Source organism: Stegodyphus dumicola, chromosome X1 (genome assembly GCF_044657685.1).
Source record: "Stegodyphus dumicola isolate Sdum_Otavi_A_Nest chromosome X1, ASM4465768v1".
Taxonomy (NCBI): Eukaryota; Metazoa; Arthropoda; class Arachnida; order Araneae; family Eresidae; genus Stegodyphus; species Stegodyphus dumicola.
Window position 1 is genome coordinate 131,500,249 of NC_140780.1, and position 121,896 is coordinate 131,622,144.

The 121,896-nt window shown below is 33.9% G+C and overlaps 1 long non-coding RNA gene across 1 annotated transcript; it reads left to right on the top strand.

Annotated features, from left to right (window-relative positions):
* The first annotated feature begins 36,494 nt into the window (after positions 1–36,494).
* Positions 36,495–111,230, top strand: LOC146993269 (uncharacterized). The gene is made up of 2 exons (XR_015038732.1): positions 36,495–36,671; positions 110,838–111,230. It is a non-coding gene; the product is annotated as an uncharacterized LOC146993269 (long non-coding RNA).
* The last annotated feature ends 10,666 nt before the right edge of the window (positions 111,231–121,896 follow it).

Below are 121,896 nucleotides of genomic sequence, written 5' to 3' on the forward strand. Positions count from 1 at the left end.
AAACGTTTATGTAAATATGACTAAGGGAATAAAAACAGGGCTTTTAAAAAATAGTGTTATCTTTAATTTAGTTTCGCGGTTTCCCACAGACAATTTAATTATTTAAGATGCAATAACAAACAAACTAAAAAGAAAAAAGGGAAGACAAAACGCTTATAAATGAAATTTTCAGCACCTTTTTAACATTTCTATGGCGAAAGAAAATGCAATCACAATTAATACATTTCAGGATAATATTCTTTCGCGTTTTAAAAATTAAAATCCAAATTGATTCCATTTGGTAATTTAATTAAGTGAAGTTTTAAATGTACGTTAGACTCATTACAAATGTAGGCAGGTCTCGTGTCTGGCTAGTGTCTTCTGCTAAAATTAATTCTGTTACAGATTTCTCTCTAGGATTCTAGAGACATTAGGTTATTTCGGAAACAGGAGAGCCTAAAAATGAGAAGTACCCTCACCGGGACTCGAACCACGGACCTTTCGAACACGCGTCGAGCGTGCTGACCACTACACCACGAAGGCATGCTAAGAAGGCGGGAGAAATACATGATAAAGGGGTCGATATAGGATGACTACTGTCAATCTGAATTTTATTTTAGGAGGGTAAACAAATCTGAATTACGGAAACTTTTAAATAGCCTTATAGCTTTTTCAGAAAATTTCGAATTTCAAATTCTTCGAAATATGAATATTATAGTATTTCCTGTTTAATGATCTCTTCATATAGTTATTATCAGAAAATAAATGCGTGCAGAAGATTTACGGGAATGGAATCTTATATTCATGGAAGCTGGCGTTTCAATATAGATCCATTTCTATGAATCCAGATTCCAGAATTTTCCTGATATATCCATTTCTATGAATTTCAGATTACAATTGAAATCTTCGAAACTATTTGTAAAGGCTTTAAACTTCCTTTTTCCCATACCCCATAATATTAACTTTAACTGTAGATGCCTGGAGAGCTTTTGAGACAGCTATGAAATAAATGTTTTAAATGTCTATGTCATTACAAATATCCATTATCTGTTTTGCTCTTACCATTCAAATCATAGTTTTGCAAGAATACAGCTTATTTTTCCCTAAATATATTATACCAGCTAGCATGTAATGCTTCTTAATAATATTTAATAATGCAGCTTACTTTATAGGGCCTAACAATGTAATTATTAATTCAAAGTCCTTCAGGCTCTATTAGACTGCGAAACGAGATATTGCACCTTCTGAAAATTTATGACAAAGCCTTATAAATATTTTTTTAATTAAATCATTTTATTTAAGTTCGACTTGAACAGAAGACTCAGCTTTTGAGTACAATCAAAACTTCTGCACTTGCGGGTATTAAAATAACATGAAGTTGAATTTACAATTTTAAAAGGGGCTCGTAACTCGAGACGACACAATTTAGTCAAAGTATGCTGTCTCAAACTTTAATGGCGCTATTTAATGTCGGAATATTAACTGGGAGAGCTGGCCGATAAAACGTAAAGCTGCAAGAGTCGATGCCAAAAATCTCTGCACCTAAAAAAGCCTAGACCTTCGCTTTAAATATTCTTTAATCTCATTTGCTTCCTGTGAGGGTTAACGGAAAGAAGAAATTATAGTAAAGCTCTAAATCATAAAAAATTAATTAATTAACATAAAATATTCAATAAATTAATAAAAACATCACAGAACAGATGTCACATAAGGGCAAGTGATCATGGGTGATTCTAAATCCTTTAATTCATCCACAGCAGGAACGCACACGAATGCTATGACTATCCAATTTATCGTTGTCATTTGTATTAAGACTGTGTCACATGTTACCCTGGAAAAAAAATTCAGAAATAAAATTAAATCACGTGTAAAATGAAATTACGCTACATTTATTAATTTTCAGGGTCCAAAATAATAAAGAAGTTATATGTATCTCCTCAACGTTGTAAATCAGGATTTCCCAATGGGTCAGTGTTGAGCTGTATTCCAATGGTTTGAAGAAATTTTAAATGAGATCAGTGATGGTAAAGAGGTCGATAGCCAAATATACCCCAACAATTGATGAACATAATTAAGAACTTATTTATTGCAAAACATTAATAAAAAGATAATTAATTGTTTATTCTTATAAAGCTATAAAAGTTAGAGAGTGTATCTGGTTCAATGTTTCTTCTAACCTTCTTCGGAAACATACAATGACCTGACTAGAACAGAGAGCTTACTAAAGCTATGTTCACTAATTGTAGTAAGTAGACAGGATACAGACGAAGGGTATACAAAACCCTTTATTTTTTCTTTATGTACAATGACTTCCGTACTTCGGAATACAATGACCCTCCACTCGGGGTCTAACTTAAAAGATATCAAAATAAAACTAAACTCTAATTTAACTTTAGAATAAGATTGGCCTTATAATAACAGGAAGCGTATGTAGCACAGAGACTGTGAACACTACAATACGTTTAATTTATCAAGAGGATTAAAACCTCTGGCCTGGAAGGCAAAGTAGCAACTGCGTAACTTCTAAGGTAAGCGGCCTGCTTCGAACTCACGGCTTCCTCTCTCCTGCTTGGCAAAAAGGCCACACTTAAATACTTGGCGTTCGCCAGACAACTTTGCATAAACTCCTTCACGCTTATAATTCTGGCCGGAAGTAGAAAATAAGAAGTGATAGTAAAGATTTAAAATAAAATAAACGTTAGTAAAACTTAAGATCCTTACATACTTCCCGCCAGAGTTAATTAGTTTGAAACTGAGGTCTAAAACGACCTTGTTGAAAACTTTTAGCTCTAGAAACTAACGCGAGGCCAACCTTTTACAGTCATAACTTAGCTAGAAACTAGAAAATTTTAAAAGAAAGAAATTTGTTACAATAGCAGCTCCCGGAATATACAACAATCTTTTTTCTTTTTCATCTGTACTGCATCTAAACAGGAGCTTTATTCAATTCTGGTTCCTTCCAGAGATCTGGAAGGAAAACTAGTTTAATGAAATGTTACAGAATGACATTGAAAATAACATATAGAATATACTTTTCTTAACATTCTTATTTCATTCATGACTATTTTAATTATCTCTCCCCGTGCTCTCTGACATGTGTTGTAAAAACACCAAACACGAATGTGTTTCTGTCTATGTGTTCAACACTTCCTCCTACAATCAAAACACTAATGTGTTAAAATTCAACATACGAGACCTCTTAACACACCCTAATTTCAACTCTAGACCCTGAGGTACTATTCTGAAAGTGGCTAACTCTAAAGTGTAGCGTCAGAGAGCCTAACTACATCATTCAACCTTTAACACATATTCACCATGATTTAATCTTTACAGTCACACGAATAACAAATTTTTTAACATTACTTTCACTTTTACCATATCACGTTATTTCTAAACATTCAAAATAACAGTTCACATGTATACAAGAACATATCAAGATGCCATTAATTTTACACATTTGAAAACATACATTAGTAGTACATTGTTAACTTCTATTCTTTTCAAAGCAAGTGCCAATTCTTTCTACATTGAAATAATACTACATTTCAAAAAGTCTTTCAGACTAAAACTTCTTTCTTGTTAGAATGTTTTAAATAAAATTTATACAATAACTTTTTACAATATTTAAGTCTTTATACAACGCTATTATACATCAACTTTAGTTTTACGCGCGAGTAATTGAAAAACATAATAAGAAAATCGGTCACAACTCATTTCTCGCCCTTTTGGCGATAGAGGTAGACCTCGCATGAGGTAAAACTTCTTGAAATCTGCCACTTGCAGTAAGAATGAAAGATTAACTTAAGTTTGTAAAGTAACATAAAATTTTACTTACCTTTGTAATATTCAGACATCCTTTTCTGGGCCCAGTCTTTAAAGGTGCTGCAGACCGTAGCTTGGTTGATCCTCCTTCTTGTACGGGCTCGCCCTTCAGTGCTTTCCTCTGGAAGCTTCCGTTTTTCACCACTACGGCCACCCTTGAACATCTTCCTTCTGTCCTCTGCTTGTGGTCTTGGCCGTTTGAAGGCAGCTGGTCTTGGTGGAACCGGGAAACTTCTGTCGTGATCCTGCTTGGACCTCGTTGTTGGCCGTTCAAATTTTTCTTGTACTTTTTCCTCCGCCGCTGATGGCCCTTCCGCAGTTCGGCGACTTTTGCTGCGGAGAGTTCTGTCGGATGAGTCAATCTTCCGTTTCACAGCCGGGTTACAGTTGCCGTCCTTTCTCCCGGTCTTTTCCACATACGTCGTCCTTCTCCCTTCTTCATTCTGGGGGTGTTCGTGAACTCTGTTTTTTGGACGGTGGAACGGCTTCTTTTTCTTTGTACCTTCAATTTTTCCGCGGGGCAATTTTCTTTTCACTTGCTTCTGTCTCTCATTGGCTTGCCCTTGTACTTGTCGTTTTCCCACCTCTGGAACTTGTACCTGCGGTGTCTGCCGTACCGGATCCTGCAAAAGATCTGAAAAGATTTGCATTTTATTACGGTCATAGAATGGTTTTATCTGGTCAATGTTTGCGGAACAGGTTTCACCATTTCTTGCCTTTAACACTACAACAGCGTGAGTTATTTTTTCTATAACATATGGTCCTTCAAAGCGTGGAAAAAATTTGGCAGTTTTATCTTCTGGTGCTGAAGAAAGTGAATGCTTAATTTTTAGTACTTCATCCCCTACTTTATAAGTTACTCCCCGTCGTTTCAAGTCATAATACAATTTTTGTTTTCTTTGTGCTACTTCCGTATTCTTTTTTGCTTCTTTTATTAGTTTTTCTATATCACCCATTTTAAATTCTGGGGCTCTTTGTTGCACATAAAATAGTTTATCTAACGGTGTTATAACCTTTCTGCCTAGAAATAACTCAGCAGGAGTTTTGCCCGTTGTATCATGTTTTGCGGTCCTAAGGGCGAAAGCAAATTCATTGACATAGTTATCCCAGCTTTTATGAAAATTTTTAACATAACTACGGATAATTTTCACTATATTTCTGTTGACCCGTTCCGCTATATTTGATTGCGGCCGATACGGGACCATTTTTAAATGACGTATGCCCAGTTTTTGGCACATGTCTTCAAATATATTACTTACAAATTGAGGACCATTATCCGATATAACTTTTAGGGGCGCCCCGTATTTTAAAATATATTTATTTAAAATAGAATCGGTAACTAATTTCGCGGAGGCTCGTTTTAAGGGAACAATTTCGGTCCATTTACTAAAATGATCAACTATAACAAGGAGATAGCGACTTTTGTTTAACTGACTTTTTGGGAAAGGGCCCAATAAATCGATGCCGATTATTTCATTTGGAAATTCGGATTTAATACTATTTAGAAACCCGGCCGGGCGGAAATTAATATAATTAACGGCTTGACATGTTGGGCAGGACTGGACATACGCCCTTGTTAACTTTTGCAGTTCAGGAAAGTAGACTGCCTCGCGTACGCGTTGAGTAGTTTTTCGAATACCAGCATGAGAAGCTAAAGGGCTGTCATGGAGCTCTTGCAGGATATTTAATCTAAGACTAGCTGGGATAACAGGTCGAAATTCGTTGTTGGAATTCGTAGTTTTTGTATAAAATAATAGACCATCTATTAGTTCGTAATGGGCCGCCCTATTTCTTATCGCCACAATATCTTGGTGGCTAAAATTTTCAGGATCCTTCAAATACTCATAAATACTTCCAAACTCAGGATCCTTACCCAGTTCGGTTATTACAGTTTCTCGGGAATTTATTGTACACGCTGTCAGCATTGCAACTTTTACGGTATTACCCTGTTCGTCTAATTTAATTCGTGACAGGGCATCTGCTACGATATTTTCCTTTCCGGGGATATGCTTGATTACCAGATTATATTCTTGCAGCTTGAGTGCCCATCTTATTAACCTTGGGGATAAATTTTTCCCTGAGTACAATCTAGTTACCGCCGCTTGATCAGAATATACTGTTATCGGCGCCTTTCCAAAATAGACTCGGAACTTTTGCACTGCTAACAGAACTGCAAGTGCCTCTCTCTCGGTCGCGGAATAGTTTCTTTGTGTTTGATTTAAAGTTCGGCTAAAAAATGCTACTGGCTGCTGATTTTGCGAAAGTACCGCTCCTACCGCATAATCCGAAGCATCCGCTGAAATTTCTAAATTTTCATCCTTTTCAGGAAATTTCAACACAGGGGCTTGCGTTAATGCTTGTTTTAATTTTTCGAAAGCACTATTGGCTTCGGCCGTCCACGAGAATCTTGCCTTTTTTCTTTTTAATTTTAACAATGGCTCAGCGATAGCCGCAAAATCTTTTATAAAGGACCTATAATATGAACAAAGTCCTAGAAAAGAAGAGAGCTTCTTTGCCGTGTTTGGAGTCGGATACTTTTGTACAGCGATTATTTTTGATTCATCTGTCTCGATCCCTTTTTGCGATATTTTGTAACCTAAATATTTTAATTCAGGGGCTGCAAATTTGCATTTTTCGACATTAACTTTTAGACCGGCCTCATTTAATAAAGAAAACACCTGTCTTAAATCCTGTACATGTTGGTCTAGATTATCACTAGTAATAATGATATCGTCTAAATAGATAAATGTGGACTTTCCGAGAACAGGTCTTAACACAATGTCCATGCATCGCTGAAATGTTGCTGGGGCGCCTGAAAGGCCAAACGGCATTCGCAAAAATGCATAAGTGCCAGACTTGGTTATAAAAGCAGTCTTAGGCACGTCCTCAGGCCTGATCCCTATTTGAAAATAACCATTCGTTAAGTCTAAAGTTGTCATAAATTTGGTTGATTTTATGTTCCTTAAAATTTCTTCTATAATCGGTAACGGATATACCGGATATTTCGTTATGGAATTTAATTTACGGTAATCAATAGCGAATCTCCACCTTTTTGGATGCTCCAAAGGATAATCATTATTTTTCTTACATAAAACCACCGGACTAGCATAACTACTTGAGATAGGCGTTACGATCTTTTTACGTAGCATATCGGTAATATGCCATTCTATAATTTTTTCCTTATTCTTATCATACCGGTATGGTTTTTGACGAACCGGCAATGCATCTCCGGTGTCAATACTATGGTTAGTAACCTGGGTAAATCCTGGAATATCACTAAATAAGGAAGCAAATTCACTTACCACTTGTCGGATTCTATCTTGCTCGTCATTAGGCAGGTGGTCAAGATTTAACCTCGGCGGTTCAACCTTTTCTACACGCACTGGTTTCATCGTCAGCTTAAGAGACGCTTCATTAAAATCCAGTGTAGCTTGTGCGTCTGAAAGAAAGTCTATTCCTAGTATTAAGTGTGCTTGCAAATTCTTTACTATAAAAAACATCACCTTTACTTGTTCGTCCTTGATACGGATGTACAAAGGTACTTTACCTACGCACTTACATTGTTCTCCTTGCGCCGCTAATACTGTTGTATTATCCGCATTATATATGCGGTATTTGCGAAAATACTTTCTAAAAAAGACTTCTGCCACACAGGAACACTGCGCGCCGGTATCCAGGAGTGCGGTGGCCGGGATATTATTTACCAAGACTTCAATCTTCGGAAGTGTTAAATTTTTCACCATTACTGTATTTAACTTGTAGGAAGAGGGGTTTTCGTGGCCTTCGGATTTCCGCACCCTCTCGTCAGCAGAAATCCGTTTTAGTTTAAATTATTTTTTCTTTCGGTGCTTTCCTTCTTTCTCCACTGGCCTTGAGACTTTTTTCCTGGGTTGCTATTGAACTGTCGACGTTCGCCGGCTGTTTTTGAATGCTCGGGTTTCCTTGCCCACTGATTCGCTTTTTCTCCGTAGCCATGTGCTTGAGTTTGCTGTAGTCTTGGCGTACCAAATTGGTTTCGCTGTTGATATTGGCGTCTTCTTTCGACGTCCGCCGTTCTTCTACTTTCAAACTGGATTGCTAGCTCAAATAATTTTTCCAGTGTAGTCGGATTTCTCAATTCAATAAAGTCTTGCACTTGGGGTAGTAACCTCGGCAAAATCAGTTGAATTATCTCAGGATCCGGACGGTTTCCATACAAGAGCTTGAAAACGTGAATTTTTCTTAAAATAAAACTCGAGATGTTTTCCATTCTTTGTTGATATATACTGAAAAGTTCTGTTTCTAATTTCGCACGATCCCTTACAACAGGGAAGGCTTTTAGTAGGGCAGTCTTGAAATTTTCGTAGGTATAGGTGGGACTTCCTGCTTGACCCAAGAGACTTCTGCCGATACATTTGAACCAGTTAAACGCTTGGCCTCTCAAAGCGCTGGTAGCTAAGGTAACTTTTTGAAACTCGTGCACGGGGTAGAGCATGAAGTGGTCATCCAATTTTTCCAAAAAACTGGTTACCTGTGAGTTTCCATTAAACGTTGCTTCTGGTTTCATCGAAGCGCGCATGGTCTGGACAATATACCCAAATCCTTCCAGGGCGGCAGCTGGCATTTCTGGATTCTGAGCTGTTTCTGCAGGCAGCACAGGTTCTTCTTGAAACTCGGCCATGGTTATTCTTCGTCGGGCGCCACTATCAGGTTCAATGTTTCTTCTAACCTTCTTCGGAAACATACAATGACCTGACTAGAACAGAGAGCTTACTAAAGCTATGTTCACTAATTGTAGTAAGTAGACAGGATACAGACGAAGGGTATACAAAACCCTTTATTTTTTCTTTATGTACAATGACTTCCGTACTTCGGAATACAATGACCCTCCACTCGGGGTCTAACTTAAAAGATATCAAAATAAAACTAAACTCTAATTTAACTTTAAGATTGGCCTTATAATAACAGGAAGCGTATGTAGCACAGAGACTGTGAACACTACAATACGTTTAATTTATCAAGAGGATTAAAACCTCTGGCCTGGAAGGCAAAGTAGCAACTGCGTAACTTCTAAGGTAAGCGGCCTGCTTCGAACTCACGGCTTCCTCTCTCCTGCTTGGCAAAAAGGCCACACTTAAATACTTGGCGTTCGCCAGACAACTTTGCATAAACTCCTTCATGCTTATAATTCTGGCCGGAAGTAGAAAATAAGAAGTGATAGTAAAGATTTAAAATAAAATAAACGTTAGTAAAACTTAAGATCCTTACAAGTGTATTAACACATTTTTAGAACGATTTCGGGCCGTTTAAGTATATGTTTCAAAATACGAGAATATTTTTTTAAATGTTCTGTCTGATAGCCTTATTTCTGTACTATAAATCTGCACTGTAATTTTCGTGATAGAAGAGGATTCGTGATAGATTTCGTGATTTCGTGAATTCCAGAGGTACTGGTTTCAATTCCTCCTCCATTACTTTCCAAAGTTCATCAAACGTGATAGATTTGCGCTTAGAAAGAACACTTTCAAGAGACCAAAGACACAATAGTCCATAGATGAAACCCTTGTGGACTTTTCACAATACATTGAAAACGTATTGTTGCGTGCGTACGGGTTCGTTATGAAATGAATGCACAAGTCCAATGAAAAATGAACAAAAATTTATTATTATCACAACAAAAATGCTTAAATTTTCTCAAATTATCATGCAGTATTACAATATCTCACAGTAGTTTCCTTTTAACTACTCAAATGTCCAATAGAACGTAATTGAAAACAGGTAAAGAACGCTAATCCGCGAATTCGCTACAATCAACAAGAGCAGTTTTCTAAACAACAACAAACTAAGCAACTACTACAAACTGAGATGTTTTCCTCCTTTTATAAGATTTTAAAATCACGCGCTAGAATTTTCCAGTACTTTCTCGAAATCAAAAAGAGATATTTATTTATTTAATGCACGCGCTCTTGTATTTTCAATTTTCCGGCTTAGCTTTCTTTTAATATTCGTCACGCGCTGCACTGCGCGAGAAATAAAACCATTTAATTTATAATTGAACTAACATTAGCTTCTTAAATACCAGATTCGTAACACTGCCCCCTTCCCAAGGACTGCACGGCCCGGGCAGTGCAATCCCTGGACAGGAAGCTAAACTTACAACTGTAGCATAAGTGCATTAATAAGCGTTACATTACAATAATAAACAACATGAACAATAAATGTAATAAATAAAACAAATCAAATGCTATCAAATACAAATCAAATACAAATCAACTACTAAATGCAAATCAAATACACATTTAAAACAAAAAGGACCATGGTCTTATAGTATTTACAATTATTTACATTACGTACTATGGCCATTGTAGTGAGCTAACATGTCGTAATGAACGACTTTAGGCTTAGAGTTCGAACACTTACGGATCATGACGTCATTCGGCTTCTTCAGGACTGTATATGGACCATCCGAAGGTGACTGTAATTTAGAATTGAGTTCTCTTCGTTGAATCGGGTTCCACAACCACACCTTGTCTCCTTGTTTGAATTTATGTCCAGTAGCTATCGTGTCGTATGTGGTCTTCACCTTCTCCGTCGCCAAGTTCACTCGCTTTCGTGCGGAACGGTGCATCACTTCAAAATGGGCCTGGACATCTTAGATGTGTTCCTCAGGCGATGAAGGAGCATCCGTACGGCGATCAAACAGGCGGTCATAAGGCAGACGAAGGTCTCGACCGAAGAGCATCTGGGATGGAGAATAGCTGGTAGTCTCGCGTTTCTTTTTGGCCCTAGCACGATTTCGGCAGCTTCCTGAGCTGGGTCTTTCGGACAAGGCGTCGGCATTTCCAGGTAAGGATTCCTTTTGAGGATGGATAGTCATGCCATCAGATGCTGAAAGCAGTTTGTTGTTTTTCAAGTCTAGAGAAAAATTGTATTTCCTTAAAAAGTCCAATCCGAGTATGCATGGATCTGTGATATCCGCCACATAAGCCGTGTGATGGTAGGCGGCACTTCCAAACGTGATGCTTACGTTTAACTTCCCAGTTATGTCGATCTTATCACCAGACGCAGTCTGAAGGGTAACACAGGATGGCGTCCAAATAAGTTTATCTTTAAACTGTTCAGCTAAATCTTTCCTAATGATGGTAACATTAGCTCCTGTGTCAATGATCATATTGCAAGGAACTCCATCGATATTCCCATTAATGGGCATTCCGTTACTGTTGCCACTCACTGTATAAATTTTAAGCGCTTTAAAACAAGGTTTTTCATTATCTGGCAACCTCCGTTCCTCGATATGGTCACTAATTTGTTTACTGTGTCGTTGCTGGGAAATGGTCTTATTTTCCGTACCTCGGGGTGTTCTGCAATTTCTTCGAATGTGGCCTTCAACACCGCAGTTCCAGCACTTTAGGATCGGTTTCTTTTCACTTCTGTTCCGTCTCAAGCCACTGACTTGTCTGGTAAAATCATCTGCTTTATATTCCGTACCCTGGGGTGTTCTGCAATTCCGTCTTAGGTGACCTTCACTACCACATCTCCAACACCTTAGAGCCACTTTTTTCTCGCTCCTACTCCGTATCAAAGCGTCGACTTGTCTGGCTAAATCATCTAAACGAGCCATCAGTTGATCCACTGGCTCATGGACTCGCACATCTCTAACTGGGTAGCGATCTCTACTAGTTGCTTGCTGGGCTGCCTCGAACTTCATGGCGTACAACAGAGCGCTTTTTACGTCCTTTACATCTGCCATTCAAAGAGCTTTCTGTATTTCAGGATCCCGGATGCCGTCGATGAAATATTGCAGCGACAGGATTTCTCTTGTTTCTGTCGGGCACTCCGAAAAGGCGTGATGTGACAGCCTTTCAGCATCCGTGGCGAGTTCCTGGAGTGATTCGGTGGGCTTCTGTTGACGGGATTTTAATTGAAGCCTGTAGTCTTTTAAACATCTCTCGCCAAAGCGCAGCTCCAATGCGCCGGATAGGGCTTCGAAGTCAAGTCTTTGGTTTTCAGGAAGCGTCTGCAGGATATCCGCTGCGTCTGCTCTCAGCGAAGCGGCGAGATGACAGGCCTTAGCTTGGGAATCCCATCCATTCGCATCCGCCACTATAGAAAATTGTCACTTGCCAGGAGGTCTTCCCATCATAAGTGGATAGCTTCACCTGCGCCCATAAACACACGCAAAGCTAAATCTTTGAATGACCATCTTTTGTGCAACTTTGTGACCACATGATGATCCACTCCGTGTGACGAAGGAAACTGTTGTAACAATGATGAAAGTTAGAAACATTTTCTTTTTCATTCTAAAGTACGCTGCTGTCCAAAGGTAACCGTTTGCAGCATTTTATAAACACTTTAAATAGCTTGATAAAATCTTTTTTTGACGTTGACAATCTTATATTGACATAACTGATAAAATTCAAGAACATGTGTTCTACTTGGCTGATATATATTCCTTGTTCAACGTCACACAAGAAAACTGCAAGGAAGAGACATCAATCTCATTGAATCTATATCGCTTAACTTCGAATTTTTTTCTAAAACTGACTTGTTTATACCAACATTGAATCGAAAAGCATTCCATTACTTTCATAACATACTGCGATTGCCCATTATTAAAAAAGATTGTAATTCCTGAGAATATATATCGCTATAAACAAGCCACTTCCAAAATTTAAAAAATGATTTTTAATGGCATTGAAAACTTGAATGTGCCTGCATGGCTCATAGAACCGCTAAATTTCTAAATATAGGTATTATGATGCAAGAAACACTTGATTGCGTTGAGGGAGGATGTTGAAGTATAAGTCCTGTTAAGTAAAGTCAAAATGCATGGGAAGGCTAAGTGTTGGAATTTAAAAGTCAGAGAGAAATATCCTAAAATAAAAGTGGTTACTTAAAGGACCATTATTGACTTTTTCCTCTTCTTACTTAGAGGAAGCGGGCTTTAGTCAAATCTATAATTTACTACTGAAAATTAGAAACGGGACGAATAATTTTGAACGAACTGATTTAAGAATTATGTTAAGCAATTTATACCAATATTAAACATGTGCATCAAGCGCAGCCATCACATCAATTAAAATCGCATTTGTTTGCGTTGTGTACTGTATATTATATGGAAGTATGTAAGGGGGTCGATGAAGAACTTTTACAATGGGTTTATCATAAAAAAGTTAAGAATCCGGATTCTAATTGAAGTCTTTAAATTATGACTACGTGTCTAACATATCTAACATATCGTTCTAAACTCGAGTTACTCCTATGATCCTGCCGAGTTTCTGTGTATATTGACTTTATTTGTAATCATGTATCAACAAGAAATCTTAATTTTTGCATTTGCATTTCACACTCATAATGTATGCACAATGAACACTTTTCAGCTGTGCTAAATTTTCTTTACTCTATCTATACTAGAAATTATTCAGCATATTTTGGCGATAAAGAAACCTTTACAATGTGATATTATTCCTCGAAGTAACTTATATAGCGAGCATAGCCAGGTAGAGGGCTCAAACAATTCGTTAACAAAAAGTTCAGCAGGAGTTAAAGGAGATGGTTCTAAAAGATCGCAATGCGTGTAATATAGCTACATGACCGAGACTTAACTATAGCTTTTATTTCCATTAGCAAAGTTTGTAGGTTTTCATTTTATAATAAGTCTTTGCAAATGTTTTTCAAAGAGATTTGTATTATTTTTACCATACTTTTTTCAGATCCTATCCATCAAGCAAATTTCTCTATTATATATTTGAATTTTACTTCCTATCTACCAGAGGGATTCTTAAACATTTGTAAGTGAATTCCGTAATATTTACAGACTGTATTCTGCTATTTTAAAGGTCTTTGCAGTACAAATGTATACAACTTTACATAGTCTACATCTTAAGAAAGTTATATGAGCCCTTTAGGAACTCATTTCCTTGAATGTATGAGGTTTAATTTGATCAGGAATTGTTAACGTCATCAGACATGAAGAGCATTTATCGCTTTGTCTAAAGCAACGCCAAGCTTTGAAAATTTTTAATAAACATTTTTATTGAAGTTAGAAGATAAATGCGCTGTTTTCTGCTAACAATATCAACCACAGCTGGTGATGATGTAACTAAAGAACCAGTAAAATTCAGTTTAAAACTTGGACCAGTAGTCAAAGATTACTCAATTTAAATCTTACTCTAAGCTGGCTCATTAACTCTACCGGCGTATCACATATTGGCAGCTATATGATACTAAGCCGAATAATACAACTTATCAGAGCTGGCAAGAACTAAACGCAGAGTGCTCACGCAGGCTAAGACACGCTCTGGCTTAAAATCCCAAAACTTCAGTTTAAATATTAGTTGCATTTGTTTACATTTTGGTGACGAAACGGAAAGTTGAATTTGTTATAAAGGCTGAAATTATAAATAACTGGTTGGCTTCAAATAATAACCTTACAAATATTATTTAATGCAGAATATTTTAACGCTATCCAACTCCTCTTCTTTCAGAAATCCTTCCATTTTTTAGAGATTAGTTTAGTATTGTGAACAAACCTCTTTATCCACACCGTTAGTTAAATTATCCTATGCAAGCTGCTAATAATTGCTTAAGTTCAACAGCGGTTAGCACTCTCATCTAATATCATACAACATCTATGCGATATCTAATCGCTGCTCCGTTTCAATGTCCTTATAAGCCCAAAGTTTAGCACGTGATGTTTGGAATTTGTAATTCATCGATACCTGAAGTTAATCCACCACCATCTGTCCAACAGAAATAATTTTTTACCACCACCAGTAATTTTAACTGATGTATTTTGTTTTCCTAAGCAGATGTCCTAATATTTATCGTTAATTTTTAAAGTCTTCGTGTTTTCAAGACAGAAAAAATATATAATTTTTCAAAAATATACAATTTGTGCGTACAATTTTGCATTCCGAGTAAAACGTAATTCATATATAAAGGAAAGCATATTAATATATATTTATGAAGACAGTGCATTAACATCATACTTTTAAACCTTACACTTTTGTGCACAATTTGTCACTCAAACAGCAAGAACAAATTCCTATGTACAGTATTTCCATTAGAGACAGCAACTACTCTATAGCCATTAATTTTAAAATATTATGCTTCAACTGCAGCAGTAGTATTACTTTTCTGCTGTTATAAAGGTGTGTATTTATTCAAGCAATATTTGGTATATTTATAAATTAAATCTTTTACTTAATGCCATTCAAATGAAAAATATGAAATAAGAAGCAGCATTTATGAAACAGAAGTTTTCTTAATTTAATTAAATTCCTTTTACAGTGTAAATTCAAAAACGTAAGAACGAGATAACATAAAATCACAATTTAAAACTTACACTGCTCGTCAAAGTTAAAGGTTATTGACAGAAATAAAACTGAATTATTATTTTAAACAGATTAGAAATAATTTGTGTAAAAATATTATTTAATATAAATTCCCATGTTCTGCAGTTGATTAATCTCAAAATATTGAATTTGAAACCAAATTTATGGTTTTCTCTGTTTTATCAATCTTTCTTTAATACGGTTAAGTCTGCTGAGTAAGCTGGTCAATCCATTTGAATAATATATTCTTCTATTTCCAATATTCTGACACCAGAGTTGCTTAATGCGGACGAGCATTGCCACCAATTAGCAAAAGTTTTGGGCAAAATGCATCCCTAAGTAGCGTTACACGGAGTTCCAAAACCACGTCCACATATCTGTGACCATTTATAGAATCTCCATCAAAGCCATACAGCTCGGTGCGTCCATTTTTGACTACTCACCCCGAACTTTGAAACTTCTTAAGTAGTGGTGGTATCTTTTATAAACAAGGTAAGGTATGTTGCCTGTTCCTCTCCCTCTCTCTCTTTCCAGGTCAAAGCACGTCTAGAATCACATGCCAGAATATAACTGGATTCGTTAGTAAACATATAGTGACAGGGACACAAACCATTGGTTTCTCTCACAAAGTCCATCTTCATGGAGCTTTCGTATAGCAGCAGAACGGCTGATTTGGATTTCTTTGAAAACCAGAACATTTAAAATAAATTCCCTAGTCGTCTTAGTCCTACACGAAAGCATCCATTTGTCATAGATAGATAGCCCTCGAGTTGCTTTGACTTAATCGATTAACCTAATCTTATTTTTGTAGTCGCTTCACTCTTTCTTTGAGCCGAAAATGGCGGAAAACAGTCTTGGGAAGCAAGTGTTATTTTTGGTCGTTCTTGACCAGGCTGCCTGCTACTACTAATGCTACTAACTACTTTATTGCTGTAAAAGAATTCCAAATTTTCGATATGATGCTTTGAGAAATATTCAGATCCCAGGCGACTTCCGTTTGTGTTTTCACCAACTGAATCTGCCAATTAATTTCCACTTTCCTCATTCACTTAAATGATGCCTTTATGTCACATTTAATAAACACTGATTCACTGTGAGAAACCACTTTAAGCAACGCATTCGAATTCTAATATGCATCCACGTTGTCAGGCGCTTAATTTGCATCTGTCATTTCGCTGTCGGAAACCACTTTAACTCCCGTTCACTCGAATTCTAACATGCATCCATTGCATAACACGTTGTCAGTCGCGTTATTTGCATATATCATGCGTTAACATATGCGCAGAAATCCAATTTTGCATTCACTTGCAAGTAATTGATATAAATAATCACATCATTGGACACTGGAATAAAACTTTAATTGGTGAGATTTTTTTACATTATCTTTTAATTTTAACGAGTGGTATATTTTGCATACGTAATGTATTGCAGTAACTGCGTTTCATCATATCATTATATGACGAAAGTTCTCCAACCTTTAAGACAGTTAAACGTTAATTGTCATACCTATTATAGATTTTCTATTACTTTTGCATCTTTAATTTAAAAAATTTTTTCAATTTTTTTGAAGTCTTGACTTGAATTAGTAGGCAGTTCAAAAAGATCGACTTCTATTATCATCATGTGCTCCAGTTCTAAATAATATCCTCCTAGAAGTCAAAACGCTCATTATGACAAATATGTTGGGTGCCGTTAAAAAAATTCTATGCGTTTCCCTTTGAGATAATAAATGTAACTAAAAATAAGTATTTATAACTTAGCAAACATTATTAAAATTTTTTTAAACTCTGGGCTCTCAGTCACTTTCAAATGTTATGAATTTAGTGAAGAGGAAAAAAGAGAAGCATATTATAATATTATTAACCTAGTACTTAAGCGAAATTAATCGGAATTATTATTCAGTAAAGAATCCATCAGCAGTTACATAGTACTTGTGTACAGAGATCTTGAAATTTTAACTATGGTTACAAATATTTATTCTGTTTATGATTTCAGCGCATCTTTGCTTTCGCCATTTTAGTCATTTCGGATTGTCATATTCAGGCATAACTTGTCGTAGTTATCCAGATTATCAATTATAAGCATCCTTGTAGTTCATTCTCATTGACTATCATTTGTTCTTTAAGGCTAAGTTAAACAAACGGAAAGATTGTGTAACTGAGTTTGTGAATTAATTTAGATGTTTTCTGAAAGTTTGAAAGGCATTATTTCCATCGCTGTATCCATTTGCTGTTTTGAATCAATGTTTTAAATTGGCTTAAAAATCGTTTGGAGTGGATTAGAGTTAATTTAACCAATATATTTCAATATTCAACATGAATACGCAAAGATTTTACAAAGTAATATCTTAAAATATATAAAACATGAGCGGATAAAAAATGAAAAACGGTAAATTAACATATTAATTAATTTTGTGTATTATAATGAATATTATGATGCTTTTCGCATTTTTTGAACACTGGTTATACAAAAGAATCAAAATTACTCTTATGTGCCAGATTTGAGATTAGTAATTTTCTGATTAAGGCAAAGCACACGAAGCCATCTGCATAACGGAGGGATGCCTTCCTGAAGAATCTTTTAACGGAAGTTAACTCGTACTGACCGTCATTCTGGAGAAAAACCACAAAAACGCCTTTAGCAGCCATTCTGTTCCTCGGGATTTAAACTCGAGTCGAATTACCTATATTTAGCAACTGTAACCGCTCTTTACGTATATAGACATATTCGCTTAATGAACATTATAAATTGAAACATTAGTAATACTCCATCAACTTTGTAGCCGATGATGACTGCATCCCGTCTGAAACCACGAACTTAGGTTTTGCTCCTACTTAGACGTTAATACTTACGAAAATAGTTAAACCTTTGAAGTCTTAAGTATGAAAAGTGGAAACGTAGCAGCTAATTTCTTTGAAGTATTCGAAAAACCAGCGTTTTTATTTCCGTTAACAGGTAATAGAGGCTAGGAACTAAACCACATCTCTTGCAAAGTTTTGCATGTTGATTGGCTGTTTTAAATCTTCCTTGTAAGCTTGATGGATTAAGTTCAGTTATGAAATTTCTGGAACATCTGAAAACAGCCATTTTACCTTGTATATAAACCTGGAATGAGAGGAAGCTGATACTGAGACTACGATTTTAAAAGGTAAGCATAACCTGATTTAAAGTTTCTATAATGAAATATTATGGCTTGCTAATTCAAAAATTTCATTTCAAATTCTCTAAAATGCCCTGCCAAGCATCTTCCCTCTCTATAAAAATCGCTTTAGATTAGAAACTAAGTTGTAGAAAACATTTAAAGCATTCAAAGAAGTTTTAACAATGTTTGAGTCTAAAAAGTTTGTTTTTAATTGTTATACGGCAAAGCTGTTGAGAAAATGATTTTTATAATGCCACCGCATTTATTACCGAAAATCCAGTATTCGTAGAAGCACCGTATTAAAACAAATCTCATAGAAACAAGTAGTCCCCTTTATGGTTGTAACACAAGTCTAGGACATATCAAATATAGATATATCAATTGGGAAGGGGAGAATGAAACGACCCCAGTCGATTCGGAATCAAATAGAGATTAATGTAGACCAGCCATTGGTTTGATGATGTAGCGGTTGCGTCATCTTCTGTAGACCACGAGATTCTTCTTTCGAACTTTAAGACGAAGTCAAAGTTGCATCCACACTTTAAATATCACGGCTTTCTGAAAGCACTATGTTTGGCTTTAAAATGAATAAAATACTAGTCGAATAAATACCAATCATTTTTATGACTTACTGACAAAATATTAGTCATTTTTATAAATTATGAATAATTTTAAAACTTTTAAAAACAGTACATACTTGCATTGTGATTAATCGAACATTTGTAGAATATTTGTGAAAGTACAGGCCAAAATTTTACATGAAAACGACATGATCGATGGCACTTTACAAGTAGTTTTCATATATTAATAACCATTAATAAAGAAAAATATTTTTATTTACCATTTGTTGAGAATCAAAACAATAACAAATTTATTGAAAATTTGTTGAATTCTATCCTTCCTAGTTTCCCACTTCTTATTGCTTCCTATTTTTGCATTAAATGCAACTTCCGTAAAGCTGAAGAACAATTCAAATGAGCATTAACGTACATATTTGGCTATTAGCCTATGTAGCAATTAAAACATTTTTGAAGTTATTTTACTCTGGTCCTTCTTAATGGCAAATTATGTACCATTACATTACGTTATTTTATTACATTACATTACATTATGCTGCATTACATTACATTATTTTTTCGCTTAACAATTAATCGTGCTGTTTTTTTCAGCTTGCTATAAACAACGTAATCAGTTAGAGAATTCATAATGATGAAATTTCTCATTTGTAATTATTTCACTATTTTCGAAACGCTCTTGGTATGTGCACGCTGTTATATTCAGTCCTTTCAATAAAATGTTGAGAAGGATCGTCAACATGATTTAAGAGATGTTTATAAAGTAGTAACAGGAGCAATTCATTGAACTCTGTCAGTAAGCAAAAGTGAGTTTATTAACTAGAGCCAAAAAAAGCGAGAGTAATCTCATTAATGCGGAGGGAATCTTTCCTTTACTTGCATCGAAATAGCAATTCAGTTTTTCTACTAGCTGATTAATCTGTCCGCAGCAAAAGTAAAAGATTAATGGCTTAGTAAGTAAAAGATTAGTTGCTAAGCAGAGAATAGAGTGCAATGACATGGCTCTACTTCAATAAACGAAAAAAAGCGAGGAACTTCATAAGACGTTTTAACTGTTGTTATTGAAATAAGGCGAAGAGCCAAACTGAGAATATTTATTTTGATCATTCTAGCATTTCTACGGAAGTACTTAATTATGCAATTGGGAACTTCGTGATTAATTAACGAAAGCACGTTCTGTTAATCTCGTCATCAAACGTAAACCATAAACTCCAAACAAAAAAGAGTACGATTATTTAAATAATATAAGAAACTCCGCAAATCTGGAAACAGCTAAGAAAAGCAAAAGTAATCATGTTTCACACAAGCAGTCAATTCTGATGCGATGAAAACTAGAATAGAAAAAGTCATTAAACTTTGAAATTAAACGGATCATTGATGGTAAAATGAAACGTATGAATGATTCTCTAATCTCACAGACATTAAGTTAAATTTCTAAACTAATAGGCTTCACGGCTCTGTAGTTAATACGCTATTATGATATGAAATGCAAATTTTTTGACGCAAAACTTGATTTAAAATTGCTTATGAGAAAAACCTTACTACATTTATAAGGTGCGGAAACCTGGCTTTTATCAGTGTAAATGAAATATAAAGCTGATGCTTGCGTCTGTGTCTGAAATTGGAGCTTGTTATTCTGATGTGTAAAGCGTCATATTTTATATTTTTCCATTCTAATTGCAGAATTATTCTGTATTGTCTCAAAATTACCTGTATTGTATACTCAAAATTACCTGTATTGTCATCAGTATTTTACTATTTCTTCAAGGATGAAACTTATTTCTTTGTCACCTCAGTCAATTGAATAGTTAAGGAAGTTAAGGACTTCTCTTATAATTTCAGTCTTATTATGTCTTTCTGTTGTTGTTGTTGTGACTAATCCCTCTTGTCTGACATCGCAACAAGCCCACGAAATTTATCATGGCAAGGAGAGAAGATTGCGCCTGTCGTTGGCCAAAAACTTTGAGCACCATACAGGTAACAGTACGACTCTGCTCAGTTCCGCTCTCAGTTTTGTAGAAAAGAACCCTGGAGGACTGGTCCGAGGGTCTCCCAGCCCTCATTCCTCTGTCACTGACCTCTCGAGAGGACTCTTAGCTCGCCGCTTGTTTTGAGTACCCCATGCTGCGTAGACACTATACAGTAACAAACATCCATGGCGATGGCTTCTCCGAGATGATTCGGAGACGGGCATTTCGATACGGCAGTCAGAATCATTAGCCACTATCCTGGTTGGGCGGCTTTCAGTTCTTTGTATTAATTTAAGTATTAACTTTATAAGTGTGTCTTAGATCTCTCAAACAGGATTTAGATATGTAAAAGAGAAAATACATTTGTTTAACTAAACCTTATTAACATGAAAGGGAAATTTATTATAATAATAGCAATATTTTGTTATGTGGAGCCCCTGAACTCATAATACAGTGTGACCCAAAAGTGCTTTAACATTTGAAAATTCAGTACTTTATGGGATAATGTAAAAATTGACATACATGCTTGAAATGACACGGGTTTTTATTGAAAGAAAAAAAATACAAAGAAAAAAGCCGCCAACATATGGCGCTGGGCAGCAAAATGTCAGTGATGCCGCATGCATGCGAATCGTGTATGAAATGAGCTGTAGGGAGAGTGGAAATCAGTCCCTTCATGACTTTGTCACTTTTCTATACTCGCCTCCGGATGTTGGTCACGGTGTGATATAGATTTATCACATCAATCGCTATCGGACCCTTTTTCTTCGAGGAAATGCGTGGTTCTGCAATTCAAACTGTCAGTGTGACAGATGCTAAGTGCGCTGATACGTTACAGAATCGCATCATCCCTAGTCTTCTGATAAACACCTGTTCTAAGGTATGACTTTTATGTAGGATGGCACTCCACCCCTTGCTACACATGTGAAAGTTCTCATCACTGCATACTTCGTTTGGTGAAGATTGCATGCCGAGCCGCCACTTCCGTAACGCTTAGCCTCTCAGGTCCCCAGATCTCAATCCGTGTGATTATTGGTTGTGGGTTTACCTGAAATCGCAAGTCTACCGTGATCGTCCGATCTCATTAGCGATGCTAAAAGACAACATCCCGAAGGCAATTTCTCACCATACCTACAGATATGCTGTACAGTGTTCTTCACTCATTGTCCCTCGACTATATTTACTGTTGATGAATGACGGCCGACATGTTGAACATTTGGGGTTATTAGTCTTTGCCAAAAATCAATTGTTATGCTAATTATTGCTTTTATTATCACATGAAGCGCCATCACATGAAGGCCGTTTTAAGCACGTTTTTGCTTTCAATTAAACCCCATGAGATTTCAAGCATGTGCGTCCTTTTTTACCTCTATATCTATATTATTCAGTGAATTATTGAATTTTTGAATGTTAGCGGACTTTAGAGTCATCCTGTAAAGTCGGTCATCCTTTTCTTTAGGCAAATAACGTAATATACGTTTTAAAAACCAGTAGGTTTTATAGACAAAAATTATAACACATTAATAGCAGTTGTTACAAAATAGAGAGTTTTCAAACATTTTAAACCTTTTATTTCTTTTTAATTTACAACTGCAAACTGATGAAACACATAAAATGAAACTGGAACAGTCCAAATATCTCTAAGAAGTATTCTATGCAAATACCTTTAAATATTCGCATGTCATCAAGATGACAATTAGATTTTTTTAAACCATGCAGTCTTTTAGTTAAATTAGTAACTAAAAGACTGCCTACGGTAGGTAGATATATATCTGTTTTTTGTTTTCACCTGGATGTATGTCTCCTTGATTATGTTTTCGCTGCTGTCAGAAAATATATGTCAAATGATAGGCAAATTTTCTAAGTTTATTTTTCTGGAACAAATGTTCACTGCTCTGTATTTTTTTTAAATAAAATTACCAACTTATGTAAAAGGAAGAGAAAGTTCGAAGATAAATCTAGATTTCGCTTCTTTCAGCAATTCAATGAATGCTATATTTTTAGTGTACATCCACAGTAAAGTGTTGCATGGTGACCTAGCAGGCCAGATCTGAGTTGTGGAACATCAGGTCCTCTGGTACACTGCAGCTGATACAATGTGGAGTGAGCCACTTCTTTTAAAAAAATAACAATTAACAAAGCACTTCGATACATATCTAAAACTCAGAGATTTCTTTTGGATTCGGTATTTATCAAATTACTTAACTGTTATAAATAGGCACGGAAATACACTCATCTGAAATCCGTATACGAAAGAAAATCTAACCTTTCAAGACTTCTAATGTCTGTTTACCACATTCATTAAGTTTTGATAAAGAGTTACTAGTATTTAGAGTGTCGCACAGACACTATACATTTTTAAATATCCATGCCTTCTCCGGGATTCGAGCCCGGGCCCTTTGGTCCGGCAGTTAGCGTGTCGCTAACCACTATACCAGTTGGGCGGCACTATAGGAGTATAATAAATAATATGTAAATTAGTGTTAAAATTCGTATCTATAAGTGCACCATCAGATATAAGAACAGCCTTAAAGCCTATCTTTAAAATAAACCATTGACAAACAAATTATAGAAATTAACTGAAGAAAAAATGTGGAGATACTGAAGCAGCAAGAACCAGCGTAAGCTGCATAAATTTACAGGACTATTTTCGAATGTTTGAACAGAATTTTCTTCAGCTGCTAGAGTGGAAATGAAAAAGAAACCTGTTTTAACGGTATGCCAGCATGCCAGAAAAACAAAGCTTCGAACGCCATCTATCAACAAAAAGTGAAAACAACTATGAAATTTCAGCTTTTAAGGAAATTATTACATAGTTTTTTTTTTTTTTCATTACATTTTCACTCCTATAACTGAAGAAGAAGGTTCTGCGCAAAACTTCGAAACTAGTTCTGCATATTTATCCAACCTTACGCTTATTCTTATTGCTTTAGGATCACCAGCATGTTATAGAGGTATTTAAGCTATCACTGAAACACGATAATAAAATTTCAGTAAATCTTCTTTATATATATATATACTATTGGTGCAGCTGATTGCAACGAAAAAGAGAGGTCCACAGCTGCATGTTATAGCAGTCCTCTATACAAAATTTCAACGTTCTACAGCTACTCGTTTTTGAGTTATGCGAGATACATACATACAGATGTGAAGGGGAAAAAATCTTTTCTGAATCCATTTTGAATCCATTTTACAATCCGTTTTGGCAAACACAGTCCTTTATTCTGTCCGTAAGTACAGATGTCACGCAAAAACACCGTTCAAATGGTATCGAGAGCGGTCGAAATGGATATTTTCTTTGAAATATGACACCCGAAATTTTTCGCAATTACAATACTTCCTTTACTTCGTATAAAGAAGTAAAAATAATCTGAGAACTATTTTTGTGAAGAATATAAATACTGCTTTTGATCTTATATACGTCGATTCAAAATTTGCAAAACGTTTAACCTGCATTATTATTTAATTACTTGTAATCATTTATTTACAACCTGTGGATGAATTACTCAGTTAAAGGAAAAGGAAAAAAAGAAAAAGAAATTGCAGTTTTGTTCTTTCAAATAAAAAATATTGAACTCATCCCTTTGGAATAAAAGAAATGTAAATATTATAGCTTTTAAGGCCATAAATTGTTTTAACTATGCTTCTGAAAGTCTTGAATTGCTGAAAGGAGCGAAATCTAGATTTAAGTTGGTAATTTTATTTTAAAAAAAATACGGATCAGTGAACATTTGTACCAGAAAAATAAACTTAGAAAACTTGCCTATTCTTTTGACATATATTTTCCGACAGCAGCGAAAACATAATCAAGGAGACATACATCCAGGTGAAAACAAAAAACGGAGATATATCTCCCTATCGTAGGATAAAAAAATGCATCGTGCAGATATAATACAAGAAATCCTCTTGACAAATACGTACAGATATGTATTCCTATGCTGCAGCAATACATTCCTGGTTACATTCCCTAGGATGTATAAAGTTTGTTTACTATTTTCCCAGCTTCTTCAGATAATGCTTCCAAGATATAAGAAAACCAGAACAGCTTCACCCGCCCCTTGCCGTATGTTATGTTTCAGCCTGAGACATTCTTTGAATTCTCGTTTTGCCATTGGATTGGATTGCGCATCAGTTTGCTCTTATCTTATTGCAAAGATTTTCTTCCACTTTCTCAGAAATTTTGAAAGAAAACCAGCTTACATTTTTAAATACGAAAATAGTTTTCGGATTTCTGTCTAAATTTTATTGTATAAGTGTAACAGAATTATTAAATTTAGAGATATGACACGTATGTATCTTATAATTGTTAGAATAGATTTAACAAATACTGCGTAATTTTAATTCATGACAGATTGTAAAGGTGTCATTAGCCAATCGAGCATAATTCATAAAATTAGGCAAATGATAAAGTTATAATTACTGATTTGAAAAATTTGAGAAAATTTAGGTCTTGAATAAAATTTTGCCCAAGGTACTTATAAATATATAAATGCAAATTTTTTAAATCTGTACATCTGTAAGAAAATTGCTTTTAAATCTCGATCATTTTACTGATTGTATCTTTTCAGGCAAATTATAAATCTTCGTGCCTAAATGCAAATTAATTTTGCGGTTTACAGAACAGCTGTATTAAGCTTGGTAGTCTAGTTGTAAGGTACTACCACACTCGCCCGATGAAGCTTTCACAGTGCAAGTGGTCACCATTTCCAGCTAACATATGGGAGATGAACTACTCATATTCCGATGATGATGATGATGCAATTTTTTTCCCTTTCTTTCTCTGAAAGTTCTAATGGTCTATTTATATCTATCTTAATCTGAGAAATGCAGTGGTTTAAGCTAAGCTTTTGTAGTAAATTTCACATTGCTTTAGCTGCATTTGAGTAGAATAATAGCTAAATTAAAACCTAATATAATACTGTATCTTTCATTCAGTTAAATACTATAACTGATTGGAAGATTTAATTAATTACTACAACTTACTGAAAGATTTAGAATCCTGCAATAGTATCTCTGTTAGGAAATCAAAATAAATGAAAAAAAGATTTCATTTTCATTCATTCAAAGATTTCATAAAGGTGCAGACTTGTTTAGTCAGCAGTTGAAATGAAAGGTTATACGTGTTTAGTGATCAGCTGAATGTAACACAAAATGAAGCTAACACTAAACCAGAACACTCTTACTGTTGAGGGTTATGCGAGGGTTACACTGGAAGAGCTGCAACAAAACAATGAAAAAGGTAATACTGCCATCCCTCAGGAGACGTTTCTACGCACTCAACCTGAAGTTCTCTGTTTCACAGTTTGATAAATCGAGCTAGTACTGCTTCGAAATCGAAGGAGGTCATTTTCAACATTTTCTGTAAAAGGCAGTTCTCCTGTTCATTAACAAGAGTAAATTAATTCAGATTTAGACACATTTTCTGGGCCAGTTTTATTTTGGCCTGCCTGTATAATATGTTAGATGTTAAAAGTATTTTTGCATCGTCGGAGGAAAATAATGACGTAAAATAATTCTACTTATATGAGAATTTTGGCATTAGAGATAATAAAACTGTCAAACCGTTTCCGAAGTTTGTAACTCTTTCGAACGACATCGCTATTACCTCTTCCTTTTCAGACAAAATTATGAGAAGTTTGGTTGGAAAGAATGTAAAGAAAAATAGCTATAAGAATAAAATAATTGAAATAAAGGAAGGAATGTAAACAGCATGTTAATATTAGCGTCGGAATGTCGTCTATGGTCATAATTTTATTTGATTCATACTATAACAAGACATGAAAAGTTTACATAATATGGAAATCGTTTCTTCATAGCGAATACACATTGCATGAGTAAAACTAAATGAAGAAGCAAATATACATTTAGAAATGTACAATTATTTTGGGAGCAAGAAGAGAATTCTATCCGGAATAATGTATTACTATCCGGAATCTTCAGAAGAGTCTCTCAGCAGCTCTTCAGAAGATCAGAGAATCTTCAGACTCTTTTGTATTTCCAAAAGATCATAAACTGTAGATGAAATAAAATTTTTATAAACTTATAAGGATCTTAAGCTTTACTAACGTTTATTTTATTCTAAAACTGTACTATCACTTCTTATTTTCCACTCCGGCCATAATTCAATGTGTTAACTTGAACATAGCTTGAGTAAGCTCCCTGTTCCTACTCAGAACACAGCATGTTTCCAAAGCAAGTCAAAAGACATATAAGTCTTTACAGTGGCGCCCGGGGTTTCTCCACACCCAGGATTTGGCGATTGGGTCCCTTGAAAACCCGAGTCGCCCTTTAAAGAGGGGTGTATATAAGGTATTTGTCCCGCTTTCCTAGCGTACCTTTGTGGTGTAGTGTTCCTGCACTGGGCCGGTATTCCAGAGGTCCGTGGTTCGATTCCCAGTGAAGGCGGTTGCTAATTTTTCATCTCTCTGGCTTCAAAAAAAATCTTAATATCTCTACAAACTGTAATTAAATTTGCTATTTAAAAAGATCATACTTTGTACGGCGGGTCTCATTAAGATCTTCCAAACTCTGTCCAGCTAAATTTCTCGCTTGGAATACATAAAAATATCCAAAGAACTGTACATGTAAGACCCACAGTTTTCGAGATAAGGGCGAAAGAAAAGTATGACATCATACCGGTGCAAGAAAAAAACTACTGGAAACATGAATATGTTTACATAGGAAAATGATCAAAATGCTCGCCGCGGATATCAAGGCATGCATGGGCGTACCGTGTAATGACGTCAAGCTTTCGTTTGAATCGCATTTAGAAGGATGCATCTAATAGCTACCAGTAATCTTCGCATGGTGATAATATATTTCGTTTGTGAATATTGTGACATTTACTTTATCTTCGGTGAATGTAATAGTATAGCCTTAGAAACTGCAAGACCCGTCTCGATCCATCACATCGTCCTCCCAATGAAACGTCATCCTACCATGCAAAGGTCTACATCCAGATGCCCTTCAGCAACGCATTGACTTTTGTGAATGGTTGTTACAGCAGCATTAAGCTGAAAATGGTTTCTTTAAATGTGTCTTATGAACGGATTAAGCATACTTCACACATGATAGGGTCTTCAATAGTCCCAACAGTCGTATGTGGTTAGAGTCCAGTCTTCATGCATACCGCCCGCAGAGACATCAGGTCTGCTGGTCGGTAAATGTGTCATCCGGCATACTAGGCCTATGCATGATTGAGCCATTTCTGCTACTTGAACGGTTCACGCGACATCCATACTTAATATTTCTCCATGATATAGTACCCGACTTCCTAGATAACATATCCATAGCGGCAGTAAATTGCCTATGGATCCAGCCCGGCGCATTTCAGCGCTTTTGTACGTGACTGACTGGATATGGAATACTCAGGCCAAACTGGACATCCGCTGGGTCCGGTTTTATGGCCGCCGCGATCGCCAGATATAACTCTTTTGGATTTCTTTCTATAGGGCCATCTGAATGAATTGGCCTATGGAGATCTAGCTACTATAGGAAAATGACTTAGTTGCTCATTTTCATGCTGCATGTACTTTGGTGGACACCACATTGCTGTAACTTGTTCAGGCAGCCATTCCTCGGTGCGCGCATGCATGCCTCAATATGCATGGTGAACATTTTAAACACCCTGCTATGTAAACATATGCAAATACCACCGTTCATATTTCCTTTCCTTGCATTTGACATGACGTCATGATTTTCTTTCACATTTATCTCGAAAGTGTTGGGCGCACAGGTACAATTGTTTTGGAAACTTTTTATATATATTCCAAGAGAGGAAGCTGGCTGTGCAGAGTTAAGACGGTCTTGATGGGACACCCTATATATATAGCGAGAGAGACAGAGAAAGAATTTGGAATAGAATTAACTTATAATGTCCTATTTTACGAGGCATGGTTTGATAATCTTTTGCATCTTTTTATTTTATTTTAATTTTTTTTTGTTGATGATGCTACACATTTTATTCCTATAAGTTTTATTATAATTATTATAATATTCTAGATCTCATTTTGGTGATAACACGTTTTTTGTTATTGTTTTGATTTTGTTTAAACAAAGGAAAAGAGTTTACTTTGATTCTTCTTGACTAATTGTGCTCTCTGAAGCATTAGGGAGTGATAACTCATTTTAGATATATTAGAAAACAATTGTTACCTGAAATGTATACCATTTTACAACTGAATGGAGCTCCTTTCCCCAATCTGCAACAAGAATGTGCGAGTACTTTTTATTCCCACAGCGATCGGATCGGATGGATCGGTAGTGTTGCAGAAGGAGACAAAGACCTTTTTTGCCCACTCTTTTTGCTTGGCCATATATCGTACGATTTCTCTCTCAGGGAATTAGTTAAAGACAGAATTTGCATACCACTACTGCGCGCGTCTATCCTGGAACTTAATGATCAGATAACGTATGTACTGTTGACCATTACGATGGACATGGACCCATAGCGATAGCAAGTGGGGATCGAATTTGACTGCTGCGTGGATATGAGTCATAATATCCGAGATGAGCATATTGAAGAATTGTAATCGTTGTATGCAAAACATGAACAGTGACTGCTCCTTTTGGTGCATGTCGTGGCCCCATTATGATGAGAAATACTTCTTCTTGGGGGAACTTTTGAAACCACTTCTTACTTTTTGCATGCTCGATATGTTATTGTTTACTTTGCGCGAGTATGGATTAAATGCATATTAAATAATCAAACATGCGTTCATGCAAAAATAACCTAAGCTGCCTATACTCAGTTATTACATTGATGAAACAAATATATGTGACTTCTGAATACCCCAGTTTTTAAATCTTAATCCTTGTAACTTTTATACAGGTTTGTATAAACGAAATTAAATAACATAACTCTATTACATTTGTTCAGTTACATTACATTTATACTTCAGACAAGCAGTCTATTATCGCGACTTCAGCATTTCAACGAATACATTTTTTCTTACTATTACAGACGTTTCAAATTTGAGATAACTTGTAAAAATATGCGATTTAGATTCAGTATTTAATATTAATCTCAACTAACTTAGAGAAACTAGTTTGTTTACACAGCTATGTACGTGGAAGGTAATTCTAAACGAATCTTCAGATTTCAAAATAATTTTGTTGTTTTAAAGATGTTAACAAAGATAATGATGAAAATTATATCAAAATGTAAACAAAAAAATGTCTGTGTTTTAATATTTTTAAATGTTCTTTTAAAGAAGGATTAAAAATGGCATCTAAATAGAAGAAATTCCTTTCTTGTGTATAGATATTTTTACAAATAACAGTGGATAAAATTATCTGGATGTTAACAACTAGCTTCCAGTTTCTTCATATAACTCAATATCTTCTTTAAAGGAACATGAAAAATCGAGTGCTAGTAATTAAGTAACAAGCCACATCCTAAATTCTTACTTCTAATTTAAAACAAAGAATCCGAGGATAAGCCTCAAAAAGCCGGTCTCCAATATCTACAATATATATATTTTTTTGTTTTGTAGTTGTCAAAGCAGCTAAAATAGAAGCAATACTTACGACGCTGTGAGAAAAATTTTATTATCGGCCAAAACAAGCATGTTTCTGTGTTTAGAACTCCTTACTGACTGTTAATATCGGTTTGGTTTGGTTTATTTAATTATGTCAAAAACACTCAAGGGCTATCTGCCTAAGGAAGGATGGCCTTCGTGGAGGACTTTGTATGGGAAACTAGCTCGTATACGCGTTACACATGGGAAGAAACACGAAAATACCCATGAAACCAGGCCATTCACCGGCATTCGAACTCATTCGGACCGTATAGCAAATGTAAATCAGACTGCAGTGAAAATATGTTTGTACAATTTGGGGCAACGTAATTATATCTCTTGTTGCCATTGCTACTATTTCAGTTCTTAAATTAATCAGAAGTGAAAAGTTTTTCTTTTCTGAATTATATTGTAATTTAGAACATAACTTAAATGTTTTCCTTTTTAATGTCTCAAAAAAGCATTACAGTATTTCCGTTCATCACAAAATTCTGGTCTTTAATCTGGATGTTGTTGGCAGTTGACGATGCATAAAATTTTTCATTTATCTTCGACATTATAAAAGTAAATTGCTCTATGCAGCGCAAATTAATCATCAAAAAGTAGTTTTATCTCTATTTCTTAATAACACACTTCAACAATCATTACCTTTCACTAACAGCAACATAAATAAGAGAAGTTTTAAGCACGCTGTAATATTCGAGTACAGAATTTTTAACTCTGCTTCTTGTGTGCTTTTATCGTTTGTGCTCAAAATAAAATATAATTGTTATGATAAAATTTTTAATAACGTGTAGATTTCAAGATTCTAAATGCATTTTTCTTCTTTTTATTCTTGCTCAAACAATAAAACACTTTTTAAATGTTTTGATCTTGTTTCTGTTTATACCATTTTATGCTCAGATAAAAAATTCGGAAAAAAAGACCTGACACTCTTAAAATTGAAGTTCTTTTGAAATGAAGTTTAATTTTATTCAAGTTTTAACGATTTGTTTTTCATTTGGCAACAGCATGTATTATTCTACACAGCTTGTGTTTCTTTCTCCATTGCTTCATTTTTATTCAACAGTTCAGGATAATTTTCGATTGCTCCGCAAGCTAAAGAAGTATCTATTTCTTTAATACATGGTGAGCATAATTTTCTGGCTTCTTAACTTTTGAAAATATAAATAATTTCCTTTTTGAAAATTATCTGGAGGTAATATAAATTACTTTTATATTTCGGTACATTTCAGAAGACGAAACAGTTTATTTAACTCAATCAGAATTTCAGTTTTAGATGCTTATTTTCTTTCCGTAGCGTTTCAAACTGTAATAAAATATTTTTAATTGAATGTAATAAAGTATTCAAAGCGAAATAGTATAAAATATTTAACATAATAATTTTCTAAGATGTAATTAGCAGAATTTGGAAGCAAAAAGCTGATAGAACAGTAAACCTTTTAGATTCTTTATCTTTACCTTGGAATGTTTATATAGTCAGGACAACTTCTTCAAATCATTAGACTGTTAGATTGTAACCTGAAGCTTTGCGACAGTAATTTTTTTTTCAGCTCTCTTTTTCTCCTTTTTATTTTTATTTTATTAGTCCTTCGTTTTGGCATTTTGCGTTGAAAACTTTAAATGTCGGTTCACTTTTTAAACAACAAATATTTCAGCCCTGTATTATATTTAAAGAAATTAAATAATGAAGAATCTGCATAAATGTATGTATGTTTCTCGCACTGTGATAAAACGACGGTACCGAGAGCCATCAAATTTTGATAATGTACGTTTCCACCCGAATCTGGAAGCCCAAATTTAGAATTTGGAAATTGTTTTATTATCTATTTCGTATTTTGTAAAACTTTAACGAATATTTGATTAACAAACGCAACGATTTCAGAGCGAGATATGTCAACATTAAAAACCTTTTTATCTACAGCGCACGAGACTGCGTATGGGAAATTCTAAAGATATGCTCATTTAAAAATTATTTTGCGATATTGCTTTTGAACTGAATTTTATGGTTTAAGTGCGAAGACCACGATATATAATAAATAAATGTAACCCACAAAACGTTAAAAAAAGGCCCTTTGGGCGTAATATAAAATCTGAAAGCTTTCAGATTTTCTTTTTTTATTTTTTTATTTTATAAATTATGGCAATAGGAATATTTTATTACAGGTTTTAGATACAAGATGGCTTGTTGCTAGTCTTTGTCCTCACCTGAGTTATAATTACCGTTCCCTATTTTGTACAAATATTTGTAGTAGCTCTAATTGTGAATCACTGAATATGCTAGATGCAACCTCTACCTTGTTTAATTTTCTGAAGACGTGATTTTTTAATTTTATGTGCTTTTGGATAAAATTATCATTTTTATCAATGCAATTTTTTCATTGCTAGACTGTTTTTGTTAGAATGATTTTGTACTGTACATTTTCTTATTACGCGTGCAACACGGCAAACAAAAGGCTAATTAATCTAAATAAGTACCTATCTAAGTAAATCTAGCAGCTGGGTGAGGTGAGACATATCACGAAGGTTAGATTAGCTGCCAAACGTTTACTCCCCCACTTCAGAGCTTTTGTTTTTATATACTCGTTAACTGATTGGCAACCTGGTGGGAGCTGGCGAAGGTAAAAGTGACAGTGCAAATGAAATATTAAACTATTAGTTTCATTAACAAAAAACCCTACATAGTTTACATTTTGCTGCAACCGTCTTCAACTGAAAAGTAATACCATCCTTTCTTGCTACATCTAGGTATGAAATTAACTACTCTAATAGTTTCTCTTAACGAATTTTAAAAATTTGTGGGGAACATTTAAAGAGATCTGTTGATGTACCCTCAAATATTTAAAATCTTTTCGAAGGTAAGTAAACACTTTTGGATAATTTTCCTGAACGAATCAAAAATTTTCATCTATAGTCATACTGTTAAGTGCTTTCTCAAACGCTAATAATATATTAGCTATTTATTTGTGCTACCTCTTTCTAAGAGTTGGGAGCTTGTTATTTAATAATGCAGCACAACATTATTTTCAGACCTTGATTGCTTTTATTTAAAGATGCACATTTACCAAACAGAAATATTAACCTATTCTGCCCTCTAATTCTTTTTTACCTTATAAGGTATTTCTCCCGCTTTTCTAGCGTGCCTTCGTGGTGTAGTGGTTCTGCGCGCTGGACCGGTATTCCAGAGGTCCGTGGTTCGATTCCCGTCGAAGGCGGTTGCGTTTTTTTCATCTTTCCTGCTTCCAAAAATATCTTAATGTCTCTACAGTGGCGCCCGAACTAAACAGCGTGTTGGATGAGGATTCTCCACACACCCAGGTTTGGCGGTTGGGACCCTAAAAACCCCAGTCGCCCTTTAAAAAGGGGACTATAATTTCTCGAGCTTTTCTAGCGTGCCTTCTTTTCCAATTAACCTCATGTCTGTGCAGTGGCGCCCGAACTAAAAGGGTGGTGGATGATGATTCTCCACACCCATGATTTGGTGACTAGGTACCCTAAGACTCTAGTCGCCCTTTAGAAGGCAAACAAAAGAATTATTTGCCCTTTAGAAGGCAAATAAGGTATTTCTCACGCCTCCTAGCGAGCCTTCGTGGTGTAGTGGTTCTGCACGCTGGGCCGGTATTCCAGAGGTCTGTGGTTCGAGTCCCGGCGAAGGCAATTGCTCATTTTTTAACTTGCCTGCTTTAAAAAAATACCTAATATATGTCTCTACAATTTCAATGGGCAGATTTCATTTCATTGAATTTTACATAAACTAATATCCATGAACCAGTGGAAATCATTTTCAAACCGCTTTTTGTTTTAGTCCAAAAAAGCTGTTAATCTCGAAATGCGATTTTATATCGTCCACTGTGAATTCGTAGTTTCACGTTTCCTTCATGTTGCCATATGGCAAAATGTAAGATTTTTATCTTTCAAATTTAATCTGTTTAATTTAATCTTTCTAATTTACAAGCTAAGCTATTTAAAAGCAATGCATGCAATTCTTAAGACTGTTATTTTTTTACTGTTCAATCTGACTGATTTAAATAAAAATGCATTTAACTCATGATATATCAAATTTAAAAACATTAAATATTTTTATATAATTAAATGATATATTTTTTCCCTTTTTAAATATAAAAAAGATGTATAACCGTTACATGTTAGTATCCTACAAAATGTTTCCCTGTTTCCCCTGGGCCATCTCTATTGATAATCTGCACTGATAAACCGTATTAAATTTTAAACCTTTTGGGGCAACTGTTAAAATCTGAACCCTTTCAGATTATTTATCATCTGTGAGCACAATAAGTGCTAACAAAGAATAGGATTTTTAAGGAGCTTTTTGAGTTTCCTTTCTAATATTCCAGAGGATTATTAACAATGTCAAAAACATAATTTTTTACAACAAGATATTAAATATATAAATAAGCATACAGCATTTTCATATAATAGAAGTATTTGCTTATGTATTCTGTGGCTTAAAATTGATTTAGTTTTAATCATAAAAATAACTTTTAATAATTTCGCAACAAAGTCTCACCAAAAGACTAATAATTCCTTTCATGTATTAATAGAAAGATAATTCATTAAATCTGTAAAGATTATCAAATAGTTAATTTTGAATGCAAATTAAATGAATTTGGAAAGTGATTTTAGAGAATAATTTAATTATGATTATACTGGAAAATTTGATTTGGGCTTCCTGGATGTTTAAAAATAATCAAAAGATTTTTAATATTTTAAAAGTAAAAGCAAAATTTTCTCTTGTAACATGTTGTACTTATGATTCAATTTCAGTCCCTTACATAAACTGAAATTAAAATTAAAAAATAAAAGTTATATAGATTTTCTTAACATATTGTTTTATGGTAACCGTAAGAGAAGAAACTGAGAGAATTCCTGGAAAATAAGTGGGTTTTAAGTTATAACAACGCTTCCACACACTTTCAGAGGAATCTAAGAAAAATTCCTCGGAATATACTGGGATGTGGCATTAAGCACTTGGGAGGACGTGTTTCGGAAGAAATTAGGATATTCCGGAATGTCCTGTGGATGTACTGGGATGTAACGTTAAGCATTCGGAAGGATCTGTTAAGGAGGTTTGGTGGATATTCCGAGATCATCTCAGGATGTGCGCTTATCCCGTAAGCAACATACTCAGGATATCCCGAGGATGTTTTTGTGTTAGATGAATCATACAGGGGACAGTATGATTTTGCCAGCTGCATCCCAGTTTTGAGAGAGAACTCCCAGGGCAAGCATCTGAGACTCTTCCCGAATCACAGATTCTACCCCCTCTTTCCCTGCCACAAAACCAGTAGAATGGACTCTCGGCTCACTCAATTTTGAGTGCCCCTATGCCATAAAGACACTTAGAAACGTCTAAGTCTTTTCGGGGTTCGAACCAGGACCCATCAATGCCAGCTTTGTTCACCATTATATCGACCATGGCGACTACAAGGCTTGTTAAATGCATTGTATAAATTGTATGCAATCTGAATGTAATATCGATTTGACTGTAATCCAGTTAACTGCATTCTAATTACTATTATGAATTATAATTATATTACTTTATTATTGCATTAATTGAGATTGAAAATACATAATAATTTAATTAATTGAAACTACAGCTGTATTTCGTTTAATTACTTATACTTCCAATTACAATATAATTAATTATTAATAAATTACATAGCAATTGATTAATGCCTTTCTGGTCTAGTAAGGTGTAATACACCTTAATATATGTAATCTACATTTTAAATGTGTAAAACGGCAACTAAAATATTATGAGAAACATAAGCATCTAATTTTTATAAACATATTGCGAAAACAAAATTGCTGGAAATTTAACCAGTATTCTCCACGAAATCCTAGTTTTATAAATATACTAACGAAAATACTTTTCCAGTAAGTACATCCTCCATTTCACTTAAAAAATAGAAAATGCATGTTGATTAATTACGATGAAAGTCTGGCGTGCTTGTTTTAGAAAGAAAAGATCCGTAAGGGTCTCAAATTGCTCTTATAATGGCAACGGCATGCAACAGGATTCATTTGCGGTATGTGGTAATGCATCTTTTAATTTCGGATTGCATAACAATCAACAGAATTTAGCAGATTAGTTTCGGTTTACCATACTCCTCCAGGAAGTCGTTTTTCCATCAATTGATGAAATAGTAGCTGATCAGGGTATGGCGTTTTGAAGACCACGTGTGAGTCATAGCCAACGAATAGAAGGCGTAATAGTTATTATTCTTCAAACTCATACGTCTGTCTAACAAGCAAGCAGTCCATCAGTTCCGTAAATTTCTTTCACTCAGTGAGTTGTTTGAAATTATCCTCTTGTTTGAAAAAAATCTTCGGTGAGTTGTTTTAATTTTTCTTCTTGTTTTAAGTAATCTTTCAGAAACCGCATTTGTTTTAATAATGTTATTTTTAAATATTAGCTCTGAACGTTAATCGTTTTATTTTAAGCTTTATTTTGATACCCTGAATTCTTTGGTAATAATAAAATTAAGAATATCAGATTTTAAAACTGATCATAAAAGGAATATATTTTTTAATTCTCCTCATTTTCTTATGCTTTCAAGGTGTATAATTATTCAGTACAGCAGCTTTGGCATGCTAGGCTATAAGTAGTGTCTGAACCCTATGTAAATTAAAAATATTACGATTCAAAGCTAAATAGACCTTTATTTAGTTGTTGCTACTGAGAATATTCTGCCCTCCGATAATCGGCGCCCTTGTTATCTGCCTACACCTCTAGCGCTTCGAACCCAGTTTGATAGTATCTGTCTGCATTTATGGTGTCATGTTTTATTATTATCGTGTCTTATTTATCTACAGGTGGTTCGTTCCCATAATTTGACCAAAAATCGCGTTTCTGGCGAATTTAAATAGTTGCTTACCACAACACATCCTGCACTTTCTGTTACACAGTCGCACACTGTAAGAACACTGTGCTGGCTCGACTGGAATGTTGGAATCATTAAATTACAGAGCAAAATTTCTGCACATGTCAAGGGCACTTAGGGGCAAATCAAGGTTAATTCGGGCACTTTAAGTTATTCTGGTATGCAAACTAAGAAACCCGATTTATGAAAATATAAATTACGCATATAGGTATTTAAAATGAAGTAAAAATGTGCCCGTGATACAGTAGGTGTGTCTTAATTTGTGATCACGTTTGTCTACGACTGTATTGATAACATTAACCGAAAGATAACATTAAACGATGAGAAACTTTTCATTCAAAATAGCAATGGATTTAAATTAGTTTAATATAAATATAATTATATGATGACTTTACTTTGTTTCAGAAATTTATTCTACTACATTTTGATCATATTAATCGAATTGTTGATCACAATAGGCGATGTATCTCCCCAGTTTTCATATAAAAACGGAGCGCGATTTCGGCAGTGCGGTAGCAATATCTGAAAGATAATATTAACTGCGATCACATCAAGTGATGTCTACTGTACTATATATATGAGATTCTTCAGTATTCTAACTAATTTTCAGGTAAACATATAAGATATTTTCTCTCTCCTTTCCGCATGCCTTCGTAGAGTAATTGAAAGCATACTTGACGCGTATTCCCGAGGTCCAGGGTTGGAGTCCCGGCGACAGCATTGCACGTTTTTCAAGTCTCCTGCTTCAAAATAACCTAATGACTCTGCAAGTGGCGCTCGAACTAAAAGATGGGGATACACGATAATTTGTCACCACCCGGATTTGGCGATTGGTTCCTCTCATCCCAAGTCGCCCTTTAAAAGGAGGAGTATAATAGAGATTTTCTCCCTCCTTTCCGTATGCCTTCCTGGTGTAACTTGAAGCACACTCGACGCGCATTCGAGAGGTCCAAGGTTCGAGTCTCAGCGAGGGCATCGCATATTTTCAACGTCTCCAGCATAAAAAAGTGCCTAATGACTCTACAAACATATTAAAATTATTTTCCACTTAATTTCCTCTTCGTTAAATTCATTATAAAAATAATTCCTTAACTGCTAGATGCATAAATATATGATAATTCATATTCACACTATATATACAGATTTATTTATTGTAAGAAAACTGTGTATTTTGCAGTTTACAAATGCACGAGATATATACTTAAAGAAAAAATAAGAAAAAAAGAAAATTTTCTTTCCTAGGCAATCACATGAGTGTCTAATGAATTTTCAATTGCATGCTGTACACCAAAAAGGAAATATCTTGCGTCCTTTCTTTTCTCCCTTTTTCCCCCTCCCCACGCAGCACTTCATGGAGTGGAAAGAAATGTTATCATATTATATAAAACTTTTTTTTCATTTCTCACAGAAAACTCTTAATCAGGAGTTCCTCATTAGTTACTGTCATCAATTATATAAAACCACCACAGCTTGAAGAAATCGTGAACAACTATACTAATACTTTCTCCATAAATGATGAATATTTCCCTCAACAAATCGGTAGTTCAATCGATTAAGCCTCAACAGTAGTTTGATTCCACATTTCAAAAGCATTAATCAATATATTTGGAGCCCAGTATCGGTCATGAAATATTTTTAAGACGTCATTTAACTGCTTTATGCTTCAAGAGAAATAGCTTACGTTTATAAATATTACCAAAGAGTTGCATAACTTATACTTGAAACGATAAATTTACCGTTTTAAACTGTGCCATTTTCCAGAGCTTACAATATTCATTAATTCACTTTATGAAATAAGATTCTTTTTGGAACAAAAGTTTTTCTTCAGGGATCAGTAATTTCTAGCCACTATTAATGAATTCTTTTCAAGACTGCATTTCGAATAAACTCTTAGTCTGCGAAAATTGTACTACATTCACCTGCACCTGCGGACAAACCAAAGTTCCCCGTAGTTGTACTTTCCTAGTTTCTACTATCAACGGTTTTGCAAATTTCCAATGCTTTCGCTATGCCTACCCGGATCTAAGGATTTTTTCCTCGAAAGTGACTCAGAGAACTAATTTTCACTTGTAATCCTTCATACCATTCTCATAATTCCTATGTCTGAATTTTAATCCTTAATATCTTAAACAAGTTCATGCAATGTATTGATAATTTTATAACTTAATTTCACTCATCATTTTCATCAAGTAACATCTAGATAAATTAAGTTTCAATAATTTTAACTCTTGAATACAAAGTTGTAATATTTTACGAGTGAAAAAAATGGCCTTCTGCTTTAATAGGAGTTAAATGAACATATGGTTTATTTCTTAATAAATTGTAATCCTGGTAGAGTATACTTTAAGTCAATAATTAGTTTTAAAAACTAAACAATAAACTATAAAAATTCAAAAGAAATTTCTTATTCTATTCATTTATCGTTAAGGAATTTTTGATCAAATTTCACTTAAACGGTTTTTATCGCATTTATGCACAGAAAATAGTGAAAACAGCCATATATTTTCGTCTTTAGCTGAATTTTTTTTTATTTCTGACTTTTTCTGATGTTTCTGATGTACTTAGGTACTTTTTTTTATTTCTTGTAACTTAATTATTCCTTAAACGCTTCTCATATATGCTGAGTGGTGTAAAATACAGCTGCAGTTACAATTACGATCACATTGTAATTCAAATAGACTATATAATTGCAATTACATTATAATTGTAATTGATGATACAATACGCTTATGAAATGAGATGAGTTCTTGGGAGACTTGTTAGTGAAAGTTGGCTCCTTTTCATATTACACAAGAGATAATTCACGAAAACTTCATTTTGTCGGCCCATTTCAACAAAAGGGATCGAGAATAGTTCTAAACTTAGTTCACGACTATTTCCTGTGCCGATCACATCCTGTACAACTGTTTTAGAATTTAGCGTAGCACATGGCGGCGGAATTTAGGAGCCTGAGAGTTTCCAATGAACTGAAAAAAGCTTAGGGTAGTCTCTGGTGAACTACAAGCGCTTCACAGCATTGTTATGAAATGCTTATAGCAGTTCACAGTGGACGGTTCAACCGGCTACTGTGTTGAATCAAGGTACGGCACGCATGCGCAGTATGCGCATGCGATCTGAGATACCTCAGACAATGTTGCCCGTAAGGGACCAGACTGATGATGTTTTAGCGGATATAATACTGAATTTGTTTGGTTTATTTAAGTATACTTTAAGTCAATTATGGCAATGCACGAGAGGTGTATCTGCCTAAGGGAAGAGGTGTCTTCGTGGAGGTCTTTCTCAGCCCAACTTGCACATTTAAACACATTTAAAACACATTTACACATTTAAAACACACACACATTTAAAATATTACGAAATTGCTATTCAGCCTATTCAGCTATCTAACCCAGGTGGAACTATCAGCATTCAGAACTTTACCGTTTGACCGCTTGAGGGCCCTTGGATTTGTTGAACAGCACATTGTTTTTACTGAGTATGAGTAACGATTACTCTGCATAAAATGTATTTGTCATTGAAATTGAACCCAAATATTTCCTTTTACAGGAAATTACTAGCAATCAATATGTCTAAAATTCAATTAATGTAATAAAATTTACAACGCTAATACACTTGTTAATGAAGCAAAACTATCGAAGAAAAGGGGAAAAAAGACTAGACCATGCTTCAATAAACCCTACGCATAGTAAGAAAAAATACTAAATTATATTTATCTTAATTAAAAGTATAATACAGGCAAAGATATAATACATATTTACTGACAAAGAAAATGGTAGCAAAGTCAGAAGTCAGCTGAGTTTCTTCATTTCTAATAATGTTTATTCTTTCATTATTTAAGACGATGGCCTTTTGCTTTGAATACTAATTTAATTTACATAACCTAATGAAATTATTTTCTAGATTATACTTCTTAAAAATATAGGAAAAATATATATATGGTACTTTTCTGTGATAATTATAATACAGGTTATGTTTGACTGCTCTCGGGTTATTCGCGATTTTGTGTTAACCATGGATGTCAGTACCTGTATTACCCTGGTTAATCGAGAGTTGACTATAAATGTTTTCTCCCCATAATTTTAAATACTTGTTATATTTACAAAACACTGTTAAACCTTTGCGGCACAATGTGTCCGGTCTGGACACACCTAAAAATTTCCTTCTGCATGCACAGAAAAATTGAATGAAAAAGGATTTATAGGTTACTCTGAACCTTCTTTATTTATAGTAGATAACAGCTCAACACAAACCAGTCCATATATTTTAGCCATATTTAGTTTTTAAGACTCAAATTTTTCAAAGAAATCTTCCAGAGTTTTTTAGGTTATAAAAGGAATTGTTTGAAAAGAAATTTCTATGTTATTTTTTTGGCTGTATGCTAATCTCCTTATTCTATATTAGTTTTAAATTTTTATCTTGAAATCTTGCTTAAAATCAAACGGCGAACCCTTGGGTACGGTGCTCACCGATAATCTAGGACAATTGAGAGTCTGTATTCTTTGTTCTTTCGCATCTCATTGGTCAGTTCATTGACAACAATGCTCGTTTCAGCACTCTTTTCGAAGCTCTATTCAATCAGTGTGCCCACTATGGGCACACCCACAGAATTAAGAAATAAGTGTTATCTTCACAAAATTTTACTTGTATACTCCTCTAGGCCTAATTAGACTGCCTACCTTTTTTTAATTAAAACTCCAACTTTAAAAGGCAGCGTGCCGGAAAGGGTTAAGCAAAGATAGTTGATTTTTCCATTGTTTTTTTTTTTACAGTGCATTATTAATTTTCATAGAAGTTTATTATACTGAGGTAGCAGACAAAAACTGATTACACAGTGTAAGAAAACATGAAATCGATTACAGAATTAACCCACAAACGTAAATTGTTAGAAGAAACTGAAAAACTTATATCCTAGTTCAAACTTTCACAGAAATTGGAATTGAAAATATTGTGAAGTTTGAAATAAATGAGAGTTGTTGAATGTATAATACTACAAAAGAGAAAACGTAAAATACAATCTTGGCTGTAGTTGCATTGGAAATTATTCCATCTGTATGAAATCATTGTTTTTACTATCGCTAATACTAACAACGGAAGTTATACAATATTAATAAACTCTAATATTAAAACTGGATGAAACTGAATTTAATATTGTCGAAATTCGTCTGCGTTATCTTTCTTTCTTACATGTTCTAATTTTTACGCTGTTCCTTTTTGTATGCTATCATAATTCATAAATTATCATTCTCATAATTATGTTTTGTTTCAAATACATGTATATATCGTTAATTTCGTTGCAATCTGCATATCTTTCTACCTTACTTTACATAACACGTTCAAATAATACGTAAATGCACTCACGTTCAAATACTGCGTAAATGCATGCACGTTCAAATAATACTTTGTATAACGCGTTATTATACCTATATGTGCTGGCTATGTAACTACAATAAGATGTGAATTTTTTAGCAAATGTCACTGTGAATCATTCATGCTGAAAAGAACGAGATCATCTTTTGTTTCTTAATTCAAGTTTACGTAATAAATTGTAGAAACTAAGATTTTTCTGTATTTTATTTACTCATACTAATTGGGATTCCATCTCGAGGTCTACCAACATTTGACTGGACTAATATTTACCATTGTTCCACAAAGACAGTGCCTTACTTCCTTACGCAGAGTATAGAAATTTCAATCTCTGTAGTATACTGAAAATCATCTGATTTTATTTAGATTTTGTATAGAAATACGAGAATATAGAAGCAATTCACTAGTTTCTTCTATGTTAAAACCCTCATGTTGACCCCTATGTTAAAACTTCGAATACAATACTACTGTAAATTTGAGCATGACTTATTTAATTTAAAAGCAATTACTCCTTATTCCTTTATTTTTGATTGTAAACTAGAAGCTTTGAGACTTAATAACTAGAAAATTGACGTTGCCACAGATTTTGTTTTATAATTTAATCTGTTTTGTATGATACGATTTTACGTATTCACGCCAGTTTCCCAACTTGCTCGTACTATTTAAAACACGTTGTTTAGTATGTTAATACCGTAATTCCGATACTTTCCATAACATTGGAAAAATAATTTATATAAAATATAATAATGAATAATAAAAGTAACTAAAATCTGAGAATTTTATTAGTGATTCCTTATTTTGTTTTTAATTAAATTTAAATGTTGCATTTTCTGGGATCAAAATCTCACATATTTTCATGTATAAATTGTGTAATATACGCTTTTAATGTTCCAGTTTTCATTAGATTCTTCAAGATGTATACTTAATTTCAAGTATTTACCATTTTAAAATATCATGTGTGCAAGAGTGAAAAATTACGTTTTGAGAAAATCATGTGTTGATGTTATTTATTCATTTATTGTTAGTACTAGTATTGAAAAATACTTTTTCATTAGGAAATGTATTGCATACTTATTTTCTGAAATAAGCTAGATTTACCTAAGTTCAACATGATGACTGAAAATAATTTTACTTTAATCCTATCAAATCCAATTAAAGATAGAACTATATTTACATACAAAATTGTTTTAGGTAATGTATTGTATAAAATATTGTAAGTATACTATTCATATAAATTGTTTCATCTAACTTCCAAAATGAACCTTTAACATATTTTAAGTACCATGCATACAAATGCGAAAACCAGCGTTTTAAGAAAATTAAGTTTTAACGTAAACATTTTTAAAATATAATTTTCTGATATTGAAGTGGATGGATTACTTATTTTCTAAATAATATAATAATAGCGTATAAATTTCAGTAACTATTATAAGCATAATTAGCATAAAATAAACCATTTTGACCAAAGTACAAGACAACTACATTCCTACACAATCAAAGATACCCGTAAGTCGTTTTCTAAGAGTAATTTACTTGTAGATAACTATTTTAGAGGTCTTCCAATAGCTAACTTGATGCGCTGACCGCTGTAACTCAAACACACGTGGACAGGGCCTAGTTAGGGTGCTCGGTGCCCACCTGCGAATAAAAAAAAATAAAAAAAAGAAAAGGGGAAAAAAGCTCCTTCAAGATCAGCTTTTTTCATTTTCTGTTAATAATTAAAGAGAATTTAGAAGAAGAAATAAAACAGCAAAACCCCCATTTTAAAGAATTAAATTGTATTTTAATATAAAATGTATAATTTAAAAATTAACATTTATGCACAAAAAGTAATTAATTAGACAATAAATTAACATTTCATATCTGAATTTTTAATTTTCTACCTTTTAGATAGCTATTAGTAGGAGTTATTTCTTTTATGTCTAATTCGACACATACATAATTTTCAACTGCTATTAATTGTTTCGAATTTGCCTAGACGAAGTGAAGATGAATAATTTTCTAGCAGTCTAAGAAAACTGAAAAACTGTATCACATTTTTTCCACTATAGTCTAAACAGCTGGTAAAATAACAAATATTTTATTAAATAACTGTCCCAATTCAGATCGAGAAAAACTATATTCATGAACTCTTTTTAAAAGAATTATCTTTAAAATTATTTAATAATTCTATGCTCCCCCCTAGGAAAAAATCTATTTGTTCAACTTTCAGAATAACCGTGTTTGGTAGTATTCCTAGATGAGTTGAAGATGGGGTAATTTTCTTTCAATCTAAGAACATTTTATAAAATATTTCCAACACAAAAACTGGTAAAATGACGAAAATTTTATTAAATAACTGTCGAAATTAGCATCTAGAAAATAGTACTGTATTCATGAATTATCTTGAAAAGAATTATCTTTGAACTGATTTATTACCTCCGCCGCCCCCGAAAAAAATCTATTTGCATAATATTCAGAATAACCGAGTCTCGCAATCTTCCTCGATAACGTGAAGGTGGGTAATTTTTCGTCAGTCTCTAACCAATTTTTTCAAATGTAGTCTCAATAACTGATAGAATAACAGAAATTTATTATTATACAACTGCCTAAAGTAGGTTGCAGGGAAAACTATACTGAATTCATGAGTTTTCTTTAAATGAATCATTTTTAAATTTGTATAATATACACGAAAAAGAAAAGTTGCTTTTTGGAAAAGGTCGACTTGTTCGACATTCAGAATAACAGTATTTTTTAGTTTTCCTAGACGAAGTGAAAATGAGGTAATGTTTCCTCAATCTAAGAACATTTTATAAAAATTTTCCACTATATTCACAATAATTGTTAAAATAGAGAACATTTTATTGGATAACTGTCGAAAAAAACGCTGCATTCATGAATTTTCTTAAAACTGATTTAATATCTCCGCAAAAATCTCTTTGTTCGATATTCAGAATAACTGTGTTTAGCAATTTTCCTAGACTAAGTGAATAAGTGCAATTTTCTACCAGTCTAAGAAAATTTTATCAAAGTATTTTAGCTTGTCTTAATAACTGAAAGAAAAATAGGAATTTTTCTGAACAACTGAATTTCGTATCAAGAAAAACTATACTATATTCATGAATTCTCTTAAAAGGAATTATCTTTAAACTGCTTTAATACATCTCACAAAAACAATATTTCTTCTGTATTCCGAAAAAATTGAATTTTGCAATTTTCCTAGACAAACTAAAGATGAGTAATTTTTTATCAGTTTCATGCTATTCCATCCGATTTTCTTACTTATCTCAATAACTGTTAAAATAACAGAAATTTTAATAAATATTTGTTGAAATTCAGATCGAGAAAACTGTACTGTATTTTTGAAAACTAAGTATTCTAAAACTGATAGTTACTTCATTGCCTGGGATTATTAAAATTGCATGGTTTTTAAAGCTAAGTTTTCCTGCTATAATTTTTGGAATATGTATTAAAAAACAAACTTGATTAGAAAATACGAATGGCTTCTGTTTCAGCATCTGAAAAATGATTAGGGCTGGATTAGCTCATTCTGGCAAGGCACACTAAGGCAGTCTCCCTGTGGGAAAGGATGCCGCCATGAAAAATTTTTAAGATAAACTGGTTCGTATTTATATTACACATGAAGATTCTCATTCAACCAGCTCTTTCCACACTGGTAATGTATTCCGGGACGAACTGCTGTTATTTTTTTATTTTAACTAATATGTGAATAATAAGTTGCGTAAGTAAAATACACATATATAAAATCTAACATTGACTTTTCATTCCAAATTCAAGTCAAATTCTACTTTATATTGATGTTGATTTCATAGAAACAATTTATGCCTTTCGGTAGAGATAGGCGCTGAATCCTTCTTCTCAAAGAATATAAAATATGGTATATTGTTGTACTAGAAAGTTGTTACTGACTGTCATATTAAATCCTTATGTAGCATTTAACTTACTTTAAATTGTTCTAGAGATGCATAGGTAAAGTCTACTAATAACAAAGACAATACAAGCTTTGATTTCAACGCATTTGCAGTTTTCTATCGATAAACTGAGAAAGAGAGTTTTCTATCCTAAAAGTAAAACAAGATAAGTGAAGTTGAGCTGCAATTAATCTAAAGCTTTTTACAAAAGCTTTGTAGAACTTTTGTTTAGTTACAAGACATAGTGTTTAGACATTACATGTACCCAGACGAGGAAATGAGGTAAACAACAAGTAATAATTACCCAAATATTTCAATATTATCAAAAAGAAAAAAGTCAGAAATCCCTTGGACGTCTGTGCATGTTATTCAAGATCGCCAGCATGAGCTACAATGCCCATTTTAAAGGGAGAAGTATTTATTGTCAGGTAACGCCTCTGCAAACTTTGATAATGCGATTTTCACTATCCTGCAAAATTTGATGTTCAGCTCATAAACCTCTTTTTCAGAGGAAGAAATTTATCGAAATTATTTTTTGGAACCCTGAGAGTTTTAACAGAATCTCCGTACCCTAAGATACTTTGTCCAAAGTTATTTGAAAGGAAATCATGGACTCAAAGTCTCTTTACTTTTTTTTTTTTTTTTTTTTTTTTTTTTGCGTGCAAATAACTTTTTGTGTGCAAATAAGGAAATCATGACTCAAAGTCTCTTTTTCCTTTTTGCGGGCAAATAACTATCCCCAAGATGAAACTTTATGCAGACAAGGATCATCAGAAGAATATCTTGTAGAACGACAGATTTTAGGCCACACGGCAAATCAAGCTATTTGTCTGTATTTTATGTTCCACCATAAAAACTAGGTTCAGCTAGCTATACGTGTCCTCATTATGCTGCACTACAGGTGTACGATAAAGAAAACTGATTTTTGAGGATCGTTTAGAGTGAAAAATTCCATCTCTAGAAAGTTTCGTTTCTCCAAGACATCCAAAACGAATGCCTCTTCGTATAAATACGGCTTTCAAAAAAAATTATGAAAATCTTATATCCTTTAACCATCGATAATCAAATCCTGCATCAGAACAGAAAGACATGATATGCAACCATTTATCCACACATGAAGGATTTTGACAGCGTAGTCGCTTCGTTGATGTCTCGTGCTGGACTGCGGTTACGCTACAGCATATCTTACAATATCCTCCCGTGTTATGGGAGTATTTATTCTTATCAATTTCAATAAACTTCAGTTTCATTGAGAAGACAAACTAGTTTAAATAGTTATAAATAATTTGTGCTGTCGAATACTTTGGTGACGGAAGTTTTAACGCAAGCTACTTTTTATTCTCACAAGCGTTGCGATGACATTCACCGTATAACTAAACCTTTACACAATACTCATTCTGCGTATTTTGTCATCTTACTTAAAGACGATAAAAAGAAAGGGAAATTGAACTATCATCATACTTTGTAGATAATCTTATACTCATTCCTTTCAAGGCACTGGCTCACCAGCGGCCCAGCAGTAAAGTCGCTGAACACTGCTAGTTTGGTCCGAGGTTCAAATCCCGGCAGTGGGATAGCTTCATAGGCGTTTTCATGTTTTCCTCATGTGTAACATGTATACGAGTCAGTTTCCCCTAGAAAGTCCTCTACTAAAGCATCCTTCCCCTTAGGCATATAGCCGTCGAATGCTTTGCCGTAATCAAATAAACTAACCCAAATCTTTCAAAGTACACTGCTAACAACGTAATTTGCATTTGTTAGCTATGTTTACATAATATTTATTATTTACTGTGAACAGAATACTCTAAATACTTTAATTTTCTGTCTCCTCATACTAAATAGGCATTTTCTCATAAAGAGACGTCTTCTCTTTTCTATGTCTTCTCATACTAAACCGAATACGCATTAAAATTTCCTGTTAGTTAAATAATAGTCGTTAACAGTTGAAATATTTACTATTCTTGCTTCATTTTCGAAACTAGAATTCAATATTACTTCTCCTTTAAAATCTAAAAAAAAATTCTGCATCAATAATGTATAACTGTTTTTGTAGTATATTACGTATTTATATGTCATTAGAATTTAAGAGGGAACCCTATTTACAATATTCTAAAAATAAAGTACACCACTTCTAAGAATGAACTAATGTTGTTAATATGGATAATTGTTAATTCATCTGATATTGCATATATACTACATAATTAATCTGATTCTTGTTTTTCTAATTCATGTATATCTGACTGTAAAATTTTATATAAAAAAATCTGATTAATACCATAAAATATTATTTTGCCAGAAAATACATTGATTAACTCATATATAAAGAAATTTTACATTGAAAGTTATTTCCTTTTTAAAATAACCTTACTTAGAACATCCGCAGAACTTTTAACATTCGCAGAAGTTATAAGATGGGTACTGTTTTTTGCAAAAAGATGTAGACGCATGTCATTTCAAGGAAAAAAGAATTATCTTCTTGCTTTCTGGAACGATATGTTATGTAATATAATTCGTAATTTTGATAAAGTAGAACCGGCTGTAGAATATTCGGCGCCTGTCTGCAAATTGAAGAAAGAGAGCCCTTCAAGATTAACGTTTTTATTTTTATTTCCTCTTTGTCATAAAAGAGAATTCAAAAGAAGAAATAAAACAAAAAACCTGTTTTGAATAATCAAATTGTATTTTATCTAATCATAATTAATTATAAAAATTAAACATTTATACATAAAAACTTAATTAATTAAAGTATTAATTAACCTTTCTAAAATCTGAATTTTTATTTTTCGATATTTTACATGAAAGTAGAAACTATTTCACTTATGTTTAATTCGACACTTATATAATTTTCAGTTGCTATTAGTCTAAGTTTCACAAATGTTTGTTTTCACACATGCATATGCAAATGTGTCTTAATTAATTTTAATTTAGAAAATGGTCTTTCACCGCTTACAACACCAACAGAAAGCGTCAATAATATTCTTAATGAAATGGAAAAATTAGAAAGGATAAATCGATAGATGCAATTAACTGCAGAATATCAAAAAGCATTTGAATTTTAAATTTATCTTTGTAAATATTTTAAAAACACTCATCTTTGGCTTTTATTTATTCCAAACTGTTGCAATTTTTCCGTATATCTTTATCAGTTTCTGATAAATTGTATAGGGAAAAATATCACTGTAAAATTTTAGTAGTTCAAAATGTTCGTTTAAATATGCCCACGCAATATTTAAAAAAGTGTACAAAGTACACTAACTTTGTCTTCAGGTGTTTGCAGTGATTGCTCTCGATATTCAAAAATATGTCTTTTCCCTTCGACGAATTTTAATTAAAAGCTTAAAATCAAATTCCCCATCTACATTTTCACTACGATTTTTGGCAATTTTGAATATATTGCTGTGATTAGAATTTTGTTGGCATTATTCTAATCAAAGTGTCTACTTCTCTTGAGCGGGTTCTAAAGCAAATTTAATATCTACAGTTTTATTTTGAAGCTATCTGCTAACAGGATTTCTTGTATTAAGTGTGGTAAGGGAAATAAATTTTAAAATCTTTATTTTTACCACAAAAATGTTGTGCTTCATATTATATTGTTTTATTAAAAATGTTGTCCTTCATTGTTTCATAAAATGCCTCGTAAGTTCCCCACAGATGGTATGTTTGAATTTGCTTTCCCGTCTGGTATCTGATTGACTTCAACGTTAAACTGGATATTAAAACTGAATTAAAATAATTGGTCAACTGTTTGGCGAAGAAGCAAAGAATGAATACTTGGTTAAAGACATGGATGAAAAATTCTTAAACTGAAAAACAGCAGAGCTAAATAAAATGACAATTTTGTGGATTTCGTTAAGGGAAAAAACACAGCATACGTAGATAATTATGAAATTACAGGATGCTTTAATAAATGGACAAAATATTAGTTTATTTAACAATGCTTTTTTAATTTTAGAGGTCAGTCTGAAGAATCTTTGACAGTATAGTAGCCTTCTATTGCAAATTTTGTATCTCAATCAATGCCATCATTTTTATTTTTAACAACTTAACCACTATCAACTTTGGGATAATAAAAATAGTATTCGATTCGCGGTAAATATCATGTTAGGACATTTTCAATTTGAGAATGAGATTTGAAATAAATATTTTATTGATTAATTTTTGATTAAAGTAACATTAATAGTATTCCCACCTGGATGGTTTTTCTCCAGAACAGTCCGATTTTTCTAATTTGTCTGCTAAATACTGGTTTGATAGGTTGTCCACTTTGTCATAGATTTTGTCATAGCTGTCAGAAAATTCATCATGTAGCTTAACTTAAATTAGATTTCATATTATTTTATATAATATATATATAAGTAAATACCTTCATATTTAAACTGAATCTTAAATCATTCTTTATATTTAGGTAGTTACTCACCATACGTTAGAATGGAATTACAGTAAAATCTCGCTTAGTCGAAATTCATCTTTAAAGGTATGGTGAAGGAAAATAGCACTGAAAATCGTGTCTAACACTTTTCTCCCAGAAAACCTTGATTGTAAACGCAAACAGTAAAATGTAAAGTAAATACTTTCAGGAGATACTTTTAAATATCTTTGACACATCATGTCAGTTCGATTAACGTTGTGTTAAACAAGCTAGCAGTTACTGAGTTATTAAATTAGAAACATCAAAGGCTCTAATTATATTAAAAAATATTTTATACAATACCTTAACTAGAGTTTGGCAGTATATGAGGAAATTTACCACTGGTGAATCACCGAAATTGACAATATATTGAACTCTGGATTTGACATATGTGAATTACCTGCGGTCTAACTGCGCATCGTTGCATCGAAATTTCTCTAGCTTATTCTAAAAAAAATGCAATTTGACTTTTTGGAAGAAACTGACAGTTTTGGTACAATGAACCTCACTGCTCAGTTTCGGCTGAATTGAGTACAATGCTAATTTATGACTGTTTGTTATACAGTAAAACAGGAATGGCCTACCGGCACTGAGGCAAAAATATCCAGCCTCAGAAGTTACTTCTGGTGTTCAAGAGTGTGAAAATACGAATAAAGGAAACAGAAGGAGTGAAATAGGAAAAAAAAATACGTACGAACTATAAAAGTGTAGAATTTTGTACCATTAAGGCCATCCAGTAGCATAGACTTAATAGAAGCCTACAAAAGACATGAAGATAAAATAACAAGGATATTTAAAAATAACAAGGATAATTATGATGAAACAATAAAATTTGTGTATGATGTGTTAGACATATTTGATGTTAGTAGATATATTTAGTTAGACATATTTGATGATTTGTGTAGATATGTTAGAGATATAGGATGAATAACCTAAACTTAAATTTAATGCTTTACACAAAGCTTCTGTATTGATTCAACAATATACTTCTGGCGTTCAAGACAGCAAAAATACAAATAAAGGGAACAAGAAGGAGTGAAATGAAAAAAATAGGGGTGATAAAACTGTAGAATTTTGTAAGACCAAGGCCATACAGTAGCACAGACTAAGTAGAATCCCACAGAAGACGTAAAGATGAATTAATGAGGACAACCATGATGAAACACTAAAATTTATATATGAAGTCTTAGACGATACGAATGAATAACCTGAGCTCAAATTTAATGCTTCTCACAGAGCTCCTGTATTGATTCATTGACATGAATCTAAGGAAAATAATATGACAGAAATCTTCATAAAAAAATATTAAAAATTTGCGTCACTACGCTTTCTGCCGTCAAAGGCCTATGGAAATTTTAAGCCCCTAAAATTTGCCCCCTGTTCCTTCGCAAAGACTCTGGCATTAGCCCTAAATATGCGTAACTTTTCTTATTTAATTTCTTTCGAAAGATATTTTACATTTTATGTTTGTAATAAACGCAACATCTATCATTATATATATTTTTTTTACTTTAATCATTTTCCGAAGATTTATTTATAACAGTAAAATTATTAATAAAAATTCATGTGGTCAACTATTGTCTGAAAAGCGTCTATTGGTTCCCTATCCAGCACCCCTTTCTACGTGCCTCTTTCTATAGACAGCCCCTTTCGGGTGGCGCCCACCTGCGACCTTGTAGATCCGCTTTCGTCGGTCCTGCACGTGGGACCAATGCTCCACTTCCTTATGTAACAGTAGGGTTAATGAAGAATTATCAAAAATCATGTAATTTTTTTAACTATGTATAGAGCTAAGAAAATATCAGAGTAACATTCTATATTTAACAGCTTCAGAGAACTTAAGTAGAAAGCTACTTCTAAAAGCCATAAATTTAAAAAGCAACATTTGTACTGAAAAATAAAAGTTTAAAAATCTCAACGTGAGGGACAAAAATTGAACAAGCTTAGTTCTCTAAATATTCTGGTTGACAGCGTGGAAGTGACATTTTCGAAACGAACGAATAGACAGGAAAAGAAATTGAACTTTTCTTTTGATATCCATGGCTCTCGATAAAAAGCGACAAAATGGGTTGTTTCGTTCAGAGAATGATACCCAAGGGAAATCGAAGAGTCAAACCTACAATAGACTGGTAATATGAATGACTAAATTCTCACTTACCAGCAAAACCCTTTAGTTTAAGAGGTTGCGGTTTGGATTTTTCCCCCTAGCGTGCTTATGTATATAAATATAAGTTACAGTGTGATATATATATATATATCACTATAACTTACTAGCTAGAAAATAATTGCAACTATGAAAACTACCAAAGCTTACATTTATAATTTTCACTTTGAGGTATTTTACACTGCGTTGCATAATTTTTTTACTTTGCATTAAAAATTGTGTTGGATAGTTAAGACTGTATCAACTGTTTTTTATTTTTAGAAGCCCACCAGCGGCCGAGCGGTAAAGTCGCTGAACACTGGTAGTTCGGTTCGAATCCCGCGAACGGGCCGGCTGTATGGGTGTTTTCGTGGTTTTCCCCATGTGTAACGCGCATACGAGCCAGTTTCCCTTAGACAGTCCTCCACGAAGGCATCCCTCCCCCTTAGGCAGATAGCCCTAGTGTGTTTTGCCATAATTGAATACACCACAACACACACCTTATTTTTAGAGATTTTAACCAAACCGAGTACAGCTTAATATCTGATACTAGTAAGTCAAACTGATTTCAATGAAATCATGGTTTTATTAAACGGTTGCTAGTTTCTATCAGTTAGTCAATCTTACGTTACATAAACTGTATAAATTTATTAATTTAGGAACATAAATTCCCATATAGCTAATTAAATATATTTAAAAAAATTTTTGGGGGGGTTGTTGTTGTTTTCTATGCTTGTTGGTTTTTAACTCCTGCTGGTATTATTTCTACATACGAAGCGTGGCCTTTGGCTACTCTTCTTAATATTATTTCTTTATAAAATTTCGCAAAGCAGCAAACTTCTGTTGGGCGTATATTTTAACCAAAACTCTATCGATTTCGAAAAAAACATGTGCAGGTCCCTCATCATCAGGAGAAAAGAAATTATGCTTACTTTGATACTTTTGTCTTTGCCGACGTTAGCTAGCTTCCTTTATCCGGCACCTCAAATAATCCCCCGGTTGAGTTACCGCATCTTACTATATTCCAGGAAACTTTCAGTTGGAAAGACCTATAAATAACTAAGAAAACAGAGACCCCAGTCTCAAGAACGAGGAATTTCTACTGGATCTTGGATCTAAACTTTATCGGGAGTCTCCGACCTTGCGGCCTTTACTTCCATAAATTATCTTATTCCCTAAGGTAGTCTTAATTGAAAACATTTTAAATTCCACAAAGTGGAAAGACAGTATGCTGAGAAAGATACATACCGTCGTGAGTAGAATTTCTTAGCAATATTATTAGGCAATTGTAGATAGCAATTAAATGGCATGTCTTTTCTACACGATGCAGTTATATTCGTAAGAAGATCTTGAATAAATGAAGAAAACATGCGAAGAATACTAATGTAACTTGAGAAGATCACTAATATAAGAGTAAAATAAAATATACACAAGTCCCTAGTAAATTTTATTACGTTTCTCTCGGGAACGAACCGTATATTTTATCCTACTGGCTCAAGGCAACCAATCCCCTTTAGTCTCTGAATTTCACACAAAAATATACAAAATCTATATCCTGTTAAATTAAATCTATATCCTTACTTAATCAGGTGAGTAAAGTCTACAGTCCTGCTTTTCAAAGTAAAACACGTAAAATGAAGCAAATAACTATACAAAATGAAGAAAATCTATATACAATGAAATTTAGAGATTACTATGCGAATTTGCATTGTTATGCATGGTTCTGGGTCGCTTATAAGCTTGTAAAATTAATAGGGTCGTAATTGCCGTTGTTTCTGACCGTTTCATATTGGTGAGAATTACATTTTAAATAGAATTTTTGAGAAAGCCTAAGAACTTCAATGTTAATAACTTTTATGTTAATTCCATGATGCATTTCTTACGAACCACGGGAAGTCTGTAAGAATGCGTAGTTGCTTGTTTTGTAATTGCTGCAATTAAAGCTTATTTGATCTTGCAGTGGCAGCCCAGGCAGATGCCACGTGGAGTAAATTTGGACGGCTTTTTTGCAAACAGAAAATTCTTTTTGTAATAAATTTGAGTTTAGACTTTCTTCCTAATAATGCATATATAGCCATGAATGCCCTCTATGCTTTATCGCGAATGAAGATCACGTGATGTTTAATGTTGAGTCATTTGTCCAAATAAAAGCCGAGATATTTTATATTGGATTGGATTCCTTTTTAATGATGGTGCCATTCAGATTGATGTCAGTGAGGTTTTCACGAAGTACTTTCTTGTTAAAAATGATAACTGAAGACTTTTGGGAATTGATGAGAATTTTCCAAGCCTGGAAACAGGAGGACACCTGATTAATTGCCAACTGTAGTTTTTCTATGGTGAAATGAGGGTTGAGATATTTACTTAATATTGCAGTGTTGTGAGCGTAGCAAGCTATGATGGCATTATAAATTTTTGAGATATCGTTAAGGAAGAAATTAAAAAGAGTGGGCGAAATTATGGAGTTTTGGAGGACACCAGCCCTGGTATTTCTTGTGGTGGAGAGACTATTTTTAATACGAACTTGAAACGTTCTTTCGTAGAGGTAGTTAGCAATGAGTACGATGAGGCCTGGTGGGAAATTAAGGAAGATAAATTCGATAAGAAGGTCGTCATGCCATACCTTATCAAACGCTTTCTCGACGTACAAAAATATTCCAGTTACTGTTTCTTTTTGTTAAAAATGTTACCGATGAATTCCACTATTCTGGTAATTTGTTGGGTGGTGGAGAAATCGTGACGAGAGCCAAACGGATGATCTTTAAGAATATTATGATTATGGATGAAGGCTTGAATTCTTTTGAGGATAATCTTTTAGAAGTTCTGCGAAGAAAGCTGTATTTATACCGAAAGCCTAACAGAAAAAGGTACAGCAAAGTAGTGCCATCTGTCCACAGAAATAGTAACAAAAAAAAAGGAAAAATTAAGTTAATAGCATTTTAAAAGCGTTAAAAAGACTGGATTGCAACTGAAGTAATTAATTAAACAATATAAAACTTTGTGAATGCAAAACGCCTCCAAAAAATCCAATTCACCAACTGAGCATTTGCAGACCCAAAGTCAAAATGGTGATTAAATTTCCAACAATGATTAGCTATTGAAGATTTTTTTTTTAATTTCTTCTTTTCGGCCATAAGATTCGTGTTCCTGCGAAACGTACGCTCTTATAATTTGGCTGACATATCCCAAACAACATTGGCAAGATATAATGTATATTTCTCAATTAAAATCAGAAATGGAATCTTAAAAATTCGAGCAATGAATTTAATGACAGGTACGAACATGACTTGAAAATTGAACTTCTGGAAAATCTTTGCAATTTATAATTTATTTAGTATATCATTTATAACTTTAAGAAAAAGAAACTGCAGGAACAACAAGGTTATTAATGTTATTTATAACAGCAGAATATCATCTTTGATGACAAGGTGAAAATTTTCTAAAGGCTTTATCAATGACCATTTATCTAATTCAGAAGACAAACAACAAAAATCAGCGTTATATTTTGTAAATATAACGCTGATTTTTGTTGTTTGTCTTCTGAATTAGTATTTATTCGGCGTATTATTGTGTCTTGACCATTTGTCTGTCAATGGCAATTGATTTCAAATAATTGAGTTCATTAGAAAGCATTGATTCAGAGCAGCAAACTTTGAGAGTGTGAAATACATAGTAAAAATGAAGAATTTTTTTACTTAACTAAGGTGACATGACTTAGCATGAGCAGGGAAAAAAACAAAAAGGGTTTATGGTAAACTGTAATCGAGCTAAAATCAGATTTATTGCGGATTATAATAATATCAAGGAAAGGATCAGATTCAGTTTCAAAAGTGAATTGGATGACTATATCAGTCGAATTTATAACTGATAAAAACCTGTAACATGGTATCTTTTTTATTACCATCAAAAACCGTGAAAGTGTCGCTCGCATAACGAATTCAGAGACGAAGCGATTGTTTCTCAAATACTGTGACTTCTAAATAGTTCAGGCCCACCAGCGGCCGAGCGGTAAAGTAGCTGAACACTGGTAGTTCGGTTCGAATCCCGCGAACGGGCTGGCTGTATGGGCGTTTTCGTGATTTTCCCCCATATGTAACGTATATACGATCCAAGTTTCCCTTAGAAAGTCCTCCACGAAGGCATCCCTTTCCTTAGGCAGATAGCCCTAGTGTGCTTTATCGTAATAAAATAAACCAAACCAAAACTCTGGATCAGTTTATAATTCTGCAATAAGTGTTTCACGGGAATTGAATATTTTTTAGGTTAACATGGAGCATTTTATTTCTTTACCTTATTCGTCTAATTTTATTCGAGATAATGTATCTGCTACAATATTCTCCTTACCCGGCATGTGTTTAATTATTAAATTAAACTCTTGCAATTTTAATGTCCATCCTATCAATCGTGGTGATAAATTTTTGCCGGAGTATAGTCGTAACACGGCGGCGTGATCTGAATACACGACTAATCGGTGCCTTACCAAAATAGACTTTAAATTTCTGCACCACTAAAAGTACGGCCAAAGTTTCTCTCACCGTAACTGTATGATTAAGCTGTGTCTGATTTAGAGTTTCTGAAAAGTATGTCACGGGCTGATGATTCCGCATCAAAACCGCGCTTTTAGCATAATCCGAAGCGTTTGCCGAAATTTCGAAATTTTCATCCTCCTCTGGGAATTTTAAAACCGGAGCTTGAATTAATGCGGATTTTAGTCTCTCAAATGTGGCGTCTGCACAAGCCGAAACACATTTTAAGAAAAGCACAAGTGCCTGATTTCGTGATGAATGCTATTTTTGTCACATCCTCGGGTTTCACCACTATCTGAAAATACCCTGAGGTGAGGTCTATCGTGTTCATGTAGTTAGTTGATTTAATGTAACGTATAATTTCTTCAATGATAGACGGTGGTAAACGGGGTACTTAATTAAACTATTTAATTTTGTGTAATAAATAGCTAGTCTCCACGCTTTAAAATTTGAGGGAAGTTGGTCCTTCGTTTTTCTGCAAAGCACTACCCGGCTAGTATATGAGCTACTTTTAGGTTTAATAATTTTATTTTTGAGCATCTCTTTTAATATGATCCTCAATAATTTTTTCTTTAATTCGATCAGAGTAATATGGCCTGGTTTTCAAAATTAAATCAGAAAATTTTCTTATCAGTTCTTCCAATTTTCTTCTGTCTTCGGTTTGCACATGTGAGAGATTGAACTCAGGTGATTCCACAGCCTCCACGGCCACTGGCTTCATATGCAGCTGCAACCTTTCTGAAAATTAATTTGGGCTACCGCTGTCTTTAGAAAGTTGATACCTAAAATGAATAAAGCTCGTAAATTACGCACAACAAAAAAATATTGATTTTTGAACCTCGTGCTTTATCTCCACGTTAAACGTCGCTTTACCTATACATGCCCAATGTTTGCCCTGCGCTGCAATAACTTTTGTCTTTTGAACTTTAAATAACCTATATTTTTTTATTGCGTCGAAAGAAATTTTCCGAAATGAAATTTGCTTGCGCCGGAATGTCCATTAAGGCTTCTGCTGGTACATTATTCCGTGGAATCCGCGTAACAGGTAAGGACAAATTTGTAATTATTACCGTCTTCAAGTGTACTTTCGAGAGATTTTTATCCGATTGAGGTAACTATACCCTCCTTTCAGCACCCCGTTCTAGTTTAACTCCTTTTTTACTGCCCCCTTTTTAGAATCTTGCGGCCTATTTTGGCGATCGCCTTTCTTCTTATCTTGAAATTTGTTCCCGGCATTGAATTCCTTTGTTTCTTCTGAATACGGCCTTAAAACTGTTCTCTTGCTCTCTAGCCAAAAACCTCTTGTACGTGTATTTTCTGCAAACCTCCTACTTTCGAATTTCACCGCCAGCTCAAACAATTCTTCTAGTGTGCTGGGGTTTCTCACTTCCATTTAATCTTAGACTTGTAGTAATAGTCGAGGCAAAATAATCTGAATTATCTCTGCATCGGGTCTTTTCCCAGAACGGGATAAAGCAGAAAATGGTTACCTAAATGTTCTAAAATGCTAGTGACCGACGTTCTTCGGTCGAATGTCACTGCGGGTTTCATGGAAGACCGCACTATTTCAATGAGGTTGCCTAAACCTTCCATGATATTACCAAAAGCCGATGGAGTTTGCCATGTCCATGGGGCGTCAACTGCAGCGTTGTTAATCAGCCACTTATAAGATATGTCTTTCCTTTTCCACATAAACTAGATCCTACAAAATGAACCTGTCGAATTCTCATACAGGCGTGAAGAGAAGGGTGAAAGTAACCCTTTATTATTTCCAATTAAGGGCAGAACACATACTTCGTGCTTTACAATAACACCGACAACTTGCGGTGGAACTTAAACGTTACAACATAAATCAATTCAAGTCTAAATAGAATAGTGCTGGGTTAGCACGTTAAATTATAGCTAACTTTGGTTGACTCAACAAACCTAACAGGCGTGACAACTATTCGAAATGGCAAAGAGGCGTATTAGCGTAACAGCAAGATCAGAAACGAAACGTGCACTGGCTAGCGAAAACACGCTCTGCCTCACTCCAGGATTCACCTGTTTAAATACTCACTTTACTTTAAATTTACATCCTGGCAAGGCAATGCGAGGGAAGTTGAGTAGTTCAGGAAAGATAACAAAAATTTGAATTAAAATTCAGATAACTAAGGGAAACCCTACAAGTTTATTACCACTTTTCTATCATTCTACATACAAATGCTTAACAAGAACATGAAAAAATTAATTTGTAAAAGGAGAGTGTTTTGAAACATAGATGATTTAAATTTTAAACTATTAAAGGTTTTACATAACAAGCCTTTTTAATAAAATGTCTTGAAACTAATTGAAGGGTACAAATGCTAATTCTGGTATAGCTATACAGTCCTCAGACGCTTTTAGCTAGTTATCGCTCCATCTGAAAATGTACGACGAAGTCTCGTGATGGTTTCAAATAAACCTTTTTATTTAAGCTTTAACAAAAGGCACAACTTCTACGAACAATCAAAACTCCGCCAATTGCAAGTATTTACAAATTAAACAGAGATCGTAACTGGCGACTATACAATAAATCTAACTGGCCTAAATAAATTGCCGTGTTTTAACTTCAAGTAGCAAATGGCTAATGTCGGAATACTAACTGTCTGAGATCGGCGATAGGATGTAAAGCTAGAAGAGTCACTGCCAAAAGCTCAATATCTAAAACATTCAAAACCCTTGCTTTAAAAACCCTTTAATATCATTTACAGCCTGGTTAGGGCTAACAAGAATGAGAAGTTATACTACAGTTTCAAAGCATAAAAACTGATTAAGTAATGTAAACTCCTTTCTAGAGCTATGGAAAAATATTCTTGCCGCAATTCTGATTACAATTTTGAATTATATTGCAAATACCAGTGTCAAGAAAGTGAGAGTAAGATTTCCAGTGAAGTTTTAATTTTAAAGAGCTACTTTTTGAAAGTATTTCAGTCTTAATTGTTCCCTATTATTAGTCTTTATTATTTCTCAGCGTGAATTTTCTTTTTCCGATTGTTTAAAATTCAACGATAAAGAAAGAAAATTTCCCATTTTTACCTCCATTTTAAAAAACATAATTTCTTTACCTCCCGGCAAAAATATGCTGTAATTAATATTTCATTTAATTCAAAAATATAACCTGTAATTTTGAGAATAAAGCGAAACGTAAAATAAAATTATGAATTCTAAAGTCTTCTGCCTTTATTTAAAAAATTTTGTTACCATAACCGAACTCCATAGTATCACAAGTAAACTTTATCGTTGTGGCTGGATAGTAGCTATCTCTATCGGTATTAAACGATTCTTACTGTGTAAGCAACCGTAACTGTGTTCACTCAAGCTGTATAATCGTCAGCTATTTATATTCGCCGGGATTCCTTTTCATCTTATAATTAACAGATTAATTTTTTGGCGCAAGCGAAAGTTCGCCATTATTTTCGGTTATGTAACAAGCTTTATGTAACGAGCTTATACTTTCTTTACGGAATACTTATTCTTCAAAATTACTAATTACTTAGCAAACGATATCTTGGCGAATTTTGTTTGGGCTAAGATTAGGAAGTTTTGCTTTTACAGCTCGCGTTGTGATATATATTTTACGAAGAATTTGTTCAACCAAAAAAGAATAAAAACACTCAAACACCAAAATCCTTAAATTACACATAATCCAGCGCTCTTAAAACAGCAAGTATTCCTTGAATTATTTAACAACAGTGCCTTCATTATTTATGGTTTAAAAGTTGAGACGGAATCTACGACTACGACATACTGCATGAAGCACTTTCAATGTCATAGTTTAGAGCAGAGATAAACCATTGCTTTTGTTTACTGCATAAATTTACTAGCATATTAATACAAGAACATCCAAAGCAAAAGAATCTGAACTTGAAAATGGAGTTTGGGGCTTATCATTCTAACCATATGTGTCTTAAGCATATGTTTAGGTCTTTTAGAATGTAAATGCAAATCATGTTGACTGAATTCTACAGCAAATATTCTCAGCTAGAGTTACGAATTAATAAAATTTCCTACAGTTGGCTGAAGATTAAAAATGCGCTGTAATACATACTTATAGCTGATCTTAAAAAACTTTTTTTTTAAGTCTTCGCAGTGAAATTTCTATGATCTTCCAAAAGCGAAAAATCATTCAAAATTAATAATTTTATTTATTGATAAATTTGTTTACAAAATAAATTAATCCTATAATTTTGCTTCGAAGAGATGTCTATAATAATTATACTACATGAGCAGGAAAAATTGCACATTTTCAAAATTAATCACTGCTCACGCAAAATAAACAGCTATAAATACCCCAAGAAGAAAAATGCAGAGAGCAGGCAGATTCTGTTTAAAACGCGATGAATATGGTAGATTAGCAAAATCATTAGGTTACCTAAAGCACGAGATAAGACAAATACGCCCTTGCCGGAACTCGAACTTGGACCTCTTGAATAGGCGCCGAAAGTGTTACCATTACACCATAAAGGAATGCTGAAAGGAGGAAAAAAATACCTTGTAAGCTCAATCATAATTGCACGATTCTGAACCGAACCATTGAACTCGTAGAATAAGCTAAATCTGAGCTAAAGGCAGCCGTGTTTATAGGGTCGCTCGGCACTTTCGGAAGCTTCAAGAGAAATCGCTTCTAGGGCTTCGAAAATGCTTATTCGGTAAACTTCTTATATATCGCCATGATGGAATTCTCCAAATGTTACCAAGTCCCGTTAAGAGAATTTTAAGAGAATTATATTTTCAACTTCTAACTGAGTTGTCGTCACAACTCAAACATCGATCGATTCATAATTAGATCTGCAGCACAATACTCTAGAATTTGTTGTTGTTGCTGCTGTTGTTTGTTATTCAGCTGTGAGATTTAGGATTTAAATTTAAATTCAGCTGTGAGATTTAGCATTTTAAAAAGTTAGCTATATTCCGCTTGACAGTTTACTGCATGAGCAATTTTCAGAATTGACGATAATTTTCGAAAGTTAAGGAGAAATTTCTTAATATTCGCATTCTCCTTGAGCTATTTACTGTTATTTATTATGCTATGTATAGTTATTTTTAACGTATATTGTTCATTTCTTCCTCCATATCTGCAGTTATGAGTGGCCACAGCTGCAATTAAACGAAAATACACAATAACATCATTACATAAAAGGCACTGAATAAACAAATAAAATCAATATATAACTTTAGAAAATAACAGAACTAAAACATAATTAAATAAACACAAATATTTTCGTATATTTTCAGCTGCATATAAGATATCATCCACAAAAACAGCTATTCTAAAGCAGATGATTCTAGCTTTCTAGACTATAAATCAATTAATCACATATTTAATCTAATTATGAAGACAGAAAGAATCATTTCGCGACTGTCAAATGTCGGATATAAATGTTCCGTGGAAATGTGGCGTATGACGTAAGCCCTTCTAAATAAAGACATTGAGCAGTTTGGACATCAGTGACAAATTAAAGATGAAATTATATTCACGAACAGCTTGGCACATCATATTATTTAAACGAATAAAGATGTACTAATTACGGAGTTCAAAATAATTCAACGATTTAGTTGACGGTTATAAAGTCTCTAATACTAATCTTTAGAAAACCAGAAATGAAATTAAATTCATTGGCATTTTTAAGGCCTTAAGAATTTCACCCGTTTCATTATCACTACGAAAAAATTAAATAAGTAAAGCAGTTAAATTAATCGAACAGAACGAGGAAACTTTTCCTCACCTTATATTGAAATTAATCATCTCATTCGCCTCACACGTGGTAACTGATAGCACGTCCATTTAGCAAATTGGAAAATCCGTGGTTCGAATCCTGACGAGGTCCTGGATGACTATTCGTGTTTTTTCCTCAAAAATAACCTAATGTCTCTACAGTGGCGCCTGAATCAAAATGCGATGGACAATAATTCGTCGCCACCTGGATTTGTTCTTCTGGGTCTCGTCCCCTCTAGTTTCCGTTTAAGTGGAGAAGAATGTAATGAAGTATATTTTTCTTCCATGTATGCTGGAGTGGTGCGAATAGCAGAATGTCCAGCTAACAGACTGGAAGATATTTGGTTTGAATTCAATTAAGGACATATCTGATATTTCATGTTTATTGCTCAATAAATCTAAGGTCTCTACAGTATTCCTGTAAAATATTATCTGAACCTGTCGTTTGAATAAAATCTCAGTAAACACTTAAAAGTAGTCTCTTAAATAAAATATAGAAGCCATAAACAGAAATTTAGCATTTGAAATGGTCGGTAGTCTGCTCGTGGAAAGCCCCATTCCAAACATTTAAAATAAGGTTTCCTTCTAAAAGGCCTACAAAAGAAATATTTCAGTATATTTTAATGTTTTTTACAGGATAAAAGGAGGTTTACTCTGAATTGTATGTGGAGTATTTTCTTATACCCTAAGCTATAAAGTCCTCAAAAATATTGAACATATTGCGCAATGTAAACTAAGCAACGGAAATGGAAATATAGAAGTCCCACACATACGATTTACAGTTTCAGTGAAAATATATCCAGTAACAATGCCATCCTCAACTAGATCAAAAATATTTTCATCTAGATTTTCCCTTTTGTGAAGAAGGATTCTTCAAAAGTCTTCGTAGGCGAATGAGGAATATATGTTTACCTATTGTTAACTTCTCGGTATTACAGAGATTTTGCGCCTGGCAGATTTGATGGGCACTAACAAGAATTGTTTACATTCCAGTTGCCTCAGAATATTCATAAAAGGGTGGCTATTTATAAAAGAGTAGGATTTTACTGAACTTATTTCCATCTTGAAATAAGGAAGTTAGATAAGAAAATTAAAAACGGACCGATAAATTATTTTTAAAATGTAACGTATGTAAAAGGGAAAGAGAAATTCAAGTTTTTTACGGGCTGAAGAAATCATTAAAATCACAAAACTGAATTTGAAGAAATATATATATATATGTATATGTGCACAGAAGAGGAAAGTAAAAAGAAGCTAAGCTTTAAAGCACATTTGATTCTGCAGTTCCAGAGTAAAGAAGTTACACCAAGTATAAACAAGAATGCTATATTAAAGTAGTAAAAGTAACGCGAAGAAAACCTTTTGTAATAATTTCAACAATATAAACTTTAAAAAAATGGATTAAGTAAAGACTAAAAAAAATTTTACAATCAAAAATTTAATATAATGCACGCAAACAAAAACATTTAAAAGCCAAAGAAATTATATACAAAGAATTTTCAGAAAATGGTAAATTAGCCCAACTCGAGGTTTCTCACGGACTTATCAGGAGAAAAGCGCAAAAAAACTCCAATTTAGCTAATTTCCTTGGCGCGTCTCGTCAAACGAAAGCAACTGAGATAGAAAACGAAATTTATTAATAAATTCGTCAATTAAATTATCTTAATAAATTTATCAAGTTAAATTATATCAATATACTAAGTCTCAATGGCTTCGCTTCTTTTCCCAACGCGCCTACAATTGAAATTAAAATTATACACAAAGAACAAAACAGAATGCAAGAAAAAAAAAACTTATACTAGGTAGCCTTGGAAGGAAAATGTACAATTTAAAATAAATAGCTTAAAAGCTATTAGTCGCAAAAATACACAATTTTAAGGGTAAACCCTTTAAATGCGAAGAATAAAAACTTTGTTAAAAAGAAAATTAAAATTAAAATAACAAAAATAATGATTTAAATATTGACTTAAATATGAGTCCTGCTAAGAACAAAGGCAAAGAAAAATAGAAGAAAAAGAATAACATATCTGCGTCCTATGCGATTGCTTTCTCAAATAAAAAGTGAGCAAATATTGCTAAAAAAGGTTGCCAGAATTAGATGAATTCCAAAGACATGCATTCAGAATAGAAAAGCAGCTATATCTAAATATATAATACTAGCTATATCTGAAAATATATATTACCCCATATCAGGGGTTGATATTCAATATTTTAATGAACAAAACTGTAATAAGAATATTTAATTAGCAATATAAATTAGTGAAAAAATAGAGCAAAGTCATGTATAACAGACCTACGCTCAGAATAACAGAAATGTTCTTTTTATTAATTATATAAAATTGGGAGTATAAAATATAAACGAGAGAGTTAAAAATAATTTAATTACTTTTCCTCTCAGTTGCTGTCATTTTTGAAACGTATATTTCAGTTTATCCCACATTTATAACAGTTAGCCTATTTTCCTTGATGTCATCTCTCAAATATACCTTTCAGTCCGAATTTCTATTCTAATTCCATATTTATAGACTTGATATAGTCTTAGTCAGCAAACAAGCAGCTTCCTTGGAAAAGAAAAGAAAAGTATAATTAGGTAAATAGCAATAATGGTAATGAAGTAAAACAAATATGGAAGTATATATACTAAAACACATGTACGAAATAATAATATGTTTTAAGCAAAAATACTTGATAAAAGAAATCGTTTTAACTATTTTTAATTTAACAAATGATAGAAAAAAAAATTATGAAAGTGAAACATGCATTATTTGAACTTATATTATAGGATCTGCATTATTTATTTCTTTTCATGAATAATTTGTTCACAATCAGATTAAATCACGCTTCTGTTACAATTACAAGAAATGAATGTCACAGCTAATGAAGATACTCAGCAGCAAAACTGCTCTAACTTTTCGTTACAATAGGGATAAATAAAAACACATGCATAAAAGAAGATATAATGTGTGGTGGAATAAAGTTACTTCGCATTAAATTTGAATGCGTGTACTTTTATTTGGAACGTTACTTAAGAAAAGATAGAGATTTTTACAAAACCACTTTGAGCTCCGTAATTAGAAGTTCTATATGTTTAGAATCAAACGTTTCATATGATTCTTGTAAGGCAGTTATGTTAGTGCTTTGTATAGAATGTTCCGCATAATTAGCGTGTGTTCAGACCAAAAAATGCCCCGTACAACTAACTTGGCCCCGCAATCCGAGCCTCACGAGAATGCCGTAACATATTATGAATTATTTAACAGCGACTTAACAGCCCTCCTCCCTTTTTTAACATGCTGTTTAGATGGCTTATAAGTAAAGAAATGCATATATGCATAAATAAAGACAATGAGCAGAAAATGGGGGAGGTAAATGTATTTTTTTAGTATTACATTACCAGTGAAGTACAGTAACGCCCTCCTTAAACAGGAGCATGATTAAACCCACCCGGAAGTTTCTTTTTATCTGGCGAGAAACATTACACGAAAGGCTTATGCATACTGCTATCATTTGAAGAAACCGGAGATGTCTAGGGACAGCCAAGCAAGTAATGCATCTTAATTAGACGAGATGTGAACTAAGTGGCAAATCTCTTTGATGATAATAACAACGCAATTGTAATACTACTACAATACCATCCTAAGGAAAGGTAGAAACTAATTCCTCAGGGAAAGTATTTGACACCTGGACCTCCCAAAAACCAAAGGCAGATGTGCAAGAAACGTCAAGGGCTACTGACAATGACAGGGAAGGCTCACACAGCATTTAATAGAAAAAATGTGAGTCTGGTGTACGTAACATTTTTTATAATTACGAAATTAGCTGTTTAATGACATTTATCACGGTGATAATGTTTCTAATGTTCTTTGACATTTCTTGTGAGAGGTTTAGAGATTTCGCACCGGAAATGGAAAGGATTGAAATTATCCTCATAATAATTTGCCCAAAACTGCTTTCTGCATAACGCACACCGTCCTGAAAAAGCTTACATTCGTAATGCAAGGTACGAAGTACTTTAGTAAAATGAACATTAGAAGTTCTACACATTTGCAAGCAAAATTCTTAAAGATATTAACAATTAATATTTTACTCAGCTAAGTATAAATTTAATAACAGATACTTTTTTATCCATCAAGGAACCATCAGTCACCAGAACCAGTAACCTTTGGGTTTTTTTTCTCCCTACATTTGCTTAAAAAATCTTGAATTTCAATTTGCGATGGGCGTTTAAAAGTGACCTAAGTGAGTATATTCGCACTCTAATATCTCTGCATATTTTGAATATATGCTTGGTACATTTAAAATATTAAAACGTATTGAAAATTTTGCTAACTGTAATTTTTTCTGTAAGGAAATCGTAAAATATGGATTTTTTTGCACATTATCCCATCCGTCATTTCCATAGAACTGAAATTACTTCTATAAAGTTTTTTTTTGTCTTATTTTGAGAAACTTTATATATGGAAATGCATGTCTAACATCAGTGTTCAAAGAAATAAAGTCTGTAGTCCCTCTTTATATATACTCCCCTTTTTTAAAGGGCGACTGGGGTTTTTAGGGAACCCAATCGCCAAATCATGGGTGTGGAGAATCCTCATCCAACACCCTTTTAGTTCGGGTGCCACTGTAGAGACTTTAGGTTAATTGAAAAAGCCGGAGAGATGAAAAATGAGTAAACGCCTTTGCCGGGAATCGAACCACGGGCCTCTGGAATACCAGCCCAGCGTGCAGAACCACTACACCACGAAGGCACGCTAAGAAGGTGGAAGAAATACGTTATAATTTTATGCTTGCGTTTTATCTTTAAGTTCTTGAAGTTGTGGAATTTTAGCAGCTTAATGAATGGGTTTCGTTAGGTTAATAATCTACAACTTATCTACTTCGCATGGCACACTCTTTGTTAAATCAGTGGAAATAATTTAACAATGAGAAGTAAGGTGTTAATCTTTTTGTTCCGTTTCCAGAACTTAAGAAATAAAATTAATTTGGCTTCAAAGGCTATCTTTTCAAAACAACATGTCATATCTTCAGACATACACTACAATACAAAAACAAAGGGAAAGAAAGCCCCACCAAGAAGGAGTTATCCGAAAAGGGACAAAATTCGATGTTAGTCATATACACATATAAAATTTGCGTTCTACCAGTTTATATTGTAACATGGAGAAAATAGGATTAACCTTCAAATATTTAATGCGGCATTTTTTTTATTTTCCGTTCCGGTTTTTGAGAATTTGATTTATTATTTTCAAATCTTGCAGTACATTGCGCAAATATGTGTCTCTGTTTTCTTTTCTTTTTGTTTTCTAAACTCCTTTAAAAATATTTTCAAGAATATGTATATATATATATAAACAGGGTGTATCAATACAGCGTTGACAAACTTTCAAGAGAAATGGAGTTCACCTAGACGATGGGAAATCACATAGGAATGCATGGACGGAAACGCTTTCCTGGCACGGTAATGATGACACAAAAGTCAAAAAAGAAAGAACACGAACGGTTGAGGAAATATGTTTATTATTCGGAGTACAAAACAAAAACAAAGAAAAAACAGCATAAAAAAGACAACGATCATCATCAAAGAATGTGTTCGAAATTACGACTCGGAAAGTGATGCAGGAACCGCGCGACATGTATCTTCCACTCGTGATGCAGACCTTCCATGCTAAACGCGTTTAAACTTAGTCAGCATCAAAATGCCGCTAAGTTTAAACGCGTTACCTTAGTCACGTTCGGTAAACGTAAGTATGGCAGCTTTCTTTTGTTTTTGGTTCGACCTAGATGAGTTGTAACTTTGGATAGGCTTTTTAGGAGTTGTAATGCAATCGAATACTGTTGGAATGGAAAATAAAGTCCTGAATTAGATTTTACTCTTTGAGTTTTATCTTGTGTTTCAGCATAAGCATTATGAGAGTCGCCAGCCATTACAGTTAACTTCTGAAGATTAGCTGTTAGAGTGCAAAACAAGTAGTAGCTTCAGTTACGTAGACATCTTTAGATGTTATAAACCTGGAGAAACAATGTGTTATTTGCCCTTGAAAGCAACTAAACTAAATGCTCTCTCAGAATTTGTCAAAATCACAACCTGATTTAGTTAATTTATAATTTAATTAATTAAACAAGTTTAATGTTCGATTACTGAAAAATTAATTATTCGTTAATAATTCATTTAAGGGGACTCATACATCCTAAACCCCTCATGATCTTCGAATATGTGACTGTTGCAAGAATTGGGATATTTTATTTATTTTAAAAGCAATTACTTCCAACTTTTTACAGCGGACTAAATAATATAGCTGCTTTGGAAACTAGTCACCAGAAAGTTTGTGTTGCCACAAATATTTTTATAATTTAATCCTCTTTGTGACAAAATATTTCGCCATGTTTCCAACTTGCGCGCATGATATTTTAAAAATGGCTAATGGGACATACTTGAAATTGGATGGAATTCCTTACATGGGCACTATTTTCTAACTGAACCAACAATCTGATGAATATTTTAATATTGAAAAATTTTATGGACGAAAACATTACAAATTTTGTTAATAAAATACATTTTATAAACTCAACTCCAATAAAAAAAAAGTTTAAGATGAAAATTTTAGAATTTTAGGTTCACAGTAGTTTCCAAATGTTATAAAAGCTATACATTAAATATGGAATTAAATTATGAAACAGAATGTCTTAAACTGTGCGCGCAAGTTGGAAACATGACGAAAAATGTTGTCTCAAAGCGGAATAAATTATAAAAATATTTGTGGCAATACAAACTTTCTGATTACTATTTCAGAAAGCAGCTATATTATGTAGTCAGTTGTAAAAATTTGGTAGTAATTGCTTTTAAAATAAATAAGTTAACCCAATTCTCGCAACAGTCAACTATTCGAACATCTTATGGGTTTTAAGGTGTATGAGTCCCCCTAATTAATTATGAAAACCAACCAAAATTGCTTTTACTTTTAAAGAAGAAGAACATGTGTCTGATCACCTTTGCAATCGATAAAGTTTTGTTCAATATCTAGGCCAAAATAAGGTTACTGTTTTGAATAATATTGAGTTTTACACTGGCGCATTTATTTTCTGATTTGATTAAATTATCTCTTCATGTTTTGCTTTACCCCCGTGTTGGTCGAAGCAAATGCAGGAAATCAAATTCTGGATTATTCTGTCTGAAACCGGCGAAAAAGGCAAAAACTATTGTTGGGCTATGGGATTTACGAAGCAAGAGCAATTTATAACTAGCAGTTATCAGCCTGTCAATACATCTTATACACTGCTGGCCATTCAAAATGGAACACGAAGAAGGACAAGAGCTATCCAAATTTATTTCACAGATTACACATAGTATCAATGAAATACAGCCTTCTTTGAAGTGAGGAAGACTAGAAAATCAGCAATGAGTGTCGCGTCCACGTTTGTCAATAATCTCTGCTACGGACCGCGGAGTTGAGTAAAAGAGGCTTTGGATGCATTGTCAGGAAATGGCAGCCCTTGCTGCCTCCACACGTAGCCAGAGTTCATCTGGTGTACCTGAGGGTGCGGCATGCTAGTTCGGCGTTCTACAATCATTGGCCAAGCATCCTTGATGGGCAATACATCTGGAGAACGATCAGGCCCGTGGGATCCAATAACATCCCACACCTGAACACCGGGTGCAGGACCAGTATGACGGCGCATAAGACAGGTTCTCTCCACGGTGTCTCCAAACTCTAATCCGACTATGCATTACTGCAGGCTAGAATCACGATTCGTCCGAAACCAAAATGTCATGCCATTCGGATGTCCAACTCCACTGTTTAATGGATCATTGCGAACACAAATGCCTGTGGTTTTAAGTTAAAAGTAAGCGAAGCAATGAACGCCTAGCGGCCACTGTACTGTAAATGACGTCGAATTGCTCTGTCAGAAACCAATTGTTTTGTTATAGGTTGCATACGTTGTGGTATGGTTGCGGATATGGCAGTGCGCTCCATAAGTGTCATGTGTACAATATGTCTGTCTTACCGTGAGTGGGCGACAAGGCGTTTCCAATTGCTCATGTTCGTCAGTCGCATGACTGTTGCTTGGCTACGGCCGACGTGATAACCGATTTCCCGGAAGGATAATCCGCAATCTCTGTATCCAACGATTCTGCTTCGGTCGAACTCAGAAACGTACTCGAATGATGCCGTGTTTTTCTAAGAAGCATACTGAAGCTGTACTCTCAAAAAATCTCACAAGGAAATAGTTCACTTTATTCAAAGTGGCAAGCTCTTCTCACTTTACATACGGATTTTAAGAAGCACTGCAGTCGCCCATGATGTGCATGTGCACTGAAATCGTAATCATTTGTATATTCCATCACAGTATAAACATGACGCGCGTTTCATACTGTTTGGATGCTTCCTTCATTGGTGCTGCAGTTTGGTTGGCCATCAGTTTACTTTACTGATGAATGATTTGTCACCCATAGTTGCTCAGACTTTTTTAACACTTTCTTGACCGGAACTGCCATAAATAAGAAAGTAGATGAGTCTGTGATTAAATTTTGAACGAAATTTAGAAGAATGTGCAATATATGTATTAATAGTCGAATCTCGAATTTTGAACAGATTATATTGCCGAAGTACATTTATTGTATTCTTATCAATAAAGCAACGTGATCGAAACGAAGGATGTTCATTTCATATATGATGAGACTTTCTCCTTTGTATTTCATTATGATTAATTTACTCCAATACTTATGTCGTTTATGATGTTACTGGACTAAGATAAATACCATAACTGAAAAGCTTTTTATCCTTTTAAGCGATTATTGCAGTTTTAGATTGCATTAGAATCATATTTTTCCTTTACGATGTATTTGTTGTCTTAAGTGTGATTTATTCCTTTCACTATAAAGTGATTACCGCTAGTAGTTGAGTTGTAACGGCAATTCTGATTTTATCAGTGTTATTTCATACCCCATCATAGTATAAAGCCAAATTTTATTGACCACATTATTCGATATATAAAAGCTTTCGTGAATAGAGGTAATCTAGAGATAAAATTATATTTTTCCACATCATTTCTCTACGTCAAAGCAGAACACAGAGTATCATTTGTTATTATTATTGCTATTGAAAACAATACATCATAATATATGTCAAGCGATAATTCTTAAAGTACTGCCGCAGCTATTTTTCATTTTGTCTCACTGTCTTAAAATATATGCTATTTGTTCTAGCTTTTATCAAGACTTTTAATTAAAGACAAGATGCATATTCTTAAGTGCTTAAGTAACAAGTCTTTTTAATAATGTAAGTCAAGATTTTTCCTTGTTTTCTATATGAATTCTGAGAACACTCTTATTCTTTCCTAATTGTTTAACTCGGCAGTAAATCCTTCACAGTGCATTTATTGCTGAGGACCTGGAATTAGACTAGTAACTTGTATAGTAAAAAGATGTTTTAAATAATGATAGCGGTCTCAGAGTAAGATTGATTTTTCGAGCATTTAAATAGGCATGCTCTTTCCTGGTTAGCAGAATGCCAGAATTTTTAAATGATTTCCAGCAAATACCTTAATATTTTCTAAATGCTTTGCACGTTTCAAATGTTATTCGCACAGTTTACTTCAAGCTTTGATGGGAGATTAAAAATTAAACATTGTTTTAATTTTTTCATAATCTCTTGAAGTTTTCTAGAATTATGTTACAAAATGTTCTTTATATTTTGGAGCTCTTCACGTTGCCCTCTTTTTTTCATCGACCATTAATTTATAAAGGAAAAACGATTTCACAAATAAAATTTACTGAAATGGCGGAATGTATTGTATTGTCTATTTATTTAAGCACACTAGGGCTATCTGCCTAAAGGGAGGGATGCCTTCGTGGAGGACTTTCTAAGGTAAACTGGCTCGTATACACCAAATGGCGGAATGAATCCTACTCATAAAAGCAGCCTACTTCTCATAAAATAAAAATGTATTTTTCCTCCAGAAGACGCTTCTGTGAATATTCGCATGATTTTAAAATCAAAATATATTTCAGTTAATGACGACAGGACAAATAATAATGTTTGTAATACATTTATGCTAAATTTTCTGTGATGCCACAAATGACATAAAATCGGTTGTTGAATTTATAGAGGTAAAACTATTTTTGGTGCCCTTAATGCTTTCTTTTAAAATATAATGATTAATTTGCATTATATTATTCTCTTTGTTTTGCTTCATTAATGAAATACTGATATTCTTCAGATGATTTGGAACTGCACTGACACTTCCTCTTTTCGTTAGATATCAGGATGTAAATGAGATATGAATATTTAAGACAGATTTCTTAAAAGTTTAAACAGAGAGCCTTTCGCAGCGAAACTGACCATAGCGTTTTCTGCTACTTAGTTATCTGGTATTAGAAATTTTGCTAGCCGCCGTCAGTCGTACACTTAGTCTTTTGAGCCAACGCTTATTAGCTGCTTTATACTGTAGTTTCCAGCATTTATTTAATTTAAATTTTAAGTTCACCTGATATCCGGCATGCCACGGAGATTTAATTTGTAAGTAGAAGGCGAGCACTTGTTTAGTTTAAAGTTTCAAATAAATAAGGTTGTTTAAACCTTCTCAGGACTCAGCTAATATTTTCATAGACGGGCTCCCTCCTTCCCTCCCCCAAAAAAATACATACCAAGAAGAGTTTATCTAATTGTAAAGAAATTTCGCATGCGAATAAATTTCAATCTAACATGCAAATAAACAAAATTAGGCGGCTGCTGGATGAATAATTGTATCGAAAGAACATCGCAACTGAGCATCTATATGGTATATAAAAGAAGAGAAATGCCAAATAAGGGATTAAAATTTCCATTCGATTTTAATTCTGTCCATTTTGACATTTAGACAAATTTCATTCCATTTTGACTGCACCAATCCCTCACAAAAGTGGTTCATGGACAACATGAGTACATGCCACCAGCAGAGAGAGAACATGCAATCGGTCTTAAAGAAGAAGGGTAGTCAAACTGAAGGACAGCTCAACCTCGGAACAATGCCGGTTTTGACGATGCTGGCAGAAATGGTTGAACTATGGGTGGAGCATAGTATAAAGAAAACAGCGCTTAGGGAGACGAAAGAATTTTAGGACATAGCGATTGTCAGAACGGCTGTCTCAGCACGTCATTATCAACGATAGCCACCTATTCTCCGAGATAACACAGGTTGCCTGTTCAGATACCAGTGTGCTTGTATTTTACACCCGCGGGTGCCGACAGGGCCAGAGTACAGATTTCTGCGAGTACACTAGCTGACTCTCGAGGGATGCCCCGAATGTTGCCAGTCACACAGCCCGACAGCAGGAAAGTATTGTTTAGCTGTCATTTGGTCTGAAAGTCGAACCGTTTTCGTTGTTATCCGTGGCACTCTTACAGCAAGACGGTACGTTGACGATTTCTCTGCCCTTTGTGTTGACCTTGCTTTCGACTCTCCTCTGTGCTTACATTTCAATAGAATGATACCTGGACGCATCGACAAACATTTCTATTGATTGTATTCGTTGAACACTTTCCTAGAGAAACACCTGCCTTCTCAAATACGTTTCTGAGCAAACTGATCACCAGATCTTTCGTTTGTGATCTGATGAACATTATATCACTGCTCTAACTCGACAACCGGAAAGCGTTTGTCAAGAAATCCCGGAGAAGGTCATCCGTCATTTCTACGAGTCAGCGCCAAACTAGATAACTACTTTCATAAGGACTAGAAGTGAACCAATGCCTTACTGATTCATTCGTTTTATGTAGCAATAATCTTGAATAAAACATTCAATTCCTCTGAAATTTTAATCGTTTCCTTTTTCATTTATATACAGTAAATCTATGGAGTTTCGTCTCATTCCGATAACTTCTGCTTTTGGTGCGTCTTTTACCCATTTAGAGTCTAATATATACTAAGACTTTGAGTTTTTGACAATGTAAAGCGCCTGAAGACTATGGCTGTGTCTGCTCTGCATTTCAGTTCTTCGTGTGCTTTATATATGGGAAATTTACATCATTCTAAGGCGTAGAAAACGAAGGTCTCTTGTAACATCAACTCTATAAAAGGACTTTTATGTCAGCTGATTTTAAGTGTATACATTCCGCAAGGATACTCCAATTTCAAACATCCATGCTATATCCAAGATCCGACTCCAAAACTAACAGCTTGCCAAGCAGTACCTAATCCGATACCTAATCATCAAAAATTTCGGAGTGACAAGTCTTCTTTTAAAGTGAAAGGTTCAAGGTTTTGTGAGTAACAAGTTCATTTGATATATCCAAACATGTTACAAATTTAGTCGTTGATTACGCTTGCATATGACATACTATAATTAAAACATCCGCCTAAGGTAAACGGAACTTCATAAGAAGAAAACTTTGTTTCAGCAATTGGTAATTTTGAAGAAAAACCTGAAAGAAGTGTGCATTTATTATGATACACTTAAAAGGCTGAGAGTAAATACCGTTAAGATAAAACGTTTGCCTCTAACATCTATATCGCAAGAATAATGCTTCACGTGCACTGCGTTCTCTGTGTTAAATTTTTCAAGAAAACTGAAAACTCTACCTTCAGCAGTACATAAACAAGCATAATATTCGAGAGGAAAATAAGGCTATGAATATATATATCCGTAATAGCTTTGTAATATTTACTACCGATATACTACGTTTGCTAGGACACGATGCTTCGGGGAGATAAGAATATCCTTTTGTTATGGAATCAGCAAAACTTTAACAGAAAATTTGAATACATTATATAACAAGTTTACAGTTGTTCAAAAAGCATTACAAGAACCTTCCACGCTACATAAGTGACCGGATATCACTTAAAGGATGAGAGCCCATATATCAGTCAACATCAAGCAGCCTGAGTTGGAAGTATGTAATTTTCACGGGAACGCTATCCGTATAAGACCTATAAATTGTATTTTTGATGAAGCTGAAATATGTCTAAAAGGAATTTTAATGCTCTTGTGTATTCTGCGAGTTTCAGAAATAAAACCGTATTATATTCAACAAAAGTATAACCAGAAAGGTGTTTGAAACATCTGGCAGCCTGCAGAGTTTAGCGCTTAACTGTACTTCTGTTATGCACTTTCTGAGTAACCAGCAGTGCACAGGGCGTTTTGTTGCTTTAACCACTAGTCAGAGTTAATTTAGTTAAATTAATTCAAATTGTATAATCAGTAGTTAGAAAGCAAACTAGCTAAACATGCTTCTCATCAACCCGAGCCGGAAGATTAGGTAAACTAAAAGGTGGTTAAAAATCAACTGCAAACTGCAAGCTGACAGTTTTACTTAAATACTAAGAGAACAAATATCTGTATGTAGAGTCATTAGGATATTTTTGAATGCATAAAACATGAAAAATGAGTAATGCCCTCGCCGGGGCTCGAACCTAGACCTCTTGAATATGCCCCGAGTGTGCTACCGTTACACCCCGAAGGCATGCAGAAAGGAGGGAGAAATAAACCTTATAAGTATATTAATTATTTATTTTAATTTGGAGAATGTTTTAGGCTTAATTTAGACAAAATGCCATTTATTGGTAGTTCGGAAAATTTCGTTCAGATAAACTCACTCCTAAATCTTTTTCTACATCATTCTTATTACCTACTTATAAATCGCTTAAATTTTTACCATAGTTTCAGACAAAAAATATAGCAACTGATCGACAGCTATCTTCCATACTGATAGCGCGTTAATACTGTTTCTTTGAAACTAAGTTGTTTTTCATATTCTTGAGAGAATAGACGAGCTTAGAAGTGAATGAGTCATAAAGTGAATAATCTAAATCTGAACTTGTTTGTTTGAAAAACTATAATAAAAAATAAAAACTATAAGTCATGTTTAAGTACAAAATGAGACTTTAAAAGCCCACAGATAATGTCTTTGTAATGAAATCTCACTTGGCCTTGACTACATTTTTTATCGATTCGATTCTATATTTTTATTATTCTATTAGACGGAATTTAGTTTTCATTTCGAATATCAAAAAATTTAATTTTACAATACAAATAATATTTTAGAACTATTAAAATTCCAGGTGAGAAAAACAGGGCTAAAAATTATTTAAACCTAAATTATTAACGAAAATCAATGCTCAACATTTAATAGAATGCGATAGACTGGAGAAACATACAAGTAAATGAAATAACTGCAAAATCTTTGATAAAAAATGAAATGGACAGATTAAAAAAATCTCGACAATAACCTAAAAGCTCTCAATACTCACTAAAATCTGAATTGCAAGAAAGAATTCTTAATAATAAGCAAACGATGCATTTAAATGCTCTGCATACGATAGCCTTGTATTCCATATGATAGAAAATCTTCAGCGTTAAAAAAGAAGCCATGAAGATTTTTAAGCAATATCACGAAGCAAACGAACAATTCATTGGCTTTACTGTTTGTCAAGGTTTCTAAAATGAAAGCTGTAATGATACCCACAAATACTTTCCAATCTGAAATTTAGTCAAATATTTGCCTCAATCATTTGCCTGCTACCATTACCTTGAGAAACAAACCTTATAGTCTAAGATTTCTAAGACTTCTAACATTTTAATAAGCTATTAGAAATCGAAAAAAAAACTTGTTAGTGATTTTTTACACACTTGTACATGCATTCTCAGTCTAATGTTGCGAACTTCTTCTTCTAAACACCCTGTTTTATAGTGGGTTTCAGCCCACCACAGTACAAAGGAATTACTAGAAATAAACTGGCTGACTTAGATGACGAAACAAGCAGGGAACTACGTTTATGATAAAGGAATCTCAAATGCTCTGCCGGCGTTTCATCTTACGCATAATGCTCAGGAGTTTATGCTAAACACGGGCAGGAGAGATTACACACAACCACCACGGGCCTCAGAACATTCATGTTTTTCCAAGAGTAGCAACAGAGCTATGAAGCACCTGCCCGTCAATGATTTAATACTTCTCTGGGCAGGGTTCGATCCCTACCAGCTCGTACAGCATCTGGCTCAGCTACACATATCTTTGTGCATACGGTAGGGGAGAAAATATCTTGCTACTTCATATTTAAGCGTCTAATAACATTACCTATTTTAAAAAGCAGTTTCAACAAAGTGGTCATGGAAGGCTGCTAATACTCATATTAACAGAATTGCTAATAATAGGATTAGTTCAGTCACATTATATTGTGCTACTGCCTCCTCAGCCATATTATGTACAGCCATATGTTGCATGCTCCAAACAATTCCATATTATAAGTTATTATAGCTACAGGAGTACAGCAGTACACTCCTCCTTTAGGTTCAGCGATTTTTCTCGTATTCACCTATGTGCATAGCTCTCTCTATATGTTTATTTCTGTTCGTTCCATGCATACGCATTTCTATATCCTTTCCTCTTATGCCAATTGTTCACACATTTTGATCATTATGATCTCCTACATAAACATACACACTAATGTGAGCAGTTACAATTCCCTGTGTTCATGTCTTTCTGCTGCGATTTTATATTTTCCTAATTTATCAAGGTAGTGCGCACACTAAAATCTTCTGCCAATCATTGTATGCTCTTATCATGAACCTGTTACCACACTATGTGCCATTGAATCCACAGAACTCATATCGCTATCTTAGGATATCATAGCTCTAGAATCTTCCGACGAAATAGCATCTAAACTCCAGCCAACATCCCGGCTATGGGCTAACACCCGGAACAGAGGTCAACTCAAATGGCGTCCAGAATCTTTTATACTGTATGTTTATCCACTGAGGTATCTGAAAACATATTTTATAAACAATGCTGGATAAACGAACTAATGAGTTCTTCTGATTTTATTTCACAAAAAAAAAATACATTTCTCCCAAAATGAAGGAGTTTAGGTCTATTAGCTTAGTCACCTATCGAATCCGTTCATTCTCGCGGTATAGCTTCAAAAGACGGTTTAGAGTAGCTGCCTTGCAACTACGTGTATGCTTGGAATAAACACTAATTTGTATATATATTTTACATACATCAAGAAAAGTGGTTGTGATAGATAAGGTTTCACTCATCGGGTTTTACCCACGGCACGTAAACAACAGAAAGACGCGAAGTCCAATGAACCAAATTCTGGTAGGAGTGAAATATTGACAACCACAACTAAGTTCGGAGATTAATACAGAGGCAACATTTTTTGGGGAGCAGGAAACATGAAAAGTCAACTATACCCTCGCCAGGATTTGAATCACGGGTCTTCCAACCGCTGACTAGATGTGCCCCCACTTACGTCATGAGAACATATGCGAAGGGAATACGATAATGCTTTATATATTTATTTTCTAAGAAGGAGAGAAAATTGTGTGCCCATTATATGCAGGATTTCCAGAACCGTGACTACAGGCGTAATTTCCTTAAAACGAATGCTAATCATACGCATCAACAACAAAGTATCGCAAAATAAACTAAACAGTACAATGAAACAATTTCAGAGTTGGAGATGAGAGTGTTCTCTAACGATGAAATCCAAATTTTTGTATGTTCCTTTTAGTTCAAACATCTAATTGGTTAAATGTTCATTAACATGAAATGCGAACTTTTTTACATTTAAGTGCAATGTTAGCTGAGATATTCAAGAAGAATCTTACTGACTTAGATCACCTTTCAATGCTTATAACAAAGCGATTTCGAACAGATTTTTTCTTATTTAAAGCAAAAATTACAAATCAAAATTTTCCCGTTTTCGCGATTAATGGCCTCCTTGGCTAAAATAGCATGCTTCGTTAACTTTTTTAATTTACCCCATGAAAAGCATTAATTGCTAGTATCTCCGAAAATGTTACGCGTTCAAAGAATAAAACATTTTGTATTTAATGCAATAATGTATAAAGATCATTTTACTAATTGGATTTTTTTGCTCTATGTGAACGCTATTAAACTTCTGATATCTCTAATACTAAAATTACTTTTTGAAAATTTCCTATTTTGAGAACGATGTAATTGTAAAAATATGTCTAGAATCAGGACTTAAAGAAATGAAGCCTGCATCCATTTTTTCAAATACCCTGCATGTAACAACAAGCAAAATGCACGATACGATTCTAAAGAATTCAGTCTTCCGAAGTAGCAGTCGTGTAAACAATTATTTGTTGGCAGATATCTGCTTCATCCTTCCTAGAAAACTCCGTGCATTGAATTAAGTTTGCAAAAACATGAAAAATTCTTCCATTTGTATGGCAGTCCAGAAATGCGCTACATTATTTTTGCTGTTCGCAACTGAGATTACAGGTAATGGAATTCTGAAAGAATCAAAGGACTTCAGTTGACAAGATGTAAGTGGTATATGAAGCGCATTCCTTTGAAAACAATCTTGATGCCCTATCCTTCTCAAAACAGTTTCCATAAAATGCTCCAGATGTCTGACATATTTTATCTCTAACAATAATTTGGAAAGCACATTTTTCTTGAGTTTTTCTCTTACAGCAATTCATGAATTATACCGAGTAAATTATTTCATTATTTGCTTTTCTTTTAGTGGTTATGAGTAGTAATATCACTGAACATTAGTAGATCGACGCGAGTTCTTTCTTCGCGAACAAGCTGGATGGCTGAGAATTTAGTCGTTTTCTCCACATGTAATGTGAATACTAACCCGTTCCTCCTAAAACAGGCTTCCACAAAGGCATCCGATCCCTTAAGATTCCAGTGTGTGCTTTGCCATACTCAAAATTCCGAACTCCCAATTCAAATTCCGAAGTCGTGCATTTAGTGACGTGCTCCTTAATATAACAGAACGCGAAATTGTTTCATCAAATTCTAAACTATACTTATCAAGCATGGCTCCATACGTATTAATGTAGGTAATAAATAGCATGAACAATATAGGTAGTATAAACAACAAATTCAAATGTTTTAAGTATTTTTAGTAACATGAAGAGTTTAAATAATAAACTCAAATATTGTTATGAGTGATATTTTAGTGGATTATGCAAAGACTTTCAGTGAATGGAAGTTTGCTCCACGTGTAACGTGAATACGAGCCATTTTTCCATAAAAAGTTCTCATCGTAGGTATCACTCCCCTTAGCACATAGCCTTCCGAAGCTTTTTCGTATTTAATTAACCTAACCTTTCAGTGAATAAGCGAAAAACGTTTTTATTACCCCTTCGATCATTATTATCGACCAATTATCAGTATTATGGTCCATGTGAGACCGGAGAATATTGATGCAAATTAGTAAATTTAAAACCTCCTTAGCTAAGAAATCAACTCTTTCGTTGCCATAAATTACTTGATGACCACGCAAAAGGACCCCTATCTCTAAGCGAACTAACATCTAAGAGATGTTTTCGTAAGTCTTTACTCGTAATACTGTTTTAAAAGCTGACAGAAAAGTAGAATCAGAAGAAATGATTTTATGAGAGCTTCCCAAATGAAATACAAAATCCAACATGGGTTTTCCTCCAAAAACGAAATGACAAAAGCTTTCCTTGGAAAATTAAAAATAAATCATCTGCAAAGGCAACTGTTAAGCAACCATGAATGTAACTTCAAAGATAATTTTTTTCAATCTTCCAAAATGCAAGATCAGACCTAGAATTCTGAATACAACCTTTCGCCACAGAATTAACCTTACTTTGAGATCCAAGCAAGCGGTCTTTCGGTTTAAGAAGCTTTTAAGCCAATTGTAGATATGCGGTTTACATTGGCTGCCGAAAGAATAAAGAGGCAAATCCTATAATAGAGTAAAATCCTAAAAGAGATATTCGTGTTTTCTTTCAAATGCACTTGTATAAATTTGTAAAGATGCGTGTGATTTTCATGGCATTCAAATCAGCGTATTTTTAGCGATTTCTGCTTCCAGAGAGAAGTGCGGTTTAGGATTGATAAATGAGAAGGTTTCTTTAGAAATCAAAAATCTTAGGTAAAATACGAAAACGCAAATTTTTGCATTTTCTACTTTTGATTTCTAAGCATTTTAACTACTCTATTACTTCGATTTCAATGGATAATTGTAAAAGCTTGGTATTGTTTCTCAGTTTTACTCAGTTGTTGGTTTAACTAAACTATCTTTGTTACAGTCAAATTAAGGTGCTACATAGACAGAAGGATTAATTATTACCATTTGAGTCTAAACTCCTATAACAAACAGATGCATAAGTATGATCACTTAAAATTTATTGAACCTCATCACTTGTGAGGGCTAAATAAAAATTATACAAGAGAAATTTATCAGACAGATACAGGTTGGAGCATGGTTAGCGTCTGTACGTTCCCGTAGGTATATATATATATATATATATATATATATATATATATATATATATTATGTTTCGCCCGGCCTTGCTAACTGCTAAGGCAGCTGCCCCAGTTTTGAGGAAAACCACGCCGAAGGGCGGTCCAAGGGTCTTCCACCCGCTTTTCCTACTCTATAAAGGACTTTCGGCTGGCCGTGTATTTTGAATGCCACCTTGCCACGCAAACAGTATATGCTTACAAACATCCATGCCTTCTCTGGGGTATGAACCCGAGCCTTTCGGTACGGTAGTCAGTTGACTAACCATTATAGCAGTTGGCAATAAATTTACTAGCCGAATCTGGCTTAAACACAAGCTTTCTTCAGACTGTATTAAATTCAAACTATTTAATACATCTCAGCAGAGGCTACAAATTTCGCCTAAAACCGCAGTAGGGATTCAAACTTATAACTTACTATCTTCACTGTATCCTTCCACTATAATATTTAGTCGAAGACTAGAGTTGGAGTTTCCAAGAGAGTTGGAGTTTCCAATAAACTATTTTACGGCAACGCAGTGACGGCGATTGGGCCAAATCTCTCACATCTAATCACTCAATATCGCCACTCAAATCTAAATAAATTCTGAAATCAGCGAACCTCGTGCCCAAATGAGGAAATTTGGAAAGACATAAATTAAATAACATTTGTTTAGTGAACTTAAACGTACATGCCACAACAACATTTCTCTAATTTCAGGTTGTGAATTAGGTAAACACTCTTCAGGAGATCGAGCTGGTCAGATAATCGATTTCTTTAACGTTACATGATTTTTTACGTGTAGGTTTCCTGTGTTGCCAAAGTCACAGACGGTTCTACCAATACCTTCTTAAATTGTCCTAGAACTGCTAAGTCTTCCCACTTCTGGCAGAGATCTAAATTTCCCTTCCAGTACTTGTTAATTCGAAGCTCTCAGCTCACCTCTCTCTCTACTAGAGCATGTTCATAGTACTCTTCAACCAGTTAAACTAATCACTCAATTTGTTTGATAGCAAATCAAAAATAAATCCATAAATGTTTCAAAAAATCGAATTTATTATCCGTCATCATAGTTTTGGAATGTTCGCTTTTAGATCGGGACTCATTCAATGCAATCCAATCTCAGCTAGCGAAGAAAAAATTTTAATCACGAAAGCTTGGGAAATAAAAACGGCAAAAAAATGTTTTTCCTCTAGATGAAAGGATTTTTCATTTCCATTCCTGAATTCCAGGAGCACAAGCTCAAAAGATATTTTATCCCCCTCTAAATTTTTCGATAACAGAAGACGTATATCTGTACCAGATATTATTTTTATCAAATCCATGAACTTTATTCAAGTGAAGATGAATTTCATTTTAGCTTCAAAAGAGAAAATGTCATATTTAGATGGCATTGCACAAGATCAGAAATTCTATTTAAGTGCAGCTTGGGCTTGGAATTATATTCATATATTTAAAGCGTGCTTTCAAAAGATTGAAAATTCCAGTTTTTCTTCTTAAGAAATTTCGTGGATGAATTATTTATCCTAATTTTAATATATAATCTAAAACTAGCAGCAGAAGGAATAGTTACAATTTAATTTCAGATTATTAGTCTGCATATAATAGCAAAATAAAATTATAAATCTTCATATTTAAATTTTCGAAACTTTTCTCTCACGTTTCATAGGTTACTTCTGAATGAAAAAATTCTATACTAACAAATTTTTCTTATTTAAGGGAAAAATACCATTTAACTGTATTTAATAGTTTAATATGATAATTATTCGCGATTATTTTGTTTTCTTAAAGTTCTTTCATTTCATAAATAGTGTTTGAGGGGCCACTGATGCTGATAATGTTTATTTTGAAAACATACATATCTATCGCCTGGAAAAATTACAAAACTTTTCGCAAGACTTACAGCTGATAAATACTTGAAAACTAATCTTTATGAAATTATTTCCGAAATATTTTAGTGTGTGTGTGTGTGTGATTATGGCAAAGCCTCGAGGGCTATCTGCCTAAGAGGAGGGATGCCTTCGTGGAGGACTTTCTAAGGGAAACTGGCTCGTATACACGTTACGCATGGGGAAAACTACGAAGGCGCCCATGCAGCCAGCCCGTTCGCGGGATTCGAACCTCGGACCGAACTACCAGTGTTCAGCGACTTTACCGCTCGGCCGCTGGTGGGCCCTCCGAAATCTTTTAGAGTTTGTATCTAAAATGCGTTTTAAAAAAGAGTTTTCTATTAACCTTTTATAATGAAACGTTCCTTCTACTCCCCCTCGGCAACTAGCAAAGGAAAACATACCGACACCAAAGGTTTACAACACTAATGTCTGGTTTCGTGTAGAATATCAGAAGACTTATGGCTCGACTTAGTGAAACAATTACAAGATCAATTACAATCTTCTATGATTCAGATTACGTTTAAATAAAAATTTTTATTAAAACTTTAAACTTAAGAAATGCACAGCTCGTCATTTACAAAATCAATCTCTGCTGCTTGTGGGATTTCAGCTAACATAAAAAGTTAAGGTAAAATTTACGCATTTAATACATGTAATTAATTCACAAGGAAAATTCCTAATATTCTTAGGGAAACTTTCTAAATCTGCATATATTTCTAAATATTTTGTCTAGCAAAAGGCTAAAACTGAGAAGACAATTCTAGGATTTGTGTGAGATATATCACATTCAGTGCCGTTACCAAAAGCTCACTCCCTAGCTTCGAGAACTCTGTTTTTATATACATATTTATTAATTTGCTTCCTGGTAGGAGCCGATGAAATTAAGCAAAGTCCCAGTAAATAGTGGCTTTGCCGATGAAATAAAATATAGTTACAGCAAAGTTAAAAGTAATAAGATAATAAGTTAACTGAAATGTTAATCATTCAAAGCTTAGAACTTTTATTTCAAAATATGAATAGTTATTTACTTCTAATAAATATATAACACTCGTTTATTTATTTAAAATTTAAACTGATTATATCAATTCTATTTTCTTAAAAAGGCTATGCAAGGAAATTCAAAATTTTCAAGTTAAAAGAAAACGATTTTTCAGAACTTATCTGAAAAATGATTGGATTGCAGACAAATTTGAAAAAAAATATGTTAACAGTCTGAAAATTCTATATAATATCAATGTTTATTTCAATTATTTTTCCAGATTTACGGGACCTCCAAATTTATGAGTCATCTTAATTTAAACCTTCAAAGCTATCATTTTTCATTTTCTTAAATTTTAAGTTCATATGACCGAATCTATCTTTTAAATACTATATTTATTTATGCTACATTATATTGAATAATCACATCAAATAAAAAAATATTGTTACTCTAGTCAGTTTCCAATGTCTAACTTTTCTTTGTATAACTGTTTCATTGTTTGATCAATTGACTATGGTGAAGAAACTCTAGGACTATCTGCCTTAAGACAGACACTTTCGAGAAGAAATTTCGAGGAGAAACTAGCCTGTGCACGAAACCGAACTATGGAAGAATTATCGTTATTAACCTATTTTATGTGCTGGCTGATTTTGCCTTCTTCAAACAGAAAAAGGAATAAAATTTCGGTTTATTATATATATATAAGATAAAATTCTAACTTTAATTTATTATAGCATCTTAAGCCTTCTTTTTATTATTTCCCTTTTCTTTTCTCAAAATATTAAAATGCTCGTAGTAACTCCTCAGGTTCATCATTTTAAAATTAATCCTTGATATGTGATTCTTACATAAAGCTAATGGCAAACTTACACAGATAACGGCAAGAGTAAAAGTAAAATCTTTCATCCAATTAGAATAAAACAAAAACTAATATTAACTAACAGCAATAAAGTGAAACTATGTCCATAGTAATTAATCACGCCCATCTAGAGAAGCAGCTTCCTCGTTCTTAATCTAATAAATACAATTTTCGCTCTTTTTATTCCTGCTTTTGTTCTGTTAGCATGTATTTCGTTGCCCCTCTTTATCGCCACTTGTAATGCTGCAATATTTGAAAACGTGAAATTATTAAACAGCAGGTGCACTCTCCTTTGTACTTATATTGCTTGGTTGCGCTCTGTATTCAATGAAATTTTATCTGAATAAAGTTGAATATCAGACATCCAGCATTATTCGTCCTCTTCAGCTTCTACGAAACGATGCTGAATTCTTGTGTATATATATATAATTTATAATAAGAAAAAATTATAAATTATTAAAATTAAAATTTAAACTAACTTATAGGCCTTTTCAGGAGCTTTGTTTAATGGGACTCTTGCCTCTTCAGAGAATTTCCGTTTGAGTTACTGAAATACACTTTTTCATTTTTTTTTTCATCATTCGCAGAAAAATTCATCCCGGATCACATAAATTAAGATATTTTCGAAAGAGCTACTTTACACATATATAAATCTGAGTTTTTATCAAAATAAAATGAGCTTTTATACAATATGCTCATCGTAACAATTATTTCTCCTATATTTATTTTCTAATTTATTCTTGGTTGTTTTAAATTGCTCCCTTAATTGCACGGTCATCGAAAACAGTAAGTTAACGAACGGTAATATCATTTGCAAAATGGGCAAAATAGCAAAATGGCAGCTCTTCATAGTAATGAGATAACACGAAGCGGGTTCAATTTAAGATTACATCCCGAAGCACATTAAACCCATTTTTTTAGTCGCAGCTGATAATGATGTATAGTCACGCCACAGGCACAGCGCTACCAGCATTTCTCTGGTGATAGCTTCACACATCTTACTGAATTTGTGAGATATGTTTTAAAAGGAAGTTATTTAGATAGGTTTATTTATAAAACCATCTGAAAATACACTAAAAGATAATTATTTCATGTATTTTTCCTTTTTTGAAGGCACTCAAAGATTGGTGAAAATCCTTTCTTGGAAGATTCTTTAGAAGTTACATTCCATATATTATTTTTAGCTATATCCAATATATCATGTTACAGCATATATTAATGTCTCGTCTGTCATTCCTATCCTAAGACTAGCTTTGTACAATTTAAACTTCATTTACTCTTAAGATTAATTGATTTGCGAAAAGAAACGAGGTAAAGAATCTGCAAGTAAAAAAATAAAAATTTCTAAAATGTACTTTTTTCCGAACTATGTTTTTCAGATGTTATTTAATTAAAAGATATGGCTTATTTCTGAAATAAACGTATATAAAATCAAATAGTTTTGAGTATCAAGTTTTTCACTTTTGATAGAATTAAATATGTAATGCATTCAAAGTATAATACAACTGTCGTATTGATAGTTGAAATCTAACCAATTTGTTTAAAGGAAGAGGGGCGCTTTAAAAATGTTAAAAATGCTCAGTTGTAGTCTTCAGTGTTTCTGCAACTAAACAATTTATATACTAATTATTTAAAATATTTAATACGTCTACTGCTTTTGGCTTTTTTAAATATAATTTCAGAAACTATTAACAAAAAATTTCATTATTTAAAAAGTATTCTAAGTGATAAAAACGCAAATTAATGACCTAATGTAGTACTCTTTTTCTTTTCTTATCTTTTATTAAATATTTTAACTCTCATATTTAAGTCATATAAATATTTTTCAGGTCTCAGTATTTCTATATTATAGATTACGAAAATTAACATTTAAGCAAAACTATAAAAATCAGAAAAGCTAATCATAGTGTAGCAAACAGAGCTCAAAGCAATGTATTATAAGGTATTTCTCCCGTCTTCCTAGCGTGCCTTCGTGGTGTAGTGGTCAGCACACTGAGCCGGTATTTCAGAGGTCCGTGGTTCGATTCCCGGCGAAGGCGATTGCACATTTTTCATCTTGCCTGCTTACAAAAAAATAATTAATGTCTCTACAGTGGCGCCCGAACTAAAAGGGTGTTGGATGAGGATTCTCCTCACCCAAGATTTGGCGATTGGGTCCCCTAAAAACCCCAGTCGCCTTTTAAAAGGGGGAGTATATAAGGTATTTCTCCCGCCTTACTAGCGTGCCTTCGTGGTGTAGTTGTCAGCACACTGAGCCAGTATTTCAGAGGTCCGTGGTTCGATTCCCGGCGAAGACCATTTTTCATCTTGCCTGCTTCCAAAAAAAATACTTAATGTCTCTACAGTATAATCTCTCAAATAATTACGAGATGTAATTAGCTACATTAAACATTCAATCCAAAAGGTTTATCCGCATAGCTTATGAAGTACAGGGTGAATACACCAAAGTAACGACATATATGTTTAATGGATATGTCATTAATTAGCGAATTGCAGAAATACAGCAATGGAATAAAATTAAACAACCTTGAGTGATATTTTCGAGAAATATTGCAATCTCAGTTTTTGAACGCAAAAAACTAATCTAACGTTCATAAACTTTTGAATTAACAGTTTTAAATTTTCTGGTGGCAGAATTAGAGAAGAACGCAGAATTTAAATTTGGAGTTCCTTTGAACAGGAGAGCCTGGCTGTCATTTTCCAATTTACTCTCTAAAGTGTTCTAATTAATGATTTTTAAATAGTTTTAAAGTTATATTTCGTAAACGTAAATAACAGATGCTTGTATTTTGGCCTAAGGCAATGAAATAAAATTGTGTCATGTGAAATCTAATTAAGAAATCCTTTTTGCTGTAATTTTAAAAGGTATTACGGCCCCCATTTCTACCAGAGGTTATCAATCAATGTTAACAATTAGCGACCCCAAATTTCCATATACTGCGTCACAGTATAATCACTCTTGTATAACCAAACACAGAATTCAAGTAGATCTTAAGTTCATTCCGAAGAGAAACGGAATGTTGCTGACACTTTGTAACCCACACTTGTCCATCAAGGATAAACTTCAGTGCTCTAGATATTTAGCCTAAAATTGCCATCATATTTTAGCGCGAGGTATTACATTGTCAACCAGACTGCTTCGTTGCATCTTTATCTTACAAAAGTTATTTTACAAATCCCATAATCCAATATTAAATTCAATATTTTCTTGAAGGATGATTTAATTAAATTTGCATTTCTGTTTGGCATGTTCTTTTTAATCTCTGAAAAACATTTCTCTGCTCTTATTCTAAGCTAGATTTTTGTAGCCGTTTTAGAGCTTTCTCTCAAGTATTTATTTTAATTCTGTATTTTTTTCGTTCTTAAATATGTATGCATATATATAGCATGTTACATGTTTAAACTAATTATCATCAGCAGCATGAAAGTTATGTACACATGTTTTTGGAACTAGGAGAATTCTTTTACGTTAATCTACATAATATTTTACATCGAATTATGCTTGTTACCACTGCTTTTAATAAGAGGCCTTTAAGATTTTATATTGACTATTCTATAGCTTATTCTAAATGCTTGAACTCAGTGTTACTAATCAGCTAAGTGACTAGCCTACTTTGGTGTATCCCCCCTACAAACTTCCTTTAATCCTTTCCCGAATTTCAGGAGTCTTTCAACATAAAACGTAAGTTTAATACCATTTTAAAGACATATTTTCAACAGTATTATAATTTCTAATAAAGTTATATGGAGTGAAAGAGTGGAAAAAAAAAGAAATTGAAACAAATTTCTCAAATTTATCTATATCTCCATTACACGTAACAAATACAAAAGTAAGGCTGGGTATTACCTAAGAATGAAATTAGATATAAACGTTTTCCTCTGCAATTTTATATATACACGATTAAGCAATAAATCAGATTATATACCAAACAGAATCAAAGTGCAAAAATATATCAAGTACCAAAAAGGAAAAGCATCGTTTAATGTGTACAAAATGTGCATAGCTGCAGTAAATGGATAAGGTATAAATTTCCCTTTTCGGATAATTATTCCTAGTTGCACGGCAAAGTGTGCCCGCATAGGTGGTTGGTACCTATCGCGAGTGAGGCTTGCGCTGATAGACGACCAGGTTTGGAGTCATAATCAGCGCTCCAATAAATGGCATTCGATTTCCATCAGTTTTGCCCTAGAAAATAGTATATGGGCACAATACCTGCTTATCATTCTTATATATCATGTTTTTCGATACTTATATCTATCTACATGTTAAGCCATAACATACTTTTATTTACAATGTTATACTTTTGCACTATACTATTGTTCAAAAGCTGTGTTTTTTAGATACTTACATGCAAAGTAAACTGAACAGTTTAAGAATAAAGTATTTTTCTTTTACCTTCCAAATAGCTTTATAATAAAATAAAAATCATAGTTTCATAACATCGAATAGATACTTTTTTTTTCAGAATTTATCATTCCTTTTGCTGTCTCATACTTTACAGTAATGCTATATAAAACTGTATCATAAATGGTAGAGGATCGCAAAAAATTGACATATTTTTATTTAAAAATAGTTTCAAAGGGAAACTAGAGATGCAAATCGTGAAAATATATCTATCATCTCCAAATCGCTTAGAAATAAATATTTGAGTGAATTTAATGCAACAATATTTTAACTTAATTAAATTATTTTATCGATTAAAACATTTAAACGTTTAATTCATTTACTTACTATTTTAAAATACAGGTGCATAACTTATTTCAACGATTAAAGTTTTAGATGAAACGACTAACCTGATTAAAACTGTAATAACAAATACGAAACTTTACGCTTCCTTAAAATTCCTTAAAGCCTAATTACCTTTCAGTTATAAAATAACAAAGTAAAAATCTCAGCTATATCTACATAAGGCAACTAATTATTTTTAATTAAGTACAACGATGAAACTCCCACGAATTTCCAATAAAATGCTGAATGCAGAAAATTTCATGAACTTCACTTTTTTCTTTCGTTAAAAATGTAATTCACATTTTACAAAATTTGCCTGCTTTTTAGAAAATCAGCATTATTATTATAAAATAAAGTAAAAACATTAAGTATTCATATAAGTAAATGCAAGATATGTGTATAATATCTTTCATGTAAATTATACGCAATCTTGCTCACAAATATGCTGTTACACAAATTAGATGGAAGACATAATATACTCTATGACAAAAAACTCGACTCACCAAGAAGGAGCTGTCCGATGGAGACAAAAATTGGTGGATAGGAAAATTATGTACATAATAGAAAATGATTAAAATTTCAGAACAATTGAATGATTTATTTCAGAGTTACATAGTTATAAAGTAACGAGCTCAATAAAATGTTGACCCACCTCTAGCCTGGATGCAAGCTGCCACACGGCGTGGGATAGATTGATAAAGCTCCCGGATAGTCTCCTGCGGTATTTCTTGCCAAATTTGCTCCACCTGTCGGGTTAGGTCATCAACATTCCCTGGTAGATGCAGTCGCCTACCATCATATCCCAAACATGTTCGATGGAAGAGAGATCTGGCGTTCTGGCTGGCCAAGGAAGTGTTTGACAAGCTGTAAGACAGTTCATAGCAACACGTGCCGTATGTGGTCTGGTATTATTTGCTGAAAAATGAGGCCAGCGTACTGCAAAAGGAACGATAGCAAAACAGGTCTCAGAATGTCGTCGACGTACCGCTGTGATGTAAGTGTGCATCTAATGACGACCAAGGAATCCGGCTATCAAGTGAAATAGCACCCCAGACCATAACTCCTGCCTGAGGGCCTGTGTGGCGTGCAATAGTGAAAGCACGACCGGCACGCTGCTCTGGGCGTCTTCAGACACGTCTTCGATGATAGTCACGACACAACTGGAAGCGGGATTCGTCGTTAAATACTACACATCCCCAGTCATAATCATTCCAACCTGATCGAGCCAAGCACTATTGTAATCTGGCTCGACAGTGGGCAGGCGTGAGTGGCAGGTGGCGTAATGGTCGGTACAAGCGTAGATTTCGCTCTATCAGCCGTCTGTGAATGGTCATGGTGGACACTTGTGTGCAGGTCGTACGTCTGATGGTTGATAGTGATAAGTCACGCGCTGTGACAGCCGATCTGACAGTTACTCTGTCCTCCCGATCTGTTATGACCCTAGGTCGACCGCTACCATCATGACGCTGAACTCCGTCATTGTCCACCCATTCTTGCCAGCATCTTCTAATCGCCACATCGCTTGGACTCATATGACGAGCAATTCTCAGATTTGCCCAACCTGTCTCTTTCAATCCAATGATACGTCCTCTTTCGAACTCTGACAGTTACTCGTAATGAGCACGAATCCTGCGGCGAGGAATTTTTTCAGACGTTGAAAGGTATCCTTAATCGGAATTCAACAGAAATTTGTAACAATAGTTCGAGAATATCTCCTTATATACATCTGCTGGATTTGCGGTTTCAACGCGCTGGAGATCACACTATTCATTCATTGGACACCAAATTTTAATAAGTTGCCTATTTGGTCAAAGCATTTACGCATACGAAATTTCAAAGCAACCGGATGATTCTTTCTTCATGCGTCGATTTTTTTTTTTTTTTTTTTTTTTTTTTTTTTTTGGTTAAAGAGCGTATATTTTTGCAGTTACCAGTCTTAAAAATCTGTTAAATAATATACGAGTAAAAAATGTCGGTTGCATTATGAGATATTAAATTTAAAATTAAACACATTTAAATTAATATATTGATTATCGAAATATTAAAACATTAAAAGCATTTAAATTACTAGAAAGAAAAACTGCTTTAAAAATTTATATTGCTTTTATCCTTGTCCTCCCTTTTATTGAAGGATGCACTTATAAATCTTCCTCATTCTTTTCAGTTTCTTTCTATATTAATACGTCAGGCAAAGTTAAGTTGTGAACGATATTAAATATATCAAAATAAATATTCCTTATTTCACTATATTTAACTATTCTGAATTAACGTATTATGTTTAGAAATCACGGGATATTTCATTTCTTCGGCTTTACAGACCTCTGCATTTCAAATTATTCGAGAATCTGAGCGCCTCTGCCCGCTCCCAGCAGCCAAGCGGAAAAACCGCTGAACACTGGTAGTTTGACACAACCTCAAACCCTCGTAAACGATTTGGCTGCAACAGCTGGGCATTTTCGTGGTTTTGCTCATATTTAATGTGAATATGAACCAGTTTCCCTCAGAAAGTTCTCCAAGAAGGCATCTTTCTTCTTAGACAGATAAACTTAATACACAGTTTGCCATAATAATAATGGATCTATTCTAAGAAACTGAGGAACGTTTTGCTATATCCTTATCATTACGTTTTCTCATAACCACGCAGCAGCTTCATCTGCGTATTTCCTATTGCAACGAATGTTACTGTGATGTACCCCCTTTTTAAAAAAATGAGCAATGAATTTACTTATTTAATTTATATATTTTAGCGTTAGACATTAACATTATAGATTAAAATGCAATATATATATATATATATATGTGTGTGTGTGTGTGTGTGTGTATTTCATTTAAAATTTGCACTTACTGTTTGGAAAAAGGACGATATTTTTCAATATACTTTCTACTTTGATTCTGAGAAAAATCTCTTAAAATTGTCAAGGAATCATCAAATCATATTAAGTTATTGATTAGCTAGATTTTTGCTGAATGTTTTCTTGCAGGAAATTTCGTTTTATATTTAAACATTTCTCTTTGACAATAAAATACATGTCACTAAATTACGCCTGAAACGGCAAAAATTCCTGAATCATCTTGACTTTTTACTTAAATGTAAATGTAAAAAATTGATCCCCAATTTTATTCAAATCAAATCTAATCAAAAACCTTCGAGTCGCGTTTCAAGAATTCTGTTAAATTGCAAGCTTGCCTTACTTCGGTCCGTGATAAGGGATACACGTCAACAATTGTCCAAAATTAAACATGAACTCTATAAGCTTCATCTGGAACTCGCTAAATCATATCCAAAATTCACTGCCCTTGAACAAAAGTCTTGGTCTAGAACGGAGAATGCAGTTAACCGTCATAAAAACACCCTTGCAGTTAAATTCGAAAAACTTCTTTTACAGTCTTCCAATTCAAGTAGTTCAAAAAATCTTCCCATTGTAAACATCAAGCCAATGGTTAATATTTCTAATGTTAGTCTTTCAGAAGAACAAGAGAGAATTCTAAAATATAATTTTAACTTCTCACAAACCTGTAAACCCTCGTTTCCAAAGATTTTGGCTCCTATCGAAAAAGCTTTCAAGTTCAGTAAAGTTTCAGATTCACAGAAAGAAATGATTAGGCATCTTATCGCTCATAATGTGAAATTCAATAATAAACCTTTGAAACCAAATCTAACTGCGAGAGAAAGAGCTACAATGCGCGAAATTCATTCTAACCCGGATATTATCATTTCAAAGGCCGACAAAGGTGGCCAGATAGTCGTCATGGATAAGAACACTTACATCGATGGTGTCACTAAACTCTTAAACGAAGGACCATATAATCCGATCCCTAAAGATCCTTCACCTTCGGACTTACCCAAAATAAAAACTGCGATCAAATCTTCGCAAATCATTTCAAGCAACTTAAAACATTCGCTTATCCCATCTGTTGCGAATTGTGCCAGATTATATGCTCTTCCCAAAATTCATAAAAGTGGTATTCCTTTCCGCCCTATTGTATCAAATTTAGGTACTGCCTCGTATCCTTTAGCTAAATATTTAGTTTCTAGATTTTCTACTCTATTAGACAATAACATTTACACCATAAAAAATTCAATAGAGTTTGTAAAAAAGGTTAAAAACATTTCTCCTAGTAATTTACTCATGGTTTCTTTTGATGTAAAATCATTATTCACCAATGTCCCAGTGGAGGGTGCATTAAGATGTCTAGAAACCAGACTTCGCGAATTTCATTTCTCTTGCATCGAAATTGAGGAGCTAATTTCTCTCACTCAACTCTGTTTGAAACAAACACATTTTGTTTTCCAAAATAAATATTACAAGCAAACTGAGGGATTAGCCATGGGAAGCCCCCTCAGTCCCATCCTGGCTGATATCTACATGCATTATTATGAATCAAAATTGTTTGAAACTTTAAACTTCCCGGCATGGTTCCGCTACGTAGACGATACTTTTACCCTGTTTGAAGGTAATAAAGATGATTTAAATAAAGTTCTTTCAACAATGAACTCTATTGATCCTGCTATTCAGTTCACTTTTGAACTTGAGACTTGCAATTCTCTTTCGTTTCTCGACATTCTGGTCACACGTAACACATCCAACTTCAGTACTACAGTTTACCGTAAACCTTCATCGGTTTGCCTTCCACCACACTTTAAATCATGTCATCCGACTAAACAAAAGTTAGCTTCATTTTATTCCTATGTTTTCCGTGCTCTTCAAGTTTGCTCCTCCAAACTAGCCCTTGATGAAGAACTAAATTATTTAAAAGCAATAGCTATTGACAGGGGCTTTTCACCCAACATTATTAATCAAGCAGTTAAAAAATTCTCATCTGAACACACTAAAAGCCACAATCTTATTTTAGGAGATTATAAAAATTCTGTTGTCATTCCCTTCTTTCCATCAATTAGCTATAAAGTTGCACATATTTTGCAGAAATTTAACTTTCGGGTTGTTTATTCTCCCATCAATAAAATTCCAACTTCTATACTCAAGGACCCCATTCCGGATATGAATTCCTGGGGTATTTATAGGATTCCTTGCCAGTGTGGTTTAATTTACATTGGCCAAACTAAGAGAGCCTTAAAATTTCGCGTCAAAGAACATGAGGCATACGTTAGAAAAAAGGAAACACAGAAGTCTTCTGTTGCTCAACATTGCTGGTCCGAAAATCACACTTTCAATTTTTCTGCTGCCAAAATTATTCAAAAAACATCTTCCATTGGAGAACTGGATTTTCTAGAGGCATTTCACACTCATAAAAATCTTTCTGTTCTAGTTAACGATCCTAATTCCAATCCAAATTTGCCTTCGGCTTTTAGAGAAATTATGTTTTAGTTCTGGTTTCGCCAACAGATGGCGCCACTTGCTTATTCTTGTCCAGGCTTTCTTATCTTATCTAATCATTATTTCCTACCTTGTTCATTTGCGGTTTTGCAGCTGAAGATGATGGTTCGGTAAAACCATCGAAACTAGTCCTGTGAAAATTTTGTAGGTATAACGCTGATTTTTGTTGTTTGACTTCTGAATTAGTATTTATTCGGCGTGTTATTGTGTCTTAATTAATAAAATACAGTTTTAAAAATAAAAAGCTTCCCTTAATTAGCTATCTCACAAAAATAATAAATTTACTTTTGCTTTTTCTTTAGCAGCAGAACTAAGTTTTAAATAATGCTGCACTCAATTTTATTTTTAAAAGCTTTTCTTACAACTATGACTGATAAATTGCTATAATTTAAATCGAGAATCCCAGCGGACATTTTTCTGCATTTAACAGGAGCGCTCCTTCATTTTCTTTCCTTTTGATATAATTATAATATAGCAGATGTTTTTTTAAGTAACGTTTTTTCCAAATACCTAAAAAACTGAAAGTGAAACAAATTAAAATAACAAATGAGCTAAAATAAAAAGAAATACATTCCATAAAACACTTTTCATCTTTGAAAAGGCATTTCCCAGATAATTTAATTGAAATGTTTAATGGAGAACATTAAAGGCATGAAACCGAGAATATCTTTGAAACATTTAGATTTATTATCTATGTAATGTTAGATTTGCAGAACTAAGATAATCTGGTTGTCTATCGTATGGGCAAGAAACTGTGTTGATTCCAATAACGTTTCCTTAAGAAGAGATCTCAGGGTTGTAAAATAGTAGGTTACGTTACAAAATAATAAAAGAAAAGCAATCAAACGCTCCCAATATATTTTGATTCGAGGATCAAAATTTTTTATTTGAAGTTAAAAAAAACTGATTTCATTATCATGGAACAGATTATTTTTTATTATTAAAATTCCTGAACCATCTGTATTTTCTTCTACTCGTCATGGTATACTGTATTATGCTGCGATCAGAATATTAGTCTTTCAAAGAGTAGTCTATGACCACATCACAAATAATGAGCATTTTTCAAATATGAAAGTGAATAATTAAAGTTAATTGAACTGGCGAAAGATGATTACAGATGACGGTGAATAAATCCATTTTCGAGTCTTTACACTTAAGCTAAATTAAAGTGACATTTCATCCATAGTCCCACCGAGCGTTACGGGTTTAACCCTCAAATTTGCAAGTTCCTCAAAATATCATGAATAAATTATATTTTCTTGATTATAATTAAAAAACACTCTCCCATGTTTTACCTTGAGTTCATTTCCTTCCAATATACAACCAACCCGAAATCGGATACATTAAATGCTGGGAGATAATTTCACATGTAATGTATATAAAAGCCATCCTTCTAGACGGAATTTTCCGTCCGTAACGCTGAAAGAGTGCTATTCCGATGACAGCTTAACTATCCACAACTAACTTATGTACTGTCAGATTAATACACTTTATGAATAAATACACTCTTAGCCAAAAAAACAACTACGCACCACGACGCACCGAGAATAATATAAAGCAAATTGGACACAAATTGATATGTATGCAGGTTTCGACGGAAAATGCAAAATTTTACCTTGAAATTGAATGAACTCTTGCCAATGAATGAACGGTTATCGCTACAGCGCATCTGATCTGCGCAACTGGCAGGATATTTAAGAGGAGAAATTGCGATTCCAGGACATAAATTCTTCCCGAATTTCATTCCGTGTACTCTAGTAGACAGTAACTATACCTCGCATACGCGCGAACGATATACGCAGATGTCAGAATTTGAGAGAGGTCGCGTAGTTGGACTCAAAGAAGCCGGTTGGTCCTATCGGCAAATAGTTCGACATTTGAGCAGAAGCGATGCCACTATTAGACGATGTTAGCAGGAATGGGTGAACCATGGCCGCATACAGCGTCAAGAAGGAAGCGGTAGGCCTAGAGAAACGACAGAACGTGAAGACAGAGCAATCCTCATGACAGCACTCACAGCCCCAGATGCATCATTATCATCGATTGTACGTGCAACTAGAGCTTCAGTGACCGCAAGGACCATTCATACACGGCTCACAGAAAGGGGGCTGAGGTCACGACACCCCTTGCGCCGACTACATGAACTCTGTTCAACGTCAAGCCCGTTTGCAGTGGTGTCGGGCTCATTCGCACTGGAATGTCACTGACTGGAGTAGAATAGTTTTCAGTGATGAACCCCGCTATGAACTGAGCCTCGATTACCAGAGAAGGCGAGTCTGGAGACGCCTCGGACAGCGGTGTGATACCAACCTAACTGTCTTCCGGCAGACAGGCCGACAACCAGGAGTGATGGTCTAGGGAGGGTGCCATTTCATTTCATAGTAGGACCCCTTTAATTGTCGACCGTCGCAACCTTACAGCACAGCGGTACGTCGACGAAGTTCTAAGGCCCGTTGTGTTGCCCGTCATGTCACGCCACCCTGGGCTTACATTTCAGCAAGATAATGCCCGCCCCCACACTCACATGTTTCTGCTGCTTGCCTTAGTGCTTGCCGAACATTACCTTGTCCAGCAAGGTCGCCGGATCTCTCTCCTATCGATGCACGTTTGGAGCATTAAGGGCAGGGCCCTCCAACTAGCTCGGGATGTTGACGATCTAATGCGTCAGTTGGACAGAATGTGGCACGATATCCCTCAGGAGGACATCCGCAACCTCTATCAATCGATGCCAAGCCGAATAACTGCTTGCATAAGTGCCAGAGGTGGACACACGCGTTACTGACTTTTTCACTTTGTGAAGCTCTATCACTTCAATTCCAATTTTTCTCAAACTGTAATCATGTGATTTTCTGTACATGTACATTACTTCTACCGATTTTCGTCCCATTCAGATAACTCCTTCTTGGTGCGTGTTTTTTTTTTTTTTTTTTTTTTTTTTTTTTTTTTTTTTGTCTAAGAATGTAGTTGCCACGAATTTTAGCCAAACAATTTGTAGAGTTTATGTATTCCCAGCAAGCATCAGAGTATTGTTTCATGCGAGCTCCAGAAAGAATTTTCAGAATTTGAATTTTCTTTCTTTCTTGACTGCTACCAATGTCAGTATAACTCATTTTTATAATTCTGATTCATTACATCAAAAGGTAGAAACCGATTTTTAACTTAATTAATGTTTTACTAATATAAGGAATTATTTATACGTTAGGCAGTTAGACTAAGTTATTTCGCTGCGAAAAGCCCATATAAGCTTTAACCTTAGGCATGTTGCTTTTCATGGACCACTTCCTAAACAAAATACACTTGCATTTATCATCCGCATGAAGAAAAACACAAAGAAGTTTCTCCTTTGTTCAGATTAAGAGAGGAATTATAAGTATTAAGCAATTGATTTATTTAGCAACTGCTGAGTCCTTTTTTAATAACAACTATTAAATCAGAAAATGTCTGTAAGATAGAAAAAAATGTAAAAGATAAATTATAATTTAAATTAGCAATAACATCTTAATGCTTAAATTAAATTTATTTTTCCTCTTTATTCTAAAAATAGTAATCTTGTAGTGCACTACTTCATTTCGAGACTAATCCATGTCATATGACTCTTGCATAACGCTAGTGACGTAAATGGAACTAAAACTCAAACAGCCAATAATAATTTTACAGCAGTATTATTTTTTCGGTCAAATGCATTGAGAACCGAAACATTATGAGAAAAATAGTAAATTTTCTGAAGCATATTAAAACCTCATTCATTACAGTTTATAAATGTGTTTTCGATAATATTTTTTTTTTCATTATATACAAATGATTAATCAATTGAGCGAAAGAAAGCAAGCAACCAGAAATTACGCTTTGGAGGTACTAATCCTTCTGCCACTAATGATATCGCCATGGAAACCATTGCGTATAATAAAGCAGCATTTATTTACATTATCTGGTTAAAGAAATAAAACTAAAAGCTCTTACTTTTTCTCCTCCCATGTTTAATGTTTTCTCGTCAAGGCACTGAATCGTATGACATTAAAGCATATTAGACCTAAATATGTATTACAAATATTGTACTTCTACCGGCGTCATCATTTGCACTCAATTATTATTTTTCATTTATTTTACGAATAACAATCCCTTATAATTCTTGAGTTTCAGATTTTTACAAATATATCACTGAATAGTGAAATCCAGTGAAACATCTAGTAGCTTCTGGATGAATGAAAGGAAATTTTATCTCTGTGTTTCTCAATTCCCAAGAGGAATAATAATACAAAAACTTATTAAGTTTTCGAAAAATAAAATATAATTTAATGAATTCAATTAGGAAATCCTCAAAAAATACATATTTCACAGTTTATTGCAATAAATTACGGAGCTGAAAATCTTCAATTACGATTCTAACACATAGATGTAAGGCAAGAGCCCAATCATACCTGATTTCGACAAACGGAATTCTGTGCGGTTCACATAGCAATCTTCTTAAGAATGATTCAGATAAAAAACTATTAAATTTGCTCTACATAAAATGGTAGAAAACTTCATCCTGAATATTCCTGAGTGTCGAAGAATTACATACGTTTAATCAAAATCTTAGTATAGAATTTTATAAGAATGAAATTTACATAAATTCTCAAGTGTATTCAAACTGAAAGAGGTAAATAGCATTAACTTCAGTTTCCACCTTGCAGTAAACCTTAAATTTTGAATTAGAATTTAATTTAATATTAAGTGAAAATTTTTAATAATAACTATCATTCGTTTAATTTATACTGCATCAGAAAATGTCAGAGCGTCCTACAATCTTGCATGAAAAACTGCCCATCACCCGAAGCTTCTTAGGCGCTAAAGCAGGCAAACCGTCTTATCTGTAAACACTGGTCGTTCGAGCACACATGAAATAATCGAAATAAGAATAAGGCTGTATTTTACTGTGCACTCAGTAGCATAATACTGTCACTTCATAAGGAAGTGAATCTGAATTGAAGCAGCCAGGATGGGATATTATGCATTTCTTAAACACCTAACACTTTTTTTATAGTTTAAAATTTTTCTACCATGTTAAAAATACTGAATAGTTAAATCAAAAGAAAAATTCCGCTCATAAACTTTTGTACGTATATTAAACGACATATAGCTAATCCACGTGAGTCCGCAAATTACAGACGTCTAATTAAAATTTTAAAGTTTTAACTGCGCAAACAACTGAAATTCAGAATGAGTCTTATAAACTAATTGTACTTTAATTTAGCTGGAATTTTTTAAATGTCATATGCTGGTTTTATGAAGAAACGGAACAATTTTTTTCAAACTGAAACTGAAACATTATTTTAAAAAATGTTACCCCAATACAGTAAATTCGAATATGAAGAGAAATGAATATTTATTTAGATTTTTAACAATTATAGTTATAAATAAAGATTTCTCAAGAACTAAAATCAGTAGAATGTAAAAATTTTGCATATAATTTACGTAAGCAAGTAATGTAAAAATAGCTATTGGCTAAAGAATAAGCGGGCTGGAGGCTGTCATTAATAAAGTAATTCAACCAACAGAGTAAACAGTCAGAAACATAATGAGTATGGCAACCTAGAGTATTTATGCTTCAGTATGTAGGAAGCTGTGCATTAACATCTAAGAAAATGTTGTGCATTAATATCTAAGAATACAATGATGACATTTTCAGCTACACAAGATGTTTGAAGAAAAGCGACTACATGCTTTATTTTCGTAAATATTAATCCTTGATAAGCATTTCCAATTTAAAATTTCGCAAAAAAAAAAGAACTGGAAAAATTTATGAAAACAGCTGCAGCACTACAATTCAGATTTTTATGTAAGCGAACAAAATATAAGGAGATAATGGTAAATAGTAGCTTCATATGGCCATCTACGAAGTTAATGTTAAATAGTAGCTCCATATGGCCATCTACGAAGTTAATGGGTTCTGTTTTTGCCTCAATATGGAACAGTTTGCTCAATGCGGAACTCAAAAAATAAGAAATTTTCCTTTGAAGTTTCTTCTTAAATATGCTTAAAATCTACTCGAAATCGCATAGTAATAGGCACTGCGAAGTTATCTACACTACTCAATTTGCTATCGAATATGTTATAAATTTTGCATGTTGAGGTATGAAAATGTTTATTTAACTTAATTAAAGCATACAGAATGTTAACTGAACATTTTTATCTAAGGAAGTACATTAACAATTTGAGTTTATATACACATTCAAACACATTTGAGTTTATATACACAGCAACAAACATATACACATTCAAACATACATTTTCTAACCAAATTCTGAAACAATTTACATAAAATTCTATAGATTATTTTAAGAATTTTTATGTTCGTAGTTTGTGGTTGAGTCTGCAATTAGGATTATAACTGCAGAAATTGGCATCATGAAGAAAGGTTATATGGGATGGGGATAACTTATAATTCAAAAGAGGAAGTAAATTTCAGCAACAAACAAGGATTGATGAACGAACTAGGACTGAGATTGATGTTGAGACAACCATGGCTTCAGTAGAAGTACATATGCACGTTAAACATTTAAAGAAAGAGCATCCCCTTTTAGAGCATCCTCTTTCTTGACGTATACGTAAAATACATATAACAGTATTTGCTGTTTATAATACAGGATATAACATAATGCTAATGCTGCTATATTGAACTTTTACTTTTATTTACCTAATTCTGATGCAATGTACTTTGTGGCAATTTAGAAATGAGGCTGCATTTAAATAAAAAGTTATAAAGTTTACAAATCTTCTTTGCAACCATAAACTCTAATTGAACATTTATATTGACTGGCAGCGAATTATTTCTAAGTTTAAAATAACAACTGAAACTTGAGAAGGGTGTCAAATACACTTTACTTAAAGCTCAATAAGAACGGAAGACACACTTGGGCCTTATAACTCAGCCAGCCATTTGTAAAAGAATAACTTAAAGTACGGTAAATTCAAATGTAAATCTTAAATTCAGATAAGCTAGTAGCCGAAGGCTGAACAAATGTGTTAATGCGAAATTGGCTCAAAACTTAACTGGCATGGATATTCAACTACCGGCAATTAAAATGCAAGGCCGAAGACTACAAATCTCATCGTAGCTAGCAATCTATTAACTTGGCCTCGAGAGGCAAATTACGCTCTGTCTTACAATCCAAAACCCTAACCTTAAATACACGCGAACTAATTTTTATTCTGACAGAAAAACGGAAGGAAGAAGTAACAGTAAAAATGCAAAACATAAAATAACTGATTAATTAACATAAAATAGCCTTACAAAGTGAAAATTCGGAATGCAATCCATTAAAAATTGAATCTTTTTTTTTTCACCATGCACTTTTCTGATTTGTAAGCACACACTTATACTATAGTCAAGTGTCAGTAATCGGCAGTTTGTGTGCATGTAATTTCTAGTCGATATGTATTTTCATTGCGATAACATTTAGAAGTTTTTGTTTTGTTGTTAGCACAGTCAAAGGCGCTGTATCCAATACGCCTTATGACGAACTACGGATCTAAGAAAAGAAGTTTTTGAAAAAGTGTAACTTATGTCTTTGCCTGAAAGTTTGCCTCTTTCCCTCTTGTGACTAATTTTGGAATTTCCGTATTTCAAGCTAAAAAATTATTTTCGATTAAAATCATCCATGTTTACGCTAGCGTAATAGAGATAACTACCTTTATATTACTGCGCCTACTCTTTATCTTAATATCATTTTTTGTGCTCTAAATACAAAGTCCACGAGAAGTTGGGTGAAACAGTTTTTAAAAAACGAGGCATAAATACACTATATGCTTTTAGTATACAAAAGTGTATTCTATCTAACATTTGACTCTTTTTTTTTAGTACAATATCAAGATAGCGACTGCAGGGCAGTAATCTGTGATAGAAGATTTCATGAGGCACAAGGTTTAACATGAGCTAAATGATTAACTAAGTTAAAGCGTAACTATTTTAGACTATATTTTATTATGCTATTTCTCTAAATTTATTTTAAAGTTATATGAAATAAAATAACGAATAAATAGAGATTTTTAGACTGTGTTATTATAATAAGAAATGCCACCGAACCTCTGAGCAAGAAAGGAACCATCTTCCCGCCATGTTCTCTTGACATTGTTGAAAAAAAAAGAAATTTCATTTTCTTTAGGCAATGCGTGACAGAAAGTAACATGCCACGAAGCAATTCTTTTCCACAAACAGTATTTTATTCATTGATTATGATATAATAAAATGAGAAGCGTTAAGAAAGAATTTTGAAAATTACAGTCAGTATTATTTTTAAGCTTAGTATAATAATAATATACATTTCAGTTATCGACAAGGCATACATTCTAAAATCAAAACCCTGTAATAGGCCGTTAAGAAACAGAAAAAATAATAATAATAATAATAATAATAATAATAATAATAATAAATAAAATAGTTAATAATTAAAATAGTTAAATAAGTAATGTTAAAATTCAATAAAATCTAAAGACATAATTAAAAACTCACTAAATTATTAAGTTAATGGTAAATATTTAAATGATAAAATAAAATACCGAGCATCGCCTTATTTGGGGCTCCGGCTGGAATCAGTTTCACTCAAAATCTAAGAAACAACTCAACTGGAATCCGTCTAAATTTAAGCCTTGAATATATAGTCTCATGTACTGTTTCGAGAGACGATAAAAACAAAGACCATTATCTTCCAGTTCACCAATGAAAAAAGGTAAAACAATTAAAGCGTAATTCATGAAAATAGAGCGAACGTTAGAAATAGTATGAAAGTAAAAAAAGGAACTTTTAACGGAGATGCATAGGTATGGGATTGGGATTAGTCAATTATCGCAAAGCACACGAGGGCTATCTGCTTAAAGAGAGGGATGCCTTCGTGGAGGACTTTCTAAGGGAACAGGTTCGTCTACACGTTACACATGAGGAAAACCACGAGAACACCGATGCAGCCCGCCTGTTCGCGGTAATCGAACCTCGCACAGAACTACCAGTGTTCAGCGTCTTTACCGCTCGGCCGCTGGTGAGCTGTTGCATAGGTATGAACAAAAAGGAAGGAGAGTCGAACACTTTCTGACCACAATCTCCTGTTGATATAATTTCAGCTTTCAAACAGAATATGACATAAAAAAAAGAATTTTCCCCGAAACTAAGAGTTAATCTATGAGCAAAGAACAAACGTGAAATTATACACAAGTGACAATTTATGTTCCCTTTATTTGCTTACATCACCCCTCCCAACTCTAGAAGTGCTCAGTTACATGAAAGAAGTGCCAGAACACTTTTATTTAGGGGGCCGGTAGACTCCAGTACAATTTAAGCTCTGTTTTACTAAACTTTTAAATATCATGGCGACTTTTTAAATTACAAAATTCATGCCTTGATGACAATTTTAGCGTCGATTTCGAAATTGTTTGATAAATGTCGCCAGATACTCAGAGGCGCCATCTGGCGTTGAAACATTAGTGCATTGATGTAACTTGACATTTACTTTGTTTCGAGTACAGGTTTATTAATGCCATAAATGATGATAGAAAGTTATAGGAAACAGAAGATAGGACTCTTAAATAGTGTTAAGTGCTACAAATTTCACTGAGAAATTTTTTGGTTTTTTACATGTAAAGAAGTATATGAAAAACAAACAAATTGGAGTATTAAAAATAAGTTCGCGCAAAACCTTTATTAAATTTTTTTCTAATTTGCAAGCATCTTATTCTTTTTGTTTGGTTGCTTATTTATGCCAAGAAAAATTTTATTATGCACCTGTCTTGCGAGTCATAATCATACATTCTTAATAATCCTATTGCTTATCATACTGTTAGTCTTTCTTTTCCTGAAAAGGGTCTGTTCTAGTTCTGTTAAGTTCAGACAAACGTGTTGTAGATAAATTAAAATTTAAACAGACGCTGAAATAATCGACTATTTTCAGTATATTTTTGGTGTTAAATTTTTGTTGAATTTATTCATTATTTGTATCATTGCTGTGAAATTGTGTAAAAAGTAGTATATTTAAGTAGAATTTTATATTTTGTTTTGGTAAGATAAACTGCAAGTCTTTCTTAAAATCTTCATAGTTAATAAGTGATAGAAAATCATTATAATGTCCTTCTGCGGTTAGTGTGTGGTTGAAAGAAGGAGGTAAAAGTGCTGATATTAAATATTTTGAAGTTGCTTTCTCAACTTTAACTTTAACTTAGCTATGCCACTTTTAATACCTAGATGGCAGCACTAAACGCTTATTCTTTCACCTGACTTGGGTGCCCTTTTTTTTTCTGATTATACGTACCCTAGCTCATGTACCCCCACTCAAAAATTTGCCACTCCTTTAAATATTTGCGGCTTTTATTATAAAATTTTCCTTCAATGCAAAATTCTGTTTGGGTCTGCCCTTATATCTACGTAAATTGGATGAAAATTTGAATTCATTGGTAACCCATATATTCATTCATCTTCTGTAACAGTCATTGACATTGACTACACAGAAACATTGACTGACATTGACTTACAGAAAGTATTGCGTTGTTTATTTAAAAATAGCGCTAATATATTAGCAGCTAAACAAATATGTAATATAAAGCAGGTATTACAAAATAGTTAATAACTGTATTTCATATCCTTATACGCAACTAATTCAATATAAGAATAACCCATTTGTTTTGCCATCGCAAAACTTTCATGGAAAAAAAATCTTTTAAAAAAAAAAATTCATGATGATGAAAGAATTACAAATTTTATCTACAAATAAATCAGTATAGAAATATTTTTGCCTAGAATTTTCCTTCAACCTATATTAATTGTTTTTATTACTCCAAAGGCGATTATATTTAAGCCCACAAAACTGTTTTTTAATTCTTAACCTTTTAGAATAGTTCTACATTGCTGCTTATTTGTCGTACAGATTCTTCATTCGAAATTTACTTTAAAAATATCGTTAAATTTGACTATCTGGACTTTGACTTTCTAAATTTTATTGTTCAAGCTATTACTAATTAAGATAGTAGCTTGATTTAGTGATGTTTAATATAAGCTAGTACCAATTTATTCTCATTTAAGATGTAACAGGTTACAGAATACATTAATACTTTTTAACATTTTACACCTGTTTAATCTATGAAGGCGGGTTTCAGATAGATTGTGCGTCCTGTTCATCATTTTGTTCTCAATATAGGATGATTGGTTTGATTGGTTATCTGAATATGGCAAAGTACTCAACAGCGATCTGCCTAAGGGAAGGTATGCCTTCGGGGACGACTTTCTAAGGGAAATGGGTTGGGAAATACCACAAGAACCAACCATGCAGCCAATCTGTTCGCCTGCCATCGAACCCCTACAAACATTCAGCAGTCTGAACGACTCAGCCAGAGGTACTATCAGCATTAACCAACTTCTAGAGGACGATATTAGACATTGTAGCGTATTGGCTCATTTTCCATGCTTGAAGCTTAGTAGATTGCTTTTTTGTAGACGCTAATACTCGTAAAACAAAGCCTTGCTCTTTATTAAAATACATTGACAGCAGATATTTAATTATCTCCGTTCATTTACCTTTTCAGGAAACTGGTTTCCTAAGAACGGAAGTTGTGAAAACTTAAAACTGTTCAAATACTTTGCAACGAAATTTTATTTGAAGCCACTGCTATTGGTTTAGACTTAGAGTTCACTTTTAAATAAAAGAGAAACATTAGTTTTTTAGTTTCTGCTTCTGATGAAATGGAGACTAGACTCGTATTAAAGCCTTAGATATCATTCGATGAAGCTTTCTTTTGAACTCCTTTATTTTGTTATATAACTCGCTGTAAAATTATTACTTTTAATATTCATTGTAATTTTCTTTTCTAAGAACGTTATTTAACCAGGTAGAATAAATAAAATTTCTTTGAAGCTATTCGCAATAGTGTGTTCATTATTGTCTCAAAAGATGGCAGCACTAACAACTTTGTTGCAGAGTTTGATGCAAATATATGAATGAAATATTGGAGATAAAACCTCTTTGTAAAACTGATATTTGAAAAACTAATATTCCAATTAATTAAGCCTATCTTCTTAGGAAAGTATTCTATGAATTCTTTTCAGAAATTATATCTGTAATAAATTTTCTATTTGTGAAAAAAGCGAAAGAAAATTTAATCTTACTTAGAGTAGAATGGTGCATCGCCGGAGTACCTAGGTGCAATGACCTTACCTCCATCGAAAAATAAATTATTTCGAATGTATCAACATAAATACAAAATTAAAAGTTCTAAGGTTTAAGCAAAAGTCCATAAAAGTAGAGAAAATTTCATAAAATTCACAAGTCCATAAGGTTATCATGTATATTGAGTAGTAGGTAAAAATATTGAACTGGCGACACCTGATGAACATGAGAAAAATACGAGCACAGGCAGTTACAAAAATATAGGGCACATACATAATATATAATTTTAACATAATGAAACACAAAATAACATCATAAACTGATAGCCCAAAGTAGTCAAAGTTCCAGCACAAAATGTAAATTAAATATGTCGAAAAATGGTTGAAGAGGAGTCAAAAATGCAAAACAGTCTGGTTTCCATTTATACTAGATAAATTTCCACTAAAAATCTCTGCTAATATGTTAAGGACAACAATTTTTATCTTTGGGAGTATGTGCAGTACGAATTTCATCCCAAAAAAAACTAATCGTGCTTCAAAAAATGCTTCGGATTAAAGAATTTGAATATTTGAAATTTTTTTTTTTTTCGTTCCTTACGGGCAAATTTTAATCTAACTAACAGACACACATTACAGGCAAAATTTAATCTACTTTATTCTAAATTCTAAATTCTAGATGGACTAAAATTTAAAAAAAAAATAGAAAGGAAGAAAAGAGAGAGAAAGAACTCGCTTTGGCAGGAAATAATTACACTGAAAAAATTTAAATGACTAAAGTTGTCTACTAGTGTAATATTAGTTTTATTATATCTTTTGTTAGCAACAAATTTATGGACAATAATAATCGTTAGAACTTTATTTAATGATCAATTATTTAATTAAATAAGAGCCAATATGTGGCGTCTGCAAATGATATGGCTTCAAGATATTGTAAACGAGAGCTTTATTGGCATAGCATGACCCTAATTTCTCTGGAATGTTTTACATAAGGACATGCTTGGTGGAAATATTTAATCTGTGCGCCTTTGATAAAGAAATGATTTGATGATAATGTGTGCCGTCACATCGATTTTTTAATACGCTGTTAGCCGAAGAAAAACCCGAAAAATTCAATGCCATATGGGTAGGTCTCTAGTCGTAAAGCTATATAGCAACATTTAAATTTTCTGCACAAATAATGCTTTAATGATGAAAGTAACAATAAAAAATAAAACGACTTTTCAGCTGCCATGTTACCGTTTCTCCGAAGTGAAATCCAATTTAAATATAATCGTTTAATTTATGGGTAGCCAACCTTTCGAAACTTATAACCAGCAAATCCCAATATAGATGTAGAGAGCCACACACCATAGGCTAAATAATAGCTAAAGGCCCATATATTAATTTATACATAAATTTAACACTTATTAACTACCACAATAAAACTTAGGATATTACTGTGATAAAACTGCATTTAATTTTTATCCAAAAAATATCTACCGAGAAAAGTGTGAACTTAACTTTTTATAGGGAAAACTTTCAGTCTGTTTCATAACTACTAATGTATTTCACTTTAGTTATATAAACATTGGAACGGCTGAAAAGATTACTTTCAAGACTTCGTCTAATACTTCTTTTTTTCTTGTTACAAAATATAAAAGTCAACTTAAATAAATATTCGTTATGTTGGTATACCTGATTGTAACTTTATGAATTCTATCTAATCCTATTTATTCGTAGGTAAGTTTGATGTCAACTATGAACATAGTAGTAAATGTACTGAAATGCAGTTGCCGTTTCCTGAAATATATAGTTTTGTTTTGGAAAAACGGCAATCAGTAGGGCGTATGTTTTGTTTTTTTACGACTTTGTCCAGGGGTAGCAAATTTGGTTTTTGCTGTTAATGTGAGACTTCCGAAATCTGAATTTAATTTAGAATGATTTTATTCTTGAAAATATATTTATTAGTTGCTTTTGATTTATTAGATATATGTTCAGTTCCTTAAGTAAGTAGTCATATCCAATAAAAATTCATCAATACTTTTTTTTTTCATTTTCAAGTTTAACATAATATATGGGTGCCATTTCAGCCACTTCATTCATTTTACAGTTATAGTAGATAGGCTAAATTGACGAACAATAAAAAAAATAAATAAATCTCCAAATTTTTACTTTCCAAAATTTTTCATTTTACTTCTTGTTTCATCTTTCGTTTTATATATACAAAAATTTATTCGAAAACGAATACACACATTTATTTGCATTTTATTCTCGAATATCTAAGATTTAACTATTTTATATGTTTAAGAATATTATATATTTTTTGACAATTGCATTTAAAAATTTTGAACTTCTTTGAAATTTTTACAGTTTTCATATTTCAAAGAAATTTATTTCTCTAAATCCCTTTAGCGATTTCAGATTTTAGAAGATGCCACGTTCCAAGAAGGAAATTATCGAAAGAGCTGCTAAAGAAGCAGAAGCGGCAGGGCAGAAGCATTCAAAGGAAGAGCAAGGAGGAGATGAACAAGGAGAACAACGCCCTACAAACGAATATCGCTCTACAAAAATGAGAGCCGAATCGTATCCTGTTTACATTCCAAGAATTTCAAAACATAAGAAGGCGAAAAAACAATAAAGTGCATTATTTGTTTATTACGTTTGAATTCAAAATTCCAAAAGAAGAAATCCTATATGTAATAAAGAAGAATTATTACGCATAAAATTTTGTATCTTATACTGTTATATTTTTCTTACATTTTATTAGTATTTACAATATTTAAATAAAAATCAAAGTGTTCTCTTCTCGGTGATCTGTGTTCTTACATTTTCGCAAGCTATAAAAATATTAGATTGCAAGTATGAGGTTTTGCTGATGCCTCCAAGATTAACATCGCGAGTTTATACCCAAACAAAACTTACATACGTAAACATTATTTCATTTATGAATTTCATAAATTGTATTGCATTTTACATCATTATTTTTATAATACATTTTATGATATTATTTTATGTGTGAATTTCATAACTAAAAATTGTAAGTTATGTAAATAGTTATAGGAGGAAAATTTACTAAATGTAAGTTTACAAGTTGAAATTTTTACCTTTTCGAATATTATGGACCTAGAAGTATCAGGTTCAATGTTCCGTCTTACTTTCTTTGGGAACATGCAAGGAACTGACTCGAAACAGAGAGCTTACTAAAGCTATGTTCAATAATGGGAAGTAGACAGGATACACAAGAAGGGTATACAAAACCCTTTATTTTTCTCTCTTTACAATAATTTCCGTACTTCGGAATACAAAGACCCACTACTTGTGGTCTAAACGTAAGAATATAAAAATATAACTAAACTTTGAAATAATAAATGTGGAAGATTGGCCTTATATTTAACAGGAAGCCGTATGTAGTACAGAGAACTGTTAACGCTACAATACGTTTAAAAATTATCACGAGGATTAAACCTCTGGCCTGGAAGGCAACCAGCAACTGAGTAAAACTTCTAAGGTAAGCGGCCTGCTTCGATTAACTCCTTCCTCTCTCTCGCTTGGCAAAAAGCCACAACTTAAGTACTTGGCGTTCGCCAGACAAATTTTGCATAAATAAGTTAACGCTTATAATTCTGGCCGGAAGTAGAAAATAAGAAGTGATAGTAAAGATTTAAAATAAAATAAACGTTAGTAAAACTTAAGATCCTTACATACTTCCCGCCAGAGTTAATTAGTTTGAAACTGAGGTCTAAAACGACCTTGTTGAAAACTTTTAGCTCTAGAATCTAACGCGAGGCCAATCTTTTACAACCATTTTTCACTAGAAACTAGAAATTTAAAAAAAAAAGAAATTTGTTTTTTACAATAGCAGCTCCAAGGACACGCAATTTTTCATCTGTACTGCATCTAAACAGGAGCTTTTATTCAAATCTGGTTCCTTCCAGAGATCTGGAAGGAAAACTAGTTTAATGAAATGTTACACAATGAAATGGCAAGTAACATGCAAATTTATATTTCTCTTAACATTCTTATTTCATTCATGACTATTTTAATTATCTCTCCCCGTGCTCTCTGACATGTGTTGTAAAAGAACACCAAACACGAATGTGTTTATGTATACGTGTTCAACACTTCCTCCTACAATCAAAACACTAACGTGTTAAAATTCAACATACCAAGACCTCGTAACACACCCTAACTTCAACTCTAAACCCTGAGGTACTATTCTGAAAGTGGCTAACTCTGAAGTGTAGCGTCAGAGAGCCTAACTACATTCATTCAACCTTTAACACATATTCACCATAATTTAGTCTTTTTACAGTCACACGAATAAAAAAAATTTTAACATTACTTTCACTTTTACCATATCACGGTATTTCTTAACATTTAAAATAACAGTTCACATTGTATATAAGAACATATTAACATGCCGTTAAATTTACGCATTTGGCAACATACATTAGTAGTACATTGTTAACTTCTATTCTTTTCAAAGCAAGTGCCAATTCTTTCTACATTGAAATACTACATTTCAAAAAGTCTTTCAGACTAAAACTTCTTTCTTGCCAGAATGTTTTAAATAAAATTTATACAATAACTTTTACAATATTTAAGTATTTACACATCGCTATTATACATCAACTTTAGTTTTACGCGCGAGTAATTGAAAAACATAATGCCAAAATCGGTAACAACTCATTTCTCGCGCTTTTGGCGATAAAGGTAGACCTCGCATGAGGTAAAACTTCTTGAAATCTGCCACTTGCAGTAAGAATGAAAGATTAACTTAAGTTTGCAAAGTAACATAAAATTTTAGTTATCTTTGTGATATTCGGACATTCTTTTCTGAGCCCAGTCCTGGAAGGTAGCGTAGATTCTTGTTTGATTTATCCTCCTTCTTGTGTGGGCTCGCCCTTCAGTGCCTTCCTCTAGAAGCTTTCTTTTTTCTCCAGTCCGGTCACCCTTGAATACCTTCTTTTTCGCCTCTGCCTGTGGTCTTGGCCGTTTGATGGCAGCTGGTCTTGGCGGAACCGGGAAACTTCTTTCGCGTTCCTGCTTGGACCTCGTTGCTGGCGGTTCAAATTTTTCTTGTAACTTTTCCTCCGCCGCTGGTGGCCCTTCCGCAGTTCGGCGACATTTGCTGCGGAGAGTCCTGTCGGATGAGTAGATCTTCCGTTTTAGAGCCGGGTTATAGTTGCCGTCATTTCTCCTGGCTCTCTTGGCATACGTCGTCCTTCTCCCTTCTTCATTCTGGGGGTGTTCGTGAGGTCTCTTTTCTGGACGGTGGAACGGCTTCTTTTTCTTGTTACCTTTAATTTTCCCGCGGGGCAATTTTCTTTTCACTTGCTTCTGTCTCTCATTGGCTTGCCCTTGTACTTGTCGTTTTCCCACCTCTGGAACTTGTACCTGCGGTGTCTGCCGTACCGGATCCTGCAAAAGATCTGAAAAGATTTGCATTTTATTACGGTCATAGAATGGTTTTATCTGGTCAATGTTTGCGGAACAGGTTTCACCATTTCTTGCCTTTAACACTACAACAGCGTGAGTTATTTTTTCTATAACATATGGTCCTTCAAAGCGTGGAAAAAATTTGGCAGTTTTATCTTCTGGTGCTGAAGAAAGTGAATGCTTAATTTTTAATACTTCATCCCCTACTTTATAAGTTACTCCCCGTCGTTTCAAGTCATAATACAGATTTTGTTTTCTCTGTGCTACTTCAGTACTCTTTTTTGCTTCTTTAATTAGTTTTTCTATATCACCCATTTTAAATTCTGGGGCTCTTTGTTGCACATAAAATAATTTATCTAACGGCGTTATAATCTTTCTGCCTAAAAATAACTCAGCAGGAGTTTTGCCCGTTGTATCATGTTTTGCGGTCCTAAGGGCGAAAGCAAATTCATTGACATAGTTATCCCAGCTTTTATGAAAATTTTTAACATAACTACGGATAATTTTCACTATATTTCTATTGACCCGTTCCGCTATATTTGATTGCGGCCGATACGGGACCATTTTTAAATGACGTATGCCCAGTTTTTGGCACATGTCTTCAAATACATTACTTACAAATTGAGGACCATTATCCGATATAACTTTTAGGGGCGCCCCGTATTTTAAAATATATTTATTTAAAATAGAATCACTAACTAATTTCGCGGAAGCTCGTTTTAAGGAAACAATTTCGGTCCACTTACTAAAATGATCAACCATAACAAGGAGATAGCGAGTTTTATTTAACTGACTTTTGGGGAAAGGGCCCAATAAATCGATGCCAATTATTTCATTTGCAAATTCGGATTTAATACTATTTAGAAACCCGGCCGGGCGGAAATTAATATAATTTACTGCTTGACATGTTGGGCAGGACTGGACATACGCCCTTGTTAACTTTTGCAGTTCAGGAAAATAGACTGCCTCGCGTACGCGTTGTATAGTTTTTCGAATACCAGCATGAGAAGCTAAAGGGCTGTCATGGAGCTCCTGCAGGATATTTAATCTAAGACTAGCTGGGATAAGAAGTCGAAATTCGTTGTTGGAATTCGTAGTTTTTGTATAAAATAATAGACCATCTATTAGTTCGTAATGGGCCGCCCTATTTCTTATCGCCACAATATCTTGGTGGCTAAAATTTTCAGGATCCTTTAAATACTCATAAATGCTTCCAAACTCAGGATCCTTACCCAGTTCGGTTATTACAGTTTCTCGGGAATTTATTGTACATGCTGTGAGCATTGCCATCTTTACAGTATTACCTTCTTCATCTATTTTAATTCTGGATAGGGCATCTGCTACGATATTTTCCTTTCCGGGGGTATGCTTGATTACCAGATTATATTCTTGTAGCTTGAGTGCCCATCTTATTAACCTTGGGGATAAGTTTTTCCCTGAGTACAATCTAGTTACCGCCGCATGATCAGAGTACACTGTTATTGGCGCCTTTCCAAAATAGACTCGGAACTTTTGCACTGCTAACAGAACTGCAAGTGCCTCTCTCTCGGTTGCGGAATAGTTTCTTTGTGTTTGATTTAAAGTTCGGCTAAAAAATGCCACTGGCTGCTGATTTTGCGAAAGTACCGCTCCTACCGCATAATCCGAAGCATCCGCTGAAATTTCTAAATTCTCATCCTTTTCAGGAAATTTCGACACAGGGGCTTGCGTTAATGCTTGTTTTAATTTTTCGAAAGCACTATTGGCTTCGGCCGTCCACGAGAATCTTGCCTTTTTCCTTTTTAATTTTAACAATGGTTCAGCAATAGCTGCAAAATCTTTTATAAAGGACCTATAATATGAACAAAGTCCTAGAAAAGAAGAGAGCTTCTTCGCCGTGTTTGGAGTCGGATACTTTTGTACAGCGATTATTTTTGATTCGTCTGTCTCGATTCCTTTCTGAGATATTTTGTAACCTATATATTTTAATTCAGGGGCTGCAAATTTGCACTTTTCGACATTAACTTTTAGACCGGCCTCATTTAATAAAGAAAACACCTGTCTTAAATCCTGTACATGTTGGTCGAGATTATCACTAGTAATAATGATATCGTCTAAATAGATAAATGTGGACTTTCCAAGAACAGGCCTTAACACAATGTCCATACATCGCTGAAATGTTGCCGGTGCCCCTGAAAGGCCAAACGGCATACGCAGAAGTGCATAAGTGCCACACTTGGTTATAAAAGCAGTCTTAGGCACGTCCTCAGGCCTAACCCCCTATTTAAAAATAACCAGTCGTTAAGTCTAAAGTCGTCATATATTTGGTGGATGTTATGTTCCTTAGAATTTCTTCAATAATAGGTAACGGATATACCGGATATTTAGTTATGGAGTTTAATTTACGATAGTCAATTGCGAATCTCCACCTTTTTGGATGTGTCAAAGGATAGTCATTATTTTTCTTACATAAAACCACCGGGCTAGCATAACTACTTGAGATGGGCGTTATGATCTTTTTACGTAGCATATCGCTATAACATGCCATTCTATAATTTTTTCCTTATTCTTATCATACCGGTATGCTTTGTGGCGAACTGGCATTGAATCTGCGGTGTCAATACTATGGTTAGTAACCTGAGTAAATCCTGGAATATCACTAAATAACGAAGCAAATTCACTTACCCCTTGTCGGATTCTTCGTTGCTCTTCATTAGGCAGGTGGTCAAGGTTTAACATCGGCGGTTCAGCCTTTTCTTCTCGAACTGGTTTCATTGTCTGCTTAAGGGACGCTTCCTTAAAATCTAGCGTTGCTTGTGCCTCTGAAAGAAAATCTATTCCTAAGATAATATGTGCTTGCAGATTCTTTACTATGAAAAACATAACCTTTACTTGTTCGTCCTTGATACGGACATACAGCGGTAATTTACCTATACACTTACATCTTTCTCCTTGCGCAGCTAACACTGTCGTATTATCCGAATTATATATACGATATTTACGAAAATACTTCCTAAAAAAATCTTCTGCCACACAGGAACACTGCGCGCCTGTATCCAGGAGTGCGGTGGCTGGGATGTTATTCACCAACACTTCAATCTTCGCAAGAGTCAAATTTTTCACTATTACTGTATTTAACTTGAAGGAAGAGGGATTTTCGTGGCCTTCGGATTTCCGCACCCTCCCGTCAGCAGAAATCCGTTTTAGTTTAAATTATTTTTCGTTTCCGTGCTTTCCTTCTTTTTCCACTGGCCTTGAGACTTTTTTCCTGGATTGCTATTGAACTGTCGACGTTCGCCGGCTGTTTTTGAATGCTCGGGTTTCCTTGCCCACTGATTCGCTTTGCTTCCGTAGCCGTGTGCTTGAGTTTGCTGTAGTCTTGGCGCACCAAATTGGTTTCGCTGTTGATATTGGCGTCTTCTTTCAATGTCCGCCGTTCTTCTACTTTCAAACTGGATTGCTAGCTCAAATAACTTTTCCAGTGTAGTCGGATTTCTTAATTCAATAAAGTCTTGCACTTGGGGCAGTAACCTCGGCAAAATCACTTGAATCATCTCAGGATCCGGACGGTTTCCATACAAGAGTTTGAAGACGTGAATTTTTCTTAAAATAAAGCTTGAGAGATTTTCGATTCTTTACTGATATATACTGAAAAGTTCCGTTTCTAATTTCGCACGATCCCTTACAACAGGGAAGGCTTTTAGTAGGGCAGTCTTGAAATTTTCGTAAGTATAGGTGGGACTTCCTGCTTGACCCAAGAGACTTCTGCCTATACATTTGAACCAATTAAGCGCTTGGCCCCTCAAAGCGCTGGTAGCTAAGGTAACTTTTTGAAATTCGTGCACGGGGTAGAGCATGAAGTGGTCATCCAATTTTTCCAAAAAACTGGTTACCGGTGAGTTTCCATTAAATGTTGCTTCTGGTTTCATCGAAGCGCGCATGGTCTGGACGTTGTAACCAAATCCTTCCAGGGCGGCAGCTGGCATTTCTGGATTCTGAGCCGCTTCTGCAGGCAGCACAGGTTCTTCTTGAAACTCGGCCATGGTTATTCTTCTTCGTTGGGCGCCACTATCAAGTTCAATGTTCCGTCTTACTTTCTTTGGGAACATGCAAGGACCTGACTCGGAACAGAGAGCTTACTAAAGCTATGTTCAATAACTGTGGGAAGTAAACAGGATACACAAGAAGGGTATACAAAACCCTTTATTTTTCTCTCTTTACAATAATTTCCGTACTTCGGAATACAAAGACCCAGTACTTGTGGTCTAAACGTAAGAATATAAAAATATAACTATGAAATAATAAACGTGGAAGATTGGCCTTATATTTAACAGGAAGCCGTATGTAGTACAGAGAACTGTTAACACTACAATACGTTTAAAAATTATCACGAGGATTAAACCTCTGGCCTGGAAGGCAACCAGCAACTGAGTAAAACTTCTAAGGTAAGCGGCCTGCTTCGATTAACTCCTTCCTCTCTCTCGCTTGGCAAAAAGCCACAACTTAAGTACTTGGCGTTCGCCAGACAAATTTTGCATAATTAAGTTAACGCTTATAATTCTGGCCGGAAGTAGAAAATAAGAAGTGATAGTAAAGATTTAAAATAAAATAAACGTTAGTAAAACTTAAGATTCTTACAGAAGAACAATGCAGTAGAAAATATGCACTTCTGTGCAAAATTAAGAGAAATTTCAAATTATATCTAATTTTACGAAAAGTATTGAACCAAAGATACTAATTATGCTAACGAAAAATTATGCAAGTACTCAGAGTCGAATGCGTAAGCGTAAACGTGCGTGTTTGCAGAGCTGCGAATAGGAGGTGATATAAGTGCACAAGGAGTTTTCGACGATTTGTGCGCTCCTACTTCTTCAGGATATCCGCAGTGTTTCTGGCAAGAGTTGGGTAACTTTTATAAGCTATCAGGTAAAATGAGTAGCTATCAGCATGTGGATGATGGAATGAGATGGAGAATTGTCGGCAGATTGGAAGCAGGTCAGTCACAAGCGCAGGTGGCTACAAAGCTCAATGTAACGCCCAATGTGTGGAAATAAATTCAGCACACTAGATCCATATCAAAATCTGGCCAAGGTCGGTAAGATCCACAACGAAGAATGATGATTGTTATTTGGCACTTTCGGCGCGGCGACACAGAAATGCTACAGTTTTACGGCTCTCGTGAGAGCTGTATGCTGCCACTGGAACCCGACTTTCACGGTGTAAAGTTGCCCAAAGTCTTCATGAGTTAGGGCTGTGTGCCAGGTGCCCCGCTGTTTGCGTCCCGCTCATTACGGTAAACAACACAGCGCATTTAGTATGGTGCAGACAACTTGAGATTTGGACCAAACTTCAGTGGAGCACCGTGCGTTTTACAGATGAGTCGAGATTCTGTGTGGATATCGATTCTTGATGTATCAGTATCTGGAGAGAGCCTGGAACACAGTACTCCCCTCTCCAATACAATCCCTCCCTCCACCAGGGAACAGTATCATTACGATGGTAGAGATGTAATAGCTTGGGTCGGTATTATGAAAGGCTCACTGACTGCTATGAGGTACAGAGAAGAGATCTTAGAGCCTTATGTTCGACTTTTCAGAGGAGAAGTTGGTCTGGCTTCTATTAATGGACGAAAACGCTCATCCACAGAGCTCAGCTGGTCGACGATTACTTGTACAGTGAAGACATTCGCCGCATGAACTGGTCAGTCAGATCTCCTAAACTCAACCCTTTAGAGCATGGCTAGGACTCTTTTGGAAGGGCAAATTCATCTCCCCATCTCTCTCAGTGAAGCAATCTGGAGTTGAAATCTACTCGCTGCAAGTATAAACTGCCTCAGCGACTCCTCAGTTGCCTCCTGTTCAGTATGCGAACTGTCTGGCTGCGAGAGGTGACCATTACCTATATTAGACTGATTTTCAGTTCGATATCACAACGTTGATTTTGGACATCCCTGGGCTATGAACTTTATTGATACCCATGCCTTCATGAAATGACTTTTGAACAGCACATCTCTTTCTCTGTTATAAATGTATATTCATACCAAATTTCATAAAAAGACTATCCATTAGTTTCTCCGAAACTAGACATAATGTGCAAATTTTCTTAATTTTGCACATGCTTATACATAGTTTAGTTGAGAAATAATATCCAGTTTAACTAAGAATCTTGTTCAGAATAAATATCAATCTCAGACCCTATGTATAGCACAAGGGATAAATATGAATCTCGAGGTCAAAGTAAAGCCTGTAGAAGGCAAACTGAATTTTGATGACAGTGGATATAAGGGTATTCAGCGTTTCCAAGTTTGCAGACCTCAGAGCCCTAATATGGTCCAACGAAAATATTCCAAGGGCTATATACAGAGTTTGATATTTATAATGAGCAAAATGCAGCCTGTACTAATATTGAATGAATAATATTTACTTCTTAAACAACAAGAGTTAGTTCTTATGAAAAGCTATCTATTATCTACAAAACAGTTTTTATATGACTATTAAGCCTGATTCTTTTAAATTTCACCTAGATCTTATTTGACAGGCGCATAAACAATTGTCAGCAATTTACTTGAGATTTTTGTCGGATATTTATATTTATGTTTCACTTTCTGCATGCTTCATGGGGAATGTTTTACTTGCAAATATGTATGTTCATAAAAGAGATGACGTGATCACATATTATTTATGAAGTGCTGGATAATTTTCTTCAGTTTGGTAGAGCTTATAAAAATCCTTCTAAATAAATTTCTTTACATCGTTCATCTAATTATAACACTGTATGTTTTATTTACAAGTTTTCGGATAAATTTTATGTTAAGTAAAAATGAAGTAACAAACGTACCAAACTACAAATGGATTGTTTGAAATCTTGAAAATTATTCTTATAGTCTTTTGATAAAATGGTAATAAAGACTGCATATTTTTTGCTGTTTACGTTATAAAGTTTAGTAATCGTCTTAAGTATCATAAATTGTAACCAAACTATAGGCAGACTGGCAGCGAATTCTCACTAAATCTAAAATGACAACTGAGCCATGAGAAAGTTGTAAAAGGCCCATTATTTTAATTAAGGAAGATCGGAAGGCACGCCTGGTGCTCATAAGCTCAGCCAACACTTACGGCGAGATGACTTAAAATAGCAGTAAGTTCAAACCATGAGGCCGATTATTATCGGCCTCATGGTTATTATCGGCCTCATAAAGCATGACACCCAACACAGGTTAAAACCAAAATACTGTTAAAAACATCAAATCAAAATTCCTAATATTGTTCTATTGCCATGTAAAAAGTTCATCAAATCCTTTGCAAATCTAAACTCTTTATTGCGGCAATAGAATTCCTTTCTTTTACCGTGTGTTTTCCTTAACATGTTATAATAATACACAGTCTTCGACGAAATGTCGTGCACTGCCTTCAGCACTACAAAAATTACAAAGACGATTATTTCGATGAGACGCAGCATCGGCGATTATAATACTAGAAGCTGAATACTACAAATCCTGTCTGAGCTAGCAACCTAGAGTAACGTGACCTCGAGAGGCAGAATACTGTCCGTTTTATAATCTAAAAACAACATCTTAAATACACACGAATTAATCTGAATTCTGGCGTGGAAACGGAAGGAAGAAATGGCAGTAAAATTATAAATCATAAAATAATTGGCTCATTAACACAAAGGAACTCTACAACATGGCTCGTGAAAATGCTCCAGATTGAATCAACCCTTTCAATAAAAGATCATAGCAACTAAAGTTTAATTTCGATTATTGTCGTTCTTTAAAATGCCATTTACTGCTTTAAAGACAATAATGAAGTTATTAGTCGCTAAAATCAGCAAAGAGTTCTTATTTTCAAAGTCACTTCGTGATGGGAAACATCATTAATATGTTTAAACTATATGGATATATTACATTAATTGATGTTACATTTGGATGCCTATATTACATTTATTATGATATGAATAAGGCTAATTTGACAGAAAACAAAAGAAATATTAAAGCAATTACAAAACTGCATCACGTTCATTATATAACTCATGAGTGTTATAGAAGAAAAGT